Genomic DNA, 114,732 nt, shown 5'->3' on the forward strand with positions numbered 1-114,732 from the left:
CTCAGCACCACCCATACCCCAGCAGCTTTCATATTATCACTGCCATGGATGAGGCTGGGACTTGGGTGGAAGCTACATTTTGCTCTGGCCTGCACCATGAGATGGATGCAAAAGTACTCTATCCATCAAGAAATGACAGCACGCAGATGAGGTGTATATGGTTTTATTGTAGTAAGCTCGTTTAGCTTACAGTAGGCCTATATGGAGACTATCTGTATACATTAATGTATTATGACAAAGGCTATTGCACTTGTTGTTTGATGCTGAATAAATGATTCAATCGATTCTATCAGAACAAACACAAACCCCCAGTCAGAATCAGAAGAATTAACTGAACACGGCTAAAAACATCGATCGGGCCGGGAATCGAACTTGGAACGATCTGCACCAAAAACCACGACGCTGACCATTTAGCCAAGGAACCGGACAAAGTGTGTGTATATCGTGGCCTGCTACAGGTAGTAACATATTGTGGACATCTTAGACAGGAGGCCATGTGCCGCCGTAATTGCAGTCCTTGCGCCAGCCACCTGCGCCCGCAGCGGGGCCACCTGTTGTCAACGGATGGCATTAAGATGACGCCCCGGGAGGTCTGTGTAAGCCCCGGACCCCGCACCCCGCACTACACATCCCCCCAGCAGCGATTCCAGACCAATGACTGTTACCGGTTTTTTTTAAGAGAGGGGAAGTGAGTGTGAGAATCAGCTTGTCGACCAAAGCAGGCAGTTGGTGGGAAGATCTGGTATTAAATGCAATAGTGACAGTGTTAGTTGTGCAAGTGTTGGATACATGTTGAACGACATCCGTATGAGGAAACAACACACTGGCGGCTAGACCACACAACATAGCGCAGGTAAGTACTGCGGCTCACCACTCTCCAAAAAAAAGTGTGTTTACTTCATTAACCGTTCCCCTTGTCATACGGCGGTTAGGCAGGCTTTTTTCTTCTGGTAGTATATTATGAGTTATTTCTCCCCACAATAGGCTTCCAATTTTTTTTCGAAAACTATCTCTGGATCAGACAGGAAGTATGCCTTACTAAATTCGTTATTCCTTGTAGATCTTAAATTACGTCTAGCTATATCTCTTTGTTTCTGGCTGATGTAATTTACTCTGGTTATCATATAAACTTCGAACCACATGTCTAATAATTTATACAAGAACAGTTTTCTCTTTTTGAGCGACTCTGTCAGGTGAACCCGTTTGATCTCATGAAGATCACCGAGGAAGGTCCCTTGTGAATGTCACAGCTTACAATATTTATTTTGAAGTTCTCATAGTGTTCAGCTGCAAACGAGCATTAAATTATCCCATTCAGCGCACAAAAAGTACGTTCAACGGAAAACGAGATTACTGTACAGTAATTGTTACTTGTAAAATAAATATTGTAAAATAGTACCAGCACATATTATTACTAGGCTATTGGATGACCGAGACGGATACCTTTTTTAAGAACTTAAACGTTGTATCAACATTGATACGTTTTCGGCGATGATGGGATTGGATACAGAACTGGGCTCTGATTAAGGTACAGTCCCAGGATTTGCCTGGTGTGAAAATCGGGGTAACCACAGAAAACCATCTTCAGTTCGTACCCGCGATCTCCTGAATACAAGCCTACAGTTACAAGACCCGTGAAGATTTCCCTCCGCGTTTAACAGATAGTCTAATAATAATAATAATAATAATAATAATAATAATAATAATAATAATAATAATAATAATAATAATAATAATGTTATTGTTTCTACATCCCACAAACTACTTTTGACGATTTTCGGAGACGCCGAAGTGCCGGAATGTTGTCCCACAAGAGTTCTTTTACATGCCAGTAAATCTACCTACACGAGGCTGACGTGTTTGAGCACCTTCAAATACCACCGAACTGAGCCAGGGTCGAACCTGCCAAGTTGGAGTCAAAAGGCCAGCGCCTCAACCGTCTGAGTCGCTCAGCCCGGCTAAAATAATACTAATTTTCATCTTTATTTATTAGGAATTCCCTGCAATATAGTAGTTTTTCTAAAACCCAGAGGTAGGATTACAAGACGTCCGAAACAATCCGGAAATGGCCTACCTGTCCAGCGTCCGGGAGGAATTTCTTAACATTCCTAAATGTCTTTTTTCTTTTTTTTTGTGGAAATTCAAAGCATTCAGTGGTTTAAACACTGCATTTCCTTGTCGTGAAAGAAAAAATGTGTAAGTAGCATGATCGCATGGACAGTTGTTTTTTAAGATGAAATAAAGTTTTTCAGGTGGTTATTGTGGTTGTAGGTGATGTTGTGACCAGCTGTGTAATTTAAACCAATATCTTGAACAAAACGGCTTAACCCTTGATGGTGTCATCTAATGATACATACATACATACATACATTATCATTATAGACTCTTATGCCTTTCAGCGTTCAGTCTGCAAGCCTCTGTGAATTTACTAAACGTCGCCACAATCCTCGATTTTCAACTAGTGTTGTGGCCTCATTTAGTTCTATACCTCTTATCTTTAAATCGTTAGAAACCGAGTCTAACCATCGTCGTCTTGGTCTACCTCTACTTCTCTTACCCTCCATAGCAGAGTCCATTATTCTCCTAGGTAATCTATCCTCCTCCATTCGCCTCACATGACCCCACCACCGAAGCCGGTTTATGCGTACAGCTTCATCCATCGAGTTCATTCCTAAATTAGCCTTTATCTCTCATTCCGAGTACCATCCTGCCATTGTTCCCACCTGTTTGTACCAGCAATCATTCTTGCTACTTTCATGTCTGTTACTTCTAACTTATGAATAAGATATCCTGAGTCCACCCAGCTTTCGCTCCCGTAAAGCAAAGGTGGTCTGACAACAGACCGATGTAACGATAGTTTCGTCTGGGAGCTGACTTCCTTCTTACAGAATACTGTTGATCGCAACTGCGAGCTCACTGCATTAGCTTTACGACACCTTGATTCAATCTCACTTACTATATTACCATCCTGGGAGAATACACAACCTAAATACTTGAAATTATCGACCTGTTCTAGCTTTGTATCACCAATCTGACTGCCTATTCCTCTCGTAGCATTTTTCAATTACCTGGCGCATACTGAAAATCTGATCCTGACAGCCTCTCTGTGGTCTGCAACCACACTGGGTTTCATCCAACTTCCTCTCAACTACAGATCGCACCCTCCCTTCCAAGATGCCAGTGAATACTTTGCCTGGTATACTAATCAATGAGATACCTCGATAGTTGTTGCAATCCTTCCTGTTGCCTTGCTTATAGATAGGTGCAATTACTGCTTTTGTCCAATCTGAAGGTACCTTACCAACACTGCATGCTAATTTTACTACTCTATGAAGCCATTTCATCCCTGCCTTCCCACTATACTTCACCATTTCAGGTCTAATTTCATCTATTCCTGCTGCTTTATGACAATGGAGTTTATTGACCATCCTTTCCACTTCCTCTAGCATAATTTCACAAACATCATTTTCCTCCTCCTCATGAGCTTGGCTGTTCGCAACACCACAAGGATGATTTCCTTTTACATTGAGAAGATGTTCAAAATATTCCCTCCACCTCTCCAGTGATTCCCTGGGATCTATTATGAGTTCACCTGAATTATTCAAAACACTGTTCATTTCCTTTTTCCCTCCCTTCCTAAGATTCTTTATTACTGTCCAGAAAGGTTTCCCTGCTGCTTGACCTAGCCTTTCCAGGTTGTTACCAAAATCTTCCCATGACTTCTTTTTGGATTCAACAACTATTTGTTTTGCTCTGTTTCTTTCATCTACGTACAAATCCCTGTCTGCCTTGGCCCTTGTTTGGAGCCATTTCTGATAAGCCTTCTTTTTACGTTTACAAGCTGCTCTCACTTCATCATTCCACCAAGATGTTCGCCTTTTCCCATCTTTACACACAGTTGTTCCTAGGCATTCCCTTGCTGTTTCTACTACAGCATCCCTGTATGCCACCCATTCACTTTCTATACCCTGAACCTGCTTACTGTCTACTGTTCGAAACTTCTCACTAATCATATCCATGTACTTCTGTCCAATTTCCTCGTCCTGGAGATTTTCTACCCTTATTCGTTTGCAGACAGATTTCACTTTCTCTACCCTAGGCCTAGAGATACTTAATTCACTACAGATCAGATAATGGTCTGTATCATCGAAAAATCCTCGGAAAACTCGTACATTCCTAACAGATTTCCTGAATTCGAAGTCTGTTAAGATACAGTCTATTATGGATCTGGTACCCCTAGCCTCCCATGTGTAGCGGTGAATAGCCTTATGCTTGAAGAATGTATTCGTAACAGCTAAACCCATACTAGCACAGAAGTCCAGCAAACGCTTCCCATTCCCATTAGCTTCCATATCTTCCCCACATTTACCAATCACCCTTTCGTATCCTTCAGTTCTATTCCCAACTCTCGCATTGAAATTGCCCATTAGCACTATTATATCCTTGCTGTTGACCCTGACCACGATGTCACTCAATGCTTCATAAAACTTGTGATGATAAGTGGATGAAATATGTTAGTGTTAATAATTATGAAACTTGCCATTCTGAGTTGTTGAAAATTGCAAAATATGTTTTCGCTATTGCTGCATATAATGCAAATGCAAAGAATGGCAGGAGGGTTTGTATGTACCTAAAATGGTACATGAAGCTTACCTCCATTTGGGGTGTACCTGAACGAAGTTGCACCTCATAGGGACGAGGACGCGAGTGTACTTTTTTATGCAAATGTAGAACGGTTTTTTCCATTGATTTCAGCTTCATAGACAGATGAGAGAGACTACTGATATACTCTATGAAGGGTGTGTACTTTTTTTAAATATACAACTTAATACTTAAACTGCTTTAACTTTTACGGTGATGTTTTAAATAGGCCCGATATTTTCCAACAAATCCGCAGTTATCTTAAATATGAATGATCTTTCGTTTCCATATACCCACCTGATGGCTACGATCGTTAAGGCGTGAAGTCTATACAGTATGACACCGTGGTTAGCCGGTTCGAGTGCTGTTGGTCCAAAAGAAATCACCATCAGAATGTTGGCCGGCTGGGTAGGAGAGGTGGTGGTATACAAATTCTAGTCACTAGATAGTGTGTCAAAATCTTGGACTTAATTCCAAACCTCTCTACAGTGTTCATACGGAGTGAGCGTATATAATGCTGTTGATGGTGGTTCGTCCGTCGGATGGAGACGTAAAGCTTTGAGCAAGCCCTTGGAGTTATTTGATAGGAGTAGGCTACGTGCCGACGCTGGATGTCACCCTCTCCCTACCTCCCATGGGTGTCAAATAGAAAGGCCTGCACCAGGCGAGCCGAACATGTCCTCGGATACTCCCGGCACGAGAAGCCATACGATAAAGAAATACATTTTCATATATTTTTGCTGCCTTTCAGTGCATTATTTTTAAGTGTCCTATATTTTAGAGCAGTAAGTCCCACATTCCGCGTAAAGCATCTGATAACTCTATCCAGAGGTCTACATCAGTGTAAATTACTGATAGGGAATCTGTCACCTGGGCGGCAGCCCTAAATGCACATCAGTGGTGACTGGACTGATGATTTTACTACTCAATAATTCTCTGCCTTCAATATCTGTAATCTGTCATCCTTTTCACGTGTACGAACCGTTTTCGTCTTCTTTCTTCACACTTACACATTCTTCTTTACCTCCATTATTTCTCTGATATTAGTATTCCTTACATAATCCAACCTCAACTTTCTAGCCGGTGTCCCCCCAAAAATCCATCTCTGTGGCTAATAATTTGTTTGATGACAGTTTATCATCCATGTTCCTGCACCGTATTTGTTGTATGTATGTCGAGGCATCAGCCTAAAGGCCGGTTGGATCCTCAACATATTCACCATCACCTGGCATAGGGTGTCACTGAAAATGCGTAAGCCTACTAGGGAAATGAGCTATTTGCTGTTTGTTTTATGTCGCACCGACACAGATAGGTCTTATGGCGACGATCGGATAGGAAAGGGCTAGAAATGGGAAGGAATCGGCCCTGGCCTTAATGAAGGTACAGCCCCAGCACTTGCTTGGTGTGAAAATGGGAAACCACGAAAAGCCATCTTCAGGGCTGCCGATAGTGGGGTTCGAACCCACTATCTCCCGCATGCAAGCTCACAGCTGCGCGCCCCTAAACGCACAGCCAACTCGCCCGGTAGGGAAATGAGAAGCAAGGAAGTTTCCTCTTGCTTTCCTCACCAAATAACTGTAGTTTAATTCATTAAATACTAGTGCCGTACTGCGATAGTGTCTTCTTTATGGTGAGCTGGAACCCTAAAAATAAAAACTGAGATTTTCATCTGAATGAAATTTATGTTTTTCTTTCTTTTTAAATCCGTTTACCCACCAGGATTGGTTTTACCCTCGAACTCAGCGAGGTACCCACCTCTTCCCCCTCAAGGGCAGTATCCTGGAGCGTTAGACTTTGGGTCGGGGGATAAAACTGTGGAGGAGGACCAGTACTTCGCCCAGGCAGCCTCACCTGCTATGCTGAACAGGAGCCTTGTGGGAGGATGGGAAGATCAGAAGGGATAGACGAGGAAGGAGGAAGGAAGCGGTTGTGGCCTTAAGTTAGGTACCATTACGGCATTTGCCTGGAGGAGAAGTGGGAAATCACGGAAAGTCACTTCGAGAATGGCTGAGGTGGGAATCGAACCCTCCTCTACTCATTTGACCTCCCAAGGCTGAGTGCCCGTTCCAGTCCTCGTACCACTTTTCAAATTTCGTGGCAGAGTCGTGAATCGAACCCGGGCCTTCGGGGGTGGCAGCTAATCACAGTAACCTTTACACCACAAAGGTGGACTCAATGAAACTTACAATGTCCTAATTAAATTTGGGTATCATTTATTAAGAAATGCACAAGTCTTTTATGTTTACCAAGTCAAAGTTCTATTCTTCACATGCTTCTTTGAATCCTCCACTTTTCCAAATCCAAGTAACAGCTGTCTAGAGGTAGTGTGCCATTCTCTTGCCTGGAGGCCTCTGGTTCGATTCCAGGCCTAGTCATTGAGTTTTATCTGGATCTGAGAGCTGGTTTAAGGTTCTCTAAACCTACGTAAAAAGAATTGACGAGCTATCTGACGGTGATTTAGCGCCTCCGGTCTAAAAACCCAAGAATAACGACCGAGGGGATTCGTTGCTCTGAACACGCGTCCCTTCGTAATCTGCAGGCCTTCAGGCTGAATAATGACCGATTGATAGGTCAAGGCCCTTCAGGATTGTTAGCACCATTGGATTTTAAATGACAGAAAAGACTTTCGTTCCGACAAATTTATGGACACTACTTAGTTATTTACGTCGGTAGCATCGCGGAAAGGAAAGAAAAGATTGCTTGATTTCTGATTCAGTTCTTTATGGTATGTTTGGAGGAAAGCAACGGGAAATTGTCTCACTCCTCATTTCCCTAGTATACCTCTTCAGTGATGCTTAGGCGATTTATGACTGCTGATGGTGGAACTGTTGAAAATCAAACCAGCCTTCGGCTTCGGGGTGAATACTCGACAACACACGTGGTATATTTACGTATACATAATGCATTATTTGACGTTAATATTTGTCATTCGATATTTTTAACGTATCTATATCTCACAAACTGCAGAACGGAGAGTACATTTTTCATCTAGGATTTAGCCTACAGCAACTATAAGGGACCTCTGAACGAAAATCATAGCAAGGATTTCCTCGTTGCCTGAACTAAACACGCGTAAGTATTACTAATATCTTGTTAGTTCCTCTCAAAAAATAGCTTATCTTGAAATGATATCATACATCATTTTCAAATCAGAACAGTCAATTCTCTCTGGTGTAGTGAACTTACAATACATGCCGAAAACAGATCTCAAGATTTCAGCATTTTAATTACATTAAAATTTCCGAGATGCAGGGACTAAATTTGGCAATTTTAACAGGTTTATATGAGATAGGTAGGGATGGTGATTTTTCGCAGTAGCAGTATTGCGCGAAATGATTATAAAGGCTTGTACTTTAGCATTTCCACGACCTATAAAACACTTTTAATGTGTTTTTTTTTAAACGAGATGAAATGCGAATTTTATACTGAAATGTCCTATAAATGCGAAATGGGCGGTTTTTCGAATAGGGCTTTATTTATTTATTTATTTATTTATTTATTTATTTATTTATTTATTTATTTATTTATTTATTTATTTATTTATTTATTTATTTATTTTCTGCATAATTACACCTAGGAGTTGCTGCATGAAAATGCTGTTGGCTGTTAAGCACAAGTACCCGCAGTTCGCGCAAGCAATACTGCGATGCATTATAGGTTCACTTCTGTCGCTCTTGATATTGTGCGGTTTTCTTTTCAAGCGTCTTAATAGGAAATATTAATACTATTGTACGTATGAAACTGTATCCCTGTTAAATATTTCCGCACAAAACGTTCTTTGTTACTACTCTTTTTTATTTTATAATTTATTACATTTTTCCTTACTGTCCTGATATTTAAAAACATTTCTTGGAATTTCAACCTAGGCCTAGTATGTCCAACATTATATATTTATTATTAAATGAAAAGCTGTCCTTTGGAAAAATCTCACGTATTGCAGGACTGCCCTGGTTCTTTATCGATGGTGACAACGAAAGCAAGGATGATGAGGAAATTCCCATCTTTTAAGTGTGACAATGGAAAGGAATTCTTAAGAAACTTCAGATTGTTTCATAACACCCTCCCCCATTTTTGAGACCGCATGGGAATCTTCGATCACCAAGCATTCCTGCACTCTTTCGGCTCAGAGGCTACTGGATCCATATTTGTCTCTTCCTAGACCTTCTAGACTTTAAGACATTTTTGTCTGGGCAGAGGAACTGACTACATGATGAAATTTGAATGCAATGTTGCCAATGTACATTTACTGTAATAATAATAATAATAATAATGTTATTTGCTTTACGTCCCACTAACTTCTTTTACGGTTTTCGGAAACGCCAAGGTGCCAGAATTTAGTCCCGCAGGAGTTCTTTTACTTGCCAGTAATGCCTGCAAGTTGTGCTGCGAAAATCAACAAAAATATCTTATTAAGGGTACTCGTGAGGGAATTTTCGATAAAATCAATGAAAATCCCAAACTTGTACTTTAATATGTAAAATACTAGCACAGTTTTTTGGTCCCTTCGCTGGTTTAAAGATCGCTAGGAACATCGCATGGCTGCCAGTGTCACGTCCACTTTTATCCTGAGAGATGTTCTTGAGATTTATTTGCACGATTCGAATGTTTATATGCTCGAAGTTTTCGCGCCAAATTGAAGGTAAGCGTGTACTCTCGTGGTTATCGCAGCTACTGAATCGAGATGCATAGTTTATCATGGAATTACTTCTCAAGACATTGAATTAATGTTTATAAATTGAAGATCATGTTCATGTGGTTCTGTAGACTGCAGAGAGTCTTCCTTAATAATACTAATACTACTACTACCACTACTACTAATAATAATAAATAATTCTATTTGTTTTACGTCCCACTAACTACTTTTACGGTTTTCGGAGACGCTGAGGTGCTGGAATTTAGTCCCGCAGGAGTTCTTTTACGTGCCAGCAAATCTACCGACACGAGGCTGACGTATTTTAGCACTATCAAATACCACTGGACTGAGCCAGGATCGAACCTACCACTTTGGGGTCAGAAGGCCAGCGCCTCAACCGTCTGAGCCACTCAGTCCGGCAGTATTAATTACTCAGGCAGAAATATTGATTCATAACTGTGCTGTGATGGAGAACGTACGAACATAACTGACCTATTAACCAGTGCACAAATATTTAACGTTACAAACCTAGTGGCGTCCTCGCCGTATACCCTCCGTTTAATTTCACTTATTAGATCAGAGGTGCTCAGCTGGGCGTCCATTGAGGCGAGCCCAGTGCGGCCGGGCTGTCGTGACGTAAATGCGGGCAGCTTACGTAACAAGCATACGTCACAGTGAAGCGTGAGAGTGGACGACACACTTTGCGGGGAAGGGAGGGAGCATTGACATTCAATTGTGATTACGAAGCTCTCCTCCACTACTCAGAGAAATGCTGCCCGGGGTGCTGTATTTAAAATAAAGCGCAATAGTCGCTTTTCAAGATATTCCGGATTGATTTATGCTGCGCTCAATATAAACAGTCAGTTTTATTTTCTTATATTCATTCAAAGAAAACCGACACGTTGTAATTTGTTTGTTACAATCTATAGAGATACAGGGTTTAAGCGTACAAACTACGATTTACAATTCCTTGGAGGACATGACAGTTTTTCAATTTTTTTTAAAAAAAAAGTAAAATTCCTGTTATTCATTAAGCAAACAAAAAGTAATATAGTTACATTATTCAACAAGTTTACTGCTTGATTTTGCACGATGTTGTAGTGCTGTGTGACTTTCTATGTTCACTGAATTTCTAGAAATAATGTTTAAAATTTAACAGGCGTCCGATAATAATAGCTAGCCTTTAAATGGCGAGAGGGAGTTTATCACGGGTGAGGACATGGATATTTACTATCCAAGAGTAAAGTACGACAACGATGCAAATACCAAATAGATGTACAGTATGTCTTCTAATAAATAACCTAACTTATGTTATTCCCGGTAAGTATGATTGGATTGTTGGTGAGTCTATCAGATAATTTAAATCCAAACAACCATAAGCCACAGCTTATCCACCGTAACTCCGTACTATATTAGAAATGTTTCTAAAGCACCTCTTTAAATTTAATAGTGAAAATTGGAATTAAAGCCTCCGTGGCTCAGGCGGCAGCGCGCCGGCCTCTCACCGCTGGGTTCCGTGGTTCAAATCCCAATCACTCCTTGTGAGATTTGTGCTGGACAAAGCGGAGGCGGACATGTATTTCTCCGGGTACTCCGGTTTTCCCTGTCATCTTTCATTCCAACAACACTCTCCAATACAATTTCATTTCATCCGTCATTCATTAATCACTGCCCCCAGAGGAATGCGACAGGCTTCGGCAGCCAGCACAAGTCCTATCCTCGCCGCTAGATGGGGGCTTCATTCATTCCATTCCTGACCCGGTCGAATGGCTGGAAACAAGCTGTGGATTTTCAAAATTGTAATTAATTGCGTACATTATAAAATATTTGAGGTTGTAGGCCTAACTCTTGATTGTATCCGGCCAAAATACATAAACTGCAATGAACGTAAATAATTTATTTCTTACAACGTACATTGAATATGACGCGGATTTCTGCCCTGCTTCTTTCATTATTTTCTACCTCCATTTCAAACTCGGGTATCCCCGCAGTGATCGAGAATGACTGGGAGAACTTAGCCCAACCTTCACGGCCTGGGACGTAGCCTCAACGAGCCACAACGTCACTGTGGTTGAATAGCTTACGCTCATCGTCTGCCAGCCCGCCCGCTTTAAGTGCTGGGCGCTCGCGGGACGGAATGCCCAGCGTGAGCACCACTGTATTAGAGTATGCCTTGTGATTCTTTTCGTATTTTTTGCTTAAGTTAATTTTCTCTTTATTTCGCCATTTTATCAATGAGTTTTAACACTCCTGACTACGCTCGTAATCGCGAGCAGCATGCGCATAAATATTTTACCGTAATCTATTGAATAATATTTTTGAACTATTTCTGGTTTTTCGAGGGTGTGATCTATCGCTATACAGTGCTTGACCCAAAGTGCTCGGGATATATGATGTGAACACAGCTTTGCCTACCACCGTTGTCTTTACCGGTGCCTACCACGACTTGAAATATTCAAGTATCGAGAAAATGCCCGACTGTTTTTTTTTTATTTAATTTATTTTTTATTTTTTACAAGTTAGTTTACATCGCACCGACACAGACAGGTCTTATGGCGACGACGGGATAGGAAACGGCTAGAGGTGAGAAGGAAGCGGCCGTGGCCTTAATTAAGGTACAGCCCCAGCCTGGTGTGAACATGGGAAACCACCGAAAACCATCTCCAGGACTGCCGACAGTGGATTTCGAAGCTACTATCTCCTGAAAGCAAGCTCATAGCTGCGCGCGCCTAACTTCACGGGCAACTCGCTCGCTCGACTGATTTCAACTTAGACCCTAGTTTTGCCAAAGTCGCTATTTTACCAATAAAACTGACTCCTGTATTTTATATTGTAGTATCTGCAGCAGGTATCTATTGATTTTGTATAGGATAGAATTGTTACATTGTTATTATATAGTTTTGACCATGACCATGGCCGGGGGTCATTTCAACATTTGCATCACTAAATTAGCGATACAAAACGTGTGACGAGATATTACCTAGCAACGGTGCAGGCTGTGATGTGGAGTATTGATGAATGGCCACGATTGAGAGAGATAAAGAAGGTTCTTTTATCAAAGAAGCCTCATCTCCTCATACTCTATAGCAGAGTTTCCCAAACTTCTTGTGTCTGAAGTCCCTTCAGCATATCGCAATTATGTCCAAGGATCCCTAGCCACAGAACATAATACTGAATTCAGTGAACAAAAAACAGAATTTTGTAATGTTACCATGTTTGATTGTATTCGTATAATTTAGGACTAGCCAGTATCCAGTAATGGGAGATAGTGGGTTCGAGCCCCACTGTCGGCAGCCCTGAAGATGGTTTTCCGTGGTTTCCCATTTTCACACCAGGCAAGCTGTACTTTAATTAAGGCCACGGCCGCTTCCTTCCCAATTCCTAGGCCTTTCCTATCCCATCGTCGCCATAAGACATATCTGGGTCGGTGCGACGTAAAGCAAATAGCAAAAAAAAAAAAAAAAAAAAAAAAATAGGACTAATGTTTACTTTCCTTTAAATTAAATGTAATTTCATTTACATAATAATACTGTATACTTTGTAAATGCATAGAAATTACAAAACATTGTGACACTTGACTAATAACTATAACAGTCTGGATCTGGAAACTTACTTGAGAAAATTTACTTGGTACAGTTGTTGGAGCAATGGAACGGATGGAACCGTTTTCCAAAGACCAAGCGTTTTACAAGCGTAGTCACCGAAACCGAAGATCAGCCTCAACATTAGTGGAATTTTGGAATTATATTTATTTATTTATTTATTTATTTATTTATTTATTTATTTATTTATTTATTTATTTATTTATTTATTTATTTATGTAATGAATTTACAGGCCTTCGCCCATTACAATGCTCAAATTCATATAACCAAGCAAGAACCGAATATTAATCATAATGGTATTAATAATTAGAGTTGAATAGTAAACAAAATGGCACACGGTCAACTCACTACTGGAGAGCCGCTTAGCCCTAAAGAACTATGAACTATTCTTACCAGGGTATGTGAGGCTTCTCACAGGACAGTATGGATTTTGAACTAGTGGAGGCTTCTCACGTGCCTAAGTATGCACTATTAGGGATTATGGTAATGAAAACCGCATCACCCGAAGTGCTCACTTCTGGGTAAGGTCTGGTGCAAACCAGATACTGGGGAATGTGCCTCAACATTAGTGCCGTTTCTATACTTCGTTTTCATTTGTGTGAGAGAAGAAAAGGTACACTCACACGGGTATGTTGACACGAAACGCATTAAATGCAGTATTTCCTTTCTAGAAATTGTAGGGTATTGGGGATGTCATGGACCAAAAAGTTGATCAGAGACGTGGAGTTGTGATACAAGGTATTCACAAGATACTGCCAACTTGTACCACTTATCGGCCAAGAATTATATTTTATTTTATGAAAAACTTCCTCTCATGCAGAGGCTGCCTTGCGACAAAGAATACTTTTACATTTATTTTAGAAAAGAAATAGGAGTAATTTTTATAATAACCTAATTGTAACAATGAATTTTTAGAATTACCAGTGAACCCCTTAAGGCTATGATGGCAATCTCCCGTAACGTTGTAACTGGCAGAGACATCTGTTTCCAGAAATTGGGGCAGAAACGGGAATTGTTCCCCTCGCTCCAATCATCAGACCCACTATGTCGATTTCCTCTAGCTGGTATTTCACCCTGTAGTAAGGAATTGTTGGTAGGTAAATATTCCTCTTCTCGAGGTTAACATCTGAGGGCTGCGACTTACGGCTTTCAAAGCGAACTGTGGGGTCGATGATGTAATCTCTCTTCTTATGTTTGAAAGCAATGATGTCGATCCTTCTGTGGTTTCCGTTGTCCTGAACCTCTTCAGGTGCCTGGAAATCATGGTCTTTCAGCGTTGTCGCAATTAACGAGCAAATGTTATGATAACGCGTATTCGTTAAAAGTTCACCATGAGGACAAGATCCCAGAACATGCGGAAGAGTTTCAATCTCCTTGAGGCAGTTTGGGCGTCTGGGACATATGGGACTATCTAAAATTTTAAACGATGAAAATAAGCTCTTAATTTTCTATGACCCTTTACCATCGCGGTAAGATATGGCCTTAAATAAATATGTTGGGAAAGTCTGTCTATTACAATGGGAAAAATTGATTTAGTATGTATGTATGTATGTATGTATGTATGTATGTATGTATGTATGTATAGTCAGTAATAAGTTTGTTCGTACAGCTGAATGTGATTACAAGTTGTTTTGTGAAATAAATATATATTTGTATATGCTTTTCTGGTAGGAACGTGATAAAATATGACGTCTATTTTTAATACATGAACTCAGATTTTACATATCTTCTTCAGTATTTATTTTACAAAACACCAAAATTGTATTCACATTCCAACTGTACGAATAAAACTGTTACTGTATGTATATATGACTTGTCTTCGTCCCACATGTGAATGATAGACCTTGTCATAGCACGAGTCGAGCATCCCCTGAACCGTGACTGGGCTAATTCTTATCTATCACTATAACATAACAGGTTACCAAGTAAGTTACACCCGTGAGTATCCCGAATAAAAATAAGTCGATGTTTTCAAACATCCCGTTGGTACCGCGAAGCACACTTGACTGAGATAACCTATTTCAGAGTTCAGTTTGCTGGGGGTCTGTGACGTGGGCACTAGTGATGGGGGGAGAGGCCATACAGCAACAAAACAAAACATCCTACGTAATTTGACAAGGAGTGATAACAGTGACGTCACACTCGTCGTTCTCTTCGCATGGCCAGTATAATGTCAGTGTATTTGTTGTTGTACACTGTACCCATTACGTGCACTAAAATTCAACTTCACGCTCCTACAGCCTATCTAGAAAGAAGTCATTCTTAAAAACATAGTCGATTTTTAGCATTTTAAAACAAAGAATTTAGCATTGTTTTAAATACAGTTTAGTATTTTCTAGCATTATTAATGTTGGCATTTTGCACTTTTTACTATGGAGGTGATATTTTCGAATAGAGAAATAGATAATAACATATCAAAGTATCAGCTGCTGGATTTTCCAGATTTGCCAGTTTAAATTCAAGACAATAATTGAATATACTGTATGTCCAACCCTTGTCCCATTTCTTTGGGGCTGGGTATGAAGTGAGATGAATCTTCGTAGAGATTTTTTTACGACTGGATACCCTTCCTGACGTCAACCCCATCAGAGGAGTTAATGAGGTGAAATGAATTACGTTAGTAGGAAGGGAGAGGGTGAAACCCTGTGCCACCACATAGCCTTCACCTGCCGAATAGCACCAAGGGGTCTCCTCAAGGCTTTACTTCTCTATCCGACGGACAAATCACCATCAACGTCATATGCCCTCATTCCATATGAGCTCTGCGAAGAGGTTTGGAATTTAATCCAGGTTTTTGGCATGCGATCTAATCATTAGAAATTGTATACCACCACCGCTCCTACCCTGCCGGCCAACATTTTGATGGTGAACATTTTTCCACCGAGAGAGTTGGCCGTGCGATTAGAGTCGCGTAGCTGAGTTCTTGCATTCGGGAGTTGGTGAGTTTGAATCCCACCGTCGGCAGCCCTAAAGATGGTTTCTCGTGGTTTCCCATTTCCACACTAGGCACATGCTGGGGCTGTACCTTAATTTATTAAGGCTACGGTCGCTTCCTTCACACTCTTAGCCTTTACCTATCCCATCTTCTCCATAAGACCTATCTGTGTCGGTGTGACATAAAAAATGAAATTTAACAAAGCCTGTTTCAACATTGGCGTGACCGTTAAAATGTCAGTGGATTTATCTTGAAAATATTTCGAAAGAATATTCATTGACTGCTATATTTTAAACTGTAACACAAGCAAAACCACGAAGTCAAAACTATTCAGTCGGTTTTTTAATTACCATGGTCTCTCTCTTTTCAGATGCTTTTGAAAACAGAACTATATTTTCAAGACACTTAATTACTTGCGCAAAACCAGTGCTTATTTTTTCAGGGATTTTTTGTACAGTGTTTTCAATGGGATTGCTCGATAAAAAATTATTGGAACCTGTATTTTCATACATGTTTCATACAGTTTTATCACAAGTTTTCAAATATCGAAACTAGTGACTTTTAGCGGAGATGGGAGTGGCGAATGGTTGAAAAGGGGGGAAAATGTTTGGATATGCGTTTTGGCACCTACCATTTTATGAATTAAGCACTGCACCAAACCATTTGTCAGTGCGAACAAGCTCTCAAACCGCAAAGACCGTCTAGTAGGACAAAAAAATAGTGTTCGTTTGACTGTTTCATTATTAAGCACATTGTTCATTTTTTACCAGCACGGTAAACTTTCGCTGTAAAACACATATATTTCCTTCACGAATGTATAAAAGTCTTTGATGTCTGAGATGACACTCACTAAATCGTTTAAAACTAAACTTAAGTTGTGAGCTGCGCAATGCACATAAACAGCTGTTGGTACTCTCTCCTTGATACGCTCTTGCAGTCCCTGATATTGGCCCCTCATGTCAGCTGCGCCGTCATATTCCTGACAACGACATTTATTTAGATCTAACTGATTGTTTTCCAATATATTCAAAATTTTATTTTCGAATGACTTCCATGTTTGGTCTTGCAATTCATGAAACCCAATAAAAGATTCGTGATAGTCACTGACCTTCCTGCATCGAATTATACGTATCTAAGCGTGACACTTAACTGATCAACCCTACTTAGACTATGTCCAGGATCAACTCCAATAAAATAGAAAAATATGGTACCTAGACAGCTGCCAAAATTGCATTCCTCTAAAGTAATGTCTTCGTGGTGTTAGGATTTAATTTTCCGCCAGTGTATAACATCCCTCTAAACGAGGTCTAAACCCTTATGCTGACATTAAACCAATGGTGATAAATAGCATTCGGAAATTGAAGATCTATGAATTGCCTTAAAAAGACCTATACCAAGACATAAAAATATTCAATAAAGGATCTAAAAACTGACAAAACGTGCGATCCAGATTCATTCATAATTTTTAATTACATATTAGTGAAGGAATATCTTCCTTTATTTATCTGTTTACCCTCCAGGGTCGGTTTTTCCCTCGGACTCAGCGAGAGATTCCACCTCTACCGCCTCTAGGGCAGTATTCTGGAGCGTGAGACATTGGGTCGGGGAATACAACTAGGGAGGATGACCAGTACCGCCCCAGGCGGCCTCACCTGCTATGCTGAATAGGGGTCTTGGTGGGGGATGGGAAGATTGGAAGGGATAGCCAAGGAAGAGGGAAGGAAGCGGCCGTGACCTTAAGTTAGGTACCATCACGGCATTTGCCTGGAGGAGAAGTGGGAAATCACGGAAAACCACTTCCAGGATGGCTGATGTGGGAATCGAACCCACCTCTACTCAGTTGACCTATCGAGGCTGAGTAGGCCCCATTCCAGCCCTCGTACCGCTTTTCAAATTTCGTGGCAGAGCTGGGAATCGAACCCGGGCCTCCGTGGGTGGCAGCTAATCACACTAACCACTACACCACAGAGGTGGACATATACGTATTTACTAGAAAAAATGTATTTAAGAAGTGATGGATGAACACATTATGATTCGAATTCAGGATAGACAGTAAAAATATAGTGGAAAGATGAAATTGCAAAAAAAAACCGTTAAGACTAAAAATGGCTAAAAAAAAAGGACCAGTAAGCCAAACACCACCGAGAAAGGCATAAAAAAGACAAATAAATCCCACCATTTTCTGGCCTACAATAACCCAGAATGAACATATGTTGGGCCTCGTCTTCTGACACTCCTCAACTTGCGAGCCCTAGTAATAACTCTTCTCACTGAGCGCAGGTTTAGTAAGTTTTCTAACCCTTTATGCTATAGTAGGCCAATGGTCTGACACAAAACAGTTGGTAATCATCTTAGGAGTAAAGAAGTAAGATGGGCGACTAGGAGCATGAGGACATTGTCGGGCGGTCACCAGGGATTTTAATGAGACAATGGAATGGGTATATGGGAAATTGTGAGTGAAATTTGTAGATCCTAATGGGTGGGTAGGAGATAGTGACCTACACCCACATGCAGTGGCGTAACTAACCCGGCACTACTCGCTAGGTCTTTACGTGCGTCGTTACTCGCTAGTGAGCGGAGCGCTCACCTTTACGTTTAAAGGCTATAATATGCCCATATAAAGTTGGAGGTATTTTTAATATGTCAATTTGAGATAGTTATTTATTTAGGAACACGGCCGAGTGGAATGGCTATGGAGGCAAGCTCTACATTTGGGAGACGCGCGAGTTCGATCCTCACCGTTAGCTGTCTTGAGAATAGTTTTCTGTTAACGCGTCCAGGCAAATGCCGGGGCAGATTCTATTCATAAACTACAGCCGATTCCTTTCACCTATTTAGCCAACTTCATTCACCATAATTTATTTCATCTTTATTAGCACCTCAACTAAGGTTGGCGCCAGGAAGGGCATCTAGCTGTAAAACAAGCCATTTAAACTGATCTCACAGAATTCAATAAACGAAATTTCCTCTCCTTCACAAAACTTGCAGACACTCTCAAACACAGTTATGATCATTTTCGTAAACCTCATCTGTTTCATTACTTTCAGTTTCGTTGTTCAAGAGCACTTTTTCCTCCGTTTCAGCCAACCACGAAAGTATCTGATTAGTGGATGGCATTGTAACTTGTATATATTGTCTAACAACAGTCACAGTATAAAGATTTCACATTAAACACAAGCATGAAACAAACCCTGACTTATTACGAAGCGCGAAATGTAAGTAGCACAATTACTCGCTACTGAGCGCACCGCTCACCAAACATACACTACTGTGCCTAATAATGAATTGCGGGTGTTTGTTTTCAAAGATAATGAAAGTGACTGGCACATCCCCTTCATAACAATCTGTTAGAAAGGTACAGGGAGTTTCAAAGGTGAAGGTCTTGTAACATTCCAACAAGAAGCAATATAGTACGAAGGTGAGCGCCGCGCTCACCATGCGAGTAACCGCGGGCTAAGAAATTACGCCGCCGCCCCCCGAAAAATAATATTTTGGGCCTCCTTCCCCAAATTCTGACACAGTAGGGGAATGATATTTCCTACATTAATCACTGCATGCTTACAGACTAGAGATACAATTAACTGAAACTCACGAGAAGTGGCATCCATCATACTTTTCCGAAGCATTGTTGTTTCGTTGACAGAACTCGTTAACCACACTTCCCACATCAATACTGCTTGCTGGTTTCATCACTTTCAATGAGAGTAAAACCAATGGATTTTACCTTCCCTTTGACATGGTACTGCGCAGGTATATTATTATAAGTTTTAAGTTTGTTGAACGATCGCTCGGCGGATGCTGTTGTACCCGGTGAAGTGAGATAAAGTTGCAGCACTGTAAACAAATCAGGGACACAACTAGTTCTCTACCATCAGAAGTTCAGCCAGTTCTTTTACAGCTGAAAGGTCACGAATTTTTCCAACCTTATAGATCGGAAACTTATAATCTGTCCAGAAGCAGCAGGAGATAAATCGGTTGGATCATATTCCCAAAATTTCTTTGCTTTCACCATAATTTCCCTCTCTTGTAAGCTGATGAGTTCTCTTGGTTGCAGTAGCGAAACTTTCTCTGATACATCTTTCATACTTTCTTAGCGTACTGAAAGTTGGTGGATTGTTATATCCAGGCAACCTTTGAACACAAATATTCCAAAGTTTTTTTCTGGGTTTTGAATTCTTTCATCAATCGCCAACTCATCAAAGAACCTTTCCAGTGACGTAAGTGTTTCCTTCTTTTCTTGTTTTTTCTTTCCTTGTTTTGTTTTGTTTGAAAACGGCGTCTATTTTTCAGGAACTTCCAGTTTCCTTCGTTTCCTTCAAAGCAGCATTCGTGAAATTCAATCACAATTCTGACATATTATTCAGAACATGTTTCACCAAGCAAGTGGCTGAGCGATTTGGGTTCGAGATAGTGGGTTCGAACACCACTTTCGGCAGCCCTGAAGAAGATTTTTCCGTGGTTTCCTATTTTCACACCAAGCAAATTTACCTTAAAATTAATTAAGGCTACGGTCGCTTCCTTCCCACTCCTAACCTTTTCCTATCCCATCATCGCCACAAGAGTCCTGCTCCATGGCTAAATGGTCACAGGGGTCCCGGGTTCGATTCCCGGCAGGGTCGGGAATTTTAACCATCATTGGTTAATTTCCCTGGCACGGGGGCTGGGTGTATGTGTTTCATCCTCATCACGACGCACAGGTCGCCTACGGGTGTCAAATCAAAAGACCTGCACCTGACGAGCCTAACCCGTCCTGGGATTTCCCGGCACTAAAAGCCATACGCCATTTCCATCTCATCCCCACAAGACCTATCTGTGTTGGTGTGATATAAAAAATGAAATTTAAAAAATCTGTTCCAATATTGAAGTAGCTGTCAACATGTCAGTGGATATATCTTGCAAATATTTCGAAACAGTATTAATCGACTGTAATATTTTGCACTGGAATACAAGCAGAACCATGAAGTCGAACGTACTATTCAGTCGATTTTTTTTAATTACCATGGCTTCTCTCTTTTCAGATGCTTTCGAAAACAGAATTATATTTTCAAGGCACATACTTACTTGAGCAAAACCATTGTCAGTAAGAATAAACTGTCAAACAGCAAAGACCGTCTGGTAGGACAAAGGGTTTCTTTTTAGTGTTCGGTTGACTGTCATTATTAAGTACATTATTCAGTTTTTGCCAGCGCGGTTAACTTTCGCTGTAAAAGATATAATTATATTTCTCTCACGGATGTATAAAAAAATCTCTAATGTCTGAAATGTAATTCAGGAAATCATTTAAAACTAAAGGTGTAGCCGTGAAACGCACATAAACAGCTGTCGGTACTCTCTCCTTGATTCCCGTTTGCAGTCCCGTTAGTACGCCCCTGCACTGGAACCATACTCTAATAAATTGTGGTCTAGTATATGAATAACCGTCCCTAGCCGTACCCCGTACTTGGTGAGGTATTCTTTTGTCACGTGGTTGGTTAGATGGGGATTGTACGAAGTACATTCCCCAGCCTAGAAACTGGTTTCTTAGTGCTCATATAACAATACAAAAAAATCCTTTTAATCATGTAATCAAATACTTTTATTTAAATTAAGATCAAAATAAAATCAAGATACAGAACGCACAAAAAGTAATGAAAAATAACTATTAGGAGCCAACAAGAATAACTAATACAAATAACACGTGAACTAAACAATTTTATTGGACGAAGTGCTATTTTTAATGCCACGTAAGGTTTATCATTCACCTAGAAACGGATTCATTAACAACTTAGGTGAAAAGTGCAAGAAAATTTAAACTGTTAATCTCCTGGCTATTTGAAAGCTTCGAACAAAACTGCCATGTTATTCTATGAGAGAGTACACATGCGTACATAAAAGGCTGGTCGGGGTCTCTTATATGATCCTTGAGTTTAAGTAAATATGGTTTCAAGGTAATGGTCCTAAACGACGCTAAGATCCATATAACCTATCCTCAGGTAGAGGCAGTGACGCGATCTTGGGATCTGGAGGCCGACTTTCCTGGGTCTGAAATCATTAATGGTGGTGGTGGGGAGTTCTGATTTATGCATACTTACAGTATTTGGAAAATTCCTCCTCTACGAACCATGTGACCTTGCCGCGGTGGGGAGGCTTGCGTGTCCCAATGATGCAGATAGCCGAGCCGCAGGTGCAACCATATCGGATGGGTATCTGTTGAGAGACCAGACTAACGAATGGTTCAACGAAAGGGGGGTAGCAGCCTTTCGGTAGTTACAAGGGCGGCAGTCTAGATGATTGACTGATACGGCCTTGTAATAATACTCAACATGGCTTAGCTGTGTTGATACTGCTACACGGCTGAAAGCAACGGGAAACTACAGCCGTAACCACCTCCCGAGGACATGCAGCTCTCTCTGTATGAATGATGTACTGATGATGGCTTTCTCCCGGGTAAAATATTCCGGAGGTAAACTAGTCCCCCATTCGGATCTCCGGGTGGGGACTACACGAGAGGGGGAGATCATCAGGAAGATGGATACTGACATTCTGCGAGTCGGAGCGTGGAATGTTAGAAGTTTGAATCGTTGTGGTAGGTTAGAGAATCTGAAAAGGGAGATGGATAGGCTAAAGTTAGATGTAGTTGGTATAAGTGAAGTACGTTGGCAGGAAGAACAGGATTTTTGGTCAGGCGACTACCGAATTATCAACACGAAATCAAACAGGGGTAATGCAGGAGTTGGTTTAATAATGAATAAGAAAATAGGACAGCGGATAAGCTACTACGACCAGCATAGTGAAAGAATTATTGTCGCCAAGATAGACACCAAACCAATGCCCACTACAATAGTGCAGGTCTATATGCCTACTAGTTCAGCGGATGATGAAGAAATTGAAAGAATATATGAGGAGATAGAAGATTTAATACAATATGTAAAAGGTGACGAGAATCTAATTGTGATGGGAGACTGGAACGCAGTGGTAGGCCAAGGAAGAGAAGGTAGCACAGTAGGAGAATTTGGATTGGGACAAAGGAACGAAAGAGGAAGTCGGCTGGTTGAATTCTGCACTGACCATAATTTAGTCCTCGCCAATACTTGGTTCAAACACCACAAACGACGGCTGTATACGTGGACGAGACCTGGAGACACTGGAAGGTATCAAATAGACTTCATTATGATTAGGCAGAGATTCAGAAACCAGGTGTTGGATTGCAAAACTTTCCCAGGAGCAGACGTGGACTCTGACCACAACTTGTTGGTCATGAAATGCCATCTGAAGTTGAAGAAATTGAAGAAAGGAAAGAATGCAAAAAGATGGGATCTAGACAAGTTGAAAGAAAAGAGTGTGATGGATTGTTTCAAGGAACATGTTGCACAAGGACTAAATGAAAAGGCCGAAGGAAACACAGTAGAGGAAGAGTGGAGAGTCATGAAAAATGAAGTCAGTAGGGCTGCTGAAGAAATGTTAGGAAGGAAGAAAAGATCAACTAAGAATCAGTGGATAACTCAGGAGATACTAGACCTGATTGATGAACGACGAAAATACAAGAATGCTAGAAATGAAGAGGGCAGAAAAGAATACAGGCGATTAAAGAATGAAGTGGATAGAAAGTGCAAGGTAGCTAAGGAAGAATGGCTGAAGGAGAAGTGCAAGGATGTCGAAGGTGTATGGTCCTGGGTAAGGTAGATGCTGCATACAGGAAAATCAAGGAAACCTTTGGAGAAAGGAAATCTAGGTGCATGAATATTAAGAGCTCAGATGGAAAGCCACTTCTAGGGAAAGAAGACAAAGCAGAAAGATGGCAGGAGCATATCCAACAGTTGTATCAAGGTAACGATGTAGGTAATTTCGTTCTGGAACATGAAGGGGCTGTTGATGCTGATGAAATGGGAGACCCAATTTTGAGGTCAGAGTTTGACAGAGCTGTGAGTGACCTAAATAGGAACAAGGCACCTGGAATTGATGATATTCCCTCTGAATTACTGACTGCCTTAGGAGAAACCAGCATGGTAAGGTTATTTCATTTAGTGTGCAAGATGTATGAGACAGGAGAAGTCCCATCCGATTTTCGGCAGAATGTTGTTATACCTATTCCCAAGAAAGCCGGTGCTGACAGGTGTGAAAACTACCGCACCATTAGTTTAGTATCTCATGCCTGCAAAATTTTAACACGCATTATTTACAGAAGAATGGAAAAACAAGTTGAAGCTGAGTTGGGGGAAGATCAGTTTGGCTTCAGAAGAAATGTAGGAACACGTGAAGCAATCCTGACTTTACGTCTGATCTTAGAGGATCGAATCAAGAAGGACAAGCCCACGTACATGGCATTCGTAGATCTAGAAAAGGCATTCGATAATGTTGATTGGACCAGGCTATTTATGATTCTGAAGATGATAGGGATCAGATACCGAGAACGAAGAATTATCTACAACCTGTATAAAAATCAGTCTGCAGTGATAAGAATCGAGGGCTTTGAAAAAGAAGCAGCAATCCAGAAAGGAGTGAGGCAAGGCTGCAGTTTGTCCCCTCTCCTTTTCAATGTTTACATAGAACAGGCAGTAAAGGAAATCAAAGAGAAATTTGGAAAGGGAATCACAGTCCAAGGAGAGAAAATCAAAACCTTGAGATTTGCGGATGATATTGTTATTTTATCTGAGACTGCAGAAGATCTCGAGAAGTTGCTGAATGGTATGGATGAAGTCTTAGGTAAGGAGTACAAGATGAAAATAAATAAGTCCAAAACAAAAGTAATGGAGTGCAGTCGAACGAAGGCAGGTGATGTAGGAAATATTAGATTAGGAAACGAAGTCTTAAAGGAAGTAGATGAATATTGTTACTTGGGTAGTAAAATAACCAACGATGGCAGAAGTAAGGAGGACATAAAATGCAGACTAGCACAAGCAAGGAAGAGCTTTCTTAAGAAAAGAAATTTGCTCACTTCAAACATTGATATCGGAATTAGAAAGATGTTTTTGAAGACGTTTGTGTGGAGCGTGGCATTGTATGGAAGTGAAACATGGACGATAACTAGCTCAGAAAGAAATAGAATAGAAACTTTTGAAATGTGGTGTTACAGAAGAATGCTGAAGGTGAGATGGATAGATCGAATCACGAATGAAGAGGTACTGAATCGAATTGGTGAGAGGAGATCGATTTGGCTAAATTTGACGAGAAGAAGAGATAGAATGATAGGACACATCTTAAGACACCCAGGACTTGTTCAGTTGGTTTTTGAAGGAAGTGTAGGTGGCAAGAACGGTAAGGGTAGACCAAGGTACGAATATGACAAACAGATTAGAGCAGATGTAGGATGCAATAGTTACGTAGAAATGAAAAGGTTAGCACAGGATAGGGTGGCATGGAGAGCTGCATCAAACCAGTCTATGGACTGATGACTCAAACAACAAACAAACAATTACTTTTAAATGTTTCAGATCAAAATGCGGAGCCATTTGAAAGGAAAGGGCGATTTATTTATTTTATTTATTATCTAGCGTATGATTTACATAAAAAACAAAACAATGGGGAATAAACAAAGAAAAATAAGTTTATGATGGACAATTTCCAGCAGCCCTTATAAATTACAGTCCAGGTTCTTGAGGCATTCAACTACATCAGCTGTCGCATCAATAAAATCTTGTCTCTCGCCTGGGTAACACCTGATAGGACAAAAAGGGCGATAATAAGATACGTCATATAAAACTAAGCTCGCCTCAAAGAAAATTTCTCAAGTCGTGTGTCTCCTCATTGCTTTCCTTCACTGAGTAGCGTTTATCTGCCAAGTGATGTACAGAGGCGACGCGGTTATCAGCTATCGGCTTTTCAGTGGTATCCCATTTAGTTTGTCGTCAGGTACTGCAATGTATTTGTTTCTGCTGTGAGAAACACTGAATCTGTGTTCACAAGCGACAGTTGGCATACGCACTGAACGTATTTTTCGTATTAATGCCTTCAGAAGAACCTAATTATTTACGGTTTTTGAGCCTATCGTATACTCCCTCTGTTGTAAAACCGCAGTGTTACTAATAACTCGGCTGATTTGTGTACGTCGGAATTACCGCACAAACCACTCATAACACTACTCCTTTCTTTATCAAACACTGAAACGCTATGTATTACTTCATTTACTACATTACTTCACTTGAAAGAAACCACCCTCCCAGTTTATCTATTAAACCCTGAATTACTTGCCCTCTTACTTTGTCAAACTTTCCGTTTTCACCTTCCTTTTTATGTTCATTTTTCAATATGTTAAATAATTTTATTTGGAAATTTTCAAATAAATGTCATCCTTTTTTCACATCATTTCTTTAAGATTCTGCATTGCAGAATTTAGCGTATGTTTCTAGTTTACCATAAGAAACCGATTCATTTTGCATTATTGTACTAATGAGGAGCAGTACACAGGATATATCTACCAGAATCCGGCTCCATGGCTAAATGGTTAGCGTGCTGGCCTTTGGTCAGAGGGGCCCCCGGGTTCGATTCCCAGCAGGGTCGAGAATTTTAACCATCATTGGTTAATTTCGCTGGCACAGGGGCTTCATCACCATTTCATCCTCATCACGACGGGCGTCGAATCAAAAGATCTGCACCTGGCGAGCCGAACTTGTCCTCGGACACTCCCGGCACTAAAAGCCATACGCCATTTCATTTCATCTAACAGAAAACCCACCAATAGAATATTTGTTTCTCTGTGACAGCTTTGTATAGGGCCCTGTTCATTTAGAACGATCTCTATCAATTCAAGGCTTTCTGATTCAGAGATTAAGTATTGCATGATGGACGGGAAGTGTTTGAAAAATTGAAAAATGCTAGTAAACAATCCTTCATATTATAAATCCAACGAATATATACATATATTTTGTAACGCCTTTAACTGCCGCAATATGTCGAAGTTTTGAGGCTGTAAAAGTGTAGAAGGTGTTTTGCTGAGAAGTTTATAAAGTTCATCTAGCAAGTACTAACTGCGTTCACAACACTAAAAACTTCTGAAACAGGGTCTGTTCTATGGGCCATACAATGTACGCGAATCAAGTGCGGAGAGATGTTTGGCTGTATTTTACCTGCGAAACCATCATTTTTACCGGTCAATACCGCCGCACCATCCGAACCAAATTCCAGAAGTTTTTCTTTAAGCATTTCCACATCTATGCCATCTTCTAAAAAGCTGGACGTTTTTTCTGCAAGTAACTTTGCGTCATCATTTTCCACAGGCACTAGTTTATAGAAACATATATCTTTTGCTAGTGGTTTAACGTGAGGATGGGAAAGGGCTAGGATTGGGAAGGAAGCGGCCGTGCCGTTAATTAAGGTACAGTCCTAGCGTTTGCCTGTTGTGAACATGGGAAACCACGGACTTCAGAGCTGCCGAGAGTGGGATTCATACCCACTATCTTCCGAATTTAAGCCCACAGCTACACGACCCTAATCGCACGGCCAACTCGCTCGGTAGTTTATAGAAACAACAACCTTAAATGTTTTTCAGGAAACCTATCCGGAGACTTATCCTCAGAAATCGAAAACCAGCCAGTGACTGATAAAATTCACTCATTTTAAAGGTATTTTTTACTATTTGTTTTACGTCGCACCGACATAGATAGATCTTATGGCGACGATGGGATAAGAAAGGGCTAGGAATGGGAACAAAGCGGTCGTGGCCTGAATTAAGGCACAGCCCAAGCATTTGCCTGGTGTGAAAATGGGAAATCACGGAAAACCATCTTCAGGACTGCCGACGGTGGGGTTCGAACCCACTATCTCCCGGATGCAAGCTCACAGCTGCGCGCCCCCAAACACACGGCCAACTCGCCCAGTAATTTTAAAGGTAATAGTTCCGCTGCAAAATGATTCTTTGTTGCGACAGACTTATCTGTGAGAAGATAAGTTCCCATGTTTAAGCCATTTGCAATTTTGTAGACTTACAAGCTCTGAGTGATAACGAAAACTCCACTCTCTTTTTTTGCTGGTATACAAATCGACCTTAAAACCTTGACAGTTATATCTAACTTTTCTTTTTCATTTTAATGTTGATAACATTTCTTAGCAGACATATTAGAGGTCCCACACTATGTAAAACGTAAAATTAAGCGATTTCCTCAATTGTGCCGAAAGTTGAAGGGCTAAAGGGCGCGGAAAGGTTTTAAGTTGTGAGTCTTGGATAGCTCTATCAAACTAAAAAGACAAATCTCGAAAAAACACTTCCGGCCTAAATGCAGGTCCGGAAAAACTGCCTAAAATCGCTCGTTTCTTTGCTCGTTTTCTTTTTTTTATATAAAAATCCTAGACGAATTAACTTATTTACGAGTACATAATTATTTCTGCAATGTGTTCCTTAGTACAATACCCTCGGGCGTTTTTTTTTATTTAGGAATTTCTACACCAGATGTGGTTATAAGGGCTTAAGTGAAACTCTGCATTGACCCACATTAGCGCTCGTAGCGGTGCTTAAGTGAAACAATGTATTGAATCACATTAGCGCTCGTAGTGGTAGAAAAAGGCAAACTGCTGATCTAATCGACTGGATAACGATGATTAAGAAAAGGATTGTAATATTTAGGAATAAATAAATAATATATTCTCAAACTTTGTTATATATTATTTACCTAAAATTCGTAACTCGTATCCCTATGATGTTTTCAACATTGAGTTGCTTGCCTGAAGGGCTAGAACTGGGCGTATATTTTTTATTAATAGTCCACGAGCAGTTTCTGCAGACATTTGTAGTATCTATTTTTAAGCATTTCAACCCGCTACATATAAAAGTATGAATAACACTTTTTTCATGTTTTTATATAGCGTTGAGAATCCTTTTTAAAATTTTTAACCTACTTTATTACACCGTCGTTTGCCCTAGGTAAATCACTAGATGAGGTTCCAACAGTTTTACAAATTTGTTGTGAATGTGCAATACAAACACTGCATAGCATTACTTGGCTATCTTATCTATTAGTAGCGAACATTAGCCAGGTCTGATTTATTTGCAAAGACATCATAAACTTTTCGGTGGCTGCCGTATTTGATGATCCAAGGTTATCTTCATTGCTGCGTACAGCATTGCCTTCGTTAGAAGATGAACACTCCGCTATAGGCTATATATATAACACTTCTAAGTTTTTAGAAGTTTTCTGTGCGTTATCTTCACTCACCGATGGATAATGTGTATTTGGCACCGCAAAGAACTGTATATTTCCATTATCACTTTTAAAAATTGAGTAATTCAAGTCGATTTTACTGTACGCTTCATTAGTAGTTTAATATAAGAGAAAGCTCAATGGCCGTAACTACGACAGTAAAGAAGACATCTGTCTATCTATTTAAACGCACTAAGACGATTGGTTACTGAATACAGATTTACAATTTGCTTTACGTCGCACCGACACAGGTCTTATGGCGACGATGGGATAGGAAAGGCCTATGAATGGGAAGGAGGCGGTCATGGCCTTAATTAAGGTACAGTCCCAGCATTTGCCTGGTATAAAAATGGGGAAACTACCTAAAACCATCTTCAGAGGAACCAACAATGGGGTTCGAACCCTTTATCTCCCGGATGCAAGCTCACAGCTGCGCGCCCCTAACCGCTCGGCCAATTCGCCTAGTACTGAACACAACTTTGCAGACTGAGCGGCTGTCTGTAAACTGAAATATCTGAAACTTCGTTATTTGTTGCGGTTGTAATTTGAGCATTGCTAGAAACGGAGTTGCCACAATGTAAATGGCCGCAAGGTATAACTGCCATATTATTATTAACAAATACATCGCAATTGGGAAATATCCCGGGGGCAATGATCACTTACAGTCGTGTGATAATAAAGTTAAAACATAATTACCAACCAACAACATCAACACCTACAACAACAACTATAACAACAAGAGTACAACAAGCAATTCCATGGAAAGTAAATATTACAAGAAAACATAATAGTTTAACATTATAAATCCAGCATCATCGCCATTACATCAGCATACTGTCATTCTGTTATTTGTATAAAATGTGTATTATTGTTATTTTATTGTAAATACATATAGTAAAATGCATTATTTTCAGTAACATCTGTTTTGATTTTATTCTTATCAATTAATAAAGAAAGGATCCTCCCCTCCGGGAAATTTAGAGTTTGGGGAGGGGGCGGTTATTTTAGGAATACAATCTTGGTGGGGAAAAAATCCACTTCCATCTCAACCGCTCAGCCGTAATTGACGACCTTATTTCCAAAATGACGTAAATCCAAAATTGATTATTTCATATTCAGACAACCACCACAGAAACACGCAATGCCGGTAGTGATTACATCCCTCCGCACAGGGTTGGCGTCACGAAGGGCACCCGGACGTAAAACAAGACCAAAACCTCATTTGCGAAGCAGTTCCCACCCGCGACGTCACAGGTATGGGGGACAAGTGGTAGAAGAAGAAGATAAAATAGTTTATAGGTTCAGTCATTGTATAGCGATAGTTTAAGTCTCAATACGTTTTATAGTCCATGTTAATAGAGATCTGATAAATACGTTTATTTGCAGTGTATTTATTTCCAATGTGTCTTATATTCGTTCTGACCAAGCCGCTGGCTCTCTGGACGTTATGGATTTGACGCAGACACATGGCTGCTTACAGATGGTAGAGGAATAGTGTTTGCAACTTGTGTAGATCCCGTATTTGGATGAGTTGAAAAGAAGTTGCGGAAAAATGAAATTTTCCTTTTGCCTACTGAGTATAACAATATTTTCCGAGAAGTTGTCACTGCACATGATCTTGGCAGGGACTGGCATCTCTACACGTGAAAAACGTCGGCTAAGGAACACATTAAATCAAAACTGAGTTTAATATATCAGAATATAAATCTACTCAGATAAATGCAAACCAAGTGTTCTACAAATCCACATTTTCAGGGCTGACAGGATGTTTTCACACATTACTGAGGAGGGGTAAAAGAATGGTCGTCTCTCAAGCCTCAGACAAGAATAGTTAGATCAATCAATCAATCAATCAATCAATCAATCAATCAATCAATCAATCAATACTGATCTGCATTTAGGGCAGTCGCTCGAGTGGCAGATTCCCTCTCTGTTTTTCCCTATCGTTTTCTTAAATGATTTCAAAGAAATTGGAAATTTATTGAACATTTCCCTTAGTAAGTTATTCCAATCCCTAACTCCCCTTCCTATAAATGAATATTTGCCCCAATTTGACCTCTTGAATTCCAGCTTTATCTTCATATTGTGATCTTTCCTACTTTTAAAGACACCACTCAAACTTATTCGTCTACTGATGTCATTCCACGTCATCTCTCCACTAACAGCTTGAAACATACCACTTAGTCGAGCAGCTCGTCTCCTTTCTCCCAAGTCTTTCCAGCCCAAACTTTGCAACATTTTTGTAACGTTACTCTTTTGTCGGAAATCACCCAGAACAAATCGAGCGATTTTCTTAGGAATATTTCCAGTTCTTGAATCAAGTAATCTTGGTGAGGGTCCCATACACTGGAACCATAATCTAGTTGGGGTCTTACCAGAGACTTATATGTCCTCCCCTCTACATTCTTACTACAACTCCTAAATACCCTCATAACCATGCGCTGAGATCTGTACCCTTTATTTACTATCATATTTATGTGATCACCTCAATGAAGATCTTCCCTTATATTAACACCTAGGCACTTAAAATTTCCCCAAAAAGGAACTTTCACCCCATCAACGCAGTAATTAAAACTGAGAGGATTTTTTCCTATTTGTGAAACTCACAACCTGACTTTCAATCCCGTTTATCATCATACCATTGCCTACTGTCCATCTCACAACATTATCGAGGTCATTTTGCAGTTGCTCACAATCTTGTAACTTATTTATTACTCTGTACAGGATAACATCATCTGCAAAAAGCCTTATCTCTGATTCCACTTCTTTACTCATATGATTTATATACATGTGAGAAAACATAAAGGTCCAATAATACTGCCTTGAGGAATTCCCCTCTTAATTATTGCAGGGTCATCTAAAGCTTCGCCTACTCTAATTCTCTGAGTTCTATTTTCTAGAAATATAGGCCCCCATTCAGTCACTTTCTAGTCCAATTGCATTCATTTCTGGCAGTAGTCCCCCATGATCTACCCTATGAAATGCCTTAGATAAGTCAATCGCGAAACAGTTCACATGTTCTCCTGAATCCAGGATGTCTGCTATATCTTGCTGGAATCCTGTAAGTTGAGCTTCAGTGGAATAACCTTTCCTAAACCCGAACTGTCTTCTATCGAACCAGTTATTAATTTCTCAAACATGTTTAATATAATCAGAAAGAATGCTTTCCCAAAGATTACATGCAATGCATGTCAAACTGACTGGCCTGTAATTTTCAGCTTTATGTCTATCACCCTTTCCTTTAAACATAGGGGCTACTATAGCAACTCTCCATTCATTTGGTATAGCTATTTCATGAAAACAATAATCAAATAAGTACTTCAGATATGATACTATATCCCAACCCATTGTCTTTAATATATCCCACGAAACCTTATCAATTCCAGCTGCTTTTCTAGTTTTCAACTTTTGAATCTTACTGTAAATGGCATTGTTATCATAGATAAATGTTAATTCTCCAACATCTGTCTTAACCTAATTCCTGGGTAACACTCTAGCCTGGTTCCCTTTCCTCCACACACTTTCCCCACATGTTTAACAATGGAATCTCCCATGACCAGAGCCTCAACCCTACCCACCTCATTTGATCCCATCCCCTCCTGTTCAGTCCTATCTTTCCTGACAGCTGCAGAAGCTACTTCTCCTCCCTTTTCTCCCTCCCATGACCGTTTTCCACCTGTCTTTTCCTATCCTCTGTTCTACACTTCCTACCTTTTACTTTCCTCCTACTTCCACACTTCTCAGCAACAATTCCCTGTTCCTCATTTTCCCTCTGTTGTTCTACCTACAGTGACTCGTGCTTTTCCTCACAGACACCTGTCCTGAATTCTGATCCTGAATAGAGCCCTTAGCCGGCCATCTCCTTCCCCTTAAAACATTACATCATCTGTCTTCTACAATTCCCCCTTTTCTTTCCATCCCTCTTTTACACCTACTGTATCTCGTACATTGTTTAAGGGAGGCCTACTTTCCTTCCTGCCCTCTGGGAGAATCCTAATTATCTCCCTCAAACTCTCCAACTCCTCCCTCATACTCCTTAATGCCTGGCCGCACCCACAGTTCCTACACTTGCACTCCTTAGTCATTCTTTACGGAATAATGAAAACGAAAGGGAAAATAAAATAACTTATTCTGTGCTAAATAAAAATGAAAGGAAAGAAATATTGTCTCGGATAGTACACAAAGATCACACGACAATAAGGTAATTAATATAGGCTACTATTACTACTACACTATAATACTACTTAGTTGTACTAAATTGTTATACTACAACACCCTAACAGGATGAAAACTGCTGTTAATTACTGAAAACCTAAAGGTTTACACAATTCTAAATTGCAGTTACCGGTACGTCTACCCTAATTACCCAGTGAAACAGGAGATTAAAGACATAAAATGCTTCTAAATAAACTCGACTTAAGGGAAGACCAACCTGCAATGCCGTTTTATCAAGATGTTTTTACTCTAGCTGGCAATACTCATAATGATAATTACAGCGATGGCGACGACTGAGGACTATGCACTCCATGTTTTGAACATCATTTTAAAATGTATTTTGTTCATGTAAGTGCTGTATTAACTGGTGCACTTTCTTTATGATCAATATTTGATATTTAGGTAATCATCGTTGTTTTTAAGCAGTTTAAATGTTCATAAATATCACCCCAAACATATACCATTACATGATTTAGTTCCAAGATACCTCACTCCAGCTTACATGAGATAATTACCACAATTTCCATTGATAAGAGATGTTTAAAACATTGTGTCAAGACGTGTATAGAAGTAATGAATGAAAATACATCATATTAATGACTTTTTTTGCTATTTGTTTTACGTCGCACCGACACAGATAGGTCTTATGGCGACGATGGGATAGGAAAGGCCTAGGAATAGGAAGGAAGCGGCTGTGGCCTTACTTAAGGCACAGCCCCAGAATTTGCCTGGTGTGAATATTTAAATTTAATTATAAGAAAATAAATATTCGTAATTTCTGTTTTGCATTTAATGAGTTTACGTCACTTTGGAAATAAGCTCTTCAATTTCACACCCTGTGACATTCTATCACAGACCCACAGAGTGAGTTAACGAGGTAGTTATTTAGATAAAATTGCGCATGTTATTAATTAAAGGCCTCTGAGTAGATATTCTGTTTATCTTGTCAAATATTTTCCCATTATGTTCAGGTGTTCAGAATTTTTCCACGAAAACTATATGTAATATCAAATATAACGTAGGCATATTAAAATAACTAGCACTTAAAAAACAACTCTGCCGATAATATTATCACTCCTGCTGTACATACGCAAGTTCACTTGCGCAAACACGTACATTCTGCTCAAAAGTCAGTGAATCCTAAGCAAAACATTTCTTCATATGAACGAGTGATCTCGAAATTGTTTGACATCACTAGGTTGCAATGATTTCCCGGTTTTGGTGAAAATAGGTGGTTCAGACGGAAAACGATGTGCTGATTTCGAAAACACAAATCGTCTTGCCGCAACACGTAAAGATTTCATGTAATTAGATATTTTATATACAAAGATATTCGAGATTTAATGTAAATTTAAGGATTTTTGAATTCATTTCATCATGTTTCAAAAATTTTCACCAGGCATAAAAATATATGAGCAACGCTAATATTAGTGTCTAGAATTCTGTGAAAAAAACAGAAATGCTTTATCATGTGCCGTTTTCAAGGTGTGTGTTGTGTTTGAGTAGTCAGTCCATAGACTGGTTTGATGCAACTCTCCAAGCCACTCTATCCTGTGCTAACCTTTTCATTTCTACGTAACTATTGCATCCTACATCTGCTCTAATCTGCTTGTCATATTCATACCTTGGTCTACCCCTACCATTCTTACCTCCTACACTTCCTTCAAAAACCAACTGAACAAATCATGGGTGTCTTAAGATGTGTCCTATCATTCTATCTCTTCTTCTCGTCAAATTTAGCCAAATGGATCTCCTTTCGCCTATTCTATTCAGTATCTCTTCATTCGTGATTCGATCTATCCATCTCACCTTCAGCATTCTTCTGTACACCACATTTCAAAAGTTTCTATTCTCTTTCCTTTCTGAGCTAGTTATCGTCCACGTTTCACTTCTACGCAATGCCACGCTCCACAGGAAAATCTTCAAAAACATCTTTCTGATTCCTATATCAATGTTTGAAGTGAGCAAATTTCTTTTCTTAAGAAAGCTCTTCCTTGCTAGTGCTAATCTGCATTTTATGTCCTCCGTCCTTCTGCCATCATTGGTTATTTTACTACCCAAGTAACAATATTCATCTACTTCCTTTAAGACTTCATTTCCTAATTTAATATTTCCCGCATCACCTGCCTTCGTTCGACTGCACTCCGTTACTTTTGTTTTGGACTTATTATTTTCATCTTGTACTCCTTACCCAAGACTTCGTCCATACGATTCAAAAGCTTCTCGACATCTTCTGCAGTCTCAGATAAAATAACAATATCATCGGAAAATCTCAAGGTTTTGATTTTCTCTCCCTGGATTGTGATTCCCTTTCCAAATTCCTCTTCGATTTCCTTTACTGCCTGTTCTGTGTAAACATTTAAAAGGAGGGGAGGGGACAAACTGCAGCACCCTTGCCTCACTCCTTTTTGAATTGCTGCTTCTTTTTCAAAACCCTCGATTCTTATCACTGCAAACTGATTTTTATACAGATTGTAGATAATTCTTCGTTCTCGGTATCTGATCCCAATCGCCTTCAGAATCTTAAATAGCTTGGTCCAATCAACATAATCGAATGCCTTTTCTAGATCTACGAATGCCATGTACATGGGCTTGTCTTTCTTGATTCGATCCTCTAAGATCAGACGTAATGTCAGAATTGCTTCACGTGCTCCTACATTTCTTCTGAAGCCAAATTGATCTTCTCCCAACTCAGCTTCAACTTGTTTTTTCATTCTTCTGTAAATAATACGTGTTAAAATTTTGCAGGCATGAGATACTAAACTAATGGTGCGGTAGTTTTCACACTTGTCAGCACCGGCTTTCTTGGGAATAGGTATAACAACATTCTTCCGATAATCGGATGGGACTTCTCCTGTCTCATACATCTTACACACTAGATGGAATAACCTTGCCATGCTGGTTTCTCCTAAGGCAGTCAGTAATTCAGAGGGAATGTCATCAATTCCAGGTGCCTTGTTCCTATTTAGGTCGCTCACAGCTCTGTCAAACTCTGACCTCAAAATTGGGTCTCCCATTTCGTCAGCATCAACAGCCTCTTCTTGTTCCAGAACCAAATTATTTACATCTTTATGTTGATACAACTGTTGGATATGTTCCTGCCATCTTTCTGCTTTGTCTTCTTTCCCTAGAAGTGGCTTTCCATCTGAGCTCTTAATATTCACACACCTAGATTTCCTTTCTCCAAAGGTTTCCCTGATTTTACTGTATGCAGCATCTACCTTTCCTAGGACCATACAACCTTCGACGTCCTTGCACTTCTTCCTCAGCCCGTCTTCCTTACCTACCGGTACCTTGCACTTTCTATCCACTTGATTCTTTAATCGCCTGTATTCTTTTCTGCCCTCTTCATTTCTAGCATTCTTGTATTTTCGTCGTTCATCAATCAGGTCTAGTATTTCCTGAGTTATCCACTGATTCTTAGTTGATCTTTTCTTCCCTCCTAACATTTCTTCAGCAGCCCTACTGACTTCATTTTTCATGACTATCCACTCTTCCTCTATTGTATTTCCATCAGCCTTTTCATTTAGTCCTTGTGCAACATGTTCCTTGAAACTATCCCTCACACTCTTTTCTTTCAACTTGTCTAGATCCCATCTTTTTTCATTCTATCCTTTCTTCAATTTCTTTAGCTTCAGATGGCATTTCATGACCAACAAGTTGTGGTCAGAGTCCACATCTGCTCCTAGGAAAGTTTTGCCATCCAACACCTGGTTTCTGAATCTCTGCCTGATCATAATGAAGTCTATTTGGTACCTTCCAGTGTCTCCAGGTCTCGTCCACGTATAAAGCCGTCGTTTTTGGTGTTTGAACCAAGTATTGGCAAGGACTAAATTATGATCAGTGCAGAATTCAACCAGCCAACTTCCTCTTTCGTTCCTTTGACCCAATCCGAATTCTCCTACTGTATTACCTTCTCTATCTTGGCCTACCACTGAATTCCAGTCTCCCATCACAATTAGATTCTCGTCACCTTTTACATATTGTATTAAATCTTCTATCTCTTCATATATTCTTTCGATTTCCTCATCATCCGCTGAGCTAGTACGCATATAAACCTGCACTATTGCGGTGGGCATTGATTTGGTGTCTATCTTGACGACAATAATTCTTTCACTATGCTGGTCATAGTAGCTTACCCGCTGCCCTATTTTCTTATTCATTACTAGCTGATGTACCCGTGCTTCGCTACGGAATTCTACATTGTATACAAAACTCTATGTTAAGTAGTGTACACCTTGTGAGCAAGATTGTATAGTATTATATTGCATAGCAACATTACCCTAGAAACACGACGGGGAAGTCACCAAACGTCTTTTCTCATATGTAAACTGGGTTAGGGAATTTTCATTATGATGGTAGGTCTGCTTGCCTACTTTTTTGCTATTTGTTTTACGTCGCACCGACAGAGAGAGGTCTCATGGCGACGATGGGGTAGGAAAGGCCCAGGAAGTGGAAGGAAGCGGTCGTGGCCTTAATTAAGGTACAGCCCCGGCATTTGCCTGGTGTGAAAATGGGAAACCACGGAAAACCATCTTCAGGGCTGCCGACAGTTGGGCTCGAACCCACTATCTCCCGATTAGGCTACTGGATACTGGCCGCACTTAAGCGACTGCAGCTATAGAGCTCGGTTGCTTGCTTACTATCAGTCACAATCAGGATGGGGAGTTTTCATTATAATGGCAGACACTCACTCACCACCTGCTTTTTTACATTCTCTGTAAGACTGCCTTAGTGGTTTTCCCAAGTGAAATGAACATAGGTCATTACATTGACGTCAGTAGGAATGGCGCGATTAAAAGCAATATGAAATACTCGATCAAATGAAAAACCATACATTTTCTCACTTTTAACGAACAGTATTTCGCTGCCGATCTAACATTCCAAAGTTCCTGAGCTGGAATGGCCAAGCCGCACAGCCTTGATCCGTGAACACTCTTCGTCTGTTTTCGTCGGGGGGGGGGGGTCGAATAGCGGGGAGTCCCAGGAGCAAATCTATGCCCTTTCACTAATCTCTTTCCTAGGAGTACCCGATGAGTCGGGAAATATCTCATTTCACTACACTGGTGGCGGAAAAATCTAACTGACTTGGAGGCAAATTTTTCCTCCAAACCAGAGGAGAAAACCCCCCTTCACTGCTAATTTGGAATAAAATGAATGTAGAATTTAATAAAAGTGAAGAGAAAGACGCTTTTCTTAAGTAACGTCTCTTTTCAGGGTTGAATTTTGAATTATTTAGTTAATTGTAGTGCTATAATTTGGAATAGGCCTAAATTGTAATTCTAGACCAGGTCATACTACTATTACTAAGTGAGCCTCTGCCAAATCTGCACACTACTCATTCAAAACAGCGAGTCAGAGTAGGGAGCGATTAGCTGGAATACTGATGAACCGGTGTGTTACGTACCAGCAGTATCAGACAATGTATGAACCAGAGGAATGGCATGCTAAAGAAAAAAGTTTTCTAACTCCCCAGCTATTTCCCGCCAATATTGAGTCAGGCTGTTGTACTCGGTACGCAACAGTAATCCCATCTACCGGAGTTGGCGGCACGATAAGAAGCAAAGAACATCACAACAAACATTGGTCAATGTAATGTTATTGTTGATCAATGTTATGCGCTTTCGATATTGTAGGCCTTCGCATTTAGTTTTCTTCCGACTATGAAATACTACTCTTATCACAGTCGGTACGGTAAAACTGAATAAAACATAAATGATCGGAAATTGTATTCTCTATAACTTTTTGTTATGTAGTACTTTTCTATAGGAGCAGTAACGAAGGTATTTAAAAATTAAATTTTAGGCACCTACCCTTAAACTACCATTTCACTCAGGTTCAGTAAAATTGTTTATAGCTTAGAATACAGTTTCTTCTTCCCCGACTCTATATACCGATTTTCATTAAATTCTGTTCACCCATTTTCTCGTGGCTCGGCATTGATGTGGACTTCGCAACAAAAATCGAAATTCACGAATATCAGTGTTATCATAGCCGGTACGGTAAAATTGTATAAGACATAAATGATCGGAAATTTAATTCTATGTAACTTTAGTTATGTAGGCTAGTATTTATCGACAGGCCCACTTAAAATATAAATATTTGAGAATTGAATTTTAGGCCTTCCCCATAACTACCATTTCACTCAGCGTGAATAAAATGATTTATAGTCTAGATTGTAGTGGCTCATCCCCCGACTTTACATACCGATTTTCATTAAATTCTCTTCCGCCGTTTTCAAGTGTTGCGTGTACATACATACATACATACATACATACATACATACATACATACATACATACATACATACATACATACAGACAGACAGACAGACAGACAGACAGACAGACAGACAGACAGACAGACAGAAATTACGGAAAAGAAAAAAAGTGCATTTCCTTGTTACTGTGGACATGAACGATACAGAAATACCATTTTTTTTTCAAATTCTGAGCAATGTACAGACAACACTCTTATTTTATATATATAGATTACACCAACTCCTGCATTTCCCGTTTGATTTTGTGTTGATAATTCGGTAGTCGCCTGACAAAAATTCCTGTTCTTCCTGCCAACGTACTTCACTTATGCCAACTACATCTAACTTTAGTCTATCCATTTCCCTTTTCAGATTCTCTAATCTACCACAACGATTCAAACTTCTAACATTCCACGCTCCGACTCGCAGAATGTCAGTATCCATCTTCCTGATGATCGCCCCCTCTCGTGTAGTCCTCACCCGGAGATCCGAATGGGGGACTAGTTTACCTCCGGAATATTTTACCCGGGAGGAAGCCATCATCAGTACATCATTCATAGAGAGAGTTAGTCCTCGGGAGTTAGTTACAGCTGTAGTTTCCCGTTGCTTTCAGCCGTGTAGCAGTATCAACACAGCTAAGCCATGTTGAGTATTATTACAAAGCCATATCAATCAATTAAAAATGTGTCCTAAAATTCGTATATTATGCAAATTTACGTAAATATGAAAATAATTTTATCAAATACAAAAATCCACAGTTCTAGCCCTTCGGGCAAGCAACTCAATGTTGAAAACATCCTAGGATTATGAGCTACGAATCGTAGGTAAGTACTCGCAAAATATAATAAAGTATGAGAATATATTTATTTTTTCCTAAAAGTGACAATCCTTTTCTTAATCATCGTTATCCCGTCGATTAGATTAGAAGTTTGCCTTTTTCTACCGCTGCGAGCGCTAATGTGAGTCAGTGCATTGTTTCTTTTTCTTTACAATTGGCTTTACGTCCCTCCGACGCAGATAGGCTTACGTAAATTTGCATAATATACGACCTCCGGGTAGGGACTACATGAGAGGGGGCGATCGGATACTGACATTCTGCGAGTCGGAGCGTGGAATGTTAGAAGTTTGCTACGAAATGTTTTCTACGTTAAAATTATTGCCAGTCATAACAATTGGTGGAATGCATAATATAATTTTTATTAAAAATTATTGTTGTTCGTGGCGTCGACCTCTGTAGATCTTTTGCCACTACTTTCACAAACACCCAGTCCCTAGGCCAGGGATATTAATAATTTACAAGTAAAAACCCCTGACCCGGCCGGGAATCGAACCCGGGGCTGCCGGGTGACAGGCAGACGCGTTGCCCCCTACACCGTGGGGCCGGGCATATTTATGACTTACTATCTGCAAAAAATACTACGGGGGTGAGGGTGGGTAAGATACCTCTAGGTGAAAATAAAAATAAGATAAAATCCCCATGTTATATTGTATTGGATGTTTTGTATACTGGAAGAAAACCGGACTCCGGCACTGAATTCAGTGTGTTAAGCTAACATTATTTACAATCACCTATAACATCACAGACCTCACAAAAATGTTTATTTTGCTGGTAACTCATTTACGGTCATCTATTAAATAATTTTCTTGCAGACCTTTAAGGGGTCAAAATTTAGTGAAATGTGATCTAAATCATGGTATTAAAGGAAAAATCTTGCAGCTGTTGTGAAAAATCCTTAAGTGATGTGAAAAATCGGAAAACAGATTTGAAATCAGCATATGAGTTTTATTCATGTTCATTTATAGAAAAAAAATTTCTGACCTTTACGGGGTGTCAACATTTAGTGAAATGTGAAATCATGATATTAAAGGAAATGATGGGGCTACTGTGGAAAATCCTTACGTGATACGGAAAAATGGGAAGAAAATTAGAACTCAGTACATGTAATTTAGTCCGCCTCTGTGGTGTAGCGGTTAGCGTGATTAGCTGCCACCCCCGGAGGTCCGGGTTCGATTCCCGGCTCTGCCACGAAATTTGAAAAGTGGTACGAGGGCTGGAACGGGGTCCACTCAGCCTCGGGAGGTCAACTGAGTAGAGGTGGGTTCGATTCCCACCTCAGCCATCCTGGAAGTGGTTTTCCGTGGTTTCCCACTTCTCCTCCAGGCCACGACCGCTTCCTTCCCTCTTCCTTGTCTATCCCTTCCAATCTTCCCCATCCCCCGCAAGGCCCCTGTTCAGCATAGCAGGTGAGGCCGCCTGGGCGAGGTACTGGTCATTCTCCCCAGTTGTATCCCCCGACCAAGAGTCTGAAGCTCCAGGACACTGCCCTCGAGGCGGTAGAGGTGGGATCCCTCGCTGAGTCCGAGGGAAAAACCGAACCTGGAGAGTAAACAGATGATGATGATGATGATGATGATGATGATATGTAATTTAGGTAAGTTTATTTTTTAAACGTTTTACCGGAGGAAAACAATATTATTGTGCAGGCTAGTGAATCAGCAAGAACTGTTCATCAGAAGAATGTTTTCGGGTCCACGTTCACAGGCAGTGTATCTGTTTATCTTCCACAGTCGTATCGGTCAGCGGGCAGAGTCATCTTGTTTTTCCTCTTCACAAGAGCATGGGCAGCAGATTTTATCAATTAAACGTAATTCGTATCAGACTGGAAATACCAGCTGAAAGTGTTGCTCAACTCATTCATACAGCAGTTCAAGGAAAAACTCACGACTTTCTTTAATTCGCTTCTTTCCTCGAGAGACGTCGATTTATCAAGGGAACAACCTCTTTGCCTCGTACAAAACTGAACAATCAGTCAACCATCATGTTCTTCTCCACTTGTCCTTTTAGGAGGGGGAAGGGACTAAGAATGGTTATTCCCCGAAATTATACCTTTTTTCTTAGTAACTTAATGACACACTAACATATAGAAGGTTATCGGCGAGGGAGGATGGGAAAGGCAGCGTCTGTGACCTTAATAAAGGCACACCTTCGTCGCCATAAGACCTATCTGTGTCGGTGCGACGTAAAGCAAGTAGCAAAAAAATAAAAAAATAAAATAAAGGCACAGCTCCAATATACGCCTGGTGTGAAACTGGGAAACCACGGAGAGCCATCTTCAGGGCTGCCGAAATTATACACTGATACGATGATTTAAAAGGAAACAAAGATAAATATTTTTGTATAAGAGAATAAGATAATCACATCCAAGAGTGACTTCAGAAGGACCAATCAGGTAATAATAATAATAATAATAATAATAATAATAATAATAATAATAATAATAATAATAATAATAATAATAATTTACCGCGAGGGTACACCCGCCCCGTGAATTCAAATCAAGCGCCTTGTGAACTGACATCTTACTCTTAAAACTTGAAACAACTAGTGCAAGAAGTTTGGACGTTGGTTAACAGATGTCGTTTCTAAAGTGATAAAGTAATTTGTTATTTTAAGGTTTCCTAAACTGAGTTGATTTGTTTTTGTTTCTTGTGTATAACACTTGTCAACACTTCGTTCTCTTTCCACAACAAAATTAACCAACTGGAAATTTCCTGTATTTAATTTTCAACCAATCAGCGTTTTCTTCTACATGTTAAATTATCCATTAAAATCTGGGGGGGTGTCGGGCATTAGTCCAGATCTCTCTCGAACCTTCCTCTCGGGTATAAAAGCTGGCAATTTTTCGAGCTACCTTGTCTTCTTGATCGTCGAGTGTTCTGAGTGTGTGCTAATCGTGGAGGCGAGGGCGTTTCGCCCTTCATCGAGCAGTCCATCGCAATAAGGTAATGGCAGCCATTTAACAACTATGAGATAGCCTCTGAAAGCTAACCCGAGGGGAAGGTTTCCTGTCTTTAATTATGAAACCTTTATTTACAATAATGTAAACTTCATCTTCAAACGTAAATCTCAAAACTAGCCTATAATCTTAGCCGAAATTCGGGAATAAAGAGTGTGTCACCCTCTCGAGTTCCCCATCAATTCGTTTTTGAGGTGACTATGTTTTTGTTACCATTTTCTACCTGTAACCTTGTAACTTAAATTTTCTCCATCTAGTCACCTCAGTAGTACGGGATTAGCCTCTATAACGTCGGGCAGTAAGCTCAACTAGGGTTGTAAAATTTTAAGTGTCAATTTCGCGGAGTGCAAGTGTCTGCCTCCGCATCATCTTGGTTTTTGGGCCAGTAACTTTGACCTGTGTTTGTTTTTTTCTTCCCACCAAGGCCTGGTAGAATAAGTATTCGATACTCTTGTAAAACTTAGTTATTTCTATTAAGTGAGAGTTTAAGACAGTGAAATCTGTTTGAACTATTAAATTTAGGTAGTGCCTCGAGAGGCCTGGAAACTGTAATTTTCAGTGAGCAAAGATGCTCGGATTGTAATGGTATAAGGTTAGGAGCGCAGTCTCCTAGACATTCATAGAGCATTGACGCTCTTTCTTATGTAGAAGTGTTTTTAAAACCTGTCTCCTTGTCTTTTGTGTGTACGGAGCAATGGTGCTCAAATAACATTTGTAAATTGGAGCTTCAAGCTCAGATGATTAATTGACCAATTTTGTTGATTTTCCGATTTCTCTCGCCTTGTATATAAACTACTGTACCTGAAATCTTGTTCCGTCACTGAGCGACTCGCTTTGTTAAGATGTTGCATTAAAAAAAGAGAAAAGAAACATAACTGTAATTTTAAAATTTTAATTAATTTTTTGATTGTAGTAGATAGAGCCATTCATGCCCGCACCTTCTTTCACCTCTGCTAACACGGAAACTCCGTAATAATAATAATAATAATAATAATAATAATAATAATAATAATAATAATAATGTACGTCTGCCATCCTGGGCCCAATGTGTGGCAAGCCAGGCTCTCTCTGTCACAAGCTAGAACAAAGTGGGGAGTGATAGAGGAGTAACACCTCTTTAAAAACCTTGGTCCAGCTGACCCGGTTGGTAGTACCTTGTGAGGATTCCTACCAGGGTTACGGTGAAGATAGTCAACGGTTTGGAAGGCGGAAGATGACAACCAAATCCCAACAGCGGATAAAGCGGACGAACTATCTTCATTTAGTAGCGTCTGTTCTTCAGTGAAACGGCTGCGAAAGGCGTCTGACTCCAGAGGAGCGGCCTAGTTTTGAGCTCCAGGGCTTACAACCTTGGTTCTACTACTGGGAAGGAGTTTTCCGGCCCATACTGGTTTGAACAACCAAGCATCATGGAATGTCGTCAGAAAAAGGACACTACCCCAGGTAGTACCTCGTTCAGGGAATCCACCGCTCCTAAGAGCGCAATCAGGCCTGTGGATTCTGGGGAGCCTGAACCAAGATTCTGTGAGGTCATTACTACACGTACAAAATTCAAGACGAAACAGAAATACTACTTTGTGACGCTGAATGTCAATTCACTACTGAAAGTGGGAAAACACAAAGAATTGACGATGATGATGATGATGGACAAACACAACATAACCATCTTATCCATCCAAGAAACGAGATACCTAGATGAAGACATAATGGACATTGTGGGGTGTAGGATTTGTAAAGGCAAAGGGCTATGAAAATAGGTAAGAACATGCCTTTACTTGGCACATCTTTTGTTGTTCATAAGAAGGTTGTCAGTTCAATCGTGAACTTCTTCAGCCCCTCTGAGAGACTTCCCATTCTAACTCTCAGCTGCGGTAACAAAGGATACACACTGATCAATGTGCACGCACCGATCAATGAGGACAACAGACGTACTCTTGAGAAAGTTGGACAGTTTGGGGACCTCCTTGGAGAACAGTTGGAGAAAATACCATCTAAGAACATAAAGATCTTATTAGATGACTTTAACGCTCAGCTATAAATAGAGCCACAGTTCAGATCAACAATTGGAAACTATCCTGCTCACAAAATGACTAATAGAAACGGTATAAGACTCGTCAATCTGTGTCGTACCTTCAGTCTTCAGATAATGTCAACATTCAACAAACACAAGCCAAGCAAACAAAAAAACTTGGCGATCACCAGGCAATGTGTGTGTGGAGAGAAACAGATTGATTATGTAGCAATATCCAGGAGAGCGATTAGGGAAATAATGAACGTTAAAGTGCAGAGAGATGCCCAGTTTGATTGAGATCATTACCTCTCCAAGATCAAAATTAATTTCATTCCTCTCAATAAGGCCCTGAAACCAGGAAACAGAATTTATAAATACGACCTTGGAAAGTTAAAAAAAATTATAATGTCTTAGAACAATACCACCAGCAAATGACATTTGAATCTCATAAATGGACGGACATCGCCTCCAAGATCCAACAAGCAGCTAATACTGGAATCCTGACAGCTAAGAAGAGAAAGCATAGTTGGTAGAATGAGGTCTGTGATGAAGTGCTGACCCAAAGAACAAATGCCTGGTAAAAGTGGAACTCGACCCAAAGATCTGAAGATTTCGATGTGTTCCGTGAAGCTCGAAAAGAAGCAGCCAGAACTTTCCGAAGGGCCAAGCGACTATATGAGAAACAGCAGTTAGAACAGATCGATCAGGATTTCCGGAAAAACAATTCCAGAGACTTCTATCAAACATTCAAGACTAATTTGAGAGGGTACCAAGCCCCCGGCCTTTGTTTTAGAGATGAAAATGGAAAGCTGGGATTGACCAACAAAGAAAACTGTACGATCATGTCTCGGTACTTTGAAAACCTTAATTGTGATGAACCAAAAGAAAGATTCCCTGTGTGCGACCCGATCCACAAACTACCCAACTCACCCTCTCCTTGTAAAGAAGAGATCAAACAGATTTATAAACAGATTAAAGAATAATAAGGCAGCTGGTAAAGATTCAATAGTGGCAGAACTACTGAAGCTGGCAAATGTTGAAACTCTAGATGTACTAGTCAAGCTTTTGGAAGATATGTGGAGAACTGGGATGATACCAACTGAATGGTTGTCAGCACTAATCCACCCTCTGCACAAGAAAGGTGATTAAAAACTGTCAACAACTATAGGGGCATCTCATTAGTATCTGTTCCATATAAGATTTTCTCCAAAGCAGTTCAGAATAGAATAGAATAGAAGCTCACCTTGACCAACAGGTTGGAGAATACCAGGCTGGCTTCAGAAAAAGCCATTCGTGCCCAGAACAGATCTTTAACCTGAAGAGCATCATCAGGTGCAAGAAGACAGGAGGACACAGCTACGTGGTTGTGTCTGTTGACTTTCAGAAAGCATATGAATCCATTGACCGCGAGCCATTAATGAATATTTTGGAAGAGTTTGGAGTGGACGATACGTCAAGAAATTTGATCAAACAAACTCTAACCAACACAGTGTCGAAAGTAAAATTTATGGTTGAGATCTCAGAACCGTTTACAATCAGAAGGGGTGTCAGACACTCCTCTTCAACTGTGTTTTGGAAAAAGTAATTCGAGAGTGGAGGAAGTTGTTAGACCAAGAAGAAACAAAGGAAGATCAGTTCAGAATTGGTCCTAAGCACAAAGGGGTGTACGTTGACTGCCTGGCCTTTGCGGATGATATGGCCATTTTTGCTAACAACATAGATTCAGCAGTCAAAAAGATCAATGGGCTGTCAGAAGTTGCTGAAAAGATACGACTCCAGATTCCTATTCCGAAGACAAAATATATGACAAACATCTGTGATGGACCTGAATGGTTGATCACTAATCTTGGAAAAATCGGTCGAGTCAAGAATTTCAGATATCTTGGTGAAGTCATCCAGCAGAATGGATTAGAAGAGGAAGCAATCAATGTCAGAATGAGGAAGTTAGACCAGGCATACCAAATGACAAAGAATATCTATAATAAAAAGTCTATGAGTATAGGGGCCAAGTTCCGACACTATAACACAGTTGTAAAACCTGAGGGATTATATGCGTCTGAAACGTTGACCTTAAGTAGTAAAGGTCAAGCTGACCGGCTGGAAAAAAGAGAGCGCAGGATACTAAGAAAAATCCTAGGTAATAAGTGTGTTGATGGACAGTGGCGAATGAGACCAAATAAGGATTTGTACAGCAAGACAGAACCTCTCACAGCGTCAATTAAGAAGAGACGGCTATTATTTTACGGTCATCTCTTGAGGATGACTGATGATCGACTAACAAAAAGAATATGGAATTTTATTCAATCTAAGGCAACAAGGTCGGGATGGTTCCAGGAATGCGAAAAAGATCTGATGCAGATTGGTATTTCAGACCAAGAAATTCATGACAGGAACGCATTCAGAAGATTGGTGAACAACTGTCAAGGTTTCAAAATGGCATCAACTTCCAGAAGACGGAAAGGACCTTCGTCTGAAGAGCATAAACAGGCACTCGTCGCTGGGTTCAGGAGATACTGGCAGGAAATCAAAGTCGGAAAAAGAACAAGACCTAGACACTAAAATGAAGTTGGTTGTTACTACGCAGTCCGTAGGGGCTCAACTCGATGTATAAAAAAATAAAAAATAAAAATGTACGTCTACCCCTTCGTCCTGTTTCTGGACATGGGGTCAGGGATAAAGTGAGGTATAGCATGTTTTTACGGTCGGATGCCCTTCCTGACACAACCCCACTTGAGGAGTTAATGAAGATGAAATGAATGATGCTGAATTAAACTGGGTAAGGAGGTGGAAGAAATCGGCTGTGGTCTATGAGTAGGAAATGTTCCACCATTTGCCTGGAAGTGAAAATGGGAAACCACAGAAAACCATTCTCAGGACAGCCGACGTTGAGTTTAGAACCCACGTGTCTTCCGAATGCAGAGCTTGGCTCCATAGCCGTAACGCGTTAACATAAGTGGCCATTCCACCCGGTAATATAATAATAATAATAATAATAATAATAATAATAATAATAATAATAATAATAATAATAATAACAATAACTATCGGGCGAGTTAGTCGTGCAGTTAGGAGCGTGCAGCTGTGAGCCTGCATCCGGGAGATAGAGGGTTCGAAATCCCACTGTCGGCAGCCCTGAAGATGGTTTTCCGTGGTTTCCCATTTCCATACCAGGCAAATGCTGGGGCTGTACCTTAATTAAGGCCACGACCGATTCCTTCCCACTCCTAGCCCTTTCCTATCCCATCGTCGCCATGAGACCTATCTGTGTCGGTGCGACGTAAAGCAAATTCTGAAAATAATAATAATAATAATAATAATAATAATAATAATAATAATAATAATAATAATTGTATGGTTTGAATTATTGTGTTTCATACCTTCTGAAGTAGTGCCCTTTAGTCTGGTCGCCAGTTTTGATATTCTGGTTATAGTGCCATCTAGCAGCCGTTGATGTAGCCGTTTGTAAAAAAAAAAAAAAAAAAATGTACAATATCCTGCGAGAAAACATCGGACAGTAGCCTCCAGCCAGTGGTGTGGCAGTGATTGTCGATGAAGAAACCGTGAGAAGATTGCAAACATTTCAAGGAATGAGAGTATAGGATTTTTTATTATGGTGACGATGGGAACAGGAAAGGGTTACGAGTGGGAAGGAATTGAACGTGGCCTTGATTAAGGTACATTCCCAGCATTTGTCTGGTGTGAAAATGGAAAACAAACGGAAAACCATCTGCCTCTGGCATTGCTTCAACTTACACATGCCAGGCTCCCCGTTTTCGTTTTTTCTTTTTCTTGGCCAACTCTTGTTTTCTTCCGACTCCGACGGTATTAGGTTTTCGAGACCTAGCCTGTCTTTCATTTTCACGCCTTCGTGGCTCTTCTCTTCCTTTTTTTTATTTTTATTTTTACAAGTTGCTTTACGTTGCACCGACACACACAGGTCTTCTGGCGACGATGAAACAGGAAAGGGCTAGGAGTGGGAAGGAAGCCGCCGTGGCCTTAATTAAGGTACAGTCCCAGTTTTGCCTGGTGCGAAAATGAGAAGCCACGGAAAACAATCTCCAGGCTGCCGACGATGTGGTTCGAACCCACTATCTCCCGACTACTGGATACTGACCGCACTTAAGCGACTGCAGCTACCCTTCCTTTTACCAATACCTTTATTCTTCAAAGTTGTATTTTCTCTTAAAGCAATGGTCACTACCACCACGATCACTCTTTACTAGGGTTGGTAGACGTACTCTTTTAACAGCACATGTACTCTTTTTGGGTACTTTTTTAGTCTCTTTTTTCAGTAGAGTACACTTTTGTACTCTTCTCTTACATTAAGACCGAGCGAGTTGGCCATGCGGTTAGGGTCGCGTAGCTGTGAGCTTGCATTCGGGAGATAGTGGGTTCGAATCCCACCGTCGGCAGCCCTGAAGATGGTTTACCGTGGTTTCCCATTTTCATACGGGGCACCTTAATTAGGACGACGTCCACTTCCTTCCCAATCCTAGCCCTTTCCCAACCTTGCATCGCCGAAAACCTTCAATGAGTTGGTGCGACGTTAAACAACTAGGACAAAATCTTACATTAAATATCTTAATTGAACGCCCAAATTGAGCTAAGGTAGCGACGTAAGTGGGAAAATCACATTAACGAGGTTGTAAATAAGGAGTTACAGATCTCTTCACGTGGTTATGAGGGTATTTAGGGGTTGTAGTAAGAATGTAAAGGAGAGAGTCTGATAAGACCCCAGTTAGAGTATAGTTCCTGTGTGTGGGACCCTCACCAGGATTGCTTGATACGAGAACTGAAAAAGACCCAAAGGAAAGCAACGCGATTTGTTCTGGGTGATTTCCGTCAAAGGAGTAGTATTACGAAAATGTTGCATAGTTTGGGCAGGGAAGACTTGGGAGTAAAGAGACGAGCTGCTCGACTAAGCGGTATGTTCTGAGTTGTCAGAGGAGAGATGACGTGGAATGATATCAGTAGACTAATAAGCTCGAGTGGAGCTTTTAAGGCAGGAAGATCATAAAATGAAGATAAAGTTGGAATTCAGGAGGATAAATTGGGGGCAAATATTCACTTATAGCACTAGGAATTTGTGATTGGAATCATTTATCAAGGGAAATGTTCGATGCATTTAAAAGCATTTGAAATAGTTTAAGAAAAGGCTAAGGTATAGAATTGAGAGGGAATCTGTCACCTGAGCGACCGTCCTAACTGTAGATCAATGATGATTAATTGCTTGACTCATTGATTGATTGATTGATTGATTGATTGATTGATTGATTGATTGATTGATTGATTGATTGATTGATTGATTGATTGATTGATTGATTGATTGTTAGCCAGTCACAACACTGTTAGCAAAGTCAGCGTAGATAACCTACAGCGAGACACTCTTATTTAGCTCATCCTATTACCTGCTTATCATATTCATTTAAATAATAAGAAGTTTAATGCAGGAAGTAATGTGTTCTGCCCTGAGGCAGATCTTCAAATCATAGCTTTTCACGCACTCCTGTCCTCTGCTACTCTCTTCATTTTAACGCAGCTTCCTCCTAACCTCATATTGTCCACCATCTGATATATTTTTCCATCGTCTTCCTCTCTTTCCGCTCACCAACCCTTCAACAGCATCTGCTAACAAGCCGTCTCATCTCATCCATTGTCCAATCCAAGGCCGTAACCCCCCTCCCCACAAATAAAATATGATTTGACAAATTTAAACAGCACGTAAGGGTTTTCAAAAATTTAACCCATTAAATTAAAACTATTATGAAATCAAGACTTTGAAAATAAAACAATTGAATTTAACCTATAAGACTGTCCCGTCTTTAAAGGTTTCTCTTTGAATTTAGTTAACAAATTAGCTGAGCAAATAAATTAAAATTTTAATTTGCTAATTTTTAATGTTTTTAATAAATTTTGCACTATTATTCCAATTATCTACCCACCAAACCAAGTCATTCGTGTCTAAAATGTTTTGCTTGGGCCTTTTATTAGCTTCGTATAAATACAGAGCCGCCTCCTTGGTGTAGTGGTTAGCATGATTAGCTGCCACCCCCGGCGGCTCGGGTTCGATTCCCGGCTCTGCCACGAAATTTGAAAAGTGGTACGAGGGCTGGAACGGGGTCCACTCAGCCTCGGGATGTCAAGTGAGTAGAGGTGGGTGCTTCCTTCGCTCTTCCTTGTCTATCCCTTCCAATCTCCCCCCCCCCCCCACAAGGCCCCTTTTCAGCATAGCAGGTGAGGCCGTCTGGGCGACGTACTGGTCCTCCTCCCCAGTTGTATCACCCGACCCACAGTCTCGCGCCGCTCTAGGACACTGCCCTTGAATCGGTAGAGGTGGGATCCCTCGCTGAGTCCGAGGGAAAAACCGACCCTGGAGGGTAAACAGATTAAGAAATAAAGAAAGATTATTATTATTATTATTCTACCATCCCATCCACAGGGTATTTTAATTGCTCCTATAGCTTTTGTTTTTTGTAGCCCCACTCCGCCTTCCGCCGCCGAAAAGTCCTAACCCCCTCACGAAAATTATTTCTGGGTACGGTCTTGGTCCAATCCAATTTCTCTTCCTATTTCTTTTAACTTGTAGCAGTCGTCTCGTTTCTCCAACTCTTTCTAGCATCTCTGGATTTCTCACTTCGTCTACCCAGCTTATAATTTTCATTATACCCACATCTTCTTTCATCCTCCTTTCTCAGCGCCCATGTGTGAGCGCCGTCGAGTGCCACACTCCAGCAGAGCACTTGAGATGTCATTTCGTCAGTCCTTTTATCAACTGTCCACACAAGAGTCTCATTTTCCTGTTGTAGGTTTCCTTAGCGACAGCGATGCGGTAGAAAGGAGTTATAATTCAGGAATCCCTTCTGTTTGATCAATTTTCAATCAACTCCTCAACACTTCCTGCATTTAGGGCAGTCGCCCAGTTGGCAGATTCTCTATCTGTTGTTTATCTAGACTTTTCTTAAATGATTTCATTCAAATTGCAACTTTATCGAACGTCTTCCTTGGTAAATTATTCCAATCCTCAACTCCTTTGTCTGTCTGTCTGTCTGTCTGTCTGTCTGTCTGTCTGTCTGTCTGTCTGTCTGTCTGTCTGTCTGTCTGTCTGTATGTTCAGTCTTCAGCCCTAAGGCTGGCTGGATCCTCAACAGCTCCGCCATCAGCTGTCATAGATGGCCTAGGCATCACTGAAGGGGCGTACTAGGGAAATGAGGAGTGAAGTAGTTTCCCGTTGCTTTCCTCGCCGAGCCAGAAGTTGCTGTTACATATCAGTCTGCCAAGTCCACTGAAATGCATGCACCAACCGACCCTATGAGCAACATTTTCACACCATTTATAGCAGGGACTGGCTGCAGACTCCTTTGTCTATAAACGAATATTTGCCTCAATTTGTCCTTGAATTCCAACTTTATTTTCATTTTGTGACCTTTCCTACTTTTAAAAATACCACTTAACCTTCAATATTTAATTTTCACGACCGTATTGTACTCGAAATAAACTTTCAACACGACCTAATATGTTGCAAATTTATTTCGACCACTCAACTAATTTCACTTGGCGCCATCCATTCCCCCCGCCAATGACAGCTCGGAATATACCGCTTAGTCGACCAGTTTGCCTCTTCTTACTCCCAGGTCTTTCCAGCACAAAATTTGCAACATTTTCGTAACACTACTGTTTTGTCGGAAATCACCAAAAATAAATAGAGCTGCTTTTCTTTTGATGTCTTCCAGTTTCATAATCTAGTTTTCTTTTTCCTTTTTTTTTTTTTTTTTTTTTTTACAAGTTGCTTTACGTCGCACCGACACAGATAGGTCTTATGGCGACGATGGGACAGGAAAGAGCTAGGAGTGGGAAGGAAGCGGCCGTGGCCTTAATTAAGGTACAGCCCCAGCATTTGCCTGGTATGAAAATGGAAAACCACGGAAAACCATTTCAGGGCTGCCGCCTATCTCGTGAATGCAAGCTCACAGTTCCGCGCCCCTAACCGCAAGGCCAACTCGCTCGGTCACATGTGCTATTGATGATAAGGAAATCTCACGAGTTGTACCAACACTCAGAGAAAATCCCAGACATATTTTGGAAAATACGTTTGAAATTTTTCGGACATATTCTCAGAATGAGCACTCAGAGATTGGCCAAAAGAATTCTGAACCTTGCCCTATTAATAAAAACAAAAATCAACTGGCTGCTCGAAGTTGGAAAAGATCTTTAAAAAATAGGCATCACGGATGGCATGCTATTTAGACATATCTAAGTTCAGAAAATTAGTTGACGATCACCGCTTTGCACGCCATCCAAGCACTACCACTAACATAACCTGGTCAGAAGGTCGCAAGAAAAGCCACATCAAAGAAAGGAAAGAAATAAAGAAAGAAAGAAAGAAAGAAAGAAAGAATTATGAGGAGGACTGGCCTTGTCATTTTAATTAGGATTTCTTTTTTATCCCAGTCGTACTTATAACATTGTAATAGATAGTTAGCTGTGTACTGGTGCTACCTCCCCCACCCTTAGTATTTAATCTAGTCATGTTCCCACGGGTCATGTTTTTCATTTCACTGATTTGATTTCCCTATATCTTTACTCCCATCACTGAAAGATATAGCGGACGCAGCCACCTGGGCGAAGACCAGTCTCAGACTGTGTGTCCTTCTCAGCGACTGAGATGAGATCCCCCGCAAAGTTCGAGGGGATCAAGTACAGTACAATAAAATATATTAACTCTGTTATCAGCAAGAAACTTCTGTCTTTTGCCAAATATTAGAATAAAGAAGGTTAAATTTACCCCGCTACTGTGGTACCAGGGGGTACGTGAGTGTCTTCCTCATTTGGCTGGTGGACGAACGACCTCCCTGGTCCACACCTCCTGGGGCACAGCTGAGCTTGCTCGCCAAGGGTCCGTCACTCGCGACCTGCCAGCCCGACAGACAGCACCGCTCCGCTCTGCATCAGGTAACACCTTCGCTCCTTACGATTCGTATCGCAAATCTTTCCTAATCCTCTCTGTCAGTTATTATTATTATTATTATTATTATTATTATTATTATTATTATTATTATTATTATTTAATTCGTTATACCCAACTAAGCAGCGCGTGTGAATTTATTTAACACAACGTTTCTTCTTGCCTTGTCAAAATCTCTTCATCCTTTCGCTATGCTTCTTTTTGCGTTCTTCCGTCCATCCTGTAGCTTGTCTTTTAGGTTGATCAGCAAATATGTGTTTGTTTATGAGATATCTGATTTTTTTTCCTGTCTCGCAAGATTTCTTCATTTATACCAATTTCCTGAAGATCTATGTTTATTTCTGTAAGCCAGTTGGGATTTTTTTAGAGTCACTGCGAGATTTAGTATTTTTTTTGTTAGCCTATTGTTATCCATCCTGATCAGGTGACCATAGAATGTTAATCTTCTGTTTCTAATGGTGTCTGTTATTTTTTCTGTTACTTGATAGATTTCCTGTGATTTTCTTTCCATACAGATATCATTTTCGCATTTAGGTCCTAGAATTTTCCTGAGAATTTTCCTCTCTTGTTTTTCGATCTTTTTAATTTGTGATCTGCCACCAATTATCAGAGTTTCTGATGCATAAAGGGCTTCTGGTTTGACAACTGTGTTGTAGTGTCATAATTTAGCGTTTTCGGATATAGATTTTTTGTTGAATCTGCTCTAGACAATTTTGTATGCTTTTTGTAATTGTGTAATTCTTTCTTAGTTTGCTTGCTGATTTATCCCGTTTTGTTGTATAATTTCGCCTAGGTATTTGAATTTATCTACTTGGGAGATTTTCCCCATATCTAGTGATTAGAGGATGGTTGTTAAATACTGATTCTGTACCTTCCATATACTTTGTCTTTTCATATGAAATTTGCAGACCTGTTCTTGTCATATTATTATTATTATTATTATTATTATTATTATTATTATTATTATTATTATTATTATTATTATTATTATTATTATTATTATTTGGGAGAAGATTCTTATGTGAATACATATTCCATTCCTTTACTTATAGACGACTGAAAATGAACAATGTCGGCGAATTGTAGTTTTGATATGATTATACCTGTGTTTCATTTTACATATTCTTAGTAACATTACATATTTTTACATATTATGTGAAGAATGTACAATTTTTGTACATATCTAGGCAGTTATTCAAAAAATTAAAAATTATGTCAGTTCGTTTGATTTTCAAACTATAGGCCTAGTCAAATAATTGGCGAATGTCATCTCGTATACAGTAGAATATATTTCAATTGCTAAAGTTGGCTGTATCATACATCTCCTGTTTAAGGGTTGTAGGACTTTTCATCGTAGCAAAATTCTTAGTTGAGTTCTTCAAAAGTGCGGGCATTCCCAAGAATCTGTACTGTGATTTAGCCGTCTTGGCCATTAAAGGCTCTGCCCAAATTGTTAGAAACCATCTCTGTAGTTCTGCATACGAGAAGGTTTAACTCCAGAAAACTCTTCATGGTTATACAGACATTCATTATTCAATGTTATGGTATACTTTGTCAGATTTAGGCAGCCTATCATTGTAGGAAGTACAAATAAATAAAATAAATTGAAATTCCTTCAAAATTTGGGATTTCTAACACTTATCTGTGATATACAACAGCGCTAATCCTTTCTGAGAAGCCTGACAGGTATTTTGACGAACTCCATGCAGTCTTGAAATGAAATCTAGTTTATTCAAGCTCTCTATCTGTTAGCAAGATCATTAGTGGCGAACAAGAAGAGCTCTATATCATAACCAGCTAGTTTTATCTTTTAACGTATGCCCCGGTGACTTTCTGCGATACTGAACGGTCCTTCGAGCCTACAAGAGAATTTTATCGGACCAGCGCCAAAACATCACAATGGGAAACATGCAGAAGTACTTGGTGACAAACTGTACATCACGATAAAGAAAGTTACCGTACTATTTGTGTCACTTAATATGGTTTTAAAGACAGATTCGATATTAACTGTATTAGTAACATTTATTTGTTTCATTTTCAGGGCATGAGGGCAACAGGACATTATCTACAACAATACATTGTGAAATATACTCTGAAATTTACAGTGCTTAACATTCTTTTTAAATATTTGAAGTACTTTGAATATACTTTTAAATCTATTATTTAATACTGTCAAAATGAGAGAACAGTAGACTATATAAATTATCTAAAGCAACAACGACGTTTTTGTCATAAAATATGGAGGTATTTAAAACAATTTTATTGTCTCATATCGTAACCATAAGTCATAATTAAAGTCATAATTATGCATTAATACACAGCCCGCCTCTGTGGTGTAGTGGTTAGTGTGATCAGTTGCAATCCTCGAAGGCCCGGCTCTGTCACAAAATTTGAAAAATGACACGAGGGCTGGAACAGGGTCCACTCAGCCTCGAGAGGTCAACTGAGTAGAGGGGGTTTCGATTCCCACCTGAGCCATCTTCGAAATGGTTTTCTGTGGTTTCCCACTTCCCCTCCAGGCAAATGCCTGGATGGTACCTAACTTCAGCCCACGGCCGCTTCCATGTCTATTCCGTCCGATCTTCCCATCCCCCCCCCACAATGCCTCTGTTCAGCATAGCAGGTAAAGATGCCTGGGCGAGATACTGGTCCTCCTGCCCAGTTTCATCCCTTCCGATCCAAAGTGGTTAGTGTGATTAGCTGCTACGAAATTTGAAAAGTGGTACAAGGACTGGAATGTGGTCCACTCAGCCTCAGGAGGTCAGCTGAATAGAGGGGATTCGATTCCTATCTCAGCCATCCTCGAAGTGGTTTCCCGTGGTTTCCCACTTCTTCTCAGGCAAATTCTGGGAGGGTACCTATTTGAAGGCCACGGCCGCTTCCCGCCCTCTTCCTTCTAATCTTGCCATGCCCCGCAAAGCCTCTATTCAGCATTGCAGGTGAGGCCGCCTGGGCGAGGTACTGGTCTTCCTCCCCAGTTGAATCCCCGACCAAATGTCTCACGCTCCAGGCGGTAGAGGTGGGATCCCTCGCTGAGTCCGGAGAAAAACCAACCCTGGAGGGTAAACAGATTTTTTTTAAAAGTGGATATGTGTCAGTTTGCATTAATGTTTATTACATCATTTTAAGCCGAAATTTTATCTTCATGTAGACAATTTTTCAGACTTGACTAACACTATAATTTTACTTGTCAGTGGCTTTGAAGCCACTCTGTCGACCACAATAAATTTCATGGACTGACTCCGACTGCCAGCGTTAGACAAGCCAATGCTCTGTTAAACACCATGGAGGATATCAACATTTTATTTGATTTGATATTACTCAGAAAAGTTCTAACGCTATGTGACTCACTATGAAAGACCCTACAATCCAGCAGTGTGCCCTGCAAAGTTGTAAAATCAGTGAAAAACAGGACACTTGAAGTTTTACGATCTTTTAGAACTGATTGTTTATTATTTAATATTGTTCAATCACTGCCCGGAGGTAGCAGAGTTGCCAAGACAAGACAAAAATCCGGAGAAAATTAGCGGTGGGAGTAAAGCTCAGTTTGAGACAGTGCAAAAGTACTACAAAGCTGCAATACTGTTTCCTGTTATTGACATGCTTAAGCAAGAGAGAGAGACCAAGAAAATAACTGGATGTTCTCACCATTTAAATCAAGTTATAAATGGAAGCGTAGTAGACGTGGTCAGGGTAAAATATGTCAGTAAGTCTTACACTTTGGACAAGAAACTTCTTGTGTATGAGCTAATTTAAAAAATGAAAGAATCGAAAAACAAATATATCCAAGAAAGAGCTGCTGTTTTTGCAGAGAAGTATTTGAAAAGTGTATTTACACTCATTTCAAAACATCCCTATATGTTTTTTTACAGTTCCAATGAATTCAGCAACCTGTGAGAGGTATTTTTCATGCTTGTCGGCGTTTAAAAACATCCTGCAAAACACGATCGCTCAGGAGGGGTTATCCTCTTTGGCGTTTAGTTTATCAAAAGTAGTACTGATGTTGCCATTTCAAAAGTAATTCATGACTTTAATTCCAATCGAAAGAGAAGATATTTTTTTTTGTAAAAATGCGATATGATCAGATTATGTAAAATAAAGGAGCTTTGTTTTTTGTCCATGTTGTCTGCTTTACTCTTACGGACAAAAACAGGCCATGTGACAAATACATTTGCTTTTCAATTCTGTGTGAATTTTGTTTACAGAGGTTACGTTATTAAATTAAAGTGATAACATATATAATCATTATAGACCGTTATGCCTTTCAGCGTTCAGTCTGCAAGCCTCTTTGGATTTATTAAATGTCGCCACAATTCTCTATTTGCAACTAGTGCTGTGGCCTCATTTAGTTCTATACACAGAATATTAAAGGAAAACCAGAGAATATTTCCACTGGTGGTGATTATTGTTATAAGATTAATTACAATTAGGCAACAATCCTCTATATAACACTAATCAGAAAGGAAAACTGAAGGGGTCAGACTCATCGAAAAATGAAGGTATCGGCCAAACAAAGACAACGGCCACGAAGGGCGTGAAAATGAAAGACTCCTTAGGCCTCGAGTGCTCTGATACCGTCGGGGTCGGAAAAGAACAAGACAAGAGTTGACCAAGAGAGATCGGATAGGATAGATGAAAGTGAGGAGCCTGGCACAAGTTAGTGGAAACAGTGCCAGAACTCAGCTGAGGGTCCCGTGGTCGCCAACCCACGCTCCCAAGTTGAGAGCCCCGAACCCATTTTAGTCGCCTCTTACGACAGGCAGGGGTTACCGTGGGTGTTATTCTACCGCCCCGGCCCACAGGGGGTGGGAAGAATACTGTCAATAATTATGTTCTCGAGAGGGAGGAGTCATGCACCTCCCGGTGATCCCTGTCCCTTTGGATTTTTAGGTGCTAAAATTTTTATTTTAGGTGCCTAAAATAGGCTCTAAAATTGAAAAAAAATAGGTTCTAAAAATATATTTTAAGCAGCTTTGATGTTACGTATTTTATTAGGCGTTTAGCAATTAGAATAACATTTTTATTTTGCTAAATTTATAATAACTCTTTAGGGGGAAATATAAAACAAATATCACTCACCTCTTTGCTACTATATAATTTTTACCATCCTGAGTGAAGTGAAGAAACTCCTGTAACCTTTTAATTAAAGACGACTTGAAAGCTGACACTTCCTTGTTTTCATTCGTGACAGAGACTACGGACGTGTACTGCGGGAGGTTCTTAAGGAAAGGACTCCGGGGAGTGTGGTTTATAGATTCCCGAGTTTAAAAAAGTATTTCAAGATACTGACAACTAGTCGGTAAATACTTTAGTTTCTGGGAATAAATCTAAAAGCCTTTTTAATCGATTTAAAGATAAAACATAGTGATTATAGGAATAGAAGCAAATATAGGTTCTAACGTCTATTTAGGCATTTTTAGGCACTAACCTTATAAATACATGAAACATGTAAATACAACTTTTTAAGTTATCTCTTCAGGAACAAAATAGATTTTTTTTTCTAAAATCAGAGGTCTACTCGTGAGATTTCCTTTTCATCTAGATTCTCCTTATACAGAGTTGGCCGAATATTTTCCTCAGGATTTTCCTTTCTTGCTTTTCTGTATCTTTGATCAGTGAGTTGTCTCCAGTGATCGAGGTTTCTTATACTTATTTATTATGCATTTCGGATGAGCCAGCTATGGACTATGAAAGTTAATCAAAATGATTTGCAGCTTAAATTGTTGTGGCTGTTTATGCATTCTGAATAGATTTCTTCTTTGCTCATCTTTCTTTCATTCTTTGGCTTTGCTTTCTTCTGTTCCTTCCGTCTCAATCCTTTCTTAAACTCATTTGTTAGGTTTTTCGTATCACTTTTCAGTAAGCTTTTCTGGCATGTGTTAGTTTTTCAGAGATGTTTCTTAGTTGTACCAACGTGAGATGGCTCTGTGGATTATGCTGTTTAGTCTTGATTCTTCCACCCTACGACCTCTACAGCACTGAAATGACGCACTAATTACTGTTTCCCGTATCTTCCTTATAATTTAGAGTTTTTTTCGATTAATATAACTGTATAAAAGAACTGATATATTTTATCTTGTTTTTATGGCAGTCAGTAAATACAGGAGGTTGTTCCTAAATAAATGGAAATGTATGTTTAATTGGTCCTGTTTATTAATAATAATGACTACTTTTACGTTTTCGGAGACGCTGAGGTCGCGGAATTTTGTCCCGCAGGAGTTCTTTAACGTGCCAGTAAATCTACTGACACAAGGCTGACGTATTTGAGCACCTGAGCTCTGAGACAGGACCGAACCTGAGAAGTTGGGCTCAGAAGGGCAGCCGCTCTACCGTCCGAGCTACTCAGCCCGGCAGAGTCCTGTTTAGGGATTATTATTATTATTATTATTATTATTATTATTATTATTATTATTATTATTATTATTATTATTATTATTATTATTATCTGGTAGGAACTTGATAGTACGATACTTTGTCTGTTTAGTATATTTACTCTTCACACGCTTATGTTTCCACTGGCAACATGTATAGCGTGTATATTTCAAAATGTTCCCTAATAATAATAATAATAATAATAATAATAATAATAATAATAATAATAATAATAATTCTTTACATAAAAAGGTGATAAAACAGATCCGAATAACTACAGAGGTCTATCCCTACTACCCGTTGCTTACAAAGTTATATCTAAAGCCCTCCTAAACCGACTAGAGAACCAAACAGATCATTTGATTGGGGAATATCAAGCGGGTTTTAGGAAAGAACACGCGTGTGCTGAACAGATATGGAATCTGAAGATGATTCTGAAGATCCGCAGAAGCGACAGTCACCTTCGTGGACCCGAAGAAAGCGTATGATGACTCTGTGGACAGACAGACAGACCTTGTTCGACACTCTAGAAGAACTTCGAGTGGACAGGAAGACCAGAGAACAGATACGCCAGACTCTCACAAACACAACATCTAAGGTGATATTTTTGGGGGAAATTTCTGAGCCTTTTGAAGTACACACAGGTGTTCTTCAAGGAGATGGACTCTCTTCTCTTCTGTTTAACTTGGTTTTAGATAAAGTCATCAAAGAGTGGGAAAAGGATATCACAGGCATAACCATCGAGATAGGTGGGAACAAAATCAAAGTGAAATGCTTGGCTTTCGCAGATGACCTAGCTATCATGACTAAGAACAAGGAGGAAACTAAGTATGCTATCGAGACATTACACAGAAAAGCATCGCGGACAGGCCTTCAGATATCATTCGAGAAAACCAAGTATATACAGAATTTTCAGCAAAAGTGTAAGAAAGATAAAATTGAAACGGCATATGGGACAATTTCACAGGTATCTTTTTTAAATACCTTGGAGAAATAGTTCTTCCTTCGGGATTAGACAGTTTTACCAATACAGAAAGGGCTTCAAAATTTCAGATGGCATTTAGACTGACAGGGGATCGCTACAATAAACGAGTAACGTCACGTATTGCTAAATTGAAACATTACAAAACAGTTATTCTACCGGAAGCTCTATATACACCAGAAACCTTAACTTTAGGACGTCAGTCTAAAATTGCAGATATGAAAAACAAGAACGTAAAATTCTTAGAAAAATTTCGGCCCCATACAAGAAAATGGAATTTGGATCAAAAGGCGAACTGCAAACCTCTATAGTTACACAGATAGTTTCATCAATACTGTACGGAGGAGACGTTTGAAATTTTTGGACACATTTTTAGGATGGGTAATAATAGATTCACAAAAAAGTTATCCAATATAATGAATTCTCGAAACAGGAGACTAAATTGGCTGGAGTAAACAAGAGGGGACCTGAATTAATTGAACGTCGGAGAAGACATCATGAAAAATCGCAAAGTCATCAGGACCTCAGTAAAGAAACACACAGGTGTGGTCAAAACTAGCAGCAGGACTGTTACGAAGAATGGAAGAGGCAACGCAGTGAGTTCATGAAGAAATGTTGGAAGAATATGAAGGCGAAAGTCATCAAGACAATCAACAAGTTCCAACGCGCCCCATGAATGGGCATACCGAAACAAGAAGAAGAATAGTCGGCCGATTTTCCTCATACCTGTGGGATCGCGGGTGCGAACTACGTCGCACATGTGGATTCGGCCCTATTTTACGGCCGGATGCCCTTCCTGACGCCAATCCTTTATGGAGGGATGTAATCACTATTGCGTCTTTCTGTGGTGGTTGATATGAAGAGCGAAGTGTTGGGACAAACGCAAACACCCAGTCCCCGAGTCAGAAGAATTAATCAGACGCGATTAAAATCTCCGACCCGAGACCCTCTGAACCGAAGGCCCCAACGCTGACCAGTCAGCCAAGGAGTCCGACAACTAGCAGCAGGCAATATGCTCACTTTAATTTCTTTTTTCGTATGGCTCCATGGATAAATCGTTAGCATGCTGGCCTTTGGTCCAAGGGGTGCCGGGTAGTGGATTTTAACAATAACTACAGAAAATATAATTTTCATTCTCTCATTTATATCTGACACCTTTTTACCGTACGAGCTGTAATAATGGAGATATTCAAGAGTTTATTACAAAGTGTATCAACAGCCAAGCATTGCTGACGAGGAAGTATTGTTATGCCGTCACAGTAGCAAACTAACTGATATGATGGTTGTTGTGATTGTCTTTATAATATGCAAAATAATAATAATGTTATGTGTGTTACGTCTCATTAACTACATTTGGGGTTTTCTGAGACTCGAGGTGCCGTAATTTTGTCCCACTGGAATTATTTTACGGTATGCTCCAAAATATACAGTACTCATTTTCGTACAGTGCGCATGCGCACGCCTGAGCGTCTGCGTGTTGTTACATCGCCATGATGAAATGTTAGTTGTGTAAAGAACGTTGTGGTCTGTGATTGGAACTCACAGTGGGTCTCGCGACGGAGGAAAAGGTGTTTATAGTGGAGTATTATATTCGCTCGTACGGAAACGGTTATCAAGGTGGGCCGAGTTTAAAGTTAGTGGCGGAACAATATCGTGAACACTTCAATAAGCCAGCACCTAGCAACACAGTTATGCTATCTATTGTTAAAAAATTTCGTCGTGTGGGTAGTGTATGGTATCAACGCAAAGGAAGGTCTGATAGGCCAGTAACTGTGTCCACAAATGAAAATCCTTAATCAGGTGTTGCAGTCTCTCAAGCGAAGTCTTCGGCGAACAGCCCTGAAATTAAACATCAGCCCTACGTCACTTCGACGATTGTTTAAAGACATAGGTGGATTTCCGTACCGAATACAGGTTGGGCAGCGATTGGCGGAGCACGATAGGCATGTCAGGGTGGAATATTGTGCACGACTTTTGGGGTGTACGAGGATCCAGATTTCTTGTTCAACGTGTGGTTCTCCGATGGAAGTCACATTCACTTGGGCGGTTTTATCAATCACCAAACAACTCGCTCTTTGGTTTCGAGAGGCCAGACACTATAGTCCGGAAACCGCTACATAGTGTGCGTGTGACGATTTGGTGTGCAGTGTCAGGAAACGGTGTGCTAGGTCCGTATTTCATAGAGAATGATGATTGTGCACCTCTTACTGTTAACCAGAAACGCTATAGGAACATGGTGATCAGGCCATTAATTCAGGATCTAAGAAGGTTTTTCCGTGCCAGAAACATGCAGATGAATAGACAGTGGTTCCAACAAGACGGGGCGACCTGCCACACCGCTCGACAGACTATGGCTATGCTGCAAGAAACCTTTCCAGGACGAGTAATTTCCCGCGGGGCTGAATTCTCCTATCCATCACATTCCTCCGATCTCACACCACCTGATGCTTACGTGTGGGGAATGTTAAAGGAGCAAATTTTCAATTGTCCAGATCCACCCAAAACTGTGCCTGCATTACGTCAGAAAATCGTCTCGTTCTTCGAAACTCTGCAGCAACCTGTGTTCCAGAATATGTTGGAAAATCTGCGTGATCGTTATGAACACTGCCTACAGCGCAATGGAGCACATTTTGAACATTTACACTATCATCTTGATAAGTAAGGTAATAACAATAAGACTATCATAATTTCCAGTACTGTATATTTTGGCGCATAGTGTACGTGCCGACAATTTATAGCACCATACGCGTATCCATAATATGTTGACTGCATTTTAATCAGTACAGTGGTTCTACTTTGGATACTGACAACACGAACACTGTTCACGTAGTGAACCACTATAATTATAATTGTTATATAATAGCCGGGCTGAGTAGCAACTCAGATGGTAGAGCGCTGGCCTTCTTAGCCCAACTTGGCAGGTTCGATCCTGTCTCAGTCCGGTGGTAAATGTGCTCAAATACTTAGTGGGACGTAAAACTAATAACATTATTATGCGCTAATAACTCATATTGCTGAATATACTTCGAAGCTCGTGAAATAATACAGTATCCCTGATCCGATATACAGTAAATACAAAGAAAGAGACAAAATGGTCGGTCGGTCGGTCGGTCGGTCACTTGCTTTCTTGGCTTACGCTGCGTGAACCATCAACGATAGACCTCAAGTGTAAGCGTACGAATTGTAGAGCATAGAAACCTCTACAAAAAATGTCCGCGATGGTAGATACCTATTTCCAACCGGTTGCCCTCTAGAAGCGATTTTATGTTATAGTCCGCGGTAAAAAATCTCCTTAAAATTAAATAAATATTTCGATATTATCCTGACCTCCTCCAATATTTTATAAGGATTACAATAACCTTGGCAGGACATTATTTGCATGAATGGTTCAGAAGTTATGAGCATTTTTAGACTGTAGTGGTAATACGTTCCCTGTTGTCTGCTAGCAAGTTACCCCCCGTGGATGGGGGCGGTAGAATAACACCCACGATATCCCCTGCCTGTCATAAGAGGCGACTAAAAGGGGCCCCAGGGGCTCTGGACATTGGAGCGTGGGTTGGCGACTACGGGGCCCTTAGCTGAGTCCTGGCATTGCTTCCACTTACTTGTGCCAGACTCCTCACTTTAAACTATCCTATCTGACCTGTCTTGGTCAACTCTTGTTGTTTTCCGACCTTGATGGTATTACGTATGGAAGCCTAGGGAGTCTTTCATTTTCACGCCCTTCGTGGCCCTTGTCTTCCTTTGGCCGATAAACTCATTTTTCGAAGTGTCGCACCCCTTCCATTTTTTATCTCTGATTAGTGTTATATAGAGGATGGTTGCCTAGTTGGACTTCCTCTTAAAACAATAATCACCACCACCACTGCTAGCAAGTTGCCTCTACCTCGCCGCTAAAGGTGCTAGTGTCGCTCCAGCTGTCAAATGCATGAACCTTCCTCTTATTAGAGCTTCGCGACTGTATGTATTAGACTGTGATATTAGTCTAAGGAATTTAAGTACAGGCATCTGAGTCCATGACTCATTCATACGTGTGGATCATGAGTTCTTATTATTTTCGGAAGTCTTATCAGAGACCTTTCGTCCTATCCACACACTTCCTGTAAGGGAATGGAGATAAAGCAAAGTCATCTCCGTACAGGCCATGAAAGCCCTTGTAGGGGTGGAAGGTAAAGGTTTCCACTATCAGTAACCTCGGCACTTGATGGGGGAGAGTTGTTAGCTCTAAGCCCAGCCGCCTTTGCCCCCAGGAATTAACCTGGTACCTACTCATTATTTGTATAGGCTGAGTGAACCTCAGGCCCATGTGCACCTCCGGATGTGAAGGGAATGGAGATAGGTAATTTTAATTTCCATGTGATGAGGTTGATGCGTTGATGATAACATTAGGATTACTTTTCAATCGATTATTTCGAAAGCATTCACTATTCTTCTTCTTCATCTTCGTATTTAATGAACTTCACTCACGCGTTTTCGACCAGCCTCATTCACTATTATGGAAATGCAAATGAATAATAGGAAAAGTAATTGAATAGAAAAAAAAATAGTCGAATAACCGAAAAAAATAATGGAATGGAAAAATAATCGAATAAGCCGTTATTTTATATTCGACTAGCTGATGTACCCGTGCTTCGCTACGGAATTCTACATTGTATACGGAATTGTACGTTAGGTAGAGTACACGTTGTGAGCAAGACTGTATTAAACTGCAAAGCTCTTAACGTTGCCGTGGAAACACGACGTAGAAATCACCAAACGTCTTTTCTCATATGAAGACTGCGTTAGGGAATTTTCATTATAATGCTAGGCCCGCGTGCCTTCCATCAGTCACAATGAAGTTGGGGAATCGCATTACAATGGCAGACACATACTCTCCACCTGCCATTTTACATCCTCAGAAAGACTGTCTTAGTGGTTTTCCCAACTGAAATGAACATAGGTCATTACAATTACGTCAGTAGGAATGGCGCGAGTAAAAGCAATGATTTCACATGAAATACTCGATCAAATGAAAAATCACACATTTTCTCACTTTTAACGAACAGTAGGCCTACTTCGCTGTCGATCTAACAGTCCAAAGTTCCAGAGCTGGAATGACCAAGCCGCAGACAGCCGTGATCCGTGAACACTCTTAGTCTTTTTTCGGAGAGGGGGGGGGGGGGGGGCGTGGGGTCGAATAGTGGAGAGTCCCAGGGCAAATCTATGCCCTTTTACTAATATGTTTCCTAGGAGTATCTACGAGTCGGAAAATCTCAATTCACTACACTGGCGGCGGAAAAATCTATCTGACTTGGAGGCAATTTTTTCCTCCAAGCCAGAGGAGAAACCCCCTCTTCGCTGCTAATTTTGAATAAAATAAATGTCGAATTTAATAAAAGTGAACAGGAAGAAGCTCTTTTTAAGAAACGGCTCTTTTCAGGGTTGAATTTTGAGTTATTTAGTGAATTGTGGTGCTATAATTTGGAATATGCCTAAATTGTAATTCTAGGTCATACTACTACTAGGCTCTACTACTACTACTACTACTACTAAGTAAGCCTCTCTCTTAAGAGTGCACACTGCTTATTCAAAACAGCGCGTCAGAGTAGGGGTCGAATAGCTGGAATACTACGATAAACCAGTGAGTTACGTACCAGCAGTACGGTATCAGAAACTGTATGAACCGGAGGAATGGCTTGCTAAAGAAGAAAGTTTTCTAACTCCCCAGCTATTTCCCGCAAATATTCAGTCAGGCTGTTATACTCGGTACGCAGCAGTAATCCCATCTACCGGAGTTGAGCGGCAGCATAAGAGACAAAGAACATCACCACAAACAATGGTCAATGTAATGTTATTGTTGATCAATGTTATGCGCTTCCAATATTGTAGGCTTTCACATTTAGTTTTTTCCGACTCTGAAATACCACTCTTATCATAGTCGGTACGGTAAAATTGAATAAAACATAAATGGTCGGAAATTGTATTCTCTATAACTTTTGTTATGTAGTATTTTTCGATAGGACCAATAACATGTATTTAAAAATTAAATTTTAGGCGCCTTTCCCTAAACTATAATTTCATACATGGCGAATAAAATTGTTTATAACTTAGACTGTAGTTCCTTATTCCCCGACTCTATGTACTGACTTTCATTAAGTTCTGTTAACCCATTTTCTCGTGGCTCGGCGTTGATATGGACTTGGCAACAAAAAAAAAAAAAAAAAAAAAAATCATGAATATCTGTGTTATCAAAGCCGGTACGGTAACAATGTATGACACAAATGATCGGAAATTTAATTCTATATAACTTTAGTTATGTAGTATTTATCGATATGACCACTAATAATATAAATATTTGAGAATTCAATTTTAGGCCTTGTCCTAAACTACCATTTCACTCAGCGTGAGTAAAATGATTTATAGCCTAGATTGTAGTGGCTCATCCCCCGACTTCACATACCGATTTTCACTAAATTCTCGTCGGCCGTTTTCTCGTGATGCGTATACATACATACATACATACATACATACATACATACATACATACATACATACAGACAGAATTACGGAAAAGTAAAAGTGCATTTCCTTGTTACTTTGGACATGACCGATACATAAGTACCTTTCTTTTCAAATTCTGAGCAATGAATAGACAAAACTCTTATTTTATATGTATAGATATATAGATTACCCCATCTCTACCGTGGGCAGTGTTGCCAGATTGAGGGAAATTTCCCACGGACAAGGGATATATAGCTCAAGTTAAGGAAATATGGGGAAAAAGGGAAACAATCGTAATATGTCTAAAAACGTGGGATATTTTAAGTCACCGCATGTTACTTATAAAAATAGCTTATGAAGGTACTGTATTATAAATAATAATTTCTTTACATCTTTAGACAAAATGAACTGACCTGTTAATATGATGGTGATACTTTAACTTATTTTGATGAACCATGCATGCTTTTGTTCAAATCCAATAAGCTTGCGCGGCAATGTGGCCCATCCTGCAACAATTCGATATTATGAACCGTAATTATTGCATGTGGATATTATCTCATTTCACATGAATACCTTTCGCACGTTTGGCGCGTCTGTAAATAGGTCGTTACTAGTATCTAGTATTATTGTGATTGTGGTGTTAATTCTTCAATCAATCAATCAATCAATCAATCAATCAATCAATCAATCAATAAACAATCAATAAAATAAATAAATAAAAAAGAAAATAAATAAATCACTACTGATCTGCATTTAGGGCAGTCGCCCAGGTAGCAGATTCCCTATCTGGTATTTTCCTAGCCTTTTCTTAAATGATTGCAAAGAAATTGGAAGTTTATTGAATATCTTCATCGAACTTCATAGAACCAGTTCAAAAAGGGTACAGTTTTTACCTTAGTGTGATAATAAATGATGGAAAAAGTACTCCTAAAAAGAAACGTAAGATGAGGAGTGAAATGTCTTCAGAAGAAGTGGGGGAAACGAGGAGAAAGAAGAGGTTTAAAGTAGAATGGCTTAGTGATGAAAATTTTAAGTGGGTGGTTGAAGCGAATGCCCCGAGCCGGGAATGATGGGTTTACGTCAACGTAACGTCAACGTCATGTGGCAAAAGTGAACTGCAGAAGTATAGCCAAGGTCAAAAACATAGTAAACTAGGCCTATAGTCAAAGCGTTTTTTGCTACAACACCAATCAGTGCATTTGTATCAAAAAGTGAAAAACTATTGAAAAGGGTTCGGAAAAAGTTAAGGAAGCTCAAATGAAATTATCTACTTTCTTTGTTGAACACAAGTTGTTGACCATCTTATTCCCTTGATAATAATAATAATAATAATAATAATAATAATAAGAATAATAATAATCGCATGGCCTCAGCTACCGTGTGCAGACATTTCGATTTGACGCCATCTGGCTGTCTGCTCGTCAATTTCGACGTTCCGTTTTACTCTAGGTCCGTTAGGTGGCAGACAGAGTAAACCGGATCTCTCTTGGGCGTCTATGACTGAGATTTAATTAATTTTGTCGGGTAAATACCAAATGTATCACCAGAGATCTTTTACATGCCGACATCGTACGACATGGAGTGTCGAATGGACTTTTTTCCGCCCTTCAAAAATCCGACTACCTCTGCCGGGTTTGAACCCCTTGATTAAATATGCTTTATTTGTATGTCGTATTGTTATACTTTATTTCAACGTATCGTACCTGTGTCGAACCATTAGGGTTATAAAATATTATGGACGAGGGAAATTTCAGCAATATGACGGGGATTTCTACTCGAAGTATCTGGCAACACTGAGCGTGGGTATTAGATTTGCGGTAATCCCTCGTGGCCTTCTAGCGGATATCTTCCTTATAATGTATAGGCTACAACTCGTACCGGACCAGTTTAATAGTGATCACACTCGGTACGGCAAATGCCTTCATAGGTCTATTGCTATTGATCTCTTAGAATAAATTATACGATGTCGATCCTTTGTGTTCCGTTACATGTAATTCTTCGCTCGGATCACAGACGGCGATACGCGGTCTTAGAAATTCGAATAACATAATCAGGATTCGGCATCATCATCATCATCATTATCATCATTATCATCATCATAGCACTAATTTTTAAGCTTCATTTGAGTGGAGTTCCAAAAATTGAGAAGGTGAACAGTTTCACTATACGGATGATCCAACATTTTGCTGTTTGCAGTAGATAATTCCAATTTTTAACTGGCACTCCAGAGTATTTAAGGTATGCGTATCCGTCATCATATACGAGGATGCTATTCTCCGTGGTTAAGATGCATAAAGTCCATACTTTATACCTTAGGTGGTGATCAAAAACTTTTGTTTCATCAATATATCATGTTCAGTGTGCCCGACAGCCAGATCATAAATTTCTACAACAATATCAAGTCATTTATCGAGATAGCAAAACACAAGCGTATCGATCCGATTATAAGAGAATTGAGCCGGTGGTGGTATCGGTATAACAGCAGCGATTTCGTACTTGGTCGGGCTTGAGAGCCATACCGAGAAATGAGCACCAAACACTAACACACCGTGGATTTTAGCCATTGCCACCGTAGTGTGCTTGCTTTGCGGCGAACCTATCAGCATGGAGGTCCTTGTTCAACTTCTCCCCTGGAGAAGTTTATTCTTTTAGCGCTCTCAAACCGGTCATAAGCCATGTGCAGATTTAGCAACCCAGCCTCTAAAAGCCCATCTGAAATACACTTGCGAAGCGATTTGATTGGCTAACTTCAGCAGCTGATACAATTACAACGGCGCGAAATATCAACGTTTTTTCTTTTTTCAAATTACTTATCAGTATGACCAACGCTCGAACGCTCATGTACTCGGTTCACGTTGCTTCTGACCACTCTGTATATTTTATATCCTAAATGTGAAATATCAAATATGTTAAACATTCCACTCCTTAGGGGTTAAATGGGGTTAGTTCCAGAAACGAAATTATTCATCCCTCCAAAACCGTTTGAAGTAAAAAGTAAAAATTTTACAAGAAGGTTGTTCTTTTATGTCCTGGGTGTCTAATATGATATACTTCAATACAAGCTAGATATGAGGTGTAAATTTGAAGTACACAGTCAAAATTATAATTTTATACAGAGTGAATCACCTGAAAATTACACTATAAATATTTCTAAAATGGAAGGCGCTATTGATGTGCTGTTTTCAAAGAAATTAAGTTTAACCAATGGCTCATTTGTAACTCATACATATTGTACCGGGAGGTACACCTCTACGCCGCACATTTAAATCTTGCGCCTAAAAGAACTCCTCTACAGGAGAAACACTGAACTTAAAACTAGACCTATTTAAACCTTTACTCAGAAAATGTCACTACCGTAATTTGACGTAATTTTGTTATTGTGAAGTTTCCAGTACTGTATGAAATTCTACGTGTTTTGTTTACCATTTATCAATAAGTTTGGACATTATCTCATAGATGTCGCTGCTAGAAAACTACAATCATGCACCCTGGTGCGAAGTGAAAAAACTTTTTTGAAGAAGTTTTGTATTCATAAGTTTGTTTTACTAATTGATGTTCATTTATTTTTGGGTTGGCAATATTTATCTTTTCTTTCCGCCAGTTTTGAATCCAGCCAATACCTAATTTTTGTAATTAATTTCCAACCAATCCTGTATTTCTTCTTCGATTCTGAGGGCCACTTTTAAATTTGACCAATAAAATTCTGTGGGTGTGTCTAGATTATTCATGAAAGGTCTCGAACTTTCCCCGAGGGTTTATAAAGTGCGGATTTTCACGCCTCTTGGCCATTTGATCAACATCTAACTAAGTGTCTGTGTGTCAAGCAGGAGGCGGGAGGCGCCTCTTTCCCAGGCAGCAGTTCTTCAGCAAGGTAATGGCCGTTTAACATCTTTATTTCTTGCTAGCTCCGCAGTTTAACCCGAGGGATAGGTCCGAAATCTTAACTATGTAACCAACTGCTCTAAAACGTAAGTTCTGCCGGCTAAATGTAAAAAATTTCATAAAATCTCAAACTGTAATTCGGGGATAGAGAGTGATTTACCCTCTCGAGTTCCCCTTCATATTGGTTTGAGGTGACTACGTTTTGTAACTGGTTTTCTTCCTTTCCGTAATGTCTTAAATTATTCTGATACGAGTCACCTCCATAGTTTGGGAATAGCCCCTGTTTCATCGGCCTAGTGCCTTTTAGGTTTTAAGAATGCATATTTAGGAGTGCAAGTACACGCCTCCATTCAATTTGAGTTTCGGGCCATTTACTTAACCTGTTATTTCTTTTACACGAAGGCCCTATAGGTTGGGTATGATATAATCCCTGTTTCAATTTGTAAGTTGGGCCATGGAAGGCCAAAAGATGTAAGATATTTTTGGTGTCGCCTTGTATAGGCATGGAAAACTGAGAGCACGTCAGCTATTTTCTTGTGTTGTAAGAGTGCCTCTGGGAGGCTTTATATTATGAGTACGGAGCTAGTGCTCCATTGCAGTGAGGGATTTATGCCCTTGTCTAAATTTGTGTCTTTGTAAATTTTGAGCTGTGTGCTCACGAATTGTGAAGCGAGGGGCTGGAAGCCCGGATTACTAAACAGTAACTAAATTTTGGATGTTCTTGCCTTGTATAAACTTTGTCATGGTACCTGAAATGTCATTGTCATTTCACTAAGTAAAAAGTTGTTAAAATTTTGTTGTTGAGTTTTGAAATTCCAAAGAAATATAACCTTTGTTAAAGTTTTAAATCCATTCATGAATTTGTAGTTAGACCCATTCACCCCGACACCTTCTTTTACCTTTGCTGGTCCACGGGTTGCCCCGTAACACATTTCTTTCTTTCTTTCTTTCTTTCTTAATCCATTTACAGCCGCGCTGAGTGGCTCAGACGGTTGAGGCACTGGCCTTCTGACCCCAACTTGGTGGGTTCGATCCTGGATCATTCCGGTGGAATTTGAAGATACTCAAATACGTCAGCCTCGTGTCGGAGGATTTTCTGGCAGTTTAAAGAACTCCTGCGGGACTCAATTCCGGCACCTCGGCGTCTTCGAAAACCGTAAAAGTAGTTCGTGGAACGTAAAGCCAATAACATTAATTAATCTATTTACTCTCCAGGGTTAGCTTCTCCCTCGGACTCAGCGAGGGATTCCACCTTACCGCATCAAGGGCAGTGTCCTGGAGCGTGAGACTTTGGATCGGGGGATACAACTGGTTAGAAGGACCAATACTTCGCCCAGGCGACCTCAACATACTGAACATGGGCCTTGTTGGGAGATAAGAAGATTGGAAGAGGGAAGGAAACGGCCATAACCGTTAGTTACCATCCCGCCATTTGCCTGAAGGAGAAGTGGAAAACAACGGAAAACCACTTCGATGATGATTGAGGTGGGAATCGAACCCCCTCTACTCAGTTGACCTCCCGAGGCTGAGTGGACCCCGTTCCAGTCCTCGTGGCAAAGCCGGGACTCGAACCCGGATGGCAGCAAATCACACCGACCACTACTCCGCAGAAGCGGACAGCCCATACATATATTTTATTAATTTCTACCTGTTACCCGCGACTTCGTTCGCGTGGATTTCGTAATGTGATAAGAGTAATCGTTCCTCGGTACTACACTGAACATTAACTTATCTGAAAATTCCGAAAGTATAAAATCTCACCGAAAAATGGAGTTTCATTTACTCCAGTACCTCTTTGTAAACCACATTTGTGGTATTATATTTTGGGACTAAGATGACCAGGCTACTGGCAGAGCTTCCTCCGGAGCATGCGAGAAACAGTCCTCTCTCAAGTCGAAAAACAAAAAAGAATACGTGTTTACTTTTAAAGGAGATTCCAAATACCAATTTCCATCTTCAGTTTTTGAGATATAAGTATTCCCATAAAATAATTTAACCCCTTTTTCAGTCCTTCCTCCCCGCCTAGTTGAATTCCCGAAATCAAAAAATACGCGTTCCTTTATTTTCAAAAAGGAGATTCCAAATACCAGTTTTCACGTCTGTAATATGTTAAGTTTTTTTTAGATACACTCCTTTTAAAAGTTTCCCGCATCTTCACTTTTTTTACCCCCGTAAGCGGATTTTTCGAAAACAAAAAATACGGGTTTCTTTATTTGCAAAGGAAATTCCGTATGCTAATTTTCACGCCTGTAACATGTTAAGTTTGTTTTTATTATTTTATTAACACAACTTCCCCTATGAGGAGGCTGCCACAAGGACAAAGTATGTCGACTACATAGTATTTTGTCTTCTAAGTTACTGGTGAGTTTGCTAGTGGGCCAGATAGAAACAACCATCACAAGGCTCAGGAATAAATTTGGAATGAATTTGGAGTATGGCATGGTGCATGGTTCTTCAAATGTTACGTAGATGATTGCGGAGTACGGTTACTGAACCTCGTATTGCAGCGATAGCGATGTCGTGAAGTCGTGTCTGGTTGAAATTTAGTGATTGCGCCTCGAGTTCCGATCATGAGTCCATGGACGGAAATATTGTCTAGATGAAATAAGTCTTTATAGTAGTTCACGGTTGGCTGGTAAATCGACTTCTTCTCTGCGTCCACCTCTTCAGCCTGGCCAACGTGCGACTCGAGATATACAGTAAGATATACTAATTTTTAAAATTCACCCGCTTTTTCAGTTCTTTTTACCCCATTAAATGGAATTTCCGAAAATCAAATCATGCGTGTTTCATTACTTTTAAAGCATATTCCATGTACCAATTTTCACGTCTGTAACATCTTCAGTTTTTGAGATATAAGTATCTTCATAAAAAGTATTCAACTCCTTCCTTTCTCCCCCCCCCCCCCAACTAAACGGGTTTCTGAAAACAATTTTTTTTAAGGAGATTCCAAATACCTACCACGTTTGTGACATATTAAGTTTTTGAGATCGTTTATAAAAATTCACCTCGTTCTTCACTTCTTTTCACTCTTCTTAAGTGGATTTTCCGAAAACAAAATATACGTGTTTCTTTATTTTTAAAGGAGATTCCAAATACTAATTTGCACGTCCGTTACATGTTTAGTTTTTGAGACATATTGAAGATATAATTGTTTTAAAAATTCACGTGCTTTTAAAATTCTTTTGACCCCTTTAATTGGATTATCCAAAAACAATAAATTACGTGTTTATTTTTAAGGAGATCCCAAATATCAATTTTCACGCTGTAGTCTAATATCTTCAGTTTTTGAGATATAAGTATCCTCATAAAAAATTACACACCTTTTTCGGTCCTTTAAACCCGCGCCCCTACACACACACTTAAAACTGAGTTTCCGAAAACAAAAAATCCCTCCCCCCTAAGTGGGTTGCCGAAAACAAAACAAAAACGCATTTCTTCATTTTTAAAGGATATTCCAAATATCAGTTTTCATGTCTGTGACGTGTTAAGTTTTTAGATCCTTTTATAAAAAAATCACCCCCTTTTGCACTTCTTTTCATCCCTCTTAAGTGGATTCTCCGAAAACAAACTAATACATGTTTCTTTATTTTTAAAGGAGATTCCAAATACCAATTTTAATGTCCTTAACATATTCAGTTTTTGAGATATAAGTATCCCCGTAAAAAAGGATTCAACACTTTTCCCAGTTCTTATCTCCCCCCTCCCACCAAGCGGATTTTCTGAAAACAAAAGATACGTGTTCCTTTATTTTTAAAGGAGATTACAGATACAATGTTTTACGTGTGTAACATGTTAAGCTTTTGAGATGTACTAATTTTCAAAATTCGCCCCCGTTTCCAATTCTTTTCACCCTCATTAAGTTAAATTTTCTGAAAACAGAAAAAGTGTTTACGGTATTTATTTTGAAAGCAGATTCCAAATACCGATTTTAATGTTTGTAACATATTCAGTTTTTGAGATATAAGTATCCCCGTAAAAGAGATTCTACTCCTTTTCCAGTTCTTTTCTCCCCCCCCCCCCTCAAGTGGGATTTCCGCAAACAAGAGATATACCCAAACCAAACCCCATGGCACTACAGCCCTTGAAGGGCCTTGGCCTACCAAGCGACCGCTGCTCAGCCCGAAGGCCTGCAGATTACGAGGTGCCGTGTGGTCAGCACGACGAATCCTCTCGGCCGTTATTCTTGGCTTTCTAGACCGGGGCCGCTATCTCACCGTCAGATAGCTCCTCAATTCTAATCACGTAGGCTGAGTGGACCTCGAACCAGCCCTCAGGTCCAGGTAAAAATCCCTGACCTGGCCGGGAATCGAACCCGGGGTCTCCGGGTATGAGGCAGGCACGCTACCCCTACACCACGGGGCCGGCTAAACAAGAGATATGTGTTCCTTTATTTTTAAAACCGAGCTCGATAGCTGCAGTCGCTTAAGTGCGGCCAGTATCCAGTATTTGGGAGATAGTGGGTACGAACCCCACTGTCGACAGCCCTGAAGATGGTTTTCCGTGGTTTCCCATTTTTACACCAGGCAAATGTACCTTAATTAAGGCCACGGCCGCTTCCTTCCCAGTCCTAGCCCTTTCCTGTCCCATCGTCGCCATAAGACATTTCTGTATCGGTGCGACGTAAAGCCAATAGCAATATATATATATAAATAAAGGAGATTCCAGATACCATTCTTTACGCGTGTAACATGTTAAGCTTTTGAGATATAGTCGTTTTTAAAATTCACCCCCGTTTTCAATTCTTTTCACCCCTCTTAAGTGAATTTTCTGAAGAAAAAAAAAAAACAAACGTATTTCTTAATTTTTGAAGCAGATTCGAAATACCAATGTTAATGTCTGTAACATATTCCGATTTGGAGATATAAGTATCCCCGTAAAAAGGATAAAAGGATTCAACCCCTTTTCCAGTTCTTTTCTCCCCCCCCCCACCCAAGTGGGTTTTCTGAAAACAAGAAATATGTGTTCCTTTATTTTTAAAGGAGATTCCAGATACCATTCTTTACGCGTGTAACATGTGAAGCTTTTGAGATATACTCATTTTAAAAATTCACCCCCGTTTTCAATTCTTTTCACCTCCCTTAAGTTAATTTCCTGAAAAAATATGCGTTTCTTATTTTTAAAGCAGATTCCAAATACCAATTTTAATATCTGTAACATATTCAGTTTTGAGATATAAGTATCCCCGTAAATAGGATTCATCCCCTTTTTTCAGTTCTTTTCTCTCCCGTCCCCAAGTAGGTTTTCCGAAAACAAAAAATACGTATGCCTCTATTTTTAAAGGAGATTCCAGATACCATTTTTTACGTGTGTGCCATGTTAAGCTTTTGAGATATACTAATTTTAAAAATTCACCCCTGTTTTCAATTCTTTTAACCCCATTGAGTGAATTTTCTGAAAACAAAATATACGTGTTTCTTTATTTTTAAAGCAGATCCAAATACCAATTTTAATGTCTGTAACATATTCAGTTTTTGAGATAAAATTATCCCACTAAAAAGGATTCAATCCGTTTTGCAGTTCTCCCCACCCCCTCCCCCACCAAGTGGATTTTCTGAAGGAAAAAAAACATGTTCCTTTATTTTTAAAGGTGATTCCAGATACCATTTTTTACGTGTGTAACATTTTAAGCTTTTGAAATATACTCATTTTAAAAATGTATCCCCGTTTTCAGTTCCCTACATCCCCCTTACGTGAATTTTCTGAAAACAAGAAAAAGTGTTTCTTTATTTTTAAAGCAGATCCCATGTTTTTACCAATTTTCACGTCTATAAAATCTTGTTGTTGAGATATAAGTATCCTCATAAAAATAATACTAACTCTTTTTCACTTTTTTCAACTCCTCCCCACCCCTACTAAGCGGATTTTCCGAAAACCAAAAAGTACGAATTCTTTATTTTTTTTTTAGGGAGATTCCAAATACCAAATTTTACGCCCGTTAAGTTTTTGAGATATAGATATACTCATTTAAACAATTCACCCTCCCTCCAACCTTTTCATCCCCTTAGCGAGGGAATATCCAAAACTCCTCCCTTAGTGAGCACCTACGTTGTAATGTATCCCCAAAATTTTATTTCTTTATGTCCAGTAGTTTTGGCTCAGCGATGATGAATCATTCATTCGGTCAGTCAGTCAGTCAGTCAGTCAGTCAGGACACGTTATTTTATAAGTAAAACAGTTAACAAACGAAATGAAATACAATGAACAAGGAAAACGTGCATAAAAATACCCGCGTATTCGAATGCAACGTTGTCTCAAAATTTCACAGCAACCGGTGAAGAACTTTCGGAGATTTGAGATTTTGATCAAATGAACATTTACATTTTTATTTATACAGCATGTCTCAAACCTTTTGGGTCAAATTGAAGCAGGTGATAGTGGGTCCACAACCGATTATATTGAGATAGGGAACCAATGTTCGGAAATGAATATTTATTGTGTTATGCACATACATCGCATAACAACAACGTAGCTCATAGCAGTTGTTCAAAGTGACGACCGCCAGTCTCAATGCATGTATTGCAACGGCGCAAGCAGTTCTACCGCACTCTCGCAAAAGATCCCGGGTGTCTGTTGTACATTGGAACAGCCAACGGGTGATAAACAGCGTACAACCCTGACCACCAAACAGACGTACTGTACACAACTTAGTTCATAGCACGTGTGTCAGGTGACGACCACATGCATCGCACCGGTGCATTAACCTGTGCCACACGCACACCACTATCCCTGGTGTCAGTTGTCCATTCAACTTACCTGTGAAACGCACACTTCGAAGGATAGTGTGGAGAGTTCTAGCGGAACAGGTATTATACCCCTGTCATAAAGAACGTGTGCAAACACTGTGACCAACGGATTTTGGGCTACGCGTTCACTTCTGTCAGTGGATTATCTACCACATTGCTGTAGTGCCGAACTTTGTACAGTCTTTATTGTTCACGGATGAGTCATTCACCCGTGAAGGTGTTTTCAACAGCCGCAACAGTCATGTCTGGAGTGAGGACAATCCCCACGCCAGCCACATCGGTGGCCACCAGCAAAGATTCTCTGTCAACGTATGGGCAGGCATTGTCCAAGATCACCTAATAAGACCTTATTTGCTGCCTGCCCGTTTGACTGGTCCACGTTACCTTGTGTTCCTGCGTGACGTGCTGGCACAGTTCATGGAGACTGTACCCCTTGTTGTCCGCGAAAGGATATGGTTTCAACACGACGGTCACCGGCCCACTTCGATGTTAATGTTCGCGAGCGCCTGAACAACTTCCCTCATCGTTGGATTGGAAGTGAAGGTCCTGTCTCATGGCCAGCGTGATCACCGGATCTCACACCTCTGGACTTTTTCCTCTGGGGTTACGTCAAGTCGTTGGTGTATGAAACACCCGTAGAAACGGATGAAGACCTGCTTGCTAGGTTCCAAGCTGCCTGTCTCCTGGTACAACAGACACCAGGGATCTTTGAGAGATTGCGGTAGATCTTCATGCGCCATTGCCATGCATGCATTGAGACTGGCGGTTGTCGCTTTGAACAATTACTATGTTGTTACGTGGTGTACGTTGTGCATTTCCATTACACAATAAACATGCATTTTCGACCATTGGTTCCCTGTTTCAATATAATCGGTTGTGGACCCACTATCATCTGCTTCAATTTGACCCGAAAGATTTGAGACACCCTATGTAGACAGATAAGAATGTGTATTATTTTAGAAAGTTACATTTTTCAAATGGAACAATTCCTATTGGCATTAACAAACTAAAACTAGAGTGAATTAGAAGGTCGATGTCGATGGTGTTTTTTTTTTTTTTTTTTTTTTAGTACAAGTAATTTAATGAGCTATCATAATTTGAAAATTGTAAATACCATACCGATGGTTGTCTGTTCCATTCTACTGCTTTGTTACGAGGCTAAGATCTTCTTATATTTCTTTCCTTTACATCCACTGATTGCATTGCGATTTCACTGTCAGTTACTGTACTTCGTGATAGTTCAAGAAGTGGGACGTAGTGGAAAACGGTATTTACCAATGCTGAAAAAGCCGACATGTTAATGTTGTGTAGAGAATGTAGGAAGAATGCTGTTCGTTATTGTGCTCTGTACGCGGAACGATATCCCAACAGCTGTCACCCACCTCGACAATAATTTGTGAACCTCTTCAACCACTTACATGAAACTGGAAGTGTAACACCTAGCAAACGTAACAGAAACAAACGAGTGACTGGAGAAGGTGAAATTAATGTTCTAGCTGCTGTTTCTGTAGATTCGCACGTAAGGTCCCATTCAATCGCACGAGGAAGCGGCGTACCTCAGGCAAGTCTCCACCGTCATAAGTTCCATCCGTATTGTGACTCCCTCCATCAAGAGCTGCATGGAAATGATTTTGAGATTCATGTCAACTTTTGTATTAAGACAAGATACAGCAGATTTATCACGTATATTGTTTAGTGATGAAGTAACATGTACAACAAATCATGGCCAAGTGAACAGTAGCGCAGTTAGGATCGGCAGATGGGGGGGGGGGGGGGTTATTACAAAATGATGGTAGAACACACTGAAGGTGCATGAATGACTTGTCATTATAGGGACACTGATACAAGTAAATTACAGATCTATTGAATGTTTATTTAGCTTATTGTTAATTGTCAGTTTCTAACCCCCAGTAACCTCCCCACCCCCGCGCCCTGGCTACGCCCCTCCAAGTAAAGCTCCGAAACATGCACTATTGGTCCGTAAACAATCCCCATTGGCTTCGTGAGGTAGAGTTTAAATGTTTAAATACCGAGCTCGATAGCTGCAGTCGCTTAAGTGCGTCCAGTATCCAGTATTCGGGAGATGGTAGGTTCGAACCCCACTGTCGGCAGCCCTGAAAATGGTTTTCCGTGGTTTCCCATTTTCACACCAGGCAAATGCTGGGGCTGTACCTTAATTAAGGCCACGGCCGCTTCCTTCCCACTCCTAGCCCTTCCCTGTCCCATCGTCGCCATAAGACCTATCTGTATCAGTGCGACGTAAAGCAACTAGGAAAAAAAATGTTTAAATGGAATTTAAATGTGTGGTGTGGAATAGTGAACCATCAGCTCATAGGCTCTTTTTTCAAAGAAGGAACTCTAGATTCTCGAAAGTATCTCAATCTACTGACAGACCAACTTCCATAGATATTAGAAGACGTCCCACTGTAGACTAGGAGGAACATTTGTAGTATCAGCATGATGGCTGTCCAGCGAATACTGCATGGCGAACTACAGCTTGTCCTCACCGATTGTTTCCAAATCGTTGGATTGGTCGAGGGGGACATGTCTCTTGGCCGTCCCGTTCATCAGATTCGACCCCTTTAGTTTTTTTTTCTCTCTGGGGTAAGGTAAAAGACACTGTTTACAAGGACATACTGACTAGATGATACGAAAAGACGTATATCATTTAAGAAAAGGCTACGAAACAACAGATAGGGAATCTGCCACCTGGGTGACTGCCCTAAATGCAGATCAGTACTGATTGATTGATTGATTGATTGATTGATTGATTGATTGAAATTTCTGACGAAATGCTAGAACGTGTGCATCAGTCTTTACAGGGCATACTGGAAGCTTGTACTAAAACTGGTGCTCATTATTTTGAGCACAACCTTTGAAGGCCATTTCTCTTTCTTCTTTAGAATCCAAAGAATCTGTTTATTCACTTCTTTCGCATAAGTTTTCGCCACAAATCTCCTGACCTGAGAAACGGCGTCACCGTCTGAGGCTCGCCTTCCCTTCAGTGGTGGAATGAAAATATTGCAGTAGGTACTACTTACTAATTGCCCAGTTTCGAGTATTATCCGCTAATCACACAAGTAGCCCACAGAGACTGGAGTATTTTCCTGTTTTCTAATCTTAAAACGGGTACTGAAAAAGGACATTAAAATCGGGTAGCACACAACAGAATAAATTGATTTAGTAAGAGCTATCAGAATACACCACCAGTGACTCACCGACACCGTAAGTCGTCTCCTAGAGGTTGACTTTCATAAAAACTTTATAAATATTTTGTCGGTTCGAAGGATTGTAACATGTGTTCTTCGCATGCTATGAAGACGTGTGACACAGAGGCTTGGCGCTGTCTTATCTCCATGTCAGGGTGTGCAGCAGGGAATGGACCGGTTTAGGGCGCGACCCCTGACCTGCTCAGGCCAAGGGGAAACGCGAAACTGGTAAGAACCAGCTAAACACTTCTTCTGATTGCTTGTTTGTTTCTTTCGGCCTTGGACTCGACATTTCTAATGCCAATAACATAGCTGTCGAGAGCTAGCCGTGTATCAGTGCTCATCCTACCACTGAACCACACGCCAGACAGATTTCTATCATGGGATCTTTCCCACTCTTCATCAGCGACTATAAGCCAGGTATGTGTTGTCAGCTTATTTGACTGTTGTTTGACTTACCCTCTGGAGAATATGACTTGACGTAACTTAGTGAATGGTAGAGCTTTTATTTCTCTAGTGACGAACAGCTGTACATTTACTGCGAGCTTTTTAAAAGACTGGACTGAACTGTGGTAACTTGATTGTACTTTTACGTACGGTATCGATTATCGTGCAGTACCGTTAGTGTTCAACAAAGAATTCGAGAGCACAAAGGGGAGGTCTGTTTCACTACGGCCGTGGTTTCACAAATTCTGTAACTGAAATGAAAACAATCAACAGAGAACATGATAAAGCACGTTCCTTCGATTTAACATCCTGATATACCGGTAGCTTGTGCGGCGCTCGTGTTAGTTGGAAAAACATACTTGCGCATCCACAGAGAGAGAGAGAGAGAGAGAGAGAGAGAGAGAGAGAGAGAGAAACCCAGTCTGTCCTGTGAACTGAAGAGTTGCAAAATTGAGTGCCAAACATATAATATGGAAATTACGATACTATGAATAGAGTAATGTAGATATTTTAATCGATGTTTAATTTATGTAGTGACCAGTGATAGGAAGAGTACAAGAAAAAATAATAATTAGGCTCGATTAGTTCCTTGAAAAGTATTTGACATAATTACGATTATAAAATTAATTTTTCTACAAGTAATCGGTAAAATTACATTTACTTTACAGAACGTTAGTCTTAAGGAAATTACTGATTTTTTTCGGTTGGGGCTGGAATAATACGAAAGCTTACAACGAAAAGGAAAGTATTGCTTCATTTTGTGAGGGTTTTATTTTTAAGCGTAGGGGCATTAAGTGACTATCATCACTAAGTGAGACTAAACATGATACCTTGCAATTTTCGAAATTATATTTTCCGATAACGTTAATTAATGACTTCTAGCGTTAATTATTTTCCATTTACTTTGCAAATAAATTAATTGGTTCTTAAAATTCCTATCGCTAATCCTTGACGTCTTAAGGGGAAAAGTACATCTTTGCTTTTACTGAAAAGACGCCCTACAGGGGCACTTGAGGAAATACCCGTGTTTAATCTTATGAACATGGTTGGAATGTATTTGGAAGTACTGGAGAGGTACGAAATACCTCATCCAGAACTGGTGAAGCGACTGGTTCTGCTATAGTACAACTGAAAAAGTTGTCATCATAATTTATTTTTTCACATTTCTCCTTCCGTGCGATGTAGGCCTACATGCATTACTAGAATATAACGATTACAATTTTATTTCAAAACGTAAATTACAAGTAAAAATTAATAAGAATGTACCGTAATCGTTCCAAGTAATTCGATTATTTTTACTCAATTACTGTACTTCCCAACTCTGTTAGTGACTTGCAATAGGTAACTGATAAGGAACTAGACTGTACACTGTACAGTACGTGGGGACGATGATATTGTAGTTTTGATCCTTAAAACACTAACTATCGGGCGAGTTGGCCGTGCGGTTAGGGGCGCGCAGCTGTGAGCTTGCATCCGGGAGATAGTGGGTTCGATCCTCACTGTTGACAGTCCTGAAAATGATTTTCCTTGGTTTCCTATTTTCACACAAGGCAAATGCTCGGCTGTAGGTTAAGGCCATGGCCTCTTACTTCCCACTGCTAGGTCTTTCCTCTCCCATCATCGCCATAAGACCTACCTGTGTCAGTGCGACGTGTAAAAAAAAAAAAACCTAACCGTTACCGTTAAGAGATAATATACATAATCAACAGTTAGAGGGAAGTGGAATGGCCAGTGTCTTAGCCTCGGGTTCAATTTCTGGGTTACCTTATTACCATAAACGGCTAATTCCCTTGGCTTGGGAACTGGGGATTTGTGCTGTCTCCAACATTCCTGCAACTCACACACAACACTATCCTCCATTGCAACACGACACAGGATACCATACACAGCAGACGCCGTCCATCCTCATCGGTGGGTCTGCCTTACAAGGACTGCAGGAGCCTCACGCATATATATCAGCATATAAAAGCGTTACCTACGTCGCACCTACACAGATAAGTCTAATGGTGACGATGGAATAGGAAAGGGCTAAGAGTGGGAAGGAAGCGATCTTAGCCTTAATTAAGGTATATGCAGCCCAGCATTTGCCTGGTATGAAATTGGGAAACCACGGAAAACCATCTTCAGGGCTGCCGACAGTGGGATTCGAGCTGACTATCTCCCGAATACAAGCTGATAGCTACATGACCCATACCGTGTAGCCACTTGTCCGGTTCACGCATTATTGTTATTATTATTAAGCCTTTATTATTATTAAGCCTATTACAGGGACGCTACTGGAAAGCTATCAATAAATTCCATCAGTGTGCTTAAGATGTAGTGGTATACCTACCCTATGACTTTGATTTATAACTTTTTTTTGAAGATCATTATTTATTCTTCTGCCACTAAACCTTCTCAGTAAAAACTTGTTCTGCCCTATACTTCTTTATTTTCTGTCACACACAACTTTTTTTTTAAAAAAATGTTGAAATCCATTACGGTACCAGTACTGGTGATAACAATGTAGTCTACTGAATTTAATTAACTTTCTTAGCTTTCATAACGTCAATGTTAAAATGAAATATTGCAGCACTTTCAACATATTTTTTTCACAGCCATCTCCAGACTGAATGAGCCACAACCAGCTAATTCATTTATCATTATGAAAGAAGAGAAAAACAATTTTGTTCTGTAAATTACATATTTACATATTATTACCGAAGAAGTATTAATGTGTTGTGAGCTTGTTAATATTTAAGGAAACTTTCATTTTTACATATTGGTAGTCTGAAGCAGCATTCTTTTATCTATGACACTAGCATTGTCTTGACTCAATCTCTTACACAGAGCAATAAAAGCATGGAACCTGAAGTTCAGAAGCTGAAATAAAATAAAATAATCCCAGGCTGATTTGTTGCTCAGTACAAGACAGTGGAGACAGCCTAGTTATTGTACCTGTCTTTGATGGGTTAGTTTTTGTACAATTGGTCAGTAATGCTATCTACTGTAATGGACGTGAGTGGCAACAGAAGAGTCAGAGCACACATCATTTAACAATAGTCAGTCAGTGTGAATGTTACTGTTGAGTAGTTCTAGGGGTCTGAGGATTAATAGTAGATTGTTGACCTCCATACTCCCAAGATCATAGGTTCAAAAATGACAGTGATACCACTTCCAAGGTTATTCGTAATTATGCCAGTCAGGGTTGGTTCTATCAGAAAGGCTGTTATGACATAAAATGCTCATAATTAAATGTACAGTAAGTTTCGTTTGAAACAATTTGTAAATAAAGTTGACTATTTTCAAAATATCTGCAAGAAACCATTTCAACACTCCTCTTATCACTCCTCTCCTTTGAATGTGAATTAGCCTATCATCAACATTAACAGAATTTTAAAATTTATTCCATGTTTCATAGAAGTATGCCCACATGATACTCAAACAAGTATGGTATTGGAACTGGTGGCCTCTAAGGGCCTATCTATACATGATGTTTTATCATTAGTCTTGTATGAGCAAGTAAGACTGATGCAAAACACTACTTGGACTTCCGCTCAGTCTTTACGTGGATCACCATGGTTGTTGTTTATTGATCCCTTAGAAAAGAAAGCAAATGAAGATACCAAAGCACAGAGTTATAAACATCTTCTATTGAGAACCCAGACTGCATTGATTTCTTCACTTTCAAGAAATTTTTATGGGGAACGCTTAATCAGTGTCTGCACCAAGTATGGATTACTTTTGATGTCTACAGCTTTCAAACACCTTCCCAGAAAGGCAATGACATGGCGATGCCCAAATAGCATGATGGGTGAATTCCAAATTGACCACGTAGCAATAGACAAGCTGCACCACAGGGATATTATGAATGTCAAAGTGATACGAGGAGCCAACATTGACTCTGATCACTACCTGTCTCTGGTTAAAACGAACCTGAAACCACTAATAAAGACCACGGGTATGTTAGCAAAAAACACGAAGATCCCTAGGTTTGATATCACCAAACTCAAAGAAGACAGCACTAGTTACCAAGAGAGGCTGATTCATAATACCAACAGGATTAACACATCTACAAAATGGGATCAACTTAGGGATGCCATAACAGTAGCGGCTCAGGAAACAATCCCCAATAGACCTAAAGGGAACAAGCATCCGTGGTGGTCCAGCGAATGTGATAAAGCTATAGAAGCTAGGCGGCTAGCGTGGATCAAATGGAATGTACATAAGAACGAAGCTAATTTACAAGCCTTCATTGCACAGAGGAAAACTACGTCGAGCATCATAAGAGGGGCCAAGAGGAAGCACAACCAGGAACTGATTAAGCAAGCAGAGGAGGATTTTGTAAGGAACAACTCTAGAGATCTATACAAGGGCCTCAAGCAACAAACAACCCAATTCGCTTCCCCTGCTTTACATCTCCAGAGACCAGATGGATCGCTGTGTCTTAATGACAGCGATTGTACCAAGACCCTAGCTAACTACTTCAAAGGACTCTTAAATGCAGAAGAACCTATTGAACGTCTCCAAGTTACAGAACCAACTAACCCCAATACTGAGTTTATCCCTCCTCCAACGTATGAAGAAGTCAGAGATGTAATTAAATTACTCAAGAACAATAAAGCTTCTGGAGAAGACGGGATAGTAGCAGAAATGCTAAAACATGCCGGAGAACACACCTTCAGGAGCATACATAAAGTAATTCTGGACATATGGACTAGTGAGAGGCTCCCAGATGATTGGACGTCAGCCATTATCCATCCAATCCACAAGAAGGGAAGCAAAACAGATCCCAGTAACTACAGAGGAATATCACTCCTTGCTGTTACCTATAAGATATTTTCCAAGATTCTGGAACGCCATGTCACAAGACAGTTGGATAAAGAGTTAGGAGAATATCAAGCAGGGTTCAGAGCATCGAGGTCCTGTACCGAGCAGATACAAAATCTGAAGACCATCCTTCAATACAGCAAATCAAGAGCTCGACAATGGGTAGCTATATTTGTCGACTTCCAGAAAGCATACGACTCAGTAGATAGAATTACTCTTTACAATACATTAAGAGAACTAGGACTTAACGACAAGATCAACAGGCTGGTGCAAGCAACCTTGCACAATACCACAGCCAGAGTAAAGTTTAGAGGACAACTCTCGGAGAGTTTCGCCATTAAAACAGGGGTGAGACAAGGAGATGGCATCTCATGTATATTATTTAACTGCGTTCTGGAAAAGATAATTAGAGAGTGGATGAGATTCCTTCCAGAGAACACTGGATTACGGATGGGGATTAAAGCAGACAACCTGAGGATACCATGCCTAGCCTTTGCAGACGATCTGACTTTATTGGCAAATGACATACAGGAGGCTACTACTCAGCTCCAAACACTGCACTCAATAGCGGCTAAAACGGGTCTTTTGATCAACATAGGAAAGACCGAGTTTGTTACTAACATCAAAGATGCCCCTGGAAAGATGAGAGTCAGTGATAATATCTACATCAAGAGAGTCAAAAGTGTAAAGTACCTTGGGGAATGGTTCTCAGAGGACCTCAGCGAAACAATGGCTCTTGAACACAGGAGACTCAAACTAGATAAGGCTTACCATGCCTGTAGAAAGCTGTATGCTTCAAAAAATCTGTCGATGAATGTCAAACTAAGACACTACAATGCAGTAATCAGACCGTCAGTCCTCTATGCAGCAGAGTGTCTATATTTAACTAAGAAGACCCCACTAAGAGCCCTCGAGGTACAAGAAAGAAAGTTCCTGAGACGGATAGTGGGACCAAGAATTTTACCAGATGGAAGCCGATGGTATCAACCAAATCGTGAGCTATATAAACACCAAGAAAATCTCATAGATGCCATCAGAAGAAGGCGACTGGCTTTTTACGGACACCTATCCAGAATGGACTCAAATAGATTATCTCATAGGATCTTCAAGGCTGCTAACAAGGGCAAAGCTACTGGGTTCGTGTGGATGAAGCAAGTGGAGAAGGACCTTTCGGAACTCCACATAAATCAAAACGACATAGCTGATCGGAGTAACTATCATACAACTCTTAAAACTAAATCCTTTGTAACATCCCTCACAGAAGTTACCCACAGACCAAAAGACGAGACCAGGAAATGGTCTGAGGAACGTAAGATTGAATTTAGCCGGAAAATGAAGGACTACTGGGCCATCAGGAAAGCTTGAGGTACCAACAAGAAAACAGCTGCCAAACCAGCCGCTAAGAACACCAATTGTGGCAAACAACGACGATGACTTCAAGAAACAGCTAAAACACAAGCACCGTGGTCCATAGATGGCCCTAACGAATTAAAAAAAATAATAATAATCATAATAATAATAGTAATAATCGTATGGCCTCAGCTACTGTGCCCAAGTATTTTTATCTGACGCTATCTGGCTGATTGCTCGTCAGTTTCAATGTTCCATGTTACTCTAGGCCTACCAGATTCCAGAGTAAACCGAATCTCTTTTGGGCATCTATGGCTGAGTTTTAATGAATTTTGTCGGGCGAACACCATATGTGTTAACGGAGATCTTTTACATGCCAACATCATACAACATGCAGTGCTGAACAGACTTTTTTTCCACCCTTCAAAATTGCAACTACTTCTGCCTGGCTTGAATGTGCTATCTTGGGATCTGGAGACTGGCACTCTACCACTAATCCACAGAGGGAGCTAACTCTTTAAGGTAAACGGTGCAAAAACCAGTAGCTGCGATTAGGAATTAGAAGTAGGGGGGGACAAGAAGATGAACAAACAACAAATGTACCTGGGTTTGTGGGATATGGGGATGGGGGGTGGGGGTGGGGAGTGTATACATACATCAAAACTGAAAAGAAGAAAAATGCTACAAAATCATAAGTTTTTTGATGCTCTCTGAGCAAATTTCGACAGAGAGGTGAAGCTTGACAGTTTACCAACTTAAGTAACGGTAATAATAGTTTTTCGTGATTTTGATTCAATACTGTCCAGTAAAACTTTCACCAAAGAAACAATATCACAAATGTATTACAATTAAATAAAAATATGATGTGATACAATTAAAAATCATTCAGTATTTGACTACACACTAAGAAACTAACAGATACTAAAGAGACTGCCAGACCGATGAATGCATTGTATGCCAGACTGATGAATGCGCGTGGCAAGCGAGTGAAACATACCTCAGTGTCCATGAATTTAGCAAAAATAAGTTACCCTTGCTACACTTCCTCACAGCACATGCAAAGTGTCCACTGCTTACTGTGGCACTATACATCTTTTGCATATTTCAGCTAGTAATTTTGTTAATAATTAAAGAAAATAATTCACTGATAAGACAACAGGGCTTGCACAAATTGCTTGTTAGAATAATTCCTGTAATTCCTAGTTTCAGCCAGCTAAAATGGAATAAATCGGCCAGTGTTGCCAACTCAGCGGATTTTCTGCTAAATTTGGCAGATTTTTAAATAGAACAGCAGATAAATTTTCCATTTAGCAGACAGCTAATTTTTAGACGGATTTTCAAACTTCCATTAACACGTTTCAGCGGTAACAATATCACCTTTCATCACCAGGAGAAAAAAATAGAATTTACTACGGTATAATAGTCTACTTAATTCCATTGTATTGAACTTATGCTGCATACTACCACTCGTTTTCTAGGCCAGCTCTGGTCTACAGCCTCAGTCAGAATTTGTTGCAATCGTTACTATACTCTTGATGAGCCGGGTAGTGTTGTGTTTGATATCGTGTTTCTTCTGACATCAGGTTCTTTTTGGTACGTCACTATATTGAAAAGAAAAAGGTTAAAAAGTACAGCCAGATATTTCGTACAGAGTGGTCAAATAATTAAACTTTAAAAGACTAGTTGGATGAGCTTCCCAGTGATCCCCAAAACGGACGGTACATCTATTGGCAGTCCAATATAAGTGCAAAATTGTTAGACATTATTCCTTTCTGCACTTATCAAAAACAATGAAAACAGTAATAAAAGTGAAAATAACTTTTGAAATACATTTAAAATTTCCGTATGTGCTTTGCTGCTGTGAACTGCCAATATACATATTTTGAGGAAGAATAGTACTATGTGGTTTCATATAAAACCACAGAACCTCAATCCAGCACATCTGATTCAGGGCATATAGTGCAGGCAGGAGAATATGATGGCCTCCTGTTCTGAAACTGGTGAGTGTTGAGTTAATCTCATCTATCAAAACAGCAGGTGTATGCCGTTTTGCTTCAGTTACAAATTTAACGGATTTTCAACTAAAATTTAGCGAAGAAAAGATTTATGAGTTGGCAACACTGCTTTCAGCCCCCCCTAATTGCTGCTACTGGAAAAAAGAGTTGTCTTTTTTTTTTTTGCAACAGTTGCTGGATGATCCACCACCAAGGCATATGTGTGCCTTTTTTCCTCCCCGTTTCTATTATCTTTCAATTTTATTTGCCACAGGCAAGGAAGACTGTGGTATAAATTGAGGAATTCAATGTAAAAGTCACACAATCATTACCTTAAATGAAAGTAATAAACAAGAGAAACTACTCATCTGCCGCCAATTGCAGCTGATGTACAAGATAAATGCGCATATAATTGAGGTGACTAGTCTTCCATCTCACCCATCAGTCTTCAAACCTCATTCAGTTCAAGTAAGACATCACATTTGCTGTCCACATGTAACGTTTTTCATGACCAATCTGGCATGATCATGCAAGACTGATAATAAAACATTCTGTGTAGACATGCTTTAAGAAATAGAAAGGTTTATTATTCAAACTAAATAATAATTTTCTTAATGTAGGCCTATGGACAAAATGTTAATTTTTCTTGTATGGAGATAAAAAAAAAAAAAGAATGTTACTCCTGAAAAGTTATTAATGTCCTAGTAGTTGGTAATTTAGCTAAATGCTGTTCATGTCCTAGTAATTAGTAAGTCAGCTAATTGTTGTTGTTGTTGTTGTCTTTTGTCAGGTCTGTGGCACACGTCCAGAGTAATGGGGGAAATGAGTGAAGAGCTGCCCGCAAGCCATGTAAGTTACATTAACATTTCCTCTTATTCTGATAGAATTAAATGGTATCTCTCCATATTACTCATTTTACTGCCACTTCTCATCCAGTCCAGATCTTGTTACTTTATCCTCTTCTTAACCAGATCCATCCTTTCAATCTGGATCTACTTTGACCTCCCTTTTCTTTCATTTGTAATTCTATATTTGGTTCTTTCTTCATTCACTCTTTTAATATGTCCAAACAATGTCCATCTATTTTTTCTCCATTTCATCACTCAGCTTTTCAACCTTCAGTTTTTCCTTTCTCACATTCTCTCTTCGTTGTACTAAATTAGGTCTTTGCCAATGTTGACAAGTTTACACCTAGCTATAGCTATTCCAGAGTTGTTCCATGTACAGTATACAAACTTGATGTTTGTCTTCTGCCAGCTTAATGGTGAGCATCTATACAAACCTTGAAGAGCAATTGGTGCTTTTACCCCTTCTTGATGTGTAACCCACATTTTCCAGCATTTCATGGTCCTTAAAACTTCAGTTTGCACCTGCTCCTACCAGGACATCATTACTCATTTATTGGTTTATTTGTAATGTCTTTCTATGAATCTACATTTCCAATGCTCAAAGTAGACTACTGGTATGTGAGAGTCTGTCACATACTTATCAGCAGTTTCATTTTTGATTATTGCATTTGACTTTTATCCTTTTTTTCCCCTTGCCACATTTCAACTTAGATACAGTATGTAATATACCTTGTGTATTATTAGTTACATATTTGTTCCATAGTAGATTACTTACATTCAGTTATGAATTGGAAGGGAAATTGAAAGAATGGAGAAAACCCCTAAAAGAGAGAGGCATGAGAATTAGTACAGTATGACTACTGCCAAGAAAGAGGGCCTTTGGATTGTGCTCCAACAAGTGCAGTTGCCAGTGGTATCCAAATTCAAGTACCTGGAGTCATGCCTACAAAGGGATAGTGAGCTGGAGGATGAAATACAACACAGGATAAAATGTGGCTGGTTCAACTGAAGAAAGATGAACGGGGTACTCTGTGATAAGAAGGTGAATTGCAGACTGAAAAGGAAGATGCATTCAACTATGATGCACGGTGTGGAAACGTAGCTCATTACCAAGGCCCAAGGAAAGAAACTGGAAGAGGCAGAAATGTGGATGTTACACTGGATGTGTGGGATCATCAGAGAGGACAAAATAAGAAATGAACACATTAGAGGAACAGTAAAAGTGGAATGCTTAGGGAAGAAAATTCAGGAAAGGTGATGACAATGGTATAGTCATGTGCAGTGAGAAGAGGAGTATATGGACAAAAGAGTCTAAAACTTGGTGGTAAATGGTGGAAAAAGCAAGGAAGACCAAAGTTGAGTTGGAGGGACAAAATAACAGAGGACCTGAGGGAGAAAGATGGAACCAAGAGGAAGCTGGGGAAAGGAACACCTGGGGGAAGAAACTTAGAGAAGCTTACACTGACCCTGTATGACATGGAAGTTCTTTTTTTTTTTTTTGCTATTTGTTTTACGTCGCACCGACACAGATATGTCTTACGGCGACAATGGGATAGGAAAGGCCTAGGAATGGAAGGAAGCGGCCGTGGCCTTAATTAAGGTACAGCCCCGGTATTTGCCTGGTGTGAAAATGGGTAACCACGGAAAACCATCTTCAGAGCTGCCGACAGTGGGGCTCGAACCCACTATCTCCCGATTACTGGATACTGGCTGTACTTAAGCGACTGCAGCTATCGAGCTCGGTGTGTATGACACGGGATAAAGCTGAGATAAAGAAGAAGAAAGAAGATGAAGGTGTAGAATACTTACACTGTCCAACTTTTGGCTGAATGATCAGCACAGTGGCCTTCGGATCAGAGTGCCCGGGTTTGATTGCCAGCCAGGTCAAGGATTTTAACTGTGTATCGCTTATTGCTATTGCTCAGGGACTGGATGGTTGTATTCACCTCAAAACACATCTTTACCTACACATAACCACAACAGAAACAGGCAATAGTGATTACATCCCACCACACGGGGTTCACAACAGGAAGGGCATCTAGCCAGAAAACTGGGCTAACTCCACCTATGCACCAACCCTAAGAAATTGGGGAAAAGGCCAGGAACAAGTATTATTGTAATTCTCTATAGGTTAACAAATGGCACCTCAAAGGGCTACCTAGAAGCAAGGGGGACGGGAAGAAGAGGAAGCAGAGTTGTCAGTTTTCCTTCTGTGGCAGAGTGCTTATTTGCTTCAAGTTTGCTGTTCACTTCATATTTATTTTATGGTTTGATTAATTGAGATGCATGTTTTTGAAATGTTTTTCTGTTGCTTATTCCCTAAAAATGTTTATTTAGTGTTCCTATAAACGGATTTTTTGGCACACTTTCTCCCGTATTGCGAACTGAATTACCACCATTAATACCAGGAGCAACATTTCGTGTGTCACTTACACAGTCATTATGAGAAATATTAACATTCCATGGTCTTCACATGAAAACAACTCTTGACACAATGCTAATAATAACACTATGAAAGTTCTCAAGTGAAGTAGCACAATATGAAACAAGACAACAAGATATTGCAACCCAGCACTTCACTCCACATGGAGTTGACAAAAAATTGTCATCCAGAATTCTCAAGCTTTTATTGGATACTGCAGGGCTCTCACTGGTGTGGCTTGAGTCAAAGAACATTTCTCCCTACTTTACCGAAGCTGTCATTGGTGCAGCACAAGGCAAGGAACATTAAAATCATGCCACACGTTAACATTAAGAACAGCACAACGATATACTCTAAGTTAGTTGTGTCCTCCTGATTTCTAATATTGAAATCTCCATCATAATTAAAGATAGTTAAGTTGATCGTACACTTCCCAGTTGTAGCATGTTTCAATCCCAGACCTCGCTGTTTTGCTCAGCTGGGTCTTCATAATGCTACAGTATTTAAAATACATCACTTCTACCAACTTCGTTGTTTCTTTTCCATTACCTCTCTGCAGCAGACATACCATTGCAAGTTGCTATTATTGACCTTTTGTAAATCACTGCTGATATTCCATTTCTAAAGAGATTTAATTCTTAAGAAAGAATTTATTAAATAGATACACCTATTCAATAGTTATTGTGCTAATTATGTTAACAGTTCATTTAAAATATTAGGACATATTTTGGCCTTTAATTTTGGCCATCTTCAGTTTTAATCAAGGCCAAAACATGTCCTCATATTTTACATTAACTGTCAACATAAATAGCATGTCAAGTATTGAATAGATGGTTCTATTTAACAAATCCTTTCTTTTTGTTATGCTGTCAATATGTAACCATTATGAAATTTATAAGTTGTAATTCCATTTTTAAATTAAACTAATTTTCTTTTTCTTTTAATTAATTATTGTAATTTTTATTATTTATTTTTTCTCATTCCTAAACTTTGCAGAGCGACAGTGAAGGCAGCAACTCCAGTGTAGAGATAGGAGCAAATATTGTTGGCAGTTCTTCAAACAACAAAGCTAGCAAATGCAGGTACAGTAAATCCACTCACTTGTCCTGTAAATAAACTCGAAAGGTCAGAAGAATTACCTCAGTTAACAGCAGTGTGTAGACTACTAGAATCTGAACAATCATTATGTTTCCACTCATAAGAAGAATGAATACTCTTACTTCTTGGTGGTTTGCGAGGACCGTGGGCAAGCTAATGATGATGATAATAATGATAATAATAATGATAATAATAATAATAATAATAATAATAATAATAATTTTGTTTGGCTATTGTTAGCCTTGTGCAGCCCTTGCAAGGCAGACCCTCTGTCGATGGTGGGCGTAATCTGCTGTGTATAGGAAACTGCATGTTTTTGTGGTGGAGAATAGTGTTGTGTATGGTAAATGAGTTGCAGAGATGTTGTGGTCAGCACAAATACCCAGTCCTCGAGTCAAGAAAATTAGCCATTTAAGATGAAAATCCCCAACCCAACTGGGAATTGAACCTGGGGCCTTCAGAACCAAAGGCCGCTACACTGCGGTAGGTCAGTTTTCATTCATTTGTCACGCTTTCGTTTAGTAAGCCTGAGATGGACAGCAGGCAATGGTATGTTGATAAACGGGGCTAAAAGTCAGGTGATGAGTTTCACAAATAGGAAAAGTCCTCTCAGTTTTAATTACTGCGTTGATGGGGTGAAAGTTCCTTTTGGGGATCATTGTAAGTATCTAGGTGTTAATATAAGGAAAGATCTTCACTGGGGTAATCACATAAATGGGATTGTAAATAAAGGGTACCGAACTCTGCACATGGTTATGGGGGTGTTTAGGGGTTGTAGTAAGGATGTAAAGGAGAGTGCATATAAGTCTCTGGTAAGACCCCAACTAGAGTATGGTTCCAGTGTATGGGACCCTCACCAGGATTACCTGATTCAAGAACTGGAAAAAATCCAAAGAAAAGCAGCTCGATTTGTTCTGGGTGATTTCCGACAAAAGAGTAGCGTTACAAAAATGTTGCAATGTTTGGGTTGGGAAGAATTGAGAGAAAGAAGAAGAGCTGCTCGACTAAGTGGTATGTTCCGAGCTGTCAGCGGAGAGATGGCGTGGAATGACATTAGTAGACGAATAAGTTTGAATGGCGTCTATAAAAGTAGGAAAGATCACAATATGAAGATAAAGTTGGAATTCAAGAGGACAAACTGGGGCAAATATTCATTTATAGGAAGGGGAGTTAGGGATTGGAATAACTTACCAAGGGAGATGTTCAATAAATTTCCAATTTCTTTGAAATCATTTCGGAAAAGGCTAGGAAAGCAACAGATAGGGAATCTGCCACCTGGGCGACTGCCCTAAATGCAGATCAGTATTGATTGATAATAGTCAGTGGTGCAGTTCCAGTTGGAAAGTCATCCTGGCACATTCCAGTCCACTGAAATCAGAACCTAACACAAAAATGTATTCAATCAATGCTAAACTCATGAAATTAAGATTATTTGCAGCTAAAATTTTGGCTTTGCTCCCACTTGGCAAATTTACATAAACATTTTCCATACAACTTCTTTAAAAGAAAAGTCTCAACGAGAAATATCTGCTGTTTCCTAGTGTATCACATGACTGCTGTCACACATCTGACATGTTCATAAAACCCCACTCAAATGCAACTAACAGATAGTGGTTGTACAACTTGGCCTCGAGACTGCCCGCCTTGTCAGTCAACCACTAGATGCCAGGCCCAGCGGAACATGTATGGTGCTAGATTCTGAACGCTCGTACATAGTAACCACAATTGGTATTAGTTTAAGAATTAGCAACCATCGCTGCACTCATTGTCCATTTGTGCCTTCGTTCCAGTTCGTCCCGAGCTACGTGGTGTTTGCTAGCTTTGCGAGTTGCTTATCAAGTAGTTAAAGGTTGGCTCATACATGGATTATAGGATTTGTCCAGAACTGGAGAGACACAAAGACCCCAACATTTCAGTAATGCTTATTTTTTTCATCATGATTCAACAACGATGTTAAATGAGGTATACTTTTTATCAGATGGAGTATCAAGCCAAGAAGTCTTCTTGAGGCTGAGTAGCGAGTTATTTTCCCTTCCTTCATCAACAGTAGACAGATTCAGAGCAGTAAGGTAAATTTGTGTCCTCGTCTTGATGTGATGTAGCTCTTAGGCATATACCCAATGGAGGACCATTTTAACCTCATACCAGCCCTCCTGCCTCTATTAATTTCTGGCAGTACCAGGAATCGTACCCAGGCTAATGAGAATGACAGTTAATAGTGCTAACTGTTACGCTATGGAGACGGACTTCAGACCAGTTGAAATTATTGGCTCACGTCCTCCATTGGAACTTTTTGAGTTACTTGGGAACATGATCACCACTCGAGGGCTGTTCCTAACTCACTGTAGTGTCTACAATGGAATCTGTCCAGGATCTGCCTGGGCGAACTCATATAGGTATTACATGTGCTGTTATCTTGATAGCATCTCGCCACTCTGAAGATGTGAAGCCTCTTTGGTCGAACAACCATTGATTACCAGGTGTATATTCTTGCGATAATTTACTTCTTTACCTTTTAAAAGTTTGCACCATTTCTTGTTTTCGCAATTCCTCAAGAGCTACTTGGATCTTAAGTTTTGGGGGTTCGTTATGCAGGTCTAGTTTAATCAATCTGATATCTCATCACTGAGGAGTCTTGTGGCGATCACATGAGGGTTTCTAGTCTTAAGTACGGTCTTGCAGTTATTAATGTGTTGCAGATATGCTTCCCATTTTGAACGAAATAGATCTAACCCCTTGTGTATACTGAACATCTGGAAGGCAAAAGTAAAATCTGAAATACTCTCTACATTTAGTAGGATGTTGCTTGTTGTTTAAAGGTGCCTAACATCTAGGTCATCGGCCCCTAATGGTACGAAACAAGACAAAATGTAATGACAAATTAAAGTCCAAAATCCTCCACTGACCAGAATTCAAAATGGGAGGATGAAGAATGAACAGATGGATGGATATTAATTTAAAACAATCAGTGGATCCAACCCGCAGTGCCTCACATTCACAGAAACTGACGTAAAACAATATCATTACTGACCAAGGGACTGCTTCTAAAGCACAATACTGAATCGATGATGCTTGTAGTCTAAAGGGGTCCAAAATCCAAGTCATCGGCCCCTGATAATGGTACTTATTGCTAGGAAAGTAGAACCATGGTATTTGTCATGTTGCGGTACTAATCAAAAGTAGTGTAGACTCACGGTATTCCACACATTATGGTACTACTCACAGGTAATGAAATTCGCACATGTAACAAAGACCTATGGTGTTTCGGACATTGCGGCACCATTTACAGGTAATGCAAACCTATGGTGTCCATTACATAAGTGTACAAACCACAGGGACTCATACTATCCCGTGATATTCCTCATATAGTGGATGCTAATCATAGGCAAGCCAGAACCAAGGTGTCGCTCACCCATGGTGTCTCTCAAATAGTGGTACTAATCACAGGTACTGTAAAAGCTGACAGTGCACTCTATTGCTACTAATCTCAAACCTATTTTGTACCTAACATAGTGGTACTACGCACAAGTAAAAGCGACCCATTGTGTTCCCCGCGTGGTGGTACTAATTGCAAGTAGTCTCATGGTTCTAATTCGATCATCCCTTGGTTGTCCCTTTTAGTCACCTCTTACGGCAAGCAGGGGATACCGTGGGTGTATTCTTCGTCTGCTTCCCCCACCCACAGGGGGTACATTTAGTAGGATAACCTGTTATTTTTTCAGTCTGTTGAAACTAATGTAAGATTAAGAAAATGCTAGAAAAACGTGGAAAAGAAAACATTTTATTAATAAAATAATCCATTAGAAAATGCTTGGAATAGAAAACATTCAATTATATGCATATGCTTCAACTTTAACAAGAGGGAAGAAAAAAACACCCCTATTTCCTTCACCAGTTACAGACTGAGAGTTTGCTACCAAAGGATACACTACTGAAACTATTATTTATTCTTTGGCAATTTACCACATTTGCTAGTCCTGAATTCATTTGTCACTTCTCCAACTGTGATTGTTCTATTGCAGGTGGATTGGGTGTGGCCGGTGGTTTGGTCACCTCGATATGCTGGCCTCCCACGTCACCAGAGTACATGCTACATGCGGACAAGGAGGACTATTTTACTGTGGCTGGGAAGGATGTTCTCGAGGTGATCGAGGTTTTAATGCCAGGTAGCGTATTTGCTTTAACTGTTGCTTAACTAAATGATCATTGTGCTGTTTTGCTGCCGAACCCAAAGTTTGAACCCCATCATCTCAGCTTCCTTGGAGAATTTTGGGAATTATAGATTTTTCTAGAAATCTTTGGAGTATCAGGTTCTCAATTTTTAAGTCTCCAAGCTGCCTGGCAGAGTCTCATTAATTCATATCACCTTTATACATTGCTACACTTGGACATCTAATTATTAGTTTTGATCTACCATAATTATGCTAAATCTAATCATATTTACAGTTATCAATGAAGGAACATAATAAGCGATGCAAAAACATCAAAACAAGAATATAAAATATTTAAATCATAAACAAATTTAACTGCTCGATTGGTTATAGGCCTTGGTCTTGCAGTACTGTAGCAGATGGTTTGTCTGTCTGCTCCACAGTCCCATTTCAGTCATGTGAAAAGCATCTGCATGGCTAGTGTGTATTCTGTTTAGAGCTGACCGGATTCTGTGGGGCATGTCGAAGGCAAGCAGTTTCTTTTTGATGCAGGCCAGACTTCGGCAGTTTGGAGGGCAAGGTTTGCCTCCAGACTGGTGACATTGAAGTCTGTTGTGATTAACTATCTATCAGTCATCACTAGCAGAAAAAACAAAGAGTGCATGTCTTGAGAAGCCCAAGAAATTCTCCATGTCTTGCAGAGAAATTTATTAAATTTTCAGGGAAAAAGTGTTATGTTCTTTACCCGAGAGAAGTCATTCATATATTATTCCTTATAAAATCTTTGTGTTGTTGTCAGATAGTAGATTTAAAAGACTAATGAATTCCAAAAATATCTTCTTCCACATTATCAATGTTCATCATTTGCAGTTGTCAGAGTCATTCTGTATATTATGAATGTTCTTTGATATTATTCCCTACATACACAGTGACCATGTTTAAAAAAAATTATGTCACTTTGCAGTAAAATGTTATTTTATTTATCTTACAATTTGTTTCACGTCACATCGACACAGATAGTTCTTATGGCAAAGATGGGATAGGAGGGGACTAGGAGTGGGAAGGAAGTGGCTGTGGCCTTAACTGAGGTACCACTTGCCTGGCATGGAAATGGGAAACCATGGAAAACCATCTTCAGGCTTGCGACAGTGGGGTTCAAACCTACTACCTCCCGAATGCAACCTGATAGCTACGTGACCCAAACTTCACAGCCACTTTCTCAATACAGTTTAATGTCAAAGGAGGAATAATGTATCAGGAAATAAGTTGGTTGTAATTGAGAATGTAGGAAACTTAATGCTTATTAGATGAGTAGGCGAGGTAGACAAGTTATAATGAAAGTTTGGTAAACAAATAACCTTGTGTTGAGCAAATTTACATTCTCATAGAATTATAATGGTGTGTTTGTCTCAAGTCAACTCTGCTGTGTCTGTTTGAAGATAAGGAAATTATTTAAGCAGTGGGTAGCCACAAGTAGGATTTGGGGCAGTGCAATACACTGGCTAGACGAGAGACACTTTGTTGTATAAATAGGTGATTTTTGTCATGAGACAGTCACTGAAGGAGACAGTCACTGAAGGAGACATTAGTTTCTAATACATGGATTAATCTTTCCTCATATTCATTTTTTTATTAGCATATCAAGTTTCTGCCAGAAAGTTATGCCTCTTAAATCAAAACATATTTTTCGACCATCAGACTCATTGAGTGTAATAAAGGATAAAGTAAATGAACTTCATCTTCAAGAGTGGCTGCGGCCGTAATAGCAATGAATGACATCTTGATCTTACGCAAACTTTCGGTTGAAGTCGCTATGAAATTGTTCCATGCAAAAATATCTCCAATAATGATGTATGGACTAGAATTGATATGGGAACATCTCACTAAAGGAAATATTCGCGACATTGAAAGTGTAAAAGCAATCTACATGAAAAAGGTATTATGTTTGTCCAAATTCACTCCTTCAAGACTATGTTACGAGCTGACAAGAGAACTCTTCTATACAGAAGAACTACGTCACAAACTAATATTGCTGTCTACAGATGCATTCAACCAGTTACAAACAGAGCTGCAAACCAAGAAGGGAGATATATGGGAAACATTTTACACCACAGAGGCTATGACCAGTATGGATTGGATGAAGGCAAACTATGAACTCAGGCACATAGTGACTAGATTAGCAACACACGGTTTTCATCATCGTGTGTGTGCTAACAAAACTTTCCACACCCCGAGAAAGGAATGTATATGTGTTCTGTGCGAGAAAACTTGCGACTTATATCATGTGATGACGTGTACTAAAAGACAGATGGGACTAACCAAATTCTGTTTGATGTAATTAGTCATGTAAACATATTTTAATGACCAGTGGCTGGAGTAAAAATCTTTATTTTTTATAGGTGCACTTACTGCTTTTGTCCAATTGGAAGGTACCTTACCAATAGTCATGCTAATTTTATTATTCTGTGAAACCGTTTCTTCCCTGGCTTCCCACTATACCATTTCAGGTCTAATTTCAGCGATTCCTGCTGCTTTATGACTGGAGTTTATTTACCACCTTTTCCACTTCCTCAAGCATAAATTCATCATCATTTTCCTCCTCCCCATTAGTTCGGTTGTTTGTGACGCCACCAGCAAGATTGACAGGAATTTTCCTTCCACCTGTCCAGTGATTCCCTGGGATCTGTTATAAGTTCACCTGAATTACCCAAAACACTTTATTTACAATCCCATTTATGTGATTACCCCAATGAAGATCTTTCCTTATATTAACACATAGATACTTACAATGATCCCCAAAAGGAACTTTCACCCCATCAATGCAGTAATTGAAACTGAGAGGACTTTTCCTATTTGTGAAACTCACAACCTGACTTTTAACCCCGTTTATCATCATACCATTGCCTACTGTCCATCTCACAACATTTTCGAGGTCACGTTGCAGTTGCTCACAATCTTGTAACTTATTTATCACTCTATAGAGAATAACATCATCCGCAAAAAGCCTTACCTCCATTTCCACTCCTTTGCCCATATCATTTATATATATAAGAAAACATAAAGGTCGATAATACTGCCTTGAGGAATTCCCCTCTTAATTATTACAGGGTCAGATAAAGCTTCACCTACTCTAATTCTCTGAGATCTATTTTCTAGAAATATAGCAACCCATTCAGTCACTCTCTTGTCTAGTCCAATTGCACTCATTTTCGCCAGTAGTCTCCCATGATCCACCCTATCAAATGCTTTAGACAGGTCAATCGCGATACAGTCCATTTGACCTCCAGAATCCAAGATATCTGCTATATCTTGCTGGAATCCTACAAGTTGAGCTTCAGTGGAATAACCTTTCCTAAAACCGAATTGCCTTCTATCGAACCAGTTATTAATTTCACAAACATGTCTAATATAATCAGAAAGAATGCCTTCCCAAAGCTTACATACAATGCATGTCAAACTTACTGGCCTGTAATTTTCAGCTTTATGTCTATCACCCTTTCCTTTATACACAGGGGCTACTATAGCAACTCTCCATTCATCTGGTATAGCTCCTCCAACCAAACAATACCATATTTCTTTGTACTTGACATGGTAAAACAAATGAACTGCTTGTATAAAAAATAAAAACTGGAAAGAGAAATATGGCTTTAAGAAAGAGTAAAAGTGCAAACCTTGTCTATTGCAGATACAAGATGCTGGTCCATGTGAGGACACATACCAACGAGAAGCCTCACCACTGTTTCAAGTGTGATAAGAGCTTTAGTCGGGCTGAGAACCTCAAGATTCATGCTCGCTCCCATACAGGTAATTACAAGAAATTATTTAACTATTTTCATATACAGTGTAACTTCTTTACTTTGGTGGTGATTGTTTTTGTAATGGGCAAAAAGTGTTATTACCAGTCTCCCTTAACATTAACCACAGAGAAAAATGGACAAGGTCTGACCCACTGATAAAAGAACATTTAGATAGTCTTACCACTAAGGTATATCTGAAATTTTAAAAAAAAGTGAAGAGATGAAGGAAGGATTTAATGCAGGCACTGCCTTGGTAATAGGGATGTGAGAGCACATCGAGAAGTTTGAGATGTCTTGCAGATGAGACATGTCTTATGAGCCTCTCCACGAGTCATGTAGTACACAGAGCAACGCCACTCTGTGATGCTTCAGTCAAATGGGCCAGTCAGTAGAAATGGCACAGACGTACGTGCAAGCGGCAAGAAAGTTGGTAGGTGGTCTGATTTTTACCCCAGTCAACCCACAAGTGGGATATCAGAAGCTGTCATTTCACTTCAGCCCGAGACTTCAATTTATTCAGATCTTACCTTTGCTGGAGGAACCAAGTGTTTACAATACTCTGTCATCTGGTATGGGCTAGGACAATATTTTTATTGCTCTGTCTGTCTGTCTGTCTCATACTTGGCTTTGGCAATATTAAAGTGACTAAGGTGTGAGCAATGCTAGTAATGCCATTCCTTGCAGCCAGTCAGTTAAAAACGGTGGAACAACTTCTAGCTTGGTGAGGAAAGCAATGGGAGACTACCTCGCTCTTCAATCCACTTGTAAGCCTCTTCATGATGCCTAGGCCATCTATAACTGTTGTTGGCAGAGCTGATGAGGATCCAACCAGCCTTCAGACTGAGAACTCAACATATTCAGTAAAGATCTGAACCCTTCTCATAATTTACTGAATGGGATAATTTTTTATGCACATTTACGGCTACCATTTCAACATTACTTACCACTTGGAGGGCTACAAGATATTCCAAAGCATTGGCAAGATGCTATTCTGCTTTGTAGGCTTCCTTTGTATGGTAGCTTCAACAATGTTCAGTTCTTCTTCATTCCTTCTTTTTTCTTTTTTTTCGTGAATAAGTAGTTATGATTTTACAGTAAATTACACAGTTTTTATTAAAAATAGGCAGTTACGTTAATATTAACAAAGAAGACAAGAAATTCTAAAAAAGATGTGCATGGATTACAACAGAGCAAGTGAAAATATGCTACTTAAAAACAGCTTAAGTCCTGTGTTTCGAGACAGCAAAATGTTTACACAATGTTGTGATTCACACAAAAGTACAGAGAGCACAACACTATTCACTTTGACCTGAAAGAAGTTATGAGATTCTTGAGATATTGGCTGTAGGTTAAGAGATTTCTTATTCCAAAACTTATCCCGCACTATGCAGGGTCGCTTTTTTAACGAGTCTCTTCCATAGTCCTCTAACCTGGGCTACTTAAATATTTAGACTTTTTTTTTTCCCCAACAGGTCTTCTCGCACCAGGTCCATCCACAACTTTTTTGGGCAGCCACGCTACCTCACCCCCTCAACTTGCATATGTGTAATCATTTTGCCGACGTAATAATTGTCCCTCTGTATTAGATGGCCAAAGACCTTAACCTTGCCTCATGAATTATTGCCCCATTGTTGGTAGTTTTCAGAGTGCCCTTTTCATGGTTATTTTGGAGGCGATCCTTTCTGGTGACACCACACATCCATGTAAACATTCTCATCTCCGCTATCTGTAACATGCTGATATCGGTCCATCTTAGAGGCACCATTTCAATAGCATTTGAGCATAGCTGGTCTCAAGGTTGCCCTAAAAAAAATTCCTTTAAGTTTTATTGACATCTTCCTATCGCCGAGTACTCCTGACATCTCTCTCCAATTTCTCCGTCTTGCTTGGCTGCTGGCCAAGAGATTATAAAGTGATAAGATAATAATGTTCTTGGCTTTACGTCCCCTTAACTACTTTTACGGTTTTCGGAGAGGCCGAGGTGCCAGTATTTAGTCTTGCAGGAGTTCTTTTATGTGCCAGTAAATCCACCGACACTAGGTTGACGTATTTGAGCACCTTCAAATACCACTGGACTCAGCCAGGATCAAACCTACCAAGTTGGGGTCAGAAGTCCAGCATCTTAACCGTCTGAACCACCCAGCCTAATCAAGCAATAAGAATTCCCATTCCTAGTTGCTAACAGTAATGGGCTACGAGCCATGCATTCAATTTTAATCAGTAATTGAGGACATTATATAAATTTGTAGAGGGTCATAACAATATCTGTACACTGTTATCAAGCTGGTATTCTGTGCACCATGATACACTTTTAGCTTCAACTAAAAATGGTTTCTTGTTTCAGGTGAGCGACCATACGTATGTCCAGTTCCTGGCTGTAGTAAAGCGTACTCCAACTCGAGTGATCGCTTCAAGCACACTCGCACCCACTCTGTTGATAAACCATACACCTGCAAAGTACCAGGCTGCCCAAAACGATACACCGATCCCAGTTCTTTGAGGAAACATGTCAAAACCTATCGCCACTTCCCAGGAACTAGTGACCAGCTAACAGAGAAGATAGAAGAGGCATCGTCAAATAATCACCCAACCATAACCAACTGCAAGATGTTCGATTATGAAGAACACATGGAAACTGATTCTCAAAGATTATCACCTAATGCAAGAAATTCTTACCACACAGTTTCAGAAAGTGATTTAGAAACAAGGAGGAACTATAATGGTGCTTTAAAAGTCAGTCCTAATGAAATAATAGCTCCATGTATTACAAACACGGTTAATCACTGTGTCCATGCCTGCTGTAACGGTTCACAGTACGACCTGTTCCAATCATGGCTCTCTCTGTGGAGTCGGCCAATTCTCCATCCTTCGTCTTCGAGCGATGAACAAGACTTACCTCTAGATCTCACTATGCACAGGACAGCGGCGAGGACGTAACTCTCCAGTGTAACCTTATTAACTGAAGTGTGTGGTTAAAGGGTCTTTGTTACTGTGACAGTAAGATTTGTGTAGGTTATCATTATAAACAATTCCATTTTTTACATGAAAGCTCCAGATTATAATGAAAGACATGTATAGCTTATTGAACCATTTTGGTGATACATTTTAATCATGTATTAAGATAAACAGGCCATTTTGGCATGCAATGTGATATTACATATTTGAGTTGGCAAAAACTGCCAGTCACGACCATAATACCTATAAAATTTCATGCTTGACACGATAATCTTCATTTTAAAAATAATGGCAAAGAATTACAATAATGCATATGATTTAGACATTTTAAAGTCAGCTTGTGCAAAAGCATTTGTAAGAGGATGTCAGAAATTTGTGAATGAAGAAAGGATATAAGCAAACCAGAAAAGGAACTTAAAAAAATTCTTCACCAGTGCAACCTGACATAATGTCAAGGTATTTGTTTTGTGCATGTAAGTCAATCTTGTTTTGTCATCTTATGAAGTGGAAACAGACCACCAAACTGTAATAAGAAAGGAAACTAGAAAAGAAACACAAGGCTTTCCTTCATCTGCACCTTTAAAGAAGTAGATGTCATTTCCAGCTTGGCAATGTTGTAGATAGCATATGGACAAGAGTGACTTAAGTTTTCTGTCATAAAAAAAGGTCATTTCAAACAGATATCCTAACCTCAGAAATTCTGTTTTTTTTTTGTTTTGTTTTTTTTCCCTCCATACTTTCAGTTTGTCCAAATTTTTTTTTATTTTTAAATTTATACCTTCAAGAGTAGCATTTATCAATTTCAAAAAGCTAAATTTAGTGAAAGGTAAAAAAAAAAAAAAAGAACAATGCTTGAATTCATAAACGGCAACATTCAGTTTTTGTTTGAATAATGCCTTTGACCATTCCAGGTGCCAGTTTGTTTCTTTTCCACAGAACAAGACTTTTTTCTTATGAATATAAAATAGGTTGGTTCACCAAAAATTTACGATTCTGACCACATACCAAGCCACCGTGTATAAAAAGGATGAACAAACTTCAGACAGATCTACAATCCAAGATTAGCCTCTTCTTTTAGACTCATTTGCTTTACAAACAAAAATTGGGATAGGCTGCATTGTCGATACATCCACATGTGTTTTGAGCATGACATCTGCCCGCGACAAAAGAAATGGAACTTGATTTATTAGCAATCTGAAAGTTAACGAGACCCTTCAGTACATTTCAAAGTTATTAGGTTAGAAAGATGTTTGACATATAAAGAAGGCAAATATTGTACATAAAATCAAGTTTCATCAATCATCTGTATTTTCTTTGCACGTTAGCTACTGTTGTTGTGGTTCAGTGGCCCCCTCTCACGGCAGCGAATGTGATGACAATGCAACAGTGTTGCGAGATTGACTTACTGGCATGCCACTGCTAACTTCGTTGCGTAACTTTAGATTAGATGGAGTTAACTTACGTGATTCTTTCAGTATTTGTCCAACTCATCTTTCTTCATAGTGTATAATTTGATTGGGGAGTGTTGAATGGCTACCAAGACAAAAACCACAAAATTACCCAAATATGGTATGTATCACATAGTTTGCCAGAAACTCCCTGTGACAGATGCCAACTTTCCATGCATGCAGGCCTCAGACATCTATTTGTAACACAGTACAGTATTTACAATGCTCAAGTTGTCATGTCAAAACAATGAGTGTGAAATAACTTGAATGAATGGTAGGACGAAACATGACCATTAATTCTGGAGAAAATTAAGAATACACCAACATGTGGCACTGACCCTTAGCAGCTGCAGGCTTCAGCTGAATATTTATAAACCAGAGGCAGCTCTAACCAAAACATAGTCAGCCTTCTAATATAAGTTAGCTGTAGTGAAAACTGATCTCATTATGTGTGGCTGAGGCCAGCAGTACTTTAATTTATAAATTCCTATATCAGATGTACACTCAACCGCACAAAACTTGGCCGTTGTAGAAGACGACTTTCTTTCAAAGTCCTCAGTTGAAAAAGGGTAAACATATTGGGCGGTTGGTAGGATTCCAACTATCATCCCTTCGGCAACTGGCTGTTCACAGTTTATGAATATCCTCGCATTTTGAGAACGCATAAAAATTAAATATTTCTTTGCTGGCCAATTTTTGTGCGGTCGAGTGTATCTACCAATCTGAAGCTCCACAACTTGGTGGAAGTCTTTAAATATTGCACTGTTCGATAATCTCAATAAGTACTGCTTAGATTTGAAGTAGTGTTTACTGAGTAAGTCCCATAATTTCAAATTCTTTTGTTTAAAACAAAAACCTTGTAAAGCAACACTCAAGGGACCAAATACCTGTAAATAGTGATAAAGGGACCAAAATATGTTCTTTAAACTTAAGAATTTTAGTTCATCAAACATTTAGCAACTTCTAAGAGAAAAAACTGCTCTATATGCAACCTGTAGAATATGTCCTAACATGAAACCATCATTTCTGTTTATCTTTTCTTCAAATAATTTCTTTGATGGTTAGTAAAACAGTAGAACTGTTGAGAACTAGCTAATTAATAAAGCTATTTCAGCTGGAAACATCTCAAACTCTCATGATCAAGTCAACATTTGTTGCAGCTTATCACAGGGTCTTCTCGTCCTGTGGATCTTATTGCGGGAGAGAGATGTATGATATTATTTTACAGATTGCTTAAAGAGTAATGTTTTCAGGATACATTTCTAAACATGGTGTTAGCAGGTTGCATATAATGAGTAGTAGATGGTACACTCGCAAAGTCTGAAGTAGTTTTAGAAATAACTAACAATAATGAGTGCAATATTTGTAACACAGTATTCACAATACTCAAGTTGTATTGTTAATGTATAATAAAGATGGCAGTCAATTCTGTCTTGAAAACCAATCTCAATTATTTTAATGGTTCTGGACACATCCGTTATCCACATCCTTCTAATTCCATCACTATCCTCGAGCAGTGGTCATCAAGTGCACAAGATCGCGGGCCCAATCCTTGCCGACATTGATGAAATTTTAGGATGGTAAAATCAACAACTTGTCATGGAAAAGAACCATGGTGTGTAAACAAATAGGGATGGGAAACAAGAGCATAAGAACTTCTCGATATTTTGCAGAGGAGACACGCCTCAAGAGAAGACTAAGCACGCTTCTTACATCACACAGTACACTGGACAAGTCAGGAGGGATTTGATCTTCCATTCACAGTTAATAGTATAGACGAATGTGCAAGCGGGAAGAAAGTTGGTGCAAGGTCTGATTTGCTCTGGTCATTCACAAGGCAGATAGCAGAGTATGTCATTTCATTTGAGCCTCTGATTTATGGTGATTGGAAATGATCTGTGTCCTTCTGTTTATAATTTATGGAATGTGATAGTTTTAGTGCACATATATGGCCACCAATAAAAAATCATGAAGTATTTCACAATATCCCAGAAAATAAATTATGAGGGCTATTTTTTTTTAAGTAAGGACCATTATGCATAAAATAAGAACTAGGTACTGAATATTTTTGGGTAATTTATGTTTCATCTGATTCTACACACTATTCCATATAATCTCCATTTCTGTTCAAACATTTTTGAATTGTGAGAGTTTTTGTAAACCCTTAATGTACAAGTCTGCTGCCTGTGATGAGAGCCTTGTCTGAACTGTTGTTTTCACTTCCTCGTCGGTTTGGAAATGCTTGCCAGTGACGAACCTTCTCGGATGAAGGAAGAGAGTCATCAGGCACAGGGTCAAGGCTATAGGAAGGTGACTGAACTGCTGTCAGCAAAATGATTTCGCCAAAAGTGATCTTTGCTTCAATATGGCTGATGATGACCCCTAGATGGGTCGAAACTAGTACCGTGTAATTTATAATTTTGTGAATATATTTTAGTATTGAAAAGGTGGAAACGTTTACGTTGTTATTATTACTTATATATTATCAATGTGAGCTTGCGTTCGAATTGCACAGTGAGGTCTTGCATTGTCATGAAGCAGGAACACGGGTGGATAGAAGGCTGCAGCATTTGTTTGGATAACATGGCGACATTTTGTCAAGGTCGCTCAGTACGCAACTGTATTCATTGTTATCCCTGATGCCATGAAGCCCACTAGCAGAACACATCTGTCCCAAAACATGGTTGCCATAATCTTGAGAGTTGAGAAAGTCTGCTTGAATTTCATTTTAATAGGTGGTGATGTGTGTCATCATTCCATTGATTGCTGCTCTGATTCAGCGGTCGTCTTTTCCCCATGATGATTTGGTCCAATAATGCATCGCTTTCCTTCTGGTACTGGGTTAAAAATGTTAATTTTGTTTTTCTCAGTCAGCACCTTCATAACACACAGACTGCACAACTTTTCTAAAGAATTCTGATCTTGAACTGTGAACCGTCTACTTGCACAAAAGTGTAGTGTCAACCACATGCACAATATCATCGCTGATCAGAGATGGCCGACCAGAGCATGGGTCTATACAGACAAGAAATGTTTCCACCCATCAATACTTTATTATTTATTGTAAACAGATTTACGTCAGTACTGGTTTCGGCCTTCCACGGCCATCATCAGCTGGTATATTACAATATTGTAGCCGTTAGACATATGTCACAAAGATGTTATTATGATTAGATCATCCGGATGTCTAATGGGGTTAAAATAGTATCTATGATCAATGTGGCAGTGAAGGCTACAGTAAACTAAACGTTATTGAGTATACATTAGACATATTGAGCACATTAAACATATTAAAATACATAAAGCACAGTATAAAACACTTGATAAGTTAAAACACACTAAAATATAAGGTACCTGTATGTTAAAACACTTGTTAAAATTTTAAGAGTTCGTGTTGTGTGGAGTTCCTTCTTAAGCTTCCTTATAATTCTTGCACTTCTATATCTATGTTAATTTAGTTGCATAAAGTGATCTTCGAGAATATTCTATTTGGCTGATATATGTTGTTAATTCGTGGTGAAAACCCTTGTCGTAAAAATATTTCAAGTACTGTTGTGATTCAACCGTTGATGTACTTCAGTAAGTTTTGTGAAAGATGCAAAGTCACTGGTACACAGCAAGCTTCCAAACAACAACAACGACAACGACAACGACAACAACAACAACAACAACATCATCAACAACAACAACATCAACAACAACAACAACAATATCTACAACATGAATACAGATGAGAGAGGTGTCGCTACCAAGAGCTCCTTTAATAAAAATTTTTAAAACTCAAGACTTTGCAGTCTGTCACAAAACTTACTGAAATATATCAACAGTTGAATCACAACAGTACTTGAAAAATGTTTACGACAAGGGTTTTCACCACCAATTAACAGGACATATATCAGCCAAATAGAATATTCTCGAAGATCACTTTATGCAACTAAATTAACATAGACATAGAAGTGCAAGAACTATAAGGAAGCTTGAAAAAGGAACTCCACACAACACGAACTCTTAAAATTTTAACAAGTGTTTTAACATACATGTACCTTATATTTTAGTGTGTTTAAACTTATCAAGTGTTTTATACTGTGCTTTATGTATTTTAATATGTTTAATGTGCTCACTATGTCTAATGTATACTCAATAAGGTTTAGTTTACTGTAGCCTTCACTGCCACATTGATCATAGATACTATTTTAACCCCACATAGACAAAACATTACTACAATATATATTTTTTTAAAAACCTGATTAGACATCCGGATGATCTAATCATAATAACGTCTTTGTGACATATGTCTAATAGCTACAATATTGTAATATACAAGCTGATGATGGCCGTGGAAAGCTGAAACCGGTACCGACGTAAATCTGTTTACAATAAATAATAAAGTATTGATAGGTGGAACACATTTCTTGTCTGTATAGGGCATCCAATCAATACGGAAAATGAAATTTATAAATTTACAAAACAGAGCATGGGTCATCATGAAGATTCCTCCCAACCTTCCTTGAATAACCTTACCCGCTTCATGACTTTCCCATCACTCATAGTGTTAGATCCGTACACTTCACAGATGTGGTGGTGGATCTCTGCTGGTGGCAAATTCCTTACTCTCTAGAACTGGATAACTGACTGTACCTCATATGAGGCCATTAGAATAGCAGAGGCATATACGCCAAAAGCAAGTTTAGAAAAAAACGCGTTAAAAAAGTTTTGCCAAGTATCACACAGAGAAGCGTCTACACACAATTAGGGGGTTGTGGGTTCAGATCCCACTAGCGTCTGGTTGGCCATTTTTCTTCCATACTTAACATCTCTTCAACACATACTACATGTACATAATATGCCCTAATAGGTTGAAAGTCTATTTTTATTTGGATTAAAATACTGTACACTGTTCAGAAATGAACCAGAAGGCATTACTACTGTAAATTATAATTAAAAAATACAATTTGACAGATATTCTAGGTTTTAAACACTATTTTTATATCTGACCATTTTTAAATGTAAGGTATGCATTTGTGTCTCTTAAGAATGAAACTGTTTTCTTGCAAAATTGAAATACATACTACCATATATAAATAAACATATGAATAATTAAATATAATATTTTAGTTTTTCTTAAATATTCGCTACGTGATGTCACGTCCTAGTTCGTGAATCGCAGGCAACAGCTGAGTGGCCTAGTAAGTGGTCCTGAGAGTCGGGATACCAGTTACTATGGAATGGGAGTGGGCATCTCGGACATATGAGTCATGGCCCTCCTTGTGCTCAGGCGGCTAGGACTATACAATCCACTGTGGTCCCTAACCCGTTAGAGGAGAGATCCTCACTTGGACTATGTGTAAGTAGGGTAGCATCCTGCTTCACGAATTTACCAAGCTCAGAACATTTTAAGCAAGCCTCGGACCTATGGGAGTAACGGACTCCAACTCCCATTTCACAGACTCCTTGGAAACAACTGGGCGAACAAAATGGAATTTGATGGGGAGCTATAAATACCGCATTTATGCAAATTATCCCTGCACATTTTAAAAAAGAATTTGAGTCACGAAATTGGGGTGCGGGTTGCGACAAGGTTGGCAACACGCTCCTACTCACCTAGTTTTCGATGTTAGGTGTACAGTTATGCTTTGTGTAACTGCAGATGGAAAACTGCCTCCATTTGTCATATTTAAACGGAAAAAAATTCAGACTTTTAATTTAAAACTGCCTTTACATCTAAAAAAATAGTACTTTACAGGGTACATAATTTAAATTCAAAATTCTTCCGTGCACGATAGAATGCGTCTTCCGGTAGCTTTCCGCACTTTCACTTTGGTGTGTCGACAGTGTGTTTCATAGTTGCTAAGTTTGAGTGAAATCATAATTTTTTTGTATTCAGCGTTTTAACGAACGCCACAATATCACGTAACAGGCAGTGTGTGGTGAACCAGAATCCGCAAACGCTGGAGATGCTGACAGTTGGCGAAAAAGCGTGGCTCATAATTATAATCAATTCGTACGCATTGCTCTTTTTTTTTATGCCTAGCCAAAACGGGCGTTTTAAAAGGAGATAAGGTCAGTGTACTGTGTTGCAATGCAGGCGGAAGTGAAAGATTTCTTCCCCTTGTGATAGGAAAGCTCGATAAGCCATGATGTTTTAAGGGCGTCTGGTACTTCCCGTGCAAGTACAAATGCAAACAGTACAGTAATCCAAAAAATAAAGCACTTGCACAGGAGAGCAAGCATAATTTGTCCTCGTCTTTGAATAGTGTTCCTTTTTTTTCTTTTGTTGCGTGAGGTTATGTTTGCCACTGAGTTATATCCAAGTGTATTATTTGAATAATCTTATTGGATACATTTTGGATATATTTTTCATGGCATTTGAAGGGTTTAAACTGTGAATCAATGTTAGTTGCATGCAGTAACAGGTCTTGAATATTTTAGGATGCGGCAAGGGTTGGCATTTCTGAAGAACGAGTTAGCAGTTAATTCAAAATCACGAGATTCGAAGTCATATTTTTGCGTCCCACAGAGATCGAATAAACAAGGTTTTACTGTATCGAAAAACGAATATCAGTGTTCGCCGGTGTGTTTACATTTCCACCACCGGTCGTGTTAATATCCGAGTAAAAAGAAACCGTGTGTGAAAAGGGTTTTAGACGTGGAGTGTGACGAATTTTAAGTAATTTAAAAAGAAGATTCTAGTGATGCAACATCGTAGTCAGGGTCAACAGCACGGATAGGATAGTGCTAATGGGCGATTTCAATGCAAGAGTTGGAAATAGAACTGAAAGATACGAAAGGGTGATTGGTAAATGTGGGGATGATATGGAAGCTAATAGGAATTGGAAGCATTTGCTGGACCTCTGTGCTAGTATGGGTTTAGCAGTTACGAATACATTCTTCAAGCATAAGGCTATTCACTGCTACAAATGGGAGGGTAGGGGTACCAGATCCATAACAGACTATATCTTAACTGACTTTGAATTCAGGAAATCTGTTAGGAATGTACGGGTTTTCTGGGGATTTTTCGATGATACAGACCAGTATCTGATCTGTAGTGAACTACGAGCATCACTAGGCCTAGAATAGAGAAAGTGAAAGCTGTCTGCAAACGAATAAGGGTAGAAAAAGTCCAAGCTGAGGAAATTAGAAGTACATGGATATGATTAGCGAGAAGTTCCAAACAGTAGACAGTAAGCAGGTTCAGTATATAGAAAGAGAATGGGTTATAAAAAAAGGGATGCTGTAGTGGAAAGAGCAAGGGAATGTCTAGGAACAACTACTATATAATCTCGAATACCACCCGCACTGTTTTTTTTTTTGAAAATATCGCTAAAAAATTGGGTGTGGGTCTTATTTAAAATGTTGGGAAATTTATCTTTCTGAATGCGCGTAAATCGGGCATCACCGCCGGCGCGGCTTGGCAACAATGCTCTCTTCACTCTCAGTATACGCTACTTCCGTGCTTGGCGTTAGTCTCACGCACGTTCTCAGAGAATCAACATGAATTCCACAAAGTGTTTGTGATCTTTTACTGCGAGTGAGAAACTGAAAGTAGTTCGGGAAGCTGAAATTATTGGAAATCATGG

At 39.7% G+C, this 114,732-nt stretch overlaps 1 protein-coding gene across 2 annotated transcripts; it reads left to right on the forward strand.

Moving 5' to 3' along the window:
• Positions 1–729: 729 nt before the first annotated feature.
• LOC136867009 (zinc finger protein GLIS2) lies at positions 730–106,425 on the forward strand. Of its 2 annotated transcripts, none has more exons than XM_068226995.1 (6): positions 730–853; positions 91,227–91,285; positions 94,703–94,788; positions 98,827–98,970; positions 102,641–102,759; positions 105,097–106,425. In XM_068226995.1, the coding sequence occupies exons 2-6, from the start codon at positions 91,250–91,252 to the stop codon at positions 105,687–105,689; spliced, it is 978 nt and encodes a 325-aa protein (XP_068083096.1). In that variant the 5' UTR covers positions 730–853; positions 91,227–91,249; the 3' UTR covers positions 105,690–106,425. The 2 variants fall into 2 exon arrangements, with proteins under 2 accessions (XP_068083096.1, XP_067000208.1); XM_067144107.2 differs by lacking the exon at positions 730–853 and adding an exon at positions 82,164–82,256.
• The last annotated feature ends 8,307 nt before the right edge of the window (positions 106,426–114,732 follow it).

The sequence above is a fragment of the Anabrus simplex genome, chromosome 3 (genome assembly GCF_040414725.1).
Source record: "Anabrus simplex isolate iqAnaSimp1 chromosome 3, ASM4041472v1, whole genome shotgun sequence".
Classification (NCBI taxonomy): Eukaryota; Metazoa; Arthropoda; class Insecta; order Orthoptera; family Tettigoniidae; genus Anabrus; species Anabrus simplex.

Bases quoted from the DNA above. Each gene is read 5' to 3' on its own strand.
- LOC136867009 (XM_067144107.2), top strand. From the start codon at position 82,217: ATGGGATCTTTCCCACTCTTCATCAGCGACTATAAGCCAG. The intron at 91,286-94,702 runs GTAAGTTACATT...TAAACTTTGCAG, and splicing joins AAGAGCTGCCCGCAAGCCAT to AGCGACAGTGAAGGCAGCAA. The intron at 98,971-102,640 runs GTAGCGTATTTG...TGTCTATTGCAG, and splicing joins GATCGAGGTTTTAATGCCAG to ATACAAGATGCTGGTCCATG.